This window comes from Prionailurus viverrinus, chromosome B4 (assembly GCF_022837055.1).
Source record: "Prionailurus viverrinus isolate Anna chromosome B4, UM_Priviv_1.0, whole genome shotgun sequence".
Taxonomy (NCBI): domain Eukaryota; kingdom Metazoa; phylum Chordata; class Mammalia; order Carnivora; family Felidae; genus Prionailurus; species Prionailurus viverrinus.
The window spans coordinates 108,845,621-108,989,799 of NC_062567.1; the positions used below are offsets into that span (position 1 = coordinate 108,845,621).

The following is a 144,179-nucleotide window of genomic DNA, read 5'->3' on the forward strand; positions in this document are numbered from 1 at the left end:
TCCTGGCAAAATGCATATACTATCAGAAAGAAACATCATACAAACCCATCCTGAGGGAAATTCTACAAAACAACCAGTGTGAGGTCTGCAAGAATATTGAGATCATAAAAGATAAGGAAAGACTGAAGAATACCAAAGAGACATCAAAAGTAAATGTGACACATTATCCTGGATTGGGTCTAGAAAGGGAAGAAACCATTTTTTTTTCTGTACATAACACAACAACAGGTGAAATTTGAATGGCGTGGGTGGATTGCATGGTGATACTGTATAAATGTCAACTTCCTTCTTTTGATGGCTGGACTATGATTATGTAGGAAAATGTTCTTGTCTCCTAGTAAATACACATTGACATTTCTAATGGGAAGTTTCTAGTGTGACATTTTGTGTCTGCAACTTTTAATTATTTCAGGAAAAGAAATGGGGGGGGGAGAGATGATAGATGACACAGATGGATAGAAAATGGATGGGTGGATGGATAAATAGCTGACAGATAGATATGAATGAATAGCTATATAAAGAATGATAGATATATAGATGTTGATAAAGCAAAAGTGGCAAGATATTAGCAATTGGGAAACTGGGGTAAAAAAGTATATGGCTTGGTGTTCCTGGGTGGCTCAGTCAGTTAAGCGTCTGACTCTTGATTTTGGCTCAAGTCATGATCTTACGGTTCGTGAGATTGAGCTGCACATCGGGCTCTGCACTGACAGTGCAGGACCTGCTTGGGATTCTCTCTCTCCCTCTCTGTCTCTCAAAATAAATAAATAAAAACTTTTAAAAAACTAAAAAAAAAAAAAAAAAGGAATATGGCATCAGGGCACCTGGCTGGCTCAGTTGGTGGACTGTGCAACTCTTGATCTCTTGATCTCAGGGTAAATAAAAATCTTTTTAAAAAAAGTATATGGCTTCATATTATTTTCAACTCGTGAAATTATTTTAAAACAAAAAGTAAAAAAGAAAAGAAATATTAAAGAGTTTTATAAGGCAACAACCATTAGGTTATTTGCCATTAGTCTTTTGATTATTTTTTAAGCTTTTAATAAGATTTTTGTTAACATTTATTCATTTTTGAGATTGAGAGAGGCAGAGCATGAGCAGGGAAGGGGCAGAGAGAGAGACACAGAATCTGAAGCAGACTCCAGGGTCTGAGCTGTCAGCACAGAGCCTGACACGGGGCTCCAACTCGCAGACCATGAGATCATGACCTGAGCTGAAGTCGGATGCCCAACCCACTGAGCCACACAGGTGTCCCAATTTTTTAAGCTTTTTAAAAAGTTTATCTATTTATCTTGAGAGAGACAGAGAGCATGCGAGTGTGTGTGGGAGGGGGGGGGAGGGTGGCGCGGAGCAGAGAGAGAGAGGGAGAGGAGAATCCCAAGCAGGTTCCACGCAGTCAGTACGCAGAGCCCGATGCGGGGCTCAAACTCACAAAACCATGTGATCATGACCTGAGCCAAAATCAGGAGTTGGACATTTAACCAACTGAGCCAGCCAGGTGCCCCACCATCATTACTCTTAAAATAAGAGTGTTCACTATCACCATAAAACATGGCATATATCTCCATCTATATTATTATACAGAAGATACAGATGGACAGCATCTATCTATCTTGTATATGTACATGTGTATAATTTGCCTGGGATTCTGCAGATCTGCTGAATCAGAACACGGGGGCGCTCCGAGGGTGACGATGGCTCACAGCCAGCATGGCACATCACCCTTGAAGCAAGTCTTGTCAGCTTCTGCTTCCTGTCTTCTCTCGCGTCCTATTTCACTCCCTAAGGTGTAAGCGCCTGATGATGAATGGCTCAGGAGAGCTGCCCAGACTGTGTTCCTCAAAACACTAATGTGTCCTCAGAAAACAAAGGAAGATGAAACCAGAAACTCCATCTGGTCTCAGGTCATGATCTCGCAGGTCATGAATTCAAGCCCTGCATCAGGCTCTGTGCTGACAGCTCAGAGCCTGGAGCCTGCTTCAGATTCTGTCTCTCTCTCTCTCTCTCTCTCTCTCTCTCTCTCTTTCTGCCCCTCTTCCACTCGTACTCTCTCTCTCTCTCAAAAATAAACAAAACATTAAAAATAAAAATAAATAGGTTTTTTTTTTGAAGTTTAGTTGACAAACTTTCTGGACATTTATAATATGAATTCATTTATAAATGTTTTACAAATGATTGCCTTCTGTGTAACTGGATATTTTGCAAACATTTTTGGCCATGGAATGCTCTCCCTCCCTTTTAATGGTGATCACATAACATCCAGTGACACTTGTGTCTCTCCTGGCTTCCTTACTCCCAAGGGTGTGCACACCATTCAGGATGCTGAAGAGAACCGCCTAAAGGTGGCCGGGCTTCAGGCAGGGCTCGGCACAGGACATCTGTGGTTCTCACAGCTCTGCCTTCTTGCATGTGTCCCTTTTATCCACAGGGTGACTTCCCTTGTGCGAATTGTGCAGTTCCAAGGTACCATGAGTGGCACCTGGGTCTGACGCTCCTCCCTTCAGAGTCAGGCAAAGAATAGATCGTACATGTCCTGCTCAGACTGGCCCGATCCATCCCCAGATCTAGGGAAACCATCCACGGCTCACCCTGTGTCTGTGAGGGTCCCTCTCACATCTGGTGGCTGCACAAAGGATAGGATGGATGTTTGGCGGAGGGTAACAGAATGTTCTCTGCTGTCAGCGCAGAGCCTGATGTGGGGCTCGAACTCACCAGCCATGAGATCATGACCTGAGCCGGAAATCGAGAGTCGCCCGCCGACCTGACGGAGCCCCCGGGCGCCCCCGCAAAGTGGACTTCAGACAGCAGAGAACTGAGGGCATTGTGCCTGGCTCAGGTACACCTCTCCTTACACGGAGCCTCCCAGAAGCTCACTGGCTCATCAGGTGGCTCTATACCTCAGGTCAGCCTGTCCCTGGGTGGGAAGAAGGGGCCGCTGTGTGTGGCCCCCTCCTCCCCAGGCTGGAGCTCGAGGGCGGTCGCAGACCCACCACCCCAGCTGCTGCTCCCTGAGGAAAGGATAAGCATGGCAGTGCATTGAGTTGCCTTGTCCATTGTTTTTTCCTCTCTTTATTCCTGTGCTTTCCCACCATTGAGTGTGTCTTTCTCCTTGGGGCCACCCAGATTTCCTCCAGCCCTGGCCTCTAGGAGCACACCTATTCAGGACACTTCTGAAAAGACCACTGAACACAGATTGCTCGCCAGTCCCACAGCCCCCCCCCCCCCATTGAATTCCAAAGGTTATTTTCTTTAAGCCTTCATCTCGACCTTTTGCCTCATAATTTTGAAGTAAAATCCTTCTCGAGACAGGTCCTCACCAAGTGCTAAGAACTAAACAATGAGGCATTATTCCACTAGCGGTGGTTTCCAAATAGCATTGGCGAAGTCGAGTGTGTGTAAGTGACTTAGCAGGGGTCAGCCAGGCTGCAGCGGAGGAGACTCGACTGGGAGGTAAACCTCCGAGCTTTAGCCTGAGCTAATGCAAGCGAGGAACAGAAAATTAACAGAGGTCGAGGTTTCCTTCTTTTCTTGTGAACTTGTTACCGTCACAAGTCCAGTGCTTTCATGTAACTCTAGCTGGCTCTGAAGGTGGGCCATCTCTCATTCATCACTCAAAGGACGTGACAACTTCTAGGGCTCAGGCCTGCTCACTGTAGGACGGCGCCCGGCGCCCGACCCACGACAGATGCCCAGTGAGGTGTTCTCTCTCCGCTTCCTTCCTCCTCTGTCTTCCTTGACCCAAAGCGCTGCCCCAGAAGAAAAGATCCAAGCAATCACCGAAAATTAATAGCAAGTGACTCCCACAGCTGCTCTCCTGTTACCCTTCTTACAATCATCAGTGTCTTATAATTAGGTCACCGCCTAATTCATCTGATAAATTACTATATACACACGTACTTTTTTTTTTAATTTTTTTTTTCAACATTTATTTATTTTTGGGACAGAGAGAGACAGAGCATGAACGGGGGAGGGGCAGAGAGAGAGGGAGACACAGAATCGGAAACAGGCTCCAGGCTCTGAGCCATCAGCCCAGAGCCTGACGCGGGGCTCGAACTCCCGGACCGCGAGATCGTGACCTGGCTGAAGTCGGACGCTTAACCGACTGCGCCACCCAGGCGCCCCAATACACACGTACTTTTAATGTGAGCTCTTTGACAGCTCAGTTCAAAATAGTGACAAGAGCTGAGAATCTCGGGCTTTCTCCTCATCATCAAGTGCTTGCTCCTCTCTTAAGTCAACCCAAAAGGTGAATTGGGTTTGAGAGTTTTTAGGGTCACTTCGGGGTACAAGTGATCCTGTAAAGCCTACAGTTTGTCAAATATCTGCCTCAGAGAAGAGTCAGAGCCTTGCAGTTCTGAAAGTCTTTTGAGGCTCAAGATTCTTCAAGGCCACCTTAGACATGGGAGACTCCTCTGGTCCCAGAATTCCTTCTTCATTTACCAGTTTAGCTGATGCAAACCACAGGTTGACAGAGTCTCAGGGTGGGAAATGATCTTCAATGCACTGTTCTCTATTCTAAGCTACACATTCCCTGCCAAGTGGTAATCTAGCCTTCTCTAAAACATCTCCAGGAAGAAACTACTCTCTATTTCTTTTTTTCTTAATTGTTTTTAATGTTTATTTATTTTTGAGACAGAGAGAGACAGAGTGTGAGTGGGGAAGGGGCAGAGAGAGAGAGAGAGGGAGACACAGAATCCGAAGCAGGCTCCAGGCTGTGAGCTGTCAGCCCAGAGCCTGAAGCGGGGCTCGAACTCGTGAACCTTGAGATCATGACCTGAGCCAAAGTCAGATGCTCAACTGACTGAGCCACCCAGGTGCCCTGGAACTACTCTCCATTTCTAAAGGAAGTCCATCTTGGTTTCAGATAGTACTGATTGTTTGAAAGTATTCCTTGGATCTGGTTAAAGTCTACTTTTCTATAGTTTCTACCTCCTTCTACTTCCTGAAATAATTTTTTAAATATCCAGAGTTTCTATGTAGCAAATACATAAGTTTCAAATACCTAGAGCCTGCTAGCTCCTACAGAAGAGCTATGGTTGAGCAGGCGGGCTTGCCGTGTTCCCCCATTCCCAGCCACGGGGAGCAACATACTTTCTTGTACCTAAGTGGCCATGTTCTGTGTGCCTCCACAGTTCTGGTCTACCTATGGGCTGATCCATGGCCAATGGGAAGCCCAGCACAAGTGTTTGTCTCACTAGGGATGATGATGATTAAATTCACCAATGAAAATGTTTCTCTCAAGAATTTGGGCTGGAAAAGTGGGGAGACATCAGTCAGATGGTAACATCAGCAAAGCAGAGACAAAACAAAAGTAGCCAGGTCATGTTAGTGCTGAAGCACCAAGAGTCAGTTACCTGTTCCCTGACACTAGTTACCTGTAATTATGACGTACTCTATCAATACAGTTCACATCCTGCGCTAGATCAAAGTTCTAGGCTCAGTTAGGCCCGGCTAGACCACATTTCCTTTTTTCCAACAAACTTGACTGGGAGCTCTTCCTGGGTTGCCATAATTCCTAGCACTGTATCTGAGATTCCCGCCTGCTTTATTTTCACATAGTCTTCTAAAAATTTCTGCATTATCTGAAATGAACCAATTGAGTCTCTAATCCTTGAGCCTACAGAATTTAACTAAGAGTTCTCACATCTCCCGAGTCTCTTCTCCGGGCTAAAGATCGCCACACATTTGAACGATCACTATGAAATGGCTTCCAGTCTCTTCAGCGTCTCTGCCTCTCTTTGTCCCATCTCCGGTCTCTGAATTTCTAAGCGCCTCCCCCCCCCCCCCCACTTTCTCACCTCCAACAGCCAGCATCACAAATGAAGCAGATCAAATGGCAGCCTATCCTAAGCATGTCCTGTGTGTCTCCAGCATCAGCACACGTGTATGAAATCAAGTGTGCATCTCTTTCCATTTCTGGAATGAACAGCGGAAAGATTTCCTTACTTGATCAACCCCATGAAACCCAAGGATTGTTGAAATCAAACCTGTGAAACGAATTAAAATGGATGATTATTGGGGCACCTGGGTGGCTCCATCGTTTAAGCGACTGACTCTTGATTTTGGCTCAGGTCATGAGGTCAGGGTTCATGAGATCGAGCCCCGTGTTATGTTGAGCTCTGCATTGACAGCACAGAGCCTGCTTGGGATTCTCTCCCTCCCTCTCTCCCTTTCTCTGTCCCTTCCAACTCTCTCTCTCTCAACATCAATAAATAAACTTAAAAAAAATTAAAAAAATAAAATGGATGATTATCTGCATGCTTTTAAAGGGAATATGGTGTGCAGGCTTCTATTCATCCCCTGACTACCCCTTTTCATTGGATGAGATTATGAAAAGTACTGGCTCGCATTTCAATTTACTTAGGTAGTGTTGGGAAAAGAAGTTAAAAAAATCTAAGCTCCAGATAATGTGTTTAAATCGATTATCTGAAAGAAAATGTAAATGTTTTTATGTGTATCCACTTTTTTGGCTGCAAGCTATTGAAAACCTCATAATTACATAAACCATAGGACACTGTTTACTGGGGTATCTAAAACTGGGTTCAGGCTCTGGTGATTGTTGTTGTTGTTGTTGTTGTTGTTTCTGTTTTGTTTTCCACTCAAGGTTAGAATCTGTAATCCTGTCTCCAGTATTTTGCTTGGCATTTGCACATAACTGTGTTTAAGACTGAAAATCCTGCAAATCTTGAGCCCCCAGAAGACGCCCCCTTCTATCTCATTGGTCAGGGCACAGGCACTTGGCCAATCTGAGCTATAAGGGAAGGAAGGAAGTGAGTTTCTGGCAAAGGAAAGTAGGATTGTCATGACCAGGCAAAGCGTCTGCTTCAGTGTGCTCAGAAGGTTTAAAAATAGAGTTTTATTTTATTGCCACAGTTAGCATATAATTATTAAAGAAAGTTTGGAAAATAGAAGAAAAAAAAATTCCCGAAGGCCCCTGACCAAAGTCTTCTCTCAATGCACTATTTTAACACCATTCTAATCATATTGTACACAGAGTATGATTTTCCTGTCCATTTTTTTCACCTAACATATGATTATTTTAAAGCTTCATGGTTTTTTTTTAGAGCTGTATGGTTTTTAACATACATTTACCATTTTGAAATAAAATCTATATTAAAGGAGGCAGCATAGAACAGAGGAAAGAGGGCCGGCTCAGGAGCAAAGAGACTGTGCTATGTCCTGGGTTCTGGCACCCGTTTGTCACTTTATTTCCGTTTCCTCAAGACAAAGAGCTATGTTTCCTTAGACCTACCATTTCCGAGTCTACAAGGTCTTGACAGCTGTACCTTTAAGATTCACAAGCCCCACTGTTCAGACACTGATTCAACATAGCGCCAGGCCACGGAGCCAAGCAGACAGGTGAACTGGGAGGCTGCAGCCATGTGAAACTGGATGGCCAGCATAGAAGAACACAGAATACATAATATACGACAATAATATAATACCAGAGCTTCCGATTTTTGAACAGACCCCAGAAATCTGGATTTTCATGTGAAATTGTTTCATTTTTAAAAAATTTTTTAATTAAAAACATTTTTTTTTGGTTCTAAGAATTTTTTTAATGTTTATTTACTTTTGAGAGAGAGAGAGAGCGCCAGCATGAGTGGGGGAGGGGCAGAGAGAGAGGGAGACACAGAATCCGAAGCAGGCTCCGGGCTCTGAGCTGTCAGCAAAGAGCTTGACATGGGGCTCGAGCTCACAAACCGCGAGATCATGACCTGAGCTGAAGTCAGACGCTCAACCGACTGAGCCACCCAGGCGTCCCCGAAATGGTTTCGTTGTTAAGTCTCGGTACCTACTCGGAAATACTGCAGAGCTGGACCAAAACGTGTCTGCCGAGTGCTGGGTGGCAACCCCAGCTGGACCAGCTGCCGACTTGATCGACACCAGGTAAAAGGACATACAGAGGGGAGTTGCGAGGACCTGCTTGTAAGACATTCTGGCTATACAGCAACTGGGTTATGAGTCTAAAACACTGAATGCTTATAAGAACGGTGAAAAAAATAGGATTTTATCGGGGTGTCTGGGTGGCCCAGTCGTTTGATGGTCCTTCTTCAGCTCAGGTCATGATCTCACAATTCATGACGTTGCATCAGGCTCACTGCTCTCTCAGCCTGTCAGCGCAGGGCCTGCATCGGATCCTCTGTCCCCCTCTCTCTCTGCTCCTTCCCCGCTTATGCTCTCTTTCTCAAAAATAAATAAAACATTAAAAAAAATTTTTAATAGGATTTTATCATCTCCGGTTTTTTACATTTGCAGTATAATTACTTCCTGTTGCTTATTCCAAAATCCCTCTGGGTATGAGCTGAACTTCCAAGTGCTCTCTTGAATGTGTACTGTTTTGGACCCTCCTTGGACACAACTCCTTTCATATGTATTTTTCATGATCTCATCTGGTTCCAAATCAAGTCCTGTGTCTTTTGCCTTAATCATGAAGTTCATGGAGAAAATGGAAAGGAAAGTGATGAAAGTCTCAGACAGGTGTTCCCTTGAGTAGGAACTGCTGTCTCAAGTGGCTTATTCTCTTCTGGCCCCTAATGTGGGGTCTTCCGTCCCTCCTTATTAGAGAAAGAATGATCAGCATCACAGTGGCGGGGAGTGCCCGCACCGGGCAGTTCTGACTCTCCACTCGCTGAGAGCAATGCCAAAGGAGGATTTGACAACTTTGAACTTTTTCTTTCTTTTTTTTAGAGAGAAAGAGACATAGCATGCAAGCAGGGGAGGGGCAGAAAGAGATGGAGAGAGAGAGAGAGAGAGAGAGAGAGAGAATCCCAAGCAGGCTCTGCACTGTCAGCACACAGCTGGATGTGGGGCTCGAACCCACAAACTGTGACATCATGACCTGAGCCGAAACCAAGAGTCAGATGCTTAACCGACTGAGCCACCCAGGCGCCCGGACAACTTTGAACTTTTTATGTGATTTTTGCGTTTGACATGGTTGTTATTAAGTGAGTTCTAAAAAAGCAACAGCCCCCTCCAAGAACATCGGGTTTCTAAATGATTCATCTTCTCACAGACCTTGATATTCAATCCAGGTGTAGGAATAAACAGCATAGCCCTCGGGGTCTATCCTTGGGGCTTGGAAAGGCTTCAGTGAAATTCGATAGCAGAAGGCCCAGGCTCTTGGCCGACTTTCTCTTTGTTCTACTAACTTTTTATCTCTGAAAAGCAAAGGGATTTCCTTTGGGGATTAAGCGGAGGAAACAACCTGAGGTGTCGATAGTGTTTCACTAGAATTAGGAGATGCAAAGGTATCCTCAAGTCCAGGGAGCAAAAGCCCTTTGCCCCAGTCTTGGGCCTCCTCCCTCTCTCCCCAGCAGGGGTCCACAGCCCCCGCCCCATCGAATTTCTCACTCTCCTTTCTCGGGGGCACAGGAAGATCTGGGGCAAACACAGAGGAGTCCCATCCCACAGTCCCGACATGCTGCCTTTCCCCCCTCCTTTTGTATTTTACAAAGTCATTTTGTAACAGATATTTAAAAATCAGTAAATGCCATTCCCATTCCTGCCAGGTCATGGTTTATGAGCCACTGAACGGAACAGAGGTAGAACAAGGCAGCTGATGAATTTTCTTTACGATCCATTTGTGCCAAGAACGTGAGAAAGAGAAGAGTTTCCTGCTCACAGAAGGCTTTTGATTCCAAACCGGAAGCCTGCAGAAGGATGAGGGTGTGACAGTCAAGGAAACGATCTGTGTCAGAGCATCTACACTAATGCCCGATCTACCCATCACCTGTCAACACAAGGCCAGATAAAAAGTGCATACGTACTGCTACTCGAGAGCCATGAAAAAACTGAAATACACAATTACATAAATTACATCTATCACATTTGTTTCTCCGATTTTTTCGCGCTGACTGGTGGCTGACATTTACTTTAAACATGTTCAATCAAGGGGCGCCTGGGTGGCTCAGTCTGCTGGGCGGCTGACTTTAGCTGAGGTCATGATCTCACAGCTCATGAGTTCGAGCCCCGCGTCGGGCTCTGTGCTGACAGCTCAGTGCCCAGAACCTGCTTCAGATACTGTGTCTCCCTCTTTCTCTACCCCTCCCACACTCATGCTCTCTCTCTCTCTCAAAAATAAACATTAATTTTTTTTAAATGTTCGATCATAACCCGAATGAACAAATTCTGAGCTAGCCATGTTTTTACTGGATTACTTTTAAAGTAAAACAAGTTTTCTTCCTCCTTTAATGACTAACTTTAAAATTTTCAAAGGGCCAACTATTTTTCACATTTTTTATTTGAACTTTGTTTTGTTTTCCTTTCACTTTATTATGATCATTCCTTACATTTTTAGGAAGATACATGGTACACCTTCATCATTTCGGTGGTATCCCACCTAATTTGACAGATTCATTTCTATTTGCATTTAAAAATACTCTCCTCTACATGTTGGGGCTTCTTCACTGGCCCAAATATTATTTTGTGGAGTTTAAGTTTTCTCTTTCATATTTTCTGTGTGATCGAACACTTTATTTTGTTATTCCTAATTGTATGATTTACTCTCTGGACATAGGGAATATAGCGTTGTAACTTATCTGATATCACGTAGCCCAGAACATGGTCAAATTTTGTTTAAAAATACACTTAGACAAAAAAGAAAATTTTCTTACATTTCCATGTAGTTCTTTGTGTGTATGTTAAGGCTGCCTTATTAGTTTTGTGTAACACTATGATAACACTAATAAAATTCTAGATCTATGGGGCGCCTGGGTCGCTCAGTCAGTTAAGTATCTGACTTCAGCTCAGGTCATGATCTTGCTGTCTGTGAGTTCCAGCCCCACGTCAGTCTCTGGGCTGATAGCTCAGAGCCTGGAGCCTGCTTCGGATTCTGTCTCTCCCTCTCTCTGCCCCTCCCCTGCTCACACCTCTGTCTCTCTCTCAAAAGTAAATAAACATTAAAAAATGGGGGAAAAAAAAATTCTACTTCTGAACAGTTGATATTCTCATTTGTGTTGCATTTCTGTCAATTTTTTCCTGCCATGTACTGTTTGCTTTATAAATTTAGAAATTTCACATGATTGGGCTATTTCTCTTACTGCTTTTGTTGTGAAATCTACTTTATTATGAGAAGAATCGCAAATCGGAGACTTTATTTTTACTAGGAACATGTTTGAAAGTTGACTGGGAAGAAAATGCAACTTTTGTACTTTGCAAAGAAAAATACTTGTGCACACCCTCTCCACCCCCATTAACCTCCGCCTCTTGGCAAGCCACCGCCCTATTTTCCTAGTAAGCCCAAGCTGCCATTGTGTTACCTGACTGAGTCACATTTGAGGCTTATGCAGGGCAAACTGGCAATTACACTGTGTTCCTAGATTCAGCGTACATTCATAAATCCCCTGGTGCATGGAGTCTAAAACCTCGTGACTTCATATGGCAAAAACATAGTGGAATATGAAGCATACAACGTCTTAAAGACACAATTCCACTTAAATATCTGTTCGAGACCCATCTATGGTTACCATCAAGTTTGCTCATGAGTTGAACATGATTATTCACCAACAACCTCCAAGTAGGGGAATCATTTCGGCACCCAAATATTTCCACCCAGGGATAGAGGGTTCATCTTTCAATCCTCTTAGATGCACAGGATTTATCTTGGGAACAACAGACTCCAAGTTTGCTCCTCACGGGAATGAAAGGTTAAGTGACGATCTGGACTGCTTTGTCTTTCAAGAAAAGGCAGAAAGCAAATAATACTTGTTCTCCAAATGTCAGAGGCCAAGGATAATATGAGTTCCGGGTAAGTCTTGGTCTTACTGGCACTTACTGGTTCACATTCCAGGCCCTTCTCCCACTTCCCATTTTTGCCCTGCCTTTATTGAGGGTAATTATGGCATTTGTATTCTCAGGCTGAATTCCTCTGAAGTTGCTCAGAGGCTAGCTTTTGGCCTGAACCTTGAGGTTTTCTGTGTGCGGAAGGCTAATTTCTTTTACGCAGTTATTCTTTTTGTTGTACTTTTAATACCTTAATTTTGGATTAAATATCACACTTCCATTCATTACCACGACATACCTGTATCCTTGCCACAGTTACAGTTGAAATAGTATTTGAAAATGCAGTCCGGGGAAACAAAATGATTAATAAATAGCAATAATACCCACCGTGTATTGAGCACTTCACTCTGTGATAGCTACTGTGCTAATCATCTCACAAACATAATTCAGTTGTTATTGTCACCTTTTATAGGTAAGGAAACGCAGCTTTGTGAGTACCTTTCCTAAAGGTCACACAGCTAGGACCTAGCATGTCACTGTTAAGCTATGCAACAAACAGCAAGTCAGAGCAATGCCCCCTCTGCCCCAAACATCAAGCATCTAAATTGCTACCTATGCTATTTCTTCCAATCCCCTCGATCTAGTTTTTACTGCTTTTGGCTGGAAGTGGATTGAACAACAAACATTTTAAAACCACTCGAATCAATGAAAGTTCTCATTTACTCAACAAGTATCTGCCGAGTTCCTGTGCATGAGGCGATGTGCTCGGTGGGGCATCTGAAGATAGCGCTTGATTTTTGAGAACGTAGAGCCACCGTGGAAGAGGCAGAATCGCACCTGTATTGCTGTCTACGTTGGACCGGAGACACGCAGGGAATGAGTGGAAGTGAATGATTTCACACTGGGTGCTCAGGGAGGGCACCTCTGAAAAGGCAGGCTGTGAGCGGGGCTGGAGTGTTATGAGGGGACAGTGTTCCAGGCAGAGAGAATGTCAAGTACAAATGCGCTCAGGTGGGAGCTGTTTTACTTCTTCAAAGGCAGGCAAAGAGGCCGCTACGCCAGAGGGCAGTGAGTAAGGGAGATCCAAGGCAGAAGGGAGAGCAGGTCCACGAGGAGGGGATAGGGGTCACATCACTACTGTCAAGGCTTGAGCTTTGGCTCCGAGTAGGATGGGAAGCCCTGAAAGGTTTTGAGCAGAAGAGCCACACATTCAAACTCACTTTTCAGTGACCGCTCTGGCCTACTATGCGAGGAGGGCAGCAGGCAGGCCGGCCAGGAGGCACGTGTAGTTGTCCAGGTAAGGGGCAACGGTGGCTTGGGCCCTGGCAGGTGATGGAGACGAAATCTGCTGAAGGAATGGAATGTGAGGTGTGAGAGAAAGGAGGCAAGCCTAACTCTAAGGTCTTTGGGCTGAGCACCTGCCAGGAGAGATGGGTAGACTAGGGGAGGAGCTGGCTGGTGGCTGGGGGAGCAGAGTTTGGTTTCGGACATATTCAGAAAGGCCTACTAGTCTTCCAAGTGGAGGTGTTGATGAGGCAGTTGAATACACAGGTTAGGACAGATGAGAGGCTGGAAATCAGATGAAGACCAATTAGAAGCTAGAAAAAGAGGGAAGAGATCATAAGTGACTCTCTTGAACAAGTTTCAAGGCACTAAAAATGTTTTTTTAAACATTTATTTATTTTTAAGAGACAGAGACAGAGGACAAGTCAGGGAGAGGCAGAGAGAGAAGGAGACACAGAATCCGAAGTGGGCTCCAGGCTCTGAGCTGTCAGCACCGAGCCCGACGCGGGGCTCGAACTCACAAACTGTGAGATCATGACCCAAGCTGAAGTCGGACGCCCAACCGACTGAGCCACCCAGATGCCCCAGTTTCGAGGCATGTTAATTTATATCATCACTGTTTTTAGATCCCTTACAAAGGTCTGTGATGTTTGTAAAAATACGTGGGCGTCGTGAGAAGTGGCTATAGCTTCACCACCGGTTTCTACAGCGTGGGCCTTAGGCCAGCCAGCATCTACACCACCTGTGAGCTTCTTCAAGATGCAGACGGTTGGGTCCCAACCAACCTGGTGAGGCGTACACTCAGGGGACAGGGCCCCGGACACTTGGACAGATGCTCCAGGAGATTGTTATACACAGTTAAAGGTGCCTGAGCTGGATAAGAAGTTTAGTATTTCAAGGTTTAATCATTTAGAAAGAAAGGAACTTTTTTTTTTTTTAAAGGTAAAGTGTCTTTATTGGTTGAGGCTTAAGAAATTATAAACAAAAAACATTATGACATTTCATTTCTTGGTCTTTTGTACAAGGTTATAAAAATACAATACCACTTAGTCTTTATGAACTCTTGAAAATGTCTACAAGTTCACACTTAGTACAATACAAAAAGGCACTTAAAACACAGAATGAGATGATTTTTTTAAAAACCACCTTATAGATATGATTGAAATTATTTGGGAAAAATTTATAAATACAGACTCGTACATAAATAGGATTTGACTTTTGCTTCTTTTTCAAAACATTTTCCCCATGTTACCTACAGACAGCATAAATGTGACTGCCCTCCCCCACCTTCTTTGTTCTTGATTTAGGTTAACAGAAAAACAAGCTAATATTAATCTGTTTTTCTTCAATTTAATCCCTTGTTTTAGATAAAACAAAATTCTTAATTTGTAACCAAATCACCCTAAGCATTTTTTTAGAAGGCCAGGCTCAATTTCATTTTGTTTTAAATCACATTCATTTAAAGAAAAAATAGGAAGACAATGATGTGAATATTATACGGACTTATTACTCAGCTGCCAAAATCACCCTCAGCAACATTTCTGAAGCATGTGAATGTACATGTGTGTGTATTTGTAAATATCACCGTTGCATCTTTCAAGCTCCAGAGTTTACTGAAACCACTCTTAATGCCGGCTTTGTAAACCAGGGCTTAGGTCTGGACACAACCCAAATCATTCAGTGCACTCATCTACGAGAGGAAAGACGCGTGAGCTTCTCGCATTTTTAGCTCTTCATTTTCTTTCAGGTTGAGCAAAGGATAAGCCATGTACAACACAAGTTAAGTAACAACCCACCGCCCTGTGCCACGTATGTGCTGTTGCTAATTAAAATAAGCGTGTTCTTGCTGTGGAAATTCTACACTTTGGGAATTTTGTAAGATCAGCATTTCAGGGCATTGTTAAGAAAGAATAAATGTTTTTGAGCTAAAAGAAATATGAGTCAGAGCACTAACTCATTGTCTGCATACAGGATGCTGTTTTAGAGGTAACTGTATTACTTCACCCCAACGGTGTTGTTCACTAAAGAAACACATCCATTGCTTTAAGGAATTGCCTGAACGTGATTAACTGCAATGATTTAACAATGAAACTCAAAGATTTGATTTACTTTCCTGGCAGGATTTGGACTATAAATGAAAACTGGCATTTAAAATAATATGGGGGAAAATATAGAGCCACTTGAATACTTACCACTTTATTAGTGCAATTATAATCAGTAATGATTTGAATTAGTCCTTGACATTGATTTGTGTGTTTAAATTGGTCGTTAATTGTGCCTTTTCTGCCTTTGGTTCTGTTGCTCACCCTTTTAAGAGATGCCATGATCATTATAATCAGCACATGGTTGTGTTGCATGAAGGGAGCGTCTCGTACTACCTTCCCGAGCCTATGTACATGTGTTCGTTTATCATGCCTCTGCTCATACTTTTCTATTTAACTTTTCTGCTGGATAGCATTGAAAAGCCTGTGCTGATTTTCAAGGCAGTCTTTCAGCTTATCCTCTGTCAAAGTCAGTCGCTGCTCCAAGATTGAAACAGTCTGTAAAAGGAGGACAAAATAATCAATGCCTGGTGACCTGATGGTGAGGACGGTGATGGTAATCTCTGCATAGGGGATCCTTTTAGGAACTGGAATGTCCACCCTTTTGCCAGGAAGGGGCTCAAAATTAGCCCCAGGGCTTGTTCAGCTTCTGGGCTCTACCATGGGGCAAAAAGCACTAGCAAGCAATTTGAGGAAAAGATAAAATCTGACGCCTTTGGTGAGAAAAAAGATGAGGACTCTGTAGACCATTCTTGTCTGGCCTCCTAAGGCACGGATGCCAGGGAAGAGGCCACACGAACCGTTCTAAGTGGGCTTTCATGCTACACGGCAGTGTGGGGAGTGGGGGCGGAGCGCCACCCGCCCAGCCCACGAGCTCCTTAAATGTCATCACTGCCATTCTGGCACGATCAATCCATGATGGACTATACCACCCCAGGGAGCTGGAAACCTAGTTTACTTTGAAAATACTGTAATGACTGGCATCAGTTCTCACAGCCTGAAAATGGTAACAGCACCTCACAGGGTTGTTAGGAAGACTGGATGAAATAATGCATGTAAAATGCTTATGCTGGTGCCTGGCACCCAGGGCTTGGTGAATCTTAGCTATTCTAACTCCTTTGGCTAATAAATGAGCTTCTGACTAAACACACACACACACACACACACACACACACACACACACACACACGGCTACTTTTAAATGTGGCAAATCCAATTTTTTGTGATATTGACTACTTCATCTTTAATCTTTTCTATTTCTTTTAAACTTTTTATTCTAAAATAAATGGATTCAGGAAGTTGCACAAAACACATGTCCCTTAGTGAATTCTCATGAGAAAAGTACCCTCATAACCAGCACCCAGGTCAAGAACTGGAACGCTGCCAGCCGCCCCAGAGTTACTCCCAGGTGCCTCGCAAAGTCCCCACTTCTGTCCTCCCCCAATAGTAGCCACTTTCCTGACCAAATTACTTTCTTGTGTCTCTTTATGGTTTTATCTTTCAGGTGTACATCCCTAGACACTATAATTCTGTCTCACCCATTTGCAAAGTTTGACATGTCATTTAAAGTTCTTTTTTTTTTTTTTTTTTTTTTTTTGGGACAGAGAGAGACAGAGCATGAATGGGGGAGGGGCAGAGAGAGAGGGAGACACAGAATCGGAAACAGGCTCCAGGCTCCGAGCCATCAGCCCAGAGCCTGACGCGGGGCTCGAACTCACAGACCGTGAGATCGTGACCTGGCTGAAGTCGGACGCCCAACCGACTGCGCCACCCAGGCGCCCCTAAAGTTCCTTTTAATCTACAGCTTCTCATCCCCTCTCCCTTTTTTTTTCTTTATAATTTGTTTGTTGACAGACTCAGGCCATTTCAAGTAGAGTTTGCCTGTAGCACTGCCACCAGTCTGAAGGTGAAAAAGAGCACGCTGAGGGTACAGTCTGGTCCGTTTGGCTCTCTGTATGCTCTACAAATTGGCAGCTGGATTCAAAGGCTTGAGGAGACTCATATTAGGTCTGTAAGACTACAGATCTACTGAGATCTATAGATAAGACTACAGGTAGTGGTCTATTTTGTTAGAAGCCATGTTAATAAGGTTTGGTCATTTCTTTTCTCGTGATGTTGGGAACTGCTCAATGCATAAATCTCTTCATTCTTGAGGATTGTAAATGATGATATTCTAATCTCATCCTTTAAAAAAGTATTAGTTGGGGGGCGCCTGGGTGGCGCAGTCGGTTAAGCGTCCGACTTCAGCCAGGTCACGATCTCGCGGTCCGTGAGTTCGAGCCCCGCGTCGGGCTCTGGGCTGATGGCTCAGAGCCTGGAGCCTGTTTCCGATTCTGTGTCTCCCTCTCTCTCTGCCCCTCCCCTGTTCATGCTCTGTCTCTCTCTGTCCCAAAAATAAATAAACGTTGAAAAAAAAAAATAAATAAATAAATAAAAATAAAAAAGTATTAGTTGGGATAATTCATTAATAAGAGACACTTTCCTCATCTACTACGTGGCTATCCAGTACTAGAGTTCATATAAGAAAGGCAAAATAAATGCTTGGTTATTTTAGTCAGTAAGTTTCAAGATAATGAATTGATTCCCTACCACCCTCTGAAGGTAAACAATTTTTAAAATACCATTATTTACCAGCTTTTACTTTTATATTTCATACTATACATTATGAGTAATTAAAAAATGATGCTGATTATATTTTTTACCATTTCTTGAGTACGTATATGGGCCAAGCATTTTGCCATATATTTTATACACATTATTCCAATCCCACTGAAGGGATTTATATGTATATTATCAATACCCTGAACACCGGTTAACTCCATTCATCTACCATATAAAATGTGATTTTATTTTAATTTATTTCTAATTACAGTTCAGTACAGATAGGTTATAAACACTGAGTTAGATGTTCAGTCATCTGTAATTAAAGTGCATCAGAACATGTTTATTTTACTTGCTACGTGCCCACAGATTCAGTGTTTCTATTTTGCAAGTGTGCTGGGCTTGCTCTTAACCTCTTTAATTGTAAAAAGAAAGCCAGCCTTTCAAAATTAAAAGGAACAGTCAATAAAGCTTAAAGTGATTCATTTAGCCTTGAATTGGGAGAGATGGATCATGAGGCTAAAAGAATAGAGAGTGGACAGACTCATTTGGAAGAGTCTCTAAGAACAACCTAACATCAAATGCAACAGTATAGGTGAAGAAGTTGGGGCAATATGGGAAATAAGCCAACCCAAACTAAATCTGAAAGGGAAACTGCCTTTAAAGGAAAGAAATGTCTGATAAACGCAGAGAAAGTCACCTCCAGCACAATATTGCAAAATGAAAATTGGTGATTTTAATATGAGTTTCATTGAACAAATCGTATGATGACTCCAAGTTCTCACCTGGCTCTTTCCCACATTCTGACAGGGCCCCAAATCCACATATATGCCCCTTGCCTCTAAAGGCCCTGAGATGTTATCCCCGGTTTTTAGTATTCATTTAATTAGTGGTTCTAAACCCTGGCTGTAAAACATAATCATATTGGGCAAAGAGACAAATGTCAGGGCCTTACCCCAGACCAATGGCAATGGATTCTGTGGAGATGAGAATTGGCCATCTGTATGCTTTAGAACTGTCCAGGTGATTATAACGTACAGCAGTGATGAGAACAGAATGAGATGATTTCTATGCAAGAGCTATCCCAACATGAAATATGTATTATGGAAAAGTAATCGACATCTCTCCAGTTCACATTATAGCCTCTCTTTCTGTATAACTTATAACAAGGTCTGCTCATTCTACGTATTGCAGGAACAATAAGACTTCTTCAAAGGAAACAATCAGCAGAGCTGGAGGAGAAACCTTTGATGTATCCATTTCAACACACAACTTCTCTTAAATGACATCTATTATCTCCTGACTGAGAGTTGGAAGACCTTTGGTACATAAAGATCCATAGTATACCTTCTTTGCAAATGTAAAATGGCATCAACGGACAAGTTAAAATTCTAAAACAAGAATGCAAAAACTATAAAAACTATCACCTCCAGAAGAACACAACATCAATGTAAAAACCTTTGAAATGAGGAAAGTTACATCCTGGACAGTGAGAATATCTGCCCCTTGCCTCTAAAGGGGAAGGGAAGAACTCTAGGGGAAGAACTATAAACTGTCAAAATTTCATTCTAACCAAAAACTGTTCACCATTTTTTCAATAGCCCAAAATATTTCTTTGATAATGTCCTAATCTGAACATACTACATCAAAAATCTTAAAGTAAAATGTTACTGAGCAGAATCAAATACATTTACTGCATGGAGTACCAGTGCCATTCTTTATAGTCTCCACCGTGCCCTCTGGCCCCCAGAAGCCAGATAAAGTGCCGTGGCAGGTGTATGTGTGTGTGTGTGTGTGTGTGTGTGCGTGCGGCGCGCGCGCGAGCATGTGTGTGTATGCGCGTGCACGCGCACATGCACGGGCACACACATGCGTGCCCTCTGTAAGATCTTACTAGAGCAGCCCAGCAGAGCATGCCTTGCTATATCAATGGCCACCCTGAGCTTGCCTTTCTGAGAAAAAAGAATTTCCCCCTGCTCTTCAAGTTCTGCAAACTACCGCAACCAGGATTATTTTAACTCACCTTGAAGTACACGTAAAGCATGCTAACCCACCTGTGTCAAAACACTGAGTTGTTCCATGATGTGCTCTAAAGCATCAGTCACGGCGAGTGGTATGCTTCTCTGGCTCTCAGAAGGGAAGTCACTCGTGTCTTCTGTTTTCTTTTTCGAGGTTGTTGGTGAACATTCCGATGACAATAAAGAAGGGTTCAAGAAATAACTGTTGATCTCTTCACCTTTGTCTGCTAAGGTTCTAACAGTGGTATCTGTTGTCTTTGACATCATAGAAAAGATAGGAAGAGTTATATTTTCCAAGCCTTAAAAGGAGTTTTCAATATTCCTCTTCTAAATACCCAGCTTTCATTTAATTATTTACCCTCAATTACAGTATTATAGAAATTACTATTGCAGGGAGAAAATAAAGCTAACAATGAATAGAGAAAATTTACTATTTCCCTTGGTATTTTAATGAAATACACTTTGTATGTATCTGTCTGAAAGATGAGGCATTCTACCACTAAAAAGACTGTTAGATGCAGTCCAATTCTTAATTAAAAACAAATACCATATCAAGATGACTATTATTTTTACAAAAATCGAAAATAACAAGTATTGGTGAGGATGTGGAGAAATCAGAACGCTCATGCAATTGCTGGTGGGAATATAAAATGGTGCAGCTGCCGTAGGAAACAGTTTGGCTGTTCCACAAAAAGTTAAACATAGAATTACCATATGATCTAACAATTCCACTCCTAAGGATGAATCCAAAAGAACTGAGAGCAGAGACTTAGATACTTTTACACCATTGTTCATAGCAGCTTTTTTCACAATAGCCGAAAGGTGGAAACAACAGGAGTATCCGTTAGCAGGTAAACATATAAACAAAATGTGGTATACACATACAATAGAACATTATTTAGCCACAAAAATGACTGGAATTCTGATACATGCTACAACAGGATGAACCCTGAAAATACTATGCTAAGTGAAATAAGCCAAACACAAAGGAAAATAGTGTATGAGTCTACTAATATGAGGTATGTAAAATAGGCAAATTCATAGAAAAATAGTAAAGGTTACTATGGGCACGAGGGACGGGGAGGGTGGAGTTATTGTTTGAAGGGTCCAGAGTTTCTATTTGGAATGGTGAAAAAGTTCTCAAAATAGATAGTGGTGATGATCACACAACACTGTGAATACTTATTGCCAGTAAACTGTGCACTTAAAAATGGTTAAAAGGGTAAATTTTATGTTGTGTATATTTTACCACAGCAAAACAAAAAACATAAAAACCCTCCAAACAATTGGTAATGAACAACCTGAAAATAAAATTAAAAAAAAAAAAAGCTCCATTTACAATAGCACCAAAAAGAATAAAATACTTTGTATAAATTTAATAAAAGAAGTGTAAGACTGATACATTGAAAACTGCAAACATCACCGAAAGAAATTAAGGATATAAATAAATGGAAAGGCATCCACACCTGTGACATGTTCATAGACCAACCAGAACACTTAATACTGTTAAGATGGCAATACTCCCCAAATTGACATGTACAGATTCAATACAATTCCTATCAAAATCTTAGCTGCCTGGTTTGCAGAAATTGACAAGCTGATCTAAAATTCATAAGGAATGCAAGGAACCCAGAATAGCCAAAATAATATTGAAGAATAAAGTTAGAGGACTCACACTTCCCAATTAAAAAATTTACTACAAAACTACAGTAGTCATAAAGACAAACATATAGATCAACGGAATAGATCTATATGGCAGTGGGCATAAAGACAAACATATAGATCAACGGAATAGAACTGAGAGTCCAGAAATAGTCCTTCCACCTATGGTCAATTGTTTTTTGTTTTTTTTTAACAAGGTTGCCAAGACAATTTAATGGGGAAAGAATAGTGCTTTTCACAAATGATGCTGGAAAAAGTAGATGTCTAAGTTCAAAAGAATGGATTTGGACCCTTACCTCACACCATATACAAAATTACCTCAATATGGATCATAGACTTAAATATAAGAACTAAAACTATAAAACTCTGAGAAGAAAACATACAAATAAATTTTCCTGACCTTGGATAGACAGAGGCTATTTAGACACAACACTAAAAGTACAAATGACTAAATAAATTGGACTTTATCAAAATGAAACACTTTTGTACTTCAAAAGATATGATCAAGAAACTGAAAAAAAAAACTCCACAGAATGGAAGAAAATATTTGCAAATCATATATTTGATAAGAGACTTGTTGATGAACATATAAAGAACATATGAACTCTTACAAATCACATATAAAAAGAAAAATACCTCAAAATATGGTCAAAGTATCTGAATAGATGTTTCTCCAAAGATATACAAATGGCAAGTTCATAAAAAGATGCTCAACATCATTAGCCATCAGGGAAATAAATGCAAATCAAAGCCACAATGAGATACCACTTCACACCCACTAGGATGACTAAAACAAAAAAGACAGAATCTAAGAAATGTTAGTGAAGATGTAGAGAAATTGGAACCCTCAATATATTCACTAGTGCAACTGTATAAAGGTACAACCACTTTGGAAAATAGTTTGGGTAGTTCCTTGAAATGTTAAAGAATTACCAAAAGACCTAGCAATTCCATTCCTTGGTATATACCGAAGATAAACGAAACTTGCTCATGAATGTCATGGAGGCATTATTCATAATAGCCCAGAAAATGGAAACAATTCATATGCATCCAAATGCTGTGATAATGAATGGACAAACAAAATGTGGTATAACCATACAATGAATGTTATTTACCCAAAAAGGAAAGGAGTACTAATATATGCTACAATGTGAATGAGCCTTGAAAACATTAAGCTAAGTTAAAGAAGCTATATACAAAGGCCATGCTTTGTATGATTTCATGTACATGAAATGGTTCAGAATAGATAAATGTATGAAGACAGACTGAGATTAGTGGTTGCCAGGAGCTAGGAGGAGAGAAGAAGGGGGAGATACTGGTAGTGGGTATGAGGGTGATGAAAATGATCTAAAATTCTCAGTCACCTGGCTGGCTCGGTATGTAAAGCATGGGACTCTTGATCTCAAGGTTGTGAGTTTAAGCCCCATGCTGGGTATGGAGCCAAAAAGAGAGAGAGAGAGAGAGAGAGAGAGAAAGGAAGGGAGGGAGGGAGGGAGGGAGGGAGGGAGGGAGGAAGGAAGGAAGGAAGGAAGGAAGGGAGGAAGGAAGGAAGGAAGGAAGGAAATAAAATGTTCTAAGATTATTTCTGGAGTGGTAAAATAGTTCTAAAATTAGATACTGGTGATGGTTACACAACTTTGTGAATATACTAAAAACCATTGAATCATACACTTTAATAGGGTGAATTTTATAGTATGTGAAATATATCATGTTAAAGCTATTGTGAAAAACAAATAAAAATCCAAATACATATCACAGAAAAAATTTTAAAGTTTTTAATCAATTTTACATTTCTGGTTATCACATGAGAGTTCCTGAGAGAGGTCACCTCAAACATGTTACCTTGATGATGATGATGATGATGATGATGGTGACAACAGGGCTTGTTTTATACTTGGTACTGTTTCAAGTGCTTTACACACATGAACTGATTTAATTCTCACAATAATCCCATCAAGTAGGTTCTACTAATATTCCCATTTTACAAATGAGGAAACAGAGATACAGAGAGATTGAGTAACTTGCCCAAGGACACACATACACGTAGGAAAGATGTATGAGATGTAACCAATCATAAATCTCCATGATCCTTCCAACCATTTTTTTAGGAATATGAAAACTTTCAAGTTTCCTCTGTCACAATCTTACAAATTCACCATTTGTTGAAAATAATAAAAAACTCAAAATCCACCATTCACAATTCAAGTGTATTTTAAAAGTATGTATAAAATGCATCTTTGTACTCCTACCTAGCTAAGTGTATCTGGCTCAGGGTCTCTCTGTTTGTTCACTCAACGAATAGTCCCAGGGCCCTGCTCTGTGCTAGGCACCATTCTAGGCAGTGAGAACCTAGCAGTGGGTAGCATGACCCAAGACTTGGCTCTCCTGAAGCTTGAGCCCTTCAGTCATTTGGTAACACATCTTTTCTACTTTTCACCCTCTGAAATTTATAAACTTTTATTTTTGTTTTATTGTCTAGCAGGTTATATTTATCTTCAAAAAACCATCCTGGTCGCTGAGCAGTTTTGCTCTGTACCCCTATTTTCCCCCTTTGTGATGTGCCTGACAATGTTAAAGTGTGAACCTAAAATACCTGAGTGGTATTATTTTAGGATATGAAGCACTCATTAAAATCCACACCCCAAAACAATCCCATTACTAACCCTTTGAATTATTCATTCCACGTGGGGAAGTAAAGCTGAAATTGTCATTAAAATGTCCAGAAGCAAAATTCCTAGCAATCACAGACCATGGAAGAATAAGTTAACACAAAGGATTTTTAATGTTACTGATTAGCCAGAAGCAACTATGACCCACTCATTCATGCTCTGAGCTAAGGGAAGTGGGAAAGAAACATACAGAATTTCTTTACCTGGGTCCCCAGCTAGTGGCTGGTGGCAATAATGGAAGTGAAAGCCCCGTAAAGATGAGTATGAAATATAAAAAGGATTTGCTGAGAAGCCCTGCCTCACAATCACGGCCTGCATTCCAGATCCTGGGCAGTCATCTCACCGATCGGGAACAATGTGTGGATGGCCATGTACAACGCAATGATCGTCATCCCAAAATAATTCCTCCTCAAAGAACAGACTTTTTTTTTTTTTTTAACATTGCTTCTGCTCTGCCTGCAATGCCTTCTCTGCCCTTCCAGCAGAACTGAATTCTTTTTGATCTCTAAATGTCGGCTTAACTGTCACTTCAGAAGGTCTTCCCTGACCACCTTCCTGAAACTGGACCTTCCATTCTCCAACATGGCATCCTCATGTTTTCCTCCATAACTGATCAGAGTTGGTGTCTACATATTTGTTCCCAGTTTACTGTCTGTCTCCCTCACTAGACTGTGCTATGCCCACTCCCTTACCACTGCATCCCCTCGACTGGGCAGGAACTTGAATCCTTTTGAATATGTTATGCGTTTGTGTGCAGATTTTATTACTGTTCTCAAAGATGGAAACCAAACACTCCATATGACCAAGGCAGTCTTTTTCACATGGGTCACATCACACCTACATAAGTACATGCAAATATCACTAGTGATGCTATGGCAACAGTTCCAGCCATTCATGGGGAAAGGCCTCAACCTAATTAAGAAACCAGTCATTGAATTCTGGGGCTTTGCAGTCAGAGTGGTTAGTGAAGAACGGGTAACAGGAAGTGGACAAAGGAAAGATTTTAAGACCCTAGACCATCTAGGGAGTAAAAGATCTTAAAGCAGTCTTAACAATGCTTTTCTTGTTGGGACCAGCATCAAATAGATTACTATGATATGACATGTGGAGATGAATAAAACACAGAAAAGGGTATGTGCAGAGAGAGGGGAGGAACTTGATCTACATTCTACATTAGCCACCTGACGTAGCTGTCTCTCAGAGGTACTGGAGCCTAGAAATTAGCAGATTCTTTCCCATGAACCAACCCCAACTTTGCGTCTTATTTGTACAGGGAGAGAGAGATGCACAGCTTGGGGAAGTTTTAACACACTCATTCATAAAATAAAAAAATTAAAAAAATGAGAAAGGCAAAAATATGTTTAAGATTCTGGGCCATCCAAAGTCGAGCAAGTGAGGCTTTGGTCCCTACTGCTCTCAGTGAATCAGGCCCTCCCCTACCTCAAAGCTGCTAGCATTCATTTCCTGGATAAATGCTTCCCAAGCACCAACATCATACTAAGCATTTACCAACGTTAAATTTTATGTCGCCGACCAAAATGAATGAAATCTTGCCATTTGCAACACGGATGGAGTCAGAATATATCATGCTAAGCAAAGTAAGTCAGAGAAAGATAAGTAGCATATGATTTCACCCATATGTGGAATTTAAGACACAAAACAGATGAACATAGGGTAAAGGAAAGAAAAATAAGATAAAAAGAGAGAGGGAGACAAACCATAAGAAACTCTTAAATATCCACAAACTGAGGGTTTCTGGAGGGGTGTTGGGTGGGGGATGGGCTAAATGGGTGATGGGCATGAAGGAGGGCACTTGTTGGGATGAGCACTGGGTGTTGTAACTAAGTGATGAATCACTAAGTTCTATTCCTGAAAACAATATTACACTATATGTTAACTAATGTGGACCTACATTTTTTTTTTATTGAAAAAAAAAAATAAATGTAAGCATGGTGCAAGAGAAGTGTGTAAGAATTCTGCTCTCGAGAATTCTCTGTTGTGGTGAGAGAATGAAGACAGAGCAAGGCCCAGACCCTTGCAGCGCCTGGCACATCACTTGCACTGCAGAATGAACAAGAAACACGGGCAAATGACTAGAAGACTGCAGAAAAGAGCAAATGCTTTGGTACTTCATAAAAGGAAGAAATCACACTATGTTCCCTTATCTCTTTTATTGCTGACACGTGAAGTACAGGGAGGTAAGAAGAGCTCTTTCGCTGGCTGAGTCAGCAAACGAAGGTCTCCAATGGTAGGCATTAAAGCCACAGCAAAGAGCAAGGGAGATGTGGCACCTTCCTTCATGGAGCTTACAGTTCTCCAAGGAACCGCTTCCTCCAAAAGGATGGCAGGACAATCACCACCCCTATCCTTGGATAGGCCCATGGTTGCCATCTCAAAGATGGAAAATGCAGCCTCACCAACTGCATGAATAAATCTGAGTGGCTGAGAAACCCTTATTTCTACACGTTAAAAGGCTCGACTCCCCCTCGGAACTTACAAAATAAAACAAGAGGTACAGAGTTGACTAATGCAAACAGCTTTGATGGGCTGGAGAGCTATATACAAAAGCTCTGATATTCTGGGGTCAAAGGGCTCTTAGCAGGTTGTGTAGATGTCATGGAAAAATTAATGCACAATTTTTCACTCGTCACTTAGAGAATGAATTTTTAATACATTAATAGAAATTGAAAATTGTGGCATTTGTAAGCAAATTTTTATCAGGAAATTAACCATGCAACAATGTAATCAAGGGCCCCACATCTAAACTATTACTATTTATATAATGAACAATGGAACATTCAAGGTACTGTGGTGCTCCATTACACCTGGGAGCTCATGTATTATATTCATTCCCTTCCTCTCCTCTCCTCTCCTCTCCTCTCCTCTCCTCTCCTCTCCTCTCCCCTCCCCCCCCTCTTCCTCCTTCCCCTCCTCCTCTTCTCACTCACTCCGTCTGGATGAGCAAGTCAGAACTAATCACGGGTGTAGCTTCACTCTCATAAGTCATCATTCCTGCCATCAGTAGAGCACTGTCATTTCTTGTTATATTTGTGTTCATATGTCTATATTCCCAACTAGTTTATGAGCGGTAGTCTCTTGAGTTCAGTGGCCATAACTTTATCTTTTTTTCTCAGGTGTCTAGTACAGTGCATGAGACACTGATAGGGCTCAGCTGTTGTGGAACTTTGATTGCGATTCACTGAATTCACTGTCCTATATCGGTTGAACCATGAACAAAATATAAATATTGATAATTTGACAGTATTTGGAGAGAAGCAAAAACCCAAAGTTAAGCTAATGCCATTCTCTACTAAAAATTACTGTCTGAAATGCCTCTTCAGAGGCACAATAAGGGAGCAATGGAAGCATTTATCACTTAACTGCAAATCTGCAAATCACTTCTTGATTTTTACCTCCCCCTCCTCCCCCCCCCCCCCCCCCCGCATACTTGATGGTTTCTAATGGCCTAGCATAAAGACTTTCTGACAAATAGGAATGCAAAAGTAGGCATGTCACATGTAAAGATAACCAATGACTTGGCCTTCAGATATATAATAAATGGGTTAAAATAAGTCAGTGTTGGCTTATAATAATGATTTTAGTCTTGGTTTAATTCTGTAACTACAGAATAAAACAGACAAAAGTCAGAAAAGTCTATCCAAAGCGGTCTTGATGTGAGCTAATGTGAGTTTCCCATCATTGAAAATGCTAAAATAGACTTGCGATGGTCATTTGTTAGGGATATTATGAAAAATATACAAGCATCAGGTCAGGAAATTCTACTGAATGCCCTTCAAAGTCCCTTCCATTCTGGATATTCTGAAATTTTTAATATATATATATATATATATATATATTTATTTAGAGACAGAGCATGAGCAGGGGAGGGGCAGAGACAGAGGGAGACACAGAATCCCAAGCAGGCTCCAGGCTCCGAGCTGTCAGCACAGAGTCTGACGCAGGGCTCAAGCTCACAAACTGCGAGATCATGACCTGAGCCGAAGGATATTCTGAAATTTTTAAATCACTGCACGCTCGCACACACACACACACACACACACACACACACACACACACACGCACACACACAGTTATAAAATGCCTGCCTGAAACAGACTACAATAACAAAAAAATCTTTTGCTGGACAAAAATAAAGGTAACTATTATTTTTCAAATAAAGAATGGATTATTTACTTTCAATAACATTTAGAATACAAATGTGAAACTTCAATAATCTCTATATGCAATCTAAAATAATGAAGATATAACACTCATTCAAACAGCATTATTTTATTTAGCACCTACACATTAGAGAAATTCTAAATGCCAGGGATACATAAGTGCATTAGTGTCCTACTGCTGCTGTGACAAATTACAAGTTTAGTTGCTTAAAACAACACAGATTTATTATCTTAAAGTTCTGGAGGTCAGAAGTCCAAGATAGGTTTTGCAGAGGTGCCAGGAGAGCTGTGTTCCTTGTGGAGACCCTTGAGAGAGTCTGTCCCTTGCCTTTTCCGGCTTCTAGAGACTACTGCTTTCCATGGCTCCTGACTGTATTACATTAATCTCTGCTTCCATTACCATATCTCCTCTAATTTTCATGCCTCCTTCCTCCCCTTACAGGCAACCCAGTGATTGTATTGGGCCCACCCGAAAATCCAGGATAATCTCCCCAACTCAAGATCCTTAACGTCATCACGTTTGCAAAGTCTCTTTTGCCATGTAAGAAAACACATTCACATATTCTGGGAATAGAAACATGGACATCTTTAAAGGATCGTTATGCTGCCTACTATAAGGAATGAATAAATGAGATCCTGTCAACATGGGGTTATAATCAAGTGGGTGAAACAAGAAAATAAATATACAGATATGTGACGTAATGTCAGGTAATCACCAGGGCTATGAAGAGAAGGCTGGGTAACGTGCTATCTTACAATGTAGCTTCATTGATGATGTATTTTTTTTTTTTTAGTAGGAGAGGTAGAACATAAATTTTAAGCATCTCAAGTTTGAGACACTTCCAAAGGGAATAGTCATGAATGCCACTGGAAGTATAGGATTCTAGATTTCTGTGGAGAAGTTGTGGAGAGTGATAAGTGGTATCTATTTACCAGTTTTTATAAATGAACAGCCAGATGAAGAGATACACAGAGCAAGGTCTGGGAAAAGTCCCAAGTACAGGAGCTTCTGTCTCCTTGAAGTTGGGGTGCTCAGCATATAAATATTATAGCCATGGGCCTATGATCACTTGGGTGGGGGAGTCAAACAAGAGAAGAGTTGCAAAGACTTCAAAAGGCAGGAAGAGAAGGAGCAGGAAAGGTGACTAGTGGCTCATGACGTGGGAAGGGTGGTGATCCAAGTGATGGAAGACTTTCAAGGAGAAGGAGGGGTCACCAGGACCAAGTGCTGTAGGAAGCCTGAGATAGATGGATCACTGGGGCCGTGACACAAGCAGAATGGTGGGGCCAAAAACTTAATTGAGGTGGATTCAGAAGAGTGGAAAATGACGAAATAAAGATTGAATATAGGCAGCTCTTTTGGGGAGCTCTGCTTTAAAGGGGAACAGAGCAACGAGACAGGAGCTGGAGAAGGAAAAGGGGTCAGATGAAGTTTTCCTTTTTAAAGATGATGGAAAAGATCTAGTAGCAGAAGGAGAGCACTGATGTCACAGGGCCGTGAGGTGATAGCTACTCAGTGAATGAGTTGGCTAGGCAGTGCTGAGTGCCCTGGAACTTTGTGTAAATACATTTAAGGTACAATCAGTCAGCATGACTGTCTAGTCAAAATCAGTTGCTTGGGTGTTAGGGCAGAGTAGGCAAAGAAATAGATTTAACCAGGTTGAAAATTGCTGGGTGAGTACAACAGAGGGAGGAAGGGACAAGAGCATGGCCGTAATAATGGACTACAGAATCTGAGGAAAAGGAGAGGGACGCAGACACAGGAGGTGGGCAGTGACAAGGCAGGAGGCTCAATGGATCGGAGACCCTTTTAGAGTTGATGAATTATCAAAATTGGAGGACTGGAGGAAGTGGTGGCCAAAGAGTAGGAGGCTTTACACAGAGTTTACCATCAGCACAAAGGATTCAGACAGTCACTGGGTTCATCTGAGATTCCTGACAGAGAGAAAATGGCTGTCTTTCAGAAGTGACTCAGAGTGTTGCTCTATCTTTAGCTCTCTCCTTCAGATCAGAAGCCTGTGCTAACAGGAGTAGATAAACCAATCAGGAAAACAGAAAAAGGAGCTATAGAGTCACCCATGTGGGATTGTCACAGGACCACAGCACAAGATTCATTCGCAATTTCTAAAATTGCTAGGAAGGAAATCCTGAAGGAGGTAACCACATCTCTTCTATTGTGTACATCTGCACAGTGTATTGTATAACCTTGTAAAAACATACCCACCTGTGCCAGTCTTACTGGCTTAAGAGTATCTCTTGGATAAAATCAGAGAATGTCATGTGAAATTTGTGTCTCCCAAACTAAATTGGCTGAGCTGACAAAGACTTCTGCTTGTCCCTTGGGAGAAATCATATGTCTTTTCTTCAAAGAAAGAGCCTTCAGGCTTCAGGGATAAGGTTTTACAGAGGGTTTTGATTTTTCTTCTTCAAACCAAATTGGAAATTTTGTTTTTGTCAGAAGACTTGAAAAACACATCCCCATGCAGCTATCAACTATAACATCTGAATGTTTAATTCAATCCCCTTGGAAAAGGCAGCTGTGGCAACAAATCAACTGTCTGTCTTTGTCTTTAATCTTCATTCTCATCTCTAGAGAAGCTTATTAACTTTGAAGGATACACGAACTTGCAGGATACAACGAGGACATATAAAATCTGTACAAAAACGGCCTTATACGAATTTACCTCTTACATGATTAGGCAAACGCAAACTATGACACTTCACTCTTTGTTTAAAAAAGGTGCATGCACGTGCGTGTATCTAAATTTTGAGGCAGGTAATAGCTTATATTATACAATGATGTGTTTCTTAAAGATATTTTATATTCAAGTATTACATCTTGGAGAAAATGGAAGTTTGACGTGGAAAGCCATATTTGGTTTAGTTTCACCCACATGTCTCAAAAGAGCCATCTGTTCACCTTTTAGAAAACTGCCCTTCTCTGTGTGCACAACAGCAACCGAGAGAAATTAAAACATGAGTGAATAAGAAACGCAACCTCACTGCAATCCTAACATTTCTTTAGGTAGGCTCCATGCCCAGCATGGAGCCCAATGTGGGGCTTGAACTTACAATCCTGAGATCAGGTCCCGAGCTGAGATCAAGAGTCAGATGCTTAACGGGTGCCCCATTACTAACATTTTTGGATGAATCAGTAATCCTTCTCTTTTATCCAACTAGCAACTGTCTTTTTAAAAAGTGCCAACTATGCTTTAAAATTTTCAGTAAAAATGTTTAGAGAATATTAAAGCAACCTTAAGAAAGGAAGCGGACCCTTTTCTGATCTATCTTCTTTCCTTTCCCTTTTAAAAGATAACACCATCTTGAATATGTTATCTATCATCCCAACTCATGTCCCTTTACTTTTTACCACATCCGTAGACATCCCTAAATAATAGTACAACTTTTGCATGTATTAGAACTACATATTTAAAAAATGCAATGCTACTGTATTATATCCTTTTAGAACTTTTTGTAAATCAACAGTTTTTGATTTGTCTATGGTGATGCAGCCAAGTCTAGTTCACTTTCACTGTCAAATACTATTCCGCTGATCGACTAATCTACAATTTATACATTCTTTCTACTCGCCTTAAGGGTTACAACGAGCAGTCTTATAAATGTCTCCTGTATACAAGTGCAACCGTTTCTCTAGACTGGAAAAGTCATAGTTTTACCACATATTTTCCGAAATATTACCCAGACTTATTCTCATATGAGAAGACAATCTCCCCTTTTTTTTACAAAATAAGTATTTGATTGTTAGACATTTTAAATTTTAACAAAATTATGGCCAGGAAATGGAATTCCATGGTTTTCATTTCACTGTGCATTTCCATGATTACTGGTAACTCGAGTATATTTTATATGTATATTATCATTCTTCTGTAAATTGTCTGTTTAAACCCTCTGTCCACTTTTTAATTGGTCTACCTCTCTTCTTCCTAATTTAAGAGTTCTTTATACATTCTGGATACCAGTACTTTGTTGTTTATATGTATAATATGTCTCCTACTCTGTGGTTTGTCTTCATTTCTATTTTATGGGATTGTCTTTATTCATACAAGTTTTTGTTTTAAATGTAGTCAGATTTGCTAAATCTTCCTTTGTAATTTTTGCATTTTGTATTGTGTTTAAGGAATCCTTGCCCACTAGGAATGTATAAGTATATTCTCCTGTTTTCTTTTAGATGTTCTGAGTGTTGTTTTTTGCATTTAGGCCTTTAACCCCTCTGGTATTGATTTTGTTTGTGGCTAAAAGTAAGAAAATAATCATATATTTTTTCCCAATTAGCCAGTTGTCCCAGCAGCATCTACTGAACGGTCTATTTAGTGACCAGTCCATCTTCATGTGTCTGCAAAGCCGGGCCTTTCACGACCGACCATCTGTAATTGTGTGCCTCTGTTTATGTGCTCCCCATTGTGGGCTCTCTGTCTCCCTGTAACAATACCACATTTAGAGCTTAATGAATCTCCAATCCTCAAATTTCTTCAAAACTGTCCTGTTCCAAAAATTGGCTATTTTTGGCCCTTCCTCTTCCATATGAGCTTTAAAACCAACGTTTTAGGTTTCATTAAAAATCTTACTGGGAGGAAAATAAATAAATGTTAAAAAAAAAAAAAAAGCGGGGGTGGGGGGGAGGGCGTGGTGCACCTGGGTGGCTCCGTTGATTGAGCATCCGACTTCGGCTCAAGTCTTAATCTCACGGTTTTTGAGTTCGAGCCCCACATCGTGCTCACTGCTGTCAGCACAGAGCCTGCCTGCCTTGGATCTTCTGTACCCTCTACCACCCCTTCCCAGTTTGTGCTTTCTCTCAAAAATAAATAAATCTTTAAAAAAAAATCTTACTGGGAGGTTTATTAGAATTGCCTTGAATTTGTAGATTTATTCAGGAGAATTAACGTCGTAATGACATTGAGCCACCCTATCTACAAACATGACATTCCAAAAATGCCATGTAATGTTTTATTATTTTCATGTTATTCTGTATTCTCTGTATCATTTCAATCTTAACATATGTGCCTCAAAAGCAAATATATCACTACCATGTTAGTATCATAATAGTTATTCAGACAGTGCCCAATTTACGATGATGTTTCAAATTACAATTTTTCAAATTTATGATGGTGTACCAGCAATACACATTCAGTAGAATCACAATTCAGATTTTAAATTTTGATCTTTTCCTGGGCTATCAACATACATGGGGTATGATGCTCACTGGTGATTCTGGGCAAGGGCAATGAGCCACAGCTCCCAGTCAGTCACACAATGTCAACGGTAAACACCTGATACACTTTCAACCATTCTGTTTTTCGTTTTCAGTACAATATTCAATAACTTACATAAGATATTCAACAACTCATTATAAAATAGGCTTTGTGTTAGATGATTTTGCCCAACCGCAGGCTAATGTGGAGTTAGCACAATTAAGATAGGCAAGGCTGAGCTATGATGTTTGGCAGGTTAGGTGTATTAAATGCAGTTTATCAGGATGTAACAGTGTTGGGAAGTCAAGAAAGATCTGTACACAAAAAGCCAACCAGATCAACAAGTCAAAGTATATCCTCAAATAACCATCCTCAGTATTTTTGTGAAACATAAAGCTATCCTAGAATCAGGGGCATTATTTGGAAAATGTTTTTGAAAAATTATTTCCTGAGCTTGGTTATTCTCAGAGATAAATGATGCCATTTCCTTCTCACAGGCTCTATTCTCTGTTCCTCAAAACTCTTCAAGTGCCAGATTCAAAAGAAGTGAGCTGTGTGTTCAAAGTCATGAGATAATTCTTTTCAATTGTACACACAAAGTAAATCATGCTTTGCTCACTTGAATAAGACTTTAGCTCCCTTACTGTATTTGTTTTTTTAATGCTACGAAGAGGCAATTTTAAGACAAGAATTTATCCAATCATTTAACAAAGCTACAATTCAGAAAACTGGCAAGCTTTACAGAACATCTTTTAGAGAGCAAATATTGTATTTATTTATTTATTGTTCTATTCATCATGTAGCATAATGTGAATATTATAGTACAATTAACAATAACTGTGATTATAACAGTTATATATATTCACAGCTGGGTATGAGAACCACTCTTCTGTCTATTTATCATTCATTAAACCTTTCAAAAAACAGAGAGTGAAAGCTTTCTATGAGAATTCAGTATACACAGTGTACATTGTATTAGTTGACTTTAATTTGCATCTGCTAAATAGTGAAGTCTTTCCTTATCTTCCCCAAATAGATGAAATTTGCCCTTCATTTAAATCTCTATAAAAATTCAATTTTACTTCTTAAGACAATTAACAATTTTTCCTTGCATTTCTGCTATTTGTAACATCATGTAATTTTCTATGCTATAATATGGTGGCCATGTGAATGGGACATCAAGTCACACAGACCGTTAACCCTGTATCTTCTGTGTATTAACTGTATGACATGGGACAAATTACTTGACCTGTCTAGGCCTTAGTTTCCTCTTATAAAATGAAGAAGACAATATTGAACTACATCATAAGGTTGTTGTGAAAATGTAGGTAAAGAGTTTAATACAGGGGCACCTGGGTGGCTCAGCTAGTTAAGCGTCCGACTTCGGCTCAGGTCACGATCCCGCAGTTCGTGGGTTTGAGGCCCATGTCAGGCTGAGAGCCCAGAGACTGCTTTGGGTTCTGTGCCTCCCTCTCTCTCTCTCTGCCCCTCACGTGCTCACACTCTTGTCTCTCTCTCAGAAATAAACATTTAAATAATAAATAAATAAGTAAATAAATAATATAGAAGAGTTTAATATATAGTTTGTATTCACTTACCTACCATCATCAGTATCATCTTATGTCCTGTCCCAAATCTTATACAATCTAAGTTACAAGCTTCTAGAAGGGCAGAAGCCATAGCTACCTTTCTTTACACAGTGACACTTTGCTGAATAAGGTGTAAGGGTCACACAAATTAATAAAATTTGTTGAATTAAAGATATTTCTCTATCTATTATACTCCAAGGATCTCTTTTATACTCCTCTTTATATGTCTGGTTTCCCAAATGAAATAATAAGCCATATAAGGGCTGGTTGCATTTCAATAAATGAATGAATCAACCATAGTAAATAAATGCTATCTGATGGTAAATAAGTATATGCTGCATGCACATGTAAAATTAAAATCACTGTTTGACAAATCAAAATAAAATATTAAGACATTTGCAGATGTAATTTTAAAAAAGAAAACAAACAAACAAACAAGTTTTCCATTGTCAGGCAGTTGCCTGAAAAATGTATGCAATATTTTTAAAAGAAATTTAGTAGGCAAAGATACAACACCTATTTAAAAATTTGGTCTCTTCGTTTTAACGGATAAAAAATGGTTTCCTGATTTTAATACAGGAAGCCAATCTAACATCAAACATTTAAATATATGAATCTCATCTAAAATATTTAACCCCTTGATGAAGATTATATAACTGGACGTAGTTGAAAATTATGGCATAAAACCTCCAGGAAGAATAGCTTATGAGTAGACCATCAGTAACAGATATTTCATTATAAATAACTGAAAATAAGATGCTATGATAACAGCGTACTCTTTGATAGCGATAAAATATTTTTCTTTGTTACATTTTTGTGTGTCAAAAGATGTGGGTGTTTCCCCCTTTCTTATTTTGCTGGTGGAAGAAATCCAGAAGCCAAATACAATAAAAATAATGACTGCATTTATAGACAAAGATTTTTTTTTCTCTTTAACTAATTACCATACTTTTTAACTAATTTCCCCCCCCCCCCATGGTAATTGAAAGAAATAACTTTCAAATACTGTGACAAAACTCACTTTCTACCCCTAGACACTGCTGAGTAAGCATTAAGGTCTCCCTTCCTGTCCCATCATGCCTAAGTCAGAGTCTCCAAGAGTCCCAACAGCTGTGTAAGCTCTTTATTGGAGATGTGAACTTTGAAACAACCGATGAGAGTCTGAGGAGCCATTCTGAGCAATGGGGAACGCTCACGGACTGTGTGGTAATGAGAGATCCAAACACCAAGAACTGCAGATGCTCTGGGTTTGTCACATATGCCACCGTGGTAGATGCAGCCACAAATGCAAGGCCACACAAAGTGGATGGAAGAATTGTGGAACCAAAGAGCGCTCTCTCAAGAGAAGATTCTCAGAGACTTGGTGTCCACTTGTGAAAAAGATTGTTGGTGGCATTCGAGAAGACATTGAAGAATATCACCTAAGAGATTATTCTGAACAGTATGAAAAAGTTGAAATGACTGACATCATGACTGACAGAGACAGTGGCAACAAGAGGGACTTTGCTTTTGTAGCCTTTCATGACCATGACTCCGTAGACAAGACTGTCATTCAAAAACACCACACTGTGAATGGCCACAACTAAGAGGAGCCCTATCTAAGCAAAAGATGGCTACTGCTTCATCCAGCCAAAGATGGCAAAGTGGTTCAGGAAACTTTGGTGGTGGTCGCGAAGGTGGTTTTCGTGGGAATGAAACTTTGGTCATGGAGGAAATATCCATTGGTCAGGTGGCTTTGGTGGCTATCAAAGTGGTAGTGGTTATGGTGGCAGAGGGGATGGCTAGACTGCATTTGATAATGATGGAAAGTCATTTTAGGGGTGGCAGGAGCTGCGGTGGTTTGGGTAACTACAACAATCTTTAAATTCTGGACCCAGAAAAGGAGGACATTTTGGAGGCAGAAGCTCTGGCCACTATGGTGGTAGAGGCCAATACTTTGCCAAACCACGAAACCAAGGTGGCTATGGTGGTTCCAGCAGCAGCAGTAGCTATGGCAGTGGCAGAAGGTTTTAATTACTGCCAGGAAATCAAGCTTAGCAGGAGAGGAAAGCCAGAAAAGTGACAGGGAAGCTACTGGTTACAAGAGATTTATGAACTCAGCCAAGCACAGTGGTAGCAGGGCCTAGCAGTTACAGAGAAATGTTTTAGACAATGCTTATGTGTATGGGCAGAAAAGTCGAAGACTATTTGTGATTAATTATATACAGGTTGTTTTACTTTCTGTCATGTGGACAATATAAGGCATTCCAAGAAAGGGTTTTAATGTAGGGTGTTTTTGTTGTTTTGTGTTGTTTTGTTTTGTTGCAGCCATGCTGCAAATTGCTAAATGCAATAGTCTGATCATGGTGCTGAGTCAATGTGTCTTTTTTAAAAAGGGGTGTGTAAAGTTAGCTTACTCGGAAGCCACCTTGGTAAACTACCTCAATAATGTAAAGTTAGAATTCCTTCAGAGTGATACCAGGTTCCATTTGAGATTTATTTGCGATGTGCCTGGACATGGAAGCCACAGTCTCCAAAAACTTTGGCGTAGTTGAACTGACAGTTGATGTGTTGTGACCTGGAGTTCATGGTGAAAGGGTCACCCAAGGAAAGTCACAGAGTTTATTTGGTGATTAATATGATTGTTGGCACATCCTATGCAATATATCCAAATTGAATTATGGTATCAGATAAAAGTATAGATGGGACTGAAATTTATGTATCATCCATTATCATGCACAACTAATAAACGACTTAATATCCTCCTGGAAAAAACAAATACTATCATAAAATTCAAACATACTTTTCACAGGTGCCATGAGTCAAAGAGAACATAAACCAGATTCTCTGTGTAAAAGAGTGGTTAGCAACCAGGATAATCTGTGTGCGGACGTGCACTCCCACACGCACACACACGAAGAGGCAGGAAGTTCTTAAAGAGGAAGCTGTGCCACCACTAAAGCAGGTCCAATACTTACAGCCGTCAAACATGACCAGTTTTATCTGTTCCATATTTTAGTCACAGTATGTATCAGATAACCAGTATCTCTCAAAGAGAACAGTCTGCTAATGATCCCTCTTGAGGAATGGGGTAAGATTAACGCTGGTCATCTGTTCATCATAATCACTACAGTATTTACTACAGAGTGAAGTTTAGGGATTGCCCTGTGCAACCTTATGGCTTGATCAATCAATTAAAGATTCTCAAATCTATATCTGGACTGGATGCTCCATACCCAACCGATGTCTATTTCCTAACTTGGTAAACATGCCATTATTTAGCCAGCAGCTCCAAATTTAAGATCAGCCACCTCTTCTTCATTCCCTATGTTACTCGTCTAGATCAAGAACTCCTCACTTTGTATCTGGATTACCATTGCAACTGCCCCCTAATTTTCTATGCCCCCAGTCTCACCTCCCTCTTCTCCCTCCCTTAACACATTTTCAGAGTATTCTGAAATTCAGATTTGCTCATCACTCTCCTGCTTAAAATCCTTCACTGGTCCTCCAAAGATTCTTAGGGTGAATTCAAAAAGCTTCAAATGGTATTCAAGGTCATTCACGATCCAGCCAACCAGTAATGTCCACAGTTTTCTGAATTCACCATCCCCTCTCAAGCCTTCTGGTCTATGTAGAAACTGAGCTCTGTCCTTGCTCCCTGTATCAGAAAAATTCTTAAAGAATCTGCTCAAGTATCAGCCCTGTTTTGGAGGTTATTTCTGATTAAAGTTTCTGTCCCCAATCCTAATTTTCTAGTCTGCACATACATATGTGTGCTTGTGCGCACACACACATACACACACACATTCCTTATTTAGCCACTCTGCTCATGCACTCCCATAGCAACTTAGGCATATAGCACTATTTTTGGACTTAGTCTTTCATCTGTACATTCTCACTGCTTGGTATATAACAATGCTCAGCAAATGTATTGAATAAAAAGGAAAGAATAATCTATTCTAGCTGTCTCTTTTGCTCACCCTTCCCCTTGTAGTCACTGTCCAACTCACTTCACACTGGTTTGCACCTGTATTAGTCCATCGAAAAAGCCCTCCAAATCTCTGCTAAACTCATCAAACATTTTCCAGTCCTTCTTTTGGCTTTCAGCTATGTTGATATTACCATTTCCTTGAAACACTCCTCTCTTGGCCGCCAGGATACTACATGGTCCCATCCGTCCCTGGGCTCCAGCCTTCTTTTCAGTCCCTCAGGCATATCAGCTCCCCTGAGAGCCAGTCTCTACACACACAGTTCCCTCTGTCTAGGATCCTCCAGTACTTCTAACCCTCTCATCTCAACTTCAGCTAAAGCTTCAGATCAGTGTTTCCCATATTTCAATGTAAATCTTATTAAAATGCAGAGTCTAACTCAGCAGGTCTAGGATAGGACTGGAGAATCTGCATTTCTAAGAAGGTTCCTGGTAATGCTCAAGCAAACCACGCGTGGACGACATTTTGAATAGGAAGACAAGTCAAATGTCTTTGCAGGGGAATGTTCTGTGATTCCACCTTACCCCCCACACTTGATGTAGTCAAATGCCCCCAATTCATACTCTGACCGTACCATATAATTCGCCATGATATCTGTTGCTTACCATTATAACCTACATGCATCCTTCTCCCCAGACTCCTGCTTCCACTAGGACCTGGAACATTCATTTTTGAGAAATGAATGAACGATGCTTATTGAGCCCACTCCTCATAGGCCGAATCACTTCCCTTCATGACACTAACACAAGGATCACCACCCTGAGCTCGAGTCCTGCAGAAATCCAGCGCATCTGTGCTTAGTTCTCTGAGCGATCTTCTATTCCTTCCCAAGGGTCACTCAACTGGGGCCTGCTGACCCATGGCCAAAGAGTAAATGGTTCCATATGTACTGGCCTTTTTATTCATCATAACAAGTGTGGTTTTGGCCACAGTTTCCATGTACAGTCGACCAGTACTCCAGATGCTCTTGTGCCAGGTATACCAGAAACAGAGTTAAAAAAAACAAATTCTACTTATCATGGCCAGATCCAAATCTCCCGTACTGGTGTGAGAAATATTTTGGCGCCAGCAGGGATAGAGGCAGGAGGAAAAGACAAAAACTTTTAGTACATTCTGATTTTTTTTTCCATTTAAAATTCATTGCCTAGATTCTCATAAAATCTCGATCCTTCTTGCGTTTAGGGAAAAAAATTGACTAAAAATGCTATTGGAAATATTATAGAAGTTAATGGCTAGATACAAGAGCTAGAATATCTGCATGAAAGAATGGAAGAGCTTAACTGCGTAAGACACACGACAGGCAGGACCGACGTCACAGTTGCCGAGAGAACTGCCTGGAGGAAGTGCCAAAGCAAAAACTAAAAATAAACAAAACATAGTCTGAGATACAAACTCCACGGATGTCATTTCCGTTGACTAACGAATAGTTAAAATAGTACTAGCTCAGTCGCACAAATAAAAAGATGTTAACACTTTATTAAAATGTTAATAATACATCTCAGAGAAAATTGTTGCTCTCTAAATATACAGTTTTAAGTATACTTCAGAGAAGAGATAATTTATTTTATCATTTATTTGAAATTAATTTTTTTTTCTCAATTCTGTTTGGTAAACCTATTAGTATACTCAATTTGAAAAATGGCGATGTATTTCTTTAACGATACTCTTATTTGCATTGAGATTGTTCATGTCACTTAATTGTATACCAGAAAGTGACTGTTTTTCCCAGAGGTGGGAGTAAAGGCTGTGACCCTCTGATATATTCATGCCCAAAATGTAAATAGCCATAGCTTTTTTTTTTCTTTAAGTGGATTTTATTTATTTATTTATTTTTGTTTGTTTATTTTGAGACAGACAGAGCCATTGTGAGTGGGGGAGGGACAGAGAGAGAGAGAGAGAGAGAGAGAATCCCAAACAGGCTCTGTACTGCCAGTGCAGAGCCCAATGCAGGGCTCGAACCCATGAAGCTAGAAGATGATGACCTGAGCTGAAACCAAGAGTCAGATGCTCAACCGACTGAGCCACCCAGGTGCCCCGGTAAATAGCCATAGTTTTATGCATTTATGCTTCACAGAATACTCACACATATAAATGATTTCTTAAAAAAAGAACAACATAACTTTTTAAATAGCACCAACATCTTGATTTTTTTCAGTAATTTTACTGTGTACTGAATTATACAGAAAGTACACAGAATTTTCTAAAAGTACAAATCTGGGAGAGTACATTTCTTAGTCAAATTTTTCAAATTTTCCATTGATTTTCCCAAGCACACAACTGTCTTCACTTTATATTAATAATGCATTTCCAATTCTGTTTCAGATAAGAAATTATTGTAATTATTTATCATCCCCAAATTTCATTAAGTTATTAATTATTATCCCAAAGTTCATATTTCAGAATTTGGAATAACATTTCTCAGCATGGTAATTTGCCTGATACTAGACGTCACTCAAAATGAATTCATTTTACATAATATAATTTTACAGAATGGACAAAGTAGGGCACAGATCCACTTTACTGAACCTGAAGCTTCAAACAGAAGTGGTCCAAGTGAACCACAAGACGTCCCCACCTATGGGGACAAGGTAAGACACTGTAACACAATTCTGTTACATAATGGCTCCCAAAGAGGAGATACGAGGGGGGTCTGAGGAGCAGAGAACGTGGAAGGACTGGATCCTTTGGAACTCTGTGATCTAAGAAATAATAACAGCAAGAGACAAAGAAAGTTTGGAGGAGATGGCTAGGATTCTGCAAATAAGTGTACAGCTGAAAAAGTGCCTCAAATCAATAGAAACAAACAAATAAAATATTCTGAGTTTGGGGAGACTTTCGAGCACTGCTCACAAGATTTCTAGCCCAGCAAACTAAGGATATTCACCAAGAAAACCTAGCTCCATTTAAAAATAAAAGTCAGTGGGGGGAAAAATATAATAAAATACATAAATAAATAAAAGTCAGTGGAAAACAGGATTCACTTAATAAAAATCACATGTAACCAAATCTGATGGAAACTGATGTTATCATCTATTCTACAAAGGAAATAAAACCTGCACACACCAATAGCATTAACACCACCAAAGAAAACTTACGCACTTACAATTCCTGCCACAAAGAGTATCCTTTCTTAAAAAACAATGAACAAAATAAAAATGAAAACCAGTTAATAGGATGAGGTTGTGGATCTGGGGGGAGCAGGAAAAGAGACCTCACAACAAAGCCCCGTCAAGGAGGTAGAGCCATAATATGATTATAAATGGGATTTAAAGATATGATAGCTCAACCGTTCTTACCAGGAAGCTATATCCACACAATCAGGCTTGAATAAGCTATGATGAGCACACCATATGGCACACCTCCTGGATAATCAATGAGAGACAGTGTGTCTCAAACACAATTCTCTTTGGTGAGGGTTCTAATACTAAGCTAAGGATGTGTGTGCTTGCTAAAGTCTGGTATATGCAGAAGATTTAAGTACTCAGGCAAGTGGGAATAGGTAATGTATAAAATCCCAAAGTAGGCTCTGCAACCAATTATTTATAAGCATTGACACTAGGGCCTATTTCTCCATATGCTCCCAACCAGAGGTCCTCAATACTTGTCCCCCCTCTCTCCCCCCAAAAATACTCATTAGGCTTTTTTGACTACTATATTACACAACAGTGAAAACGTATTTACAGGATAAGCCATGTTGATAACAAGGAAGCTAAAACTAGGATACAAAATGACAAGTCATGTGGTCTGGGTAGCTTAAGTATTTGGGCAGAAGTAGAGTGTAGGAGGTCAGAGTTTGAGCTCCGGATTTAGTCCCATCTTGGCCCTAGCTTGCCTCCATCACTTCATAGTTGGTGTGACTTTGGTTACTTCCACCTCTTTAACACTAATTTGTGGAGAGAGTCTATGTGCATTCTCAAGAAGGAGATAAAATGTTTAGTCGTACATAAAATGGTGGCTGTTTTTATGGAAACCACAGGCATGTAAGGAGAATGCTCCTAATGTCTATAATACTATATACCTGGATGAGCAAACACAAGATGGTAACGTTGGCAATCCTTTTCAAATTATTTTATAAATGGAATGCAACACCCATCAACATTCTAAAAGGATGTTTTTGGAGAACTGACAAAATAATTCTAAAGTTCATATGGATAAATAACAGGCCAGAATATCCAAGAAACATTTGAAGGAAAAGCTTGTGCACTATATTTTGAAGAAATACTTGAAGCAACAATAATGAAAAAGGTATGATAATAGATCGAGAACAAACAGATCAGTAAGACAGAAGACAAAGTCTCAGATACAAGTATATAACAGTTTAGTTTTAAGAAAGTAGAAATCAGTAAGGGAAGCAACAATACAAATGGAAGGTAACTTTGTTAACTACAAATATGTACCTTATGATCAAAATTAATTGATTTAGAATTTAAGATCTAATTGCCAAAAATAAAACCTTAAGAAGAGTAGCTAGAGATATATTCGGGGAGTAGGGAAGGACTTTCTCTGCATCAACTCCAAAGAAACCATAAAATTAAATTAATGATATTTTTCTTTTCTTTCTTTTTTTTTTTTTAAATATTTTTTTTTCAACGTTTATTTATTTTTGGGACAGAGAGAGACAAAGCATGAACGGGGGAGGGGCAGAGAGAGAGGGAGACACAGAATCGGAAACAGGCTCCAGGCTCTGAGCCATCAGCCCAGAGCCCGATGTGGGGCTCGAAACCACGGACCGCGAGATCGTGACCTGGCTGAAGTCGGACGCTTAACCGACTGTGCCACCCAGGCGCCCCATATTTTTCAAGAATTAATGCAACTAAACCTATCAATAATCAGAAAGAGAATTCAAGGGGAGATAACAAAGAAAACATACTGTAGATAGCAAAGGGGGTCAACCTTATTAATTAAAATGGCCTAAGGATCTGGGGCACCTGGGTGGCTCTGTCAGTTAAGCATCCCACTCTTGGTTTCTGCTCAGGTCAGGATTTTGCAGTTTGTGGGATCAAGCCCTGCACTGGGCTCTGTGCTAACAGCACAGAGCCTCCTTGGGATTCTCTCCCTCCCTCTCTCCCCTGACCCCTGCTCATTCTCTCTCTCTCTCCCACTCTCAATAAATAAAATAAACTTAAAAAAAAATAAAATGACCAATTTTAAAATGAGCAAAACAATAGAAAAATGGCCAAAACATACAAATAGGCAATTCTGAGAAATACAAATGAGTAGAAATAGGAAAAGAAGTCAAAGCTCACAAGTCACGGTTCTTACCACACACATCAAAATGGTAACCATGGGAGACAACAGATAGGTTAATTATTTCGACAGTGGTACTCATTTCACAATGTATTGATATATTAAAACATCACATTGTACATATTATAACTATACCCAGTTTTTGCAAAAAATGAGTATTTTTAAAAAGCTCACAAGTTGTTAAAAAAAATTAACACCTATTACAAAGACTTTTTAAAAATTAAACAATTAATAATTAAATAAATATAACACCTGATATATATGTTTTAAGGTATGGGAAATGGGCACTCCCATAGATTATTAGTGGGAATCCAAATTTGTATACACATTCTAGAGCGAACTTGACTTACAGTTTGTTTTTAAGTTCTTATCCTTCTTTTTTTTAAGGTTTACTTATTTATTTTGAGAGAGAGAGAAAGCGGGGGAGGGGCAGAGGGAGAGGGAGAGAGAGGGAGAGAGAGAAACTCCCAAGCAGGCCCTGTGCTGCCGGCACAAATCCCAAGGAGTGGCTCGATCTCATGAACCATGAGATCAAGACCTGAGCTGAAATCAAGAGTCAGAGGCTTAACCCACGGAGTGCCCCGGGAGACCCTAAAGTTCCTATCCTTTGATTCAGTAATTCCTCGCACAGAGTGTGCTTCTTGGTTCCAAATCCACCATTCAAACTTTGTTTTGTGATGCTGACACTGGGCCTCTCTGCGAGCTACAGCTTTCTCTTTCCAGTGGCTTCCTTGGTAGGCTTTGCCAAAAGGAGGCCAGAGGTCAGAGGAGAGAGACTCTTCCCCCTGTTTGATTGCTGCTTGAGTCAGCCTCTTCCCACAACAGCCTTGACCCTGACCGAGGCACGAGCTCCAGGTGGCCGTGCCCCTCACAAGTCTGGGTCCGCCTCTGCTGGGTCTGTCCTCTGAGCTTGGAGGGCAGGGCCTCTTCTTCAAGTCTCTGAGCTTCTAACAGCAGCAACCTTCTCCTGGGAGACTATATTTTACATGTTACCAACAGTTGTTTCCTGGTAATTTTCTGTTTCTTGTATTTTGTGTGAGGGTGTACATGTGTTTTCTCATTTTTTTTTTTTTTACTACTTTTCATTCTTTGTATAATTAGGAGAAGTTACTGCTTTTTTTTTTTCAACATACATATTCACACTACACAGTGGTTAAAAGCACACTCTCTAAAGCTAGATAGAGTTCAAAATCCAGTTTTGTTACACACTGACCGGATGACCTTGGGCAAATTTCAGATGCCCAGGTTAGTATAAAATACATACAAGATGCTAAGAATTCCACTAAATGGATAAAAATACTTGTTTCCCTTGACAAAATTAGAATCATATTGCTCATAATACTTTTTTCACTTAACACAAAGATAAATAAAATTCATATTTAAAAACTTTGAAAAATAAAAATCACACTTCCCTATAAAGATATATAAGTGATTAAAAAAAATTTTTTTTTTAAATGTTTATTTACTTTTGAGACAGAGAGAGACAGAGCATGAATGGGGGAGGGTCAGAGAGAGGGAGACACAGAATCTGAAACAGGCTCCAGGCTCTGAGCTGGCAGCACAGAGCCCGACGCGGGGCTCGAACTCACGGACTGTGAGATCATGACCTGAGCCGAAGTCGGACGCTTAACCGACTGAGCCACCCAGGCGCCCCTATAAGTGATTTTTAACTCTCACTTTGAAATAGTTTTAAACATACAGAAAAGTTGCAAAACTAATGAAAAGGACTCTCATATATCCATCTAGATTCATGTGTTGATATTTTCCCACATCTGGTATATCATTATCTATTTTTTTTTTTTTCTGAATCTTTTGGGAGAAGCTATAGACACTATGCCTCTTTTATCTAAATTACTATAGTGGATATTTCCTAAGGACAAGACCGTTTCCATAAATAGAAATTTAGCACTGATACTATTATCTAATATTCAGCCCATATTACATTTTTGCCAATTGTCTTAATCATGTCCTTATATAGCAATTTTCCCACTGACCAAGGATCAAATCCAGAATCACACACATTGTATTTAGCTGTTGTTAAATATGGTATGGCTATATAATAATCCATCTACTAAAAAAAAATAATAATCCATCTACTGATATATACTATGCTTTTATTTAACTAATACTCTCTAAAAGGACATTTGATTTGTGTCCATCTTTTTGTTATTATAAATAATGCTGGAATAAAAATAACTTGAAAATGAAATTATCTGAAGTCTTTGACAGTACATCTTAGTATTTTTTTTAAAGATGATTTAGGATCTTTAGGATGATCATTTAGGATTCAGCAGGAAAACAGAAATCACAACAGTTATTTTAACAGAGAGAATTTAATACAGGGAACTGGTTAAACAGAGTTTGGAAGCCTGTAAAGGCTAAAAGGGAGCATGGAGGTAAGAAGAAATAGTAAATGCATGAAACAACTACCTCTCTGGGGCTAGAGAAACAAAGGAAATAGGCTGGATTATTGGAAACTGGGCACTTAGGGGCCCCCAGCTAACTTGAGATGGTTTGTTCAAAGGAGAGAAGAGGAGTGTTCATTAAAAAGATATTCTGAAAAAGAAGAGGAAATGACTGGCATTCCTTCTCCATCTCCCCTTCAACTCAAAACAAACAACAAGTAACTTGTATGTGCTTTAGTAAAATAATCCAAACAAATACATGAAAAGTAAAAGAATTTTGCCACCATAAACACCGAAACCTAGCAAAATCCTGTAGCGATTTGGAAGGCAATTTAAAATGTACATGTAATACACAAGCCGGGCTTTATGGCAGCCATCATTAACTCATGCAAAGGAAAGAGAAAACGCTGGAGGAATTATTTTTTTTTAAAGGTAAATTATACTAAAACATTCTCCAGTTGTAAAAATCCATTTGAAATGCAAATGATCAGGGTCGGTTCAAAGCAACTGAGTTTTACCTATGCTTGAGCATGTATACCCACAGTATGGGACCTTCTACTGATGCTTACCTCAGAAAGTAAAAGAAAGGAAATTGAAAGACACAGAAAGAAGTAGACAAGGACCAGCACTGGGCCTTAGTAACCAGTTCACTTGGATTATAAGGGTTTTTAATCTCTCTGAAGCCCTAACATATTTTACAAGTCCTAATTTCATAAAGTCCAAAGAAATGACTGAAAATTCTTATTAGCAGACTTGCTGACTACTTCTGCCAAACAGTTAACTGCCAAGTGGCTAAACAGAGAGAAGGACAAAGCCACCTAGCTTTACTGTGTCTGCAGCACCCAACAACTCAAAACCAGACAGGTAGAGATGTACAGAACCGCCGAAAGCAGAGTTCACGGTTTTCCACGAAACTCTGACAGACCCACAGGTGGCATTTACTCCACAGTAAATCATCCTCTGGGTCAGCAGCAGGAAGCTCATTATGGGCTGACAGTCCAAGAGACTGGGCACTTTTCAGAGTGCTACTGTAGTAATTTCCTGTGTGAAAAGCTCACTGCTGTTCTTGCATTCCTCAGGGTGCATTTCTTCTCATCTCAGAGGATGTTGCTCTTCCACAGGAAGAGGAAGGAACCAGTTGTTACTGGATGTGTGGGCAGAGAGAGCTGTTGGGCATTTTCAGCATGCCTCAGTCTCAGCTGTGGGAACTGGGGGTGCGGCTTAGGGCCCTAGACTCAGACTGAGCGTAGTCCTGCAGCAGTTAGGAGTCATAGCTTACAAAGACAGCATTTCTGACTGACTGGGTGTCATGGGATCTACCCCCAAAACCAAGAGCACACTATACACACTGTATGTTAGTCAACTTGACAATAAATTATATTTGGAAGAAGGAGGAGGAGGAGGAGGAGGAGGAGGAGGAGGAGGAGGAGGAGAGAAAGACAGCAGCTCAGGAATTTGGAAGGCAGAAATAATACCTGGAACTTCACACCTCCAGTTCCTAGAAATGTGCTAATGTTCTGAAGGAAATTCTAAAAAGTACTCTGTTGGACTCCTAAGTAACGTATTTTATACAATCTTTTTGGATAGAGTCTCTTTATTTTTGTTTGTTTGTTTTTACATTTCACAGAGAAGAGTTTAAGTCCTAAATCATTTTTGTTGAAATTTAATTAGAATAACAGTTTTTGGTAAAAGGAAACCCTCATTAATGTAAGCTTTCTTTCCTTGTGACCTGGAAATTGGGAATGAAGCTCAAATTAGTATATTTTTCAGTATAGCTAAATCAAACAGTTGGGACTTATGGCCATTATGATTTTTATTAAAAACTACATTTTATTTGAAAGAAAAAAAGAAAGCTTCTGACCCACACTATTAATCTCTTTTTATAGTTGTACTATCTTAGTAAATTTTACAGATGATGAGATCTGTGTCTTCTAAAAAAGAAAAAAGTCATGTTCCTTTAACAGACTAAAAAGTTTTAGTTGGATCCTTTTTTTAAATCAAAAAACACATTTTTTAAAGGTCAACTATCACATTCACAACTGTTGGTAGTTTTTATAACATATGGGTCATGATATACTTCAAAAGCAAAGATACGACTAATTGAAAATAGTCTCTTTCCATCTCTAATATTTTCACTCATATCTCTAAAATAACTTGTATCTGGAAAAAAAAAAGTGGTGTTTTCTTTTAAATGGTAAAGGATCTGTGAAAACATTTTTCTTCATCACCTCTGTTGATTATCATGTATGTCTTATTTGTAAAATGTCTTTTGCAATTACTTCATTTCTTACAATTTCAAAGGGCAATGTTTTAAAATTATTTCTCAGGGCGCCTGGGTGGCTCAGTCGGTTGAGCGTCCAGCTTGGGCTCAGGTCATGATCTCACAGTTTGTGAGTTCGAGCCCCGTGTCGGGCTCTGTGCTAACAGCTCAGAGCCTGGAGCCTGCTTCGAATTCTGTGTCTCCCTCTCTCTCTGCTCCTCCCCCACCCATGCTCTGTCTTCTCTCTCCTTCAAAAATAAATAAAAACACTAAAAAAAATTAAAAAAAAAATTATTTCTCAACCCTGATAAGAATTCTTTTGTTTCTACTAAGCATCTTAGAGTTACATTTAACTTTTTGAGTTACCGGATTAAAAGAAAAAAAAATTACTGTATCCTACTTGACATGCTCACTATTGTCGGAAATGAAGACAAAAAGTCTTTTACTAAAAGAAGGAAAACTGTAAAAGGTACCAGCTAGTGAACCCGAATACAGATTCTACAAACACGTATGTTCATTTCCTTTCAAATGCTTAGAGCGAGGGCCAGGAGAAAGATACCCCAGGGCCACTAAACCAATGCCCAAGGATAACATTAAACTGTTTTCCTAAAGCTTAGTAAGCAGCAACAAAATTACAAACAACACACCTAGTTTCAGAAATCCTATGCTAAACTTGCAAATCAAAAGCCACCTTATAAAAATATTGCAAAGTTTAAAAACTTAAAAAAGAATCTCACCTACCTCCAAATTTAGAGGCAGTTTATACGTAAAACCAGCAATGTTAGCATACAGAAAAGTAGTGAAAGCGGGAGGCTTGTGCAACCTGATTTTTACGGATTTCCCTGGAAAAGTAAATGGGGAATCTGGGGACAATAAATTGCATATTACCATTTTACACTTTCAAAGTGATAAATTTTAGTTTTGAGACATTTAGGTTTGCATACACTGTGTTCTTTCAAGTAAGTCTTTCCAAATCTTTGCTTACATAAGCAGTTAGGAACTGGAATCACTCTGAACTAGTTATGCAATGTTGTCTAGTAACCAGGACAAACTGTTGCCACAACATCCGTGGAAATATTCTCTCTGTATCTGCAAGTTTACTCTTTGTATGTCCATATATTTTGTCAATGCATTAATATTTTTCAGAGAGCATCTACTGTATGACTATCTCCACGAAAGTGGGTAGCATTTTTCTTTCTAAAAATATGCTGAAGCACAAATCTTTCCAACAGGGAAACCAGTGCACTTTGCTGAAAAATACAAATCTAAATGACATCTAGAAAGGAGTCGTGTGTTTTCTACCATTGCACTCACTTCCTGAAGTCACAGCAATAGCAGAGGATCTCTTGCACTGATTCAACTGATCACTTTCCTGAGCCTAAAAAAGGATGTAGTAAAACCACGGTTCTTTTTCCCTCAGCAACCCCTCTGGCAGAATGATGCAGAGCCAGGAGATAATCTCAGCTGCCCTGAGGTTCCTCAAGGGTACACCTTACTGTCCCTGGGGAAAGGAGACAGGGAATCGCACAGCTGACATCAAACCTGTCAGGAAATCCTCTTGGCTCTGCCTTTAAAATACATCCAGAATGGATCACTTACCACCACCTCCTCTGCTACCACCGTGGGTCAAGGGAGGCCTCTCTGCTGACTATTCATTAGCTTCCTAACCAGCAAGTCTTCTTGTTCCTCCCCACCCCCACCCCCGGGGCGATTCTCCACATGGTGGTGGCCATGGTGAACCCATTAAAACCTAAGTCACACAAGTCCCACCTCCGAAGGAAAGCCTCTGGAGGCGCCCACCTCACTCTCAACTGGAGCTTCCAGCACTGCTCCCACTCGCCTCGAGTGCCTTCCCAGGTACCCGTGTGGCATGTTCCCTTCATTCCTCACGTCACCTCTCGCATGACCCTTGTCCTGAACATACTACCTAAAACGCACCCTTAGTCCTGTCTGCCTTTAGTGCTTTCTACACCTTTGCATGTTTTGAGCCTATATGCGCTGGGCTCTATTATATTATACAGTCTGTTTTTTAACCTGTGAACTGCCCGTCTTCCCCACTAGCATGTTGAAAGCCGGCTTCTCTGGGCAGGTATTACTGTTCGCTTTTTCTAAAGTCAAGAACAGTGAATGGCACAGAACAGTTACTAAGTGCAGGCTGAGACACACGTGTGCTGCAAGCAGGCACATCCCTGGCCTTTCACTGCAGGGGCTACCCGGTGAGGCAAGCAACTTAAAGATCCCAAACTAGACTGATGCACTTCTATTACCGTGGTACGTATTTTCAACTATTTCTGAGGTGTCTACTTACAACTTGCTTTCCCCAATTGGAATGTCCCTATCAAAATCCTATCCAACTCTGGTTAGGTCAAGAATTGGTCAAAAGTTTCCTTCTAGAGGAGTCCTCTAGTTTTCTCCAGCCCATTAGTGATCTTTTAAGAATATTTCCATCAATAATCTCTTATGGCAATCATACACACTTTTCATCTAGTATACTGAAATTGCCACTTATTTCTTAAACTCTTATTTCTATTGGGCTAGGTTGTAAGTTTCTTGAAGTCAGGTAGGCAGCTTGACAGGCCACTGAGCATCTCATGTAATGCTTTCATGCACTACAATTTTAAATATCTTGACTGCTGGAGCACCAAAACCCTTGATTTTTTTTTTCCTACAATACAATCGCAAATTCTCAGTGTATTATAAAGATTAATTTGGCCTGAAATACTGTCCCCAATTCTAAGGAAAGACATCCACATTACGTTCATCTTCTACACAGTGGCCAGAATGAAGAGGAGAATCACTTTGATTCTCAGAAGAGAGTCCAGTGTTTCGACAATCAGAAGAATGTGTACAAGATTATCAATTTCATTCTGTTCATTTGTAGGACAAATAAGAGTAAAATCAACACATCAAACCTTAGGAATATAGTTGACCTAAAATATTTTAATAACTCTAGAGTATTTAAAAGAATTTTTTAAATAATCAGTATTGTTTTTTTTAAAAAGACTTTACATTAGGATTCAGAAGAGAAATTCCTATCTTGCCTGCCTTTTGCAGGGGAGGAGTGACGATGGGGAAGGGTCTAGAACATCCCACATCACATGTCAATGCCAATGCTAAATGCTGTTGTACAACTTTGATGATAAAATCTTGGTCTGGTTCTAACTGACTAAATGAAAACATTAAAAGACTCAATGGAATCTTGCAAAACCCTTAGAAAATCAGTATATAATAAGTAACAATGTAATGAGAATAAAGATTCAGGAATGTGAGATCAACATTTTAAAACTATATCTATATGACAGCCAGTACAACCCTTTACAACCACTCCCCTCTTTCTTCTTCTTCTTCTTCTTCTTCTTCTTCTTCTTCTTCTTCTTCTTTTTTTATTTAAACAATTAAGCTTTAAAAATGCAGATTGGTAACAGCTTATTTTGATGCTGAAATATCGTATCAAATTTCCTTTCTGGCATTGGAGGCACAAGTGCAAGTCACAGAGCTACCAACTGTTACACTGTATGCCACAATTTCTTCTCTGTAGTAAGAAAGCACCAGAGCCCAGATATCAGTATTCTCAGATCTAGAAATCACCCTGAATGTAACAGTAAATCAGGTCAAAGAAGCAACAGAAGCCAACTGTTCCCTATACCATAACAAATCTGCTCTTATCCTACTAGGAAATTTGACAAATTAAGGTTTCAAGAGTAATCTTTTTTACGCCTCATCTTGAAAATTTCTTCCAGTCTTCTACAAAAACCAAACGAATAAATACCCCAAACAAAGAGTGATCACAATAACAAAACCCCAAACCACCTTTAAACACTGTGTGTTTGGCTTCTAATATTTCTCTGGGTTTTAAAATTACAATGACAGGCAAAGTTCACATCACGAATACTCAGCGCAGCGGTGCTTCGTGCCACAGTAGACACAAATATCCTCTACAACTATGCCTGATTCGTTGTGCAGAAGGAACAGAAAAGCAGCTGAAGTACAGAGGGGACTACAGATTAAGACTCGCCAGTAGATTAATGGAACATGAACATTTAAAGAGACTTCACCATAGTTTTTCTTTTTTTAATGTTTTTAATGTTTATTTTAGTTCTGAGAGAGAGAGAGAGAGAGAGAGAGCACACAAGTGGGAGAGAGACACAGATAGAGGGAGAGACAGGATGTGAAGCAGGCTCCAGGCTCTGAACTGTCAGCAGTGCCCGAGGCGGGGCTCGAACTCATGAACTACGAGATCATGACCTGAGCCAGTCAGATGCTTAACCAACTGACCCACCCAGGCGCCCCTCACCATAGTTTTCTAACCAATTATCTAACAGTGAGCTAAAAGAAAGATATATACCTTGACAATTTAAAGGAAGAAGCGTTAAAGATAATCTTTATAAAAAGATGCTTTATGAGCATCTAGTTTTGTCTTCAGAGAATGTCCTAGTAAAATAAGTAACATCAGGAGTCTTTACACCTTACCTGGGGGCAACCAGCTATCTTCCAGATTGTAAAAGAATCTACTTAGAGGGGATTTCATTAACCTAATGCTAAACCAATTTAGAGCAAATATGTTTTTGTCTTCCTATGTTTTGTTTTATTTGTATGAAGCATCAAGCACACAAGTCAAAGTAACAGTACAGTCTTCTTTGTAATGTTTATATGTTGGGTTGAACCATGGGGAAATCACTGACATTACACCATTTTTGCCTACAGAATGGCAATTTCATATAATCCCACCTAATATTATCCCTTATGTGGACAATAATTGTACTCTTAATCTTATTAGTTTTGTAGCATAGCTGCAAACTTGTTGTGCATTTATCATACAAAATTGTCCTCTCAAAGTCCCACATACATCATAGTCCCTGAGTTAGGGTCCTATAACATGGACTAGTTGACTTGGGCACCCTTGGATTACCATCCAGAGACAGACACCCTGCTATTACTTGCTACGTGCCAATTATGCCACTTCCATAGCATACTCTCAAAAACATCTGGATCATTCATGTCATGAGACCTTGCAAAGCTTGAAGGGTACTGGCAGGGAGAGTATAGGCCAAAGATTTTGGATGATCTGTGATATTTTCTAGGTCAGGCATGCCCAACTTTATAGACTGATAACCTCATAAGAAGGCATCAAATCTCAGAAACCACCTAACTTTTTTGCTCCTTTTACTACAGAGGCAAAACCCCAACCCATTAGAATTTATAAGTTTCAACAGCATTCCTTTTGAGTAATTCATTGAACAAACATGAATGTATTGAGCACTATTACAAGTCACCAATCAATATGGCAAGAATTGGATGTCTAGTTAATTTTTAATGTCATAAGTAAGCTACTAATGCAGAAATGCTAGGAGGGATATTTTATAAACATGAATACTGTAAGAGACAAGACCACAGGCCTGCTTGAGGTTCTAGGTGTCACCACCGATTACTGGACTTCCTTCCCGCTGACAATCATCCCCTTGGTTACTCGCCCTCCTCCCAAGCCCCCGGGCTGATTTCTTGTGGGTGGAACTTCTCATGAGTGATCTATGAGTATTCTCTCCCTGGGATTAACACTGAAAGAACCCTTTAATACTTTAATAAGTACAGTTCTTTCTGGTACAGGATAGATTCAGGATGGACTAGTCCTTCTGCAGGATTCCTCTACAAAAAATACTATTCTTGACATATGCTGGAAAGTGTACAATGTCATAATGTCAAGTGTTTTGGTTTATTTCCTTTCTTGGCCACACATTAATAATCTCTCCAGAATATTTAACTATAATGACACCATCCGAGTAGTGTCACCAAAGACCATGCATGCAATGCCTCCCATTCATTCTTAGGACTAGTTCTGCATTGACTAGCAGGAGTTGATGGCAACGATGATTAGCCTTGCAAAGGCTAACAGACTCCAATTGAAGTCTGAATCTTTGACTTTACACTGCGCAAATAAATTATATGTATGTAGTTTTTATAAACAAAATTGCGAATACCAAAAATACTTAATCTCTGGATAATCCACCATAGGGATTATCCACTAATAGGGACAAAGGGAAATGGCTGCTTTACTTATAGCTTCTATGGAGAAAACTAGAAGTGAGTTTAGCATCTCTGAAAGGCAATTAACAGAGAAGAAAATCTGTTCTGTGACAACACACTGAAATATCACCTGGATAGCACCCTAATAGGAAATGAGACAATGAGTATGGGTTAGACTGAGCTCAAGGTTATCAAAGTAAAGCCTTTTCTGATAATTGGTGCTGCTCCCCCTTGTGGCTATTTAGATATATTGTAAATATGACTTTTTGTACAAGGTTTTTTTTAATGCTAAAATGTTAGGCTATTTAGCCCATTTTTTATCCCCTCTCCCACACACTTTTTAAGGAAAATGGATTCTCCAAATAATTATATGCCACTTAAATGTCAAAGAAAACTTACTGTAGTAGAATCAAAAGAAAGGATGTCCATAACAGGGGGAGAAGAAGTCTGCAAATCGATTACCTCAAGCTTTGGATTAATCTGTGTATATATACAAGAAAAGTTAACATTAGTTTTTTCTACCATAAAAAACAAATGCTATTTGCAATAACCTAGAAGGTATTCCTAATATATTCTAAAAATTAAAATACATTGCTAAATTCACTAACATGAATACAAAAAATTTTAAGTACAGTATCAGCCTATCAAGTCTATCAATGTATAAGAAAAGATCACTATGATCAGGTGAATTTATCCCAGGAATAAAAAGGTGATTTTACATTGGAAAATCAACATAATTTACCTATAAAGGGATTTTTTTTAATAAAATAAAATAAAATGACCCACCTCAGAAGATGCAGAAAAAAGTCCTAGCCAGTTCATTAAAACAAGAAAAGGAAATAAAAGGTGTTAAGATATAAGAATTGGAACAAAAGAAATAAAATTGTTATTCATATATAATTATCTATGGAAAAATTCCAAGAGAATCTACTGCTGACTCATTAGGAAGATCCAAAATTGATACACACAATCAAGTGCACGTCTATACTTCAACACAGTCAGAAAATGTAAATTTATGGGGTGCCTGGCTGCTCAGTCAGTAGATCAGGTGACTCTTGATCTCAGGGTGGTGAGTTCAAGCCCCACATTGGACATTAAACAACTTTTAAAAAGAATAAAAAGATATCATTTACGATACCATAAAAATGTAAATACATCAGAATAAACACACAAAGGTTTGTGTGGGAAAAATAATAAAACTAATGTAAAATATATTTTAAAAGACCTAACTAGGGGAGCCTGGGTGGTTCAGTCAGTTGAGTGTCTGACTCTTGGTCTAGGCTCAGGTCATGATCCCAGGGTCGTGGGATTGAGCCCCAACGTCGGGCTCCATGCTGAGTGTGGAACCTGCTTAAGATTCTCTCTCATTCTCTCTCTCTCTCTCTCTCTCTAAAAAAAAAAAAAAAAAAAAATATATATATATATATATATATATATATAACAACCAATTTTTAAAAACCTCATGCATCTGATTACATCAAACCCAAAAATTTCTTTTTAACAATGGACACCACAAAGTTAACCATTAGAACATGGAAAAGGAGGATAGATTATGATGTCTGAAACTGAAAAAGTAGGTTTTTCTTGCACATCTACAAATTAATGTGAAAGACAGTGATCCCAAGAAAAAATTGTGGAAGAGAAAACCTAACAGTTGACCAGCATATTGAGAGATTTTCAGAAACATTATTAGTAATTAACACAGATTAAAGCGAAATACCACTGAACATCTATTAGGCTCCAAAAAATGAGAAAGCTCAGTGATGCCAACCTTGTTTATGGCAGCACTTTTTACAATGGTGGAAAAAAAGCCACACAACCAAAGGCCCCCAAATAGTCATCCACAGTGGAAAAGACACATAAATCGTGCAAATTACTACTGTACTAAATTCATTGGGATCCTACCCAGCCGTGAAGATGAATAAAATACAATATGTAACAACATGTGAATGAATGAATAAATGAATGAATGAATGAATGAATGAATTCAGAATCCGTATGTAGGATTCTCAGGATTTTAACGTTAAGTGTAAAAGCGCTTATAGAGAAATATACTCAGTATGACTTCATTTGTATAAAGTTTAAAACCATCTAAAAGTAAATAACATCTAATTATAGATTCAAATATATATAGTAAATGAAAAAGAAAAGCAAGATTGGCTAACTAGATTGGCTATTATTTCTGAGGAAGGTCACTTCAGAATTCTAGAAGATGAAAGAAAAAAATAAAAATAAAACCACATCATCATCAATTATTTATTAAAGATCGTGAATACAAGTTGGTTAGCCAAGGGAAACACAGATAGCAGAACTTTGTATCAAATGAATGGTCCCAGCAGTGGGTATATAAGAACCTCAAAGAAGAAACTGTTGACTTCGTGAGAAAATCTTCCCCATGGAGAAAACATAGGAAGGGCTTAAGATGGATCTTTGAAAGAAAGGTTTAGAAAACAAAAGCCGAGAGACACAGAGGAGGTCAAGAGCATTCCTGAGCACAGAGGCAGAATGCTGATGTGATACCTTTGCACAGGGTAGTAATAGGAGAGGTTGCAAGGGGCAAATTGTGACAGGTGAGGGAATTGGGGAAGGCACAGAAAAGATGGGGCCCACGACATGCTTTAGCAAGACGGATCGGACAGAGGCATGTAGGGTAACAGTGAGGACACCATTGTGACAGCCCGGGACTGGGGTGATCAGGGCTGAGACCAGCGGAAGAGGAGCTGAATGATTTTAAAAGCACTTATCACATTTGATGGGTAAAGCTGTAGTTTGGGAAACATTAAGAGGCTTTTATAATTACCCAGCCACCTGCGTCAGAGGCGCAGGCCCCAGAGAAGGGTTAGCACAGCGAAGGATGCAGACGAGGGCCTATCGGCCCAGCCTGCCAGCACCTTGGTTTCTTTCTGGCTGCTCCAGACAGCAGAAAACACAGCCCCCTCCTATCAGCTCTGAGTCCACACTGGGGGCCGAGATAAGAAACCTTAGGATCAGTCACCTTCCTTCCAGTCTCAGCCTAGCCAGGCCACCAGAGAGATTGCCTGCAGACATTTTATTCTCTTTTATCTACTGCCACCTAGTGTACACATGAAATCAATTACGTACGAAAAATACAATCTGGTTTTACCATCTGAAATTGGAACTGTTCAAAAAATCTAAATCCCACGGAAATAGCCTCTCTCGTGGGGAAATCCTTGAACTGCTTTCTACAAGTTGGAGAACTCCTGATGGAGCTAACAAGTTGCTGACACATACATTAAAATGGAGCAGGACATTCTTTAAGTAAAGCCTTACAGTCTTCTCAAAAAGAGAATGTGTGGAGGGGCTGGTTCTGTGCTAGCTAATCTCCAGGAATATTAACAGTACGTTCTAGCTCTCCATCCTTATTAAAGGGAAGGACCCTGTAATAACTGTGCTCACCTTGAAATGGAGTGGGCTGCGTTTTGAGGGCTGAGTGTTCCATCACTGAACAAGGGCACGTCACGGAGGGGTTCGTGCATAAAGAAACCCTCACATGCACCACCCACTCTGGGGCTCTGTGAGGAGCACGAGGACTGCTACTAACAAATTCTGAAGGGCAAGGAATACGCACGCCTGTCTTGTTCTTTGTTGTACCCTCTAAAGCTAGTACAATGTCCAGCACATAGATACTCATTCTCTATTAACAGAATAAAATTTAATTTTGATTATTTTGAAGCATTCCATCAAAATGGTTAAAAGCACAAAACAGAACCAGTGCACCTGGGTTGAAATGCTAGTATGGCCACTTCCTGACTTTAAGCTTTAACTTACATGTGCCTCGATTTCTCAAGGAATAAAAATAGCACTTTGTAGCATTTTAAGGAAGATTTAATGACAATTTTTAGAAGCCAATTAGAATAGCTTTGTATGTATTCAATATTATTATTATTACTACTAATATTATTATTATGTAATCTCTGAAGAACATTTATGGAGGCCCAAAACAATATAAGTATATGCCATGGCTAGAAATAAAATATACAATTTGCAGAGAAGTGGTCATTTTTTACCTGAAATTATGTTTTCAACCTTCGGAGATTAAAATAAAAACCCAGTCTCAGACTTGAAGACTTAAATTGATCCATTCTCAGGAGTGCCTGAATGGTTCAGTTGGTTAAGTGGCTGACTTTTGGCTCAGGTCATGATCTCACAGTTCATGAGTTCGAGCCCCGCATCAGGCTCTGTTTAGACAGCTCAGAGCCTGGAACCTGCTTCAGATGCTGTGTCTCTCTCTCTGCCCCTCCCCAACTTGCACACGTGCACGCGTGTGCACACACACACACACACACACACACACACACACTCTCTCTCTCTCTCTCTTTTTTTTCTCTACAAAAACACTAAAAAAATATTTTTAATTGATCAATTTTCAACAATGAATCATGAGAAGACTATCACAAAATACTATTATATAGATGTTTGGTTAAGTTAAAGGAATTTTTCCTACCTGTTAAATATCACACAGAATTTCCTGTGCAATTTATAGATCAAATTCATCTCAAATGGCCATTATAAAATTAAAAGCCACCAGAACAATTATTTTATTGATAATTTTTTTTTTTAGCTAACTAACCATACTCCCCTCCAGTAATATTCTGTAATTCTCCTAGCATAACTATTTTGATGCCTGTTGCCCTTAGGATGGATTTATTGTCTTCCCATTAAAATATGCAAAAGTCTAGGGTACTGCACATACACTAAGTTCCCACTCAAGAGGAAAGTTTGATTCTGCCTGGGGGCAGAACTGTGTGATTCGGCTCATACCAGTTTGAAGAAGATAAAGCCAGCACGAATTAATGACGTGCCATAGCACAGCGTGGTCAGAGTTAAGTTACCTAGTTTTCAAATTTGCCTTCTTTCCCACCAAAATGAGAAAAAAAGCTGTCCTCATGTTTTTATTTAAGATGGAAGTACGTAGGGGGTGCCTGTCTGGCTCAGTCCATATAACATGCAACTCTTGACTTCAGGTTGTAGGTTCGAGCCCTACACTGGGTTTAGAAATTACTTAAAAATAAAATTTAAAAATATGTATTAAAAAAAGAAGATGGTGTGCCTAGGCCAGGAGTGCTACAAAGGATGTGCAGTTAGGTTACTGGAAAGGACACAGGAGGGGTCTGTTTCACATAGCTAAAGCTAGGATTGCGTGTTTCATGCCTTCTTTCATGCAGCCTTCTCTCATTTATTCTAAAAGTAATCTGTGATCACCCTCTCTATCCATGGAAGGATTAGCAGTTTCCATATTTAGTCAGCTGGTCCCCAAGGTCTAGGACTCTGCAGGATGCCCCACCTTCTAACAAGTGAGGCACACAGAGCTGGCAAATAGGGGCTTTTGCAAAAGGCTGCACGATTTCACCCAGAAGACTGAGGTTATGCCATTCAAATGAACCTCACAGAAGACACATAAAAAACATAAATCATGGGAATACTATGATGCTTCAGACTCAGAAATGGAATCCTCACGGTTACTGTAGAAAGAGCAAGTTAGGAAAATTAATTAGATCACTTAGAAGCCATTTTTTCCACATCTCTTTATCCTGTTAATCATGAATCTTTACCTCAAAAAAAGAGAAAAGTTTTCTAATTTTCAAATATTTCCAAAGTAGTGTATGTAACCTGCCTAAACCTTTGAAAAGAAATGAACCCCCCAAATTTAGTAGTTCAAAGTAAAACTTACTAATCATGAATAAACACAATACAACGTCTATTACGATTCAAACTCTTCCATTCAAGGTGATATTTTTAAACTAACAGTCTTTTGGTTCTATGAGGGATCCCCAGACATTAAGTTGGACCCTTCAAAAAAATTTGATATTTAACATTTGTTTGTAATATTAAAGATGTCCTCTGTCCAGAACACTTTACACCTTTGCTTTATCATAAGAGCTTTTTAAGGGAAAAAAACAAAGAGCAAACAGTTGGTTGTTCACAGGCAGCGTCCTATCAACTTCTGTGGCATTCCACGTCACATGAAATGAAGGTGTTTTGCAGATGAACATTCATACCATGTACTTAATTTATGCAACCGTGAGTGCTTACAGGTAATTGAAACTGGGTACACAGAGGCTGACATTCTTTAGGACACAAACAATTCAGTCACAGTGCTCACTTTTCTGTTTAGTATAAGTGAACTCTAATTCCAGGATGAAAAGATGGTTTCGAATAGATTTTTCAAGTGTGCATGTGAAAAGCATGGTTGAGGGTGGCTCTGCATGGCCCGGGTCACCCTGACCTCGCCAAACAAAGGAACCCCACCACCGCTACTGCTTTCTGGCTGCTGCGTCAGAGCAGCGCTTCTCAGACAACTTGTTGACATTTTAGAGAAAGTCCAGAACTCTTAAGTGGGCCGGGGCTGGCGGGAAACCACAGGGAAAATGGCTTGGCTCTCTAAGGTGGGGGTGGCGTGGTGTCACGGAGAGATCGCTGAATGGGGAGCCCGGGTCCCCATTCCTCAGCCGGCAGCTCTACCCGTGCCACCCTGGGAAGGTGGCTGAGTGGATGACAGGGCAGCGGCAGCACAGAGGACCAAGCCTGGCCAAGCCCCAGACATGCCAGAATAAAACACACCATGAGTCAACAAAACCAGCTGGGGGTAAAACAAGAAAAGAGAACTTAACCTAAAATATGTCTCCCAAACATTTTAGGTGAATATATGCGATCACAGGGAATCGACAACTACATCTATCACGGCAGACGCTGAAAACAAAATGTGACGAACCACAAATTATATTACATTACTTCTTTCAAACAAGTAAAAAAATGATAGAGTAATAATGATGATATAATAATGGCACAAAGAGGTACTAAATACTTTGTTTAGAAGAACTGGAAAGATGGCCAGAAGGTAGAAAGGACAAAAATTGTAGCAAAAAAACTGAAAATAAACACCAGCAAGAAAAAATGACGAAAGAAATCCCCACATGTGGTTAAACAAAATCTAGAAAAGAATCCAAAAAAGTTAACTTTTAAAGACTGAGGGTACCGAAATCCAAGAATCAAAGAGCTGACTGGGGTGGAAATGCAGGGACCTTCCGTGGAAGGGAGTACGGGACCACCATGTAAACAGTGCTGGTGACTGAACTGTCACTCAGCAGTACATGTTAAGAACTCAAAACAGCTACTTGAAAAGCAAAGCAAGGCTCTGTCAATGATGAAAAACCAATTCAGATAAATAGGTAATAATGATTTCTGATATCAGTTCTTGGAAGAGAAAGGGGCTTACGAATAATCATGCAAAATGGAAAGAAGCACACTAATACCAGCCAAGTATCCAGAAAAGATGAATTTTGTCTTTGAAAAGAGTAGAACATTTAAATCTATAGGACCTGAGGGAACTTGTGAAGCAAAACCTACAGCTACGTAGATAATTAAATATTTCAAAATATATGCAGACAAATAGTAAAATGGTCTCAACTATCAGGTTTAATGCCTACATCTCTTCTTACTGTCCACGAGATTTTTTTCTTTTTGCCATTAAAAGGCTTCACGATACCTATTTCAATGACTGTTACAAACATTCTTGCCCTTCAGCCCTGTTCTTATGGCAGCCGTTACATACTCTTCCTAAACACATAGGAATACAAAGTTAAGTCAGGCTTCAGGGTCACCGGCCTTACGTTTGACTTCTCATTTCCACTATTATTGACACAATTTTTAAGCTTTATTTCTAGGCCTTCAAGAAGCAAATACGAGAGGCTTCAGCAGTATTACACGCTATCACTATTTATAGTGTTATTGTATCAGTCAACATAATTGTTTCTCAAAGTGATGTTTTAAGGCCTAACTACGTTTTACAGAATGAAGTCTAGTTGACCAATAGCCCCAAAATGTACACTTACAAACAGTAGAACAAATATGGGCAAAGTACTCACTTCAACAGTCTCAATTTTTCCTTCATGGGGATGTGGTGTTCTTGGGTATATATCAACAAGATGTGGTGATGAATCAAAATGTAATCTTTTGAGATTTCTTTTAATAATGTCTTTACAATTCAAGCCATCAAAATTAGTCCTCCATAATAAGACCTTTAAAAAATTAGTACGTTGGCAGTTATCCACTTGCATGTGAAAGCACCAGAACTGATTTTTATTTTTACAAAAACCAATATACATAATTGTCCCTTATAATAGGAGAGCTAGATGTATATTTCAACAATGCTATTTTTTTTCAATACTATTGGTCAAGTGTGGAAGGGAAAGATTTAGCACTTGGAATTGCCCTCGTGCCCAATTTAAAATTCATACTAAGAAACAACTTACTACTTTAAAATTCCCTTTTATTTTTTCAAAGTTCAAAATCATGTTTTTGGCTTGATAGTCCACCTTATTCAATAAATCTGCCTATGTAGGACCCAAAGTCATATGTATGACTTTGGGTCCTACATAGGCAAAAATGCAAATTTGCTACATTAACAATTTACATTTACCATCCTCTGAGGAGCTTAACATTTGAAGAACAAGATGTAGAGATAAAAGATGAGGCAGAGTTCAAGTGGAAGTGCCACACCAGTATTGGGAATTCAGTGAGTTACACATATGGTTAAGTGTCCAGATGAGCTGCTGTTTGAGTTCCAGAAAGTATCAGAACTGGCACTATTTCAGCTGGGAGACAGCAGACTTCCTGGCATTAAGTTAAAATATAAACTCATTGATAATCCTCTTAACATATACAAAAGAGCTGATTGTAAAAACCTTAGCTGAGGTCTTGGATTCCTTTTCCCTAACCAAATCAAAGAAGGAGCTGAAAGATTTACAAACCTGTGCATCTGCACCTCCGGAGCTAAATAGGTCTCCACCTTTTGAAAATGAAACAGTAAAGACAGGTCCCTAAAAAAATAAAGGGAGATTTTTTTTTTTAAGCACTTGGTATTGTTTTCTTATGTCCAGGAAGACTATTCATTTTTCATCCTATTCTATATAGACTATTTATGCAATAAGTCTGATAGAACATATCCAGTTGTTGGCAACTAATGTAGGCAGAGTAAAGATTTCAAAGCACCAACCCAATTATATTTGAACACATATAAATGATACTAGATTTACAAAGCAATACTAATAAAAATATGCAATACACGTTTTTCCCTTTAAAGAAAAGCTTGTACGTGTGTAAGTGAACAAGAATGTCTCTGTGGTTAAGTCTCCAACTCTTGATTTCAGCTCAGGTCCCGATCTCATGGTTCGTGAGTTTAAGCCCCACATCGGGCTCTGTGCAGACAGCACAGGGCCTGCTTGGGAGAATTGCTGCCTGTCTCTCTGTCTCTCTCTGTCTCTCTCTCTCTTTTAAAAAATAAATAAATGAAAGTTAAAAAAAAAAAAAAAGACTTTCTGGCTTTGGACTCTTTTACTCAGAATAACAAATCACTGGCAGAAACCGAATGACAAGTCTGTAGGGAAAACGAACAAAGCCCCTTCCTGACCACAACAGGCTTCACTGAGTTCTCTCTTCACATGGGCAATAGTGAGTCACTGAAAGTTTTGCCAGCAGGACACAGACAGGAGGAGAGCTGTGACTGTTGAACACTGAGGTCACGATTGTGAGAATGATGAATTGGACTGAGAATGAATGGTTGGAGCCAGTTAAGAAATTACTGCAATTACCTAGGTGAGAGGTAGTGAGAACCTGAAATTAAGCCAGGACTCTGGAGTTGGACAAGTCACAAGATGTCCAAGGACATTAAAAACAAACAGAGGATACCAATGCTTTTTCTATATAAGAAAAATTTGGGGAAACCATCTTGTATTTTTCAAGTAGATCATCACACAGACTTAGGTTATTATAGCCTCATAAATATCTTTAGACTGAAAAATTCCATCGTGTGTAGTGTTTTCCTCCTAAAATATTTTGCTTATCTTTTTTTCTATTATTCTGTACTTCTTCCATGGGTATTTTGATCCTTGACCACTTCTATTGGTTGTTTCTTCAACCTAAATCCATGGATACACACATATCTGAGCTGGTTAGTGTCTATTTCGGATTTGCTCTAACACAGCTGCAGGACAAATGATAAAGCAAAGCAGGAAGCCAGGCAGGATACATGAAGGCAGAAAGAAGTTCTTCTCCCCTAGACCACAAAGCATATTCTATTTCTGGAGATAAACAGCTTATAATTGGTTAAAAGGAAGTACCTAGGACATCTTTAAAAAAAAAGAGAGAATGCAGGATGCATTCTAAAAAAACTTAGAGAAGTTTGTATATTTACCCAGAAAGGAGGAATACTTTATACACTTAAGTAGAGTTTTTATTTAGTGCATTATATGCTGGTGAGTGTGTGTGTGTGCGCACGTGCGTGTATCACTGAACAGGCTCAATAAATAGCGAGCTTCTTCCCCACAGGATTCTAAATCAATTGAAAAATAAGACACAGGAATATCATCTTTCTTACTGGTAAGGGCTTTAAAGAGAAAATGTGGCTCTTTATCTGTGGGTAAATGGGCTTTCTAGAACTGAATCCCAGTATGAGTCAGATTTGAGTACCCAGTCATAGGCAAGACCGGACAAGGGCAGGCCTGCCCACAAGAAATAGCAGAGAAAAACACTGAAGACAGACTCCCAAGAGTAGAAGGCACTGGGCTCTACTCATGGAATTTCTCCTTCTAAACTCACCAGTGAGATTAGTGACAAGGAGGGAGAGGGTGTGAGAGGCTCAGTGTCAGAGCTGTGGAACAGCCTCCACATGAGGGGAAAGACCAGAGTAAGGAAAAGGCTTATCCACCGCCATTTGACCAGTCAAACCTATGCTACATACTGAGGAAGACAGCAGTGGGGGATTAATTTCACAGCCATTGAAAGACACACTGATTTTGACAAGAATTACAATAAATAATATTTCTAAGAGTTGCTTCCAGTGGATAGAAACCAAGTCCTGAAAGCAAACATTTTTTGTGATACCAGCAACGTGTGCCACACTTGGAAAGATAAAGACATATAAAATGGATCAACACTTTAAAATATACATAATTTAAAAAGCACAAATCTTAGTGTCAAATACCGTATGTCCTTGAAGTGTGTATATAAGTCTTCCTTCTAAGAGATCCAGAATCTTAAGTGTGCCATCTGAAGATGCAGTGATGAGATAGTTACCCGAAGGATGGAATGACACACAATTAACTCCACCGCTGTGAACTGATTTATAGAAAACAAAAGCAAAACGTTCAGAGAACAATTGTCAGTTCTAAAGATGTTCTCTTGCCCTATTAGCAATATTAGGCTGGAAACAACAATCAATCAGAGACAATGTCTCCACAACACCAAAATTCCACGTAGCTCACTAAAACAAGTACGTAGTTTGCCATCATAGAGCTTAAACTTCCAGCTAATGAGACAGAATAGCTTTAAAAGTGAAAGTGTGACATGGAAAGATGATCTCGTTAACCATGTAACTCTCAACTCTTCAGATACATTACCCATATAACGTAGCCAACAATTGATCACCACCAGCTCACATAAGATATACAACCTAGCCTTAAATGAAATTTCATAGCCAATTAGTGGCTTGAGGCTCAGGAATGAAGAGTATGGAAGTATATTTGTAGGAGCACACGGTCTTGCCAGCTTGTCCGAGAATTCATTTCTGGACACCATCCTTCCAACAGGAGGCAGTACGACACAGCCATCAGAAGGCTTTTCTTCTGAGTACTTTGTAAACAGAAGGCCCCAAGCTAGTTCCATCAATTATTTTAGCATGTTACTTACCCTCCTTAACCCTTAATTTCCTTATCTTTAAAATGGGGACAATATTAATAATACTCCTGAGGGCTGTTGTAAGGATTTAACACAGTATCTGCCGAGTGGTAAGTATTATACTTATTTTAAAAGGAAAATGTGGGGGCGCCTGGGTGGCGCAGTCGGTTAAGCGTCCGACTTCAGCCAGGTCACGATCTCGCGGTCTGTGAGTTCGAGGCCCGCGTCGGGCTCTGGGCTGATGGCTCAGAGCCTGGAGCCTGTTTCCGATTCTGTGACTCCCTCTCTCTCTGCCCCTCCCCCGTTCATGCTCTGTCTCTCTCTGTCCCAAAAATAAAATAAACGTTGAAAAAAAAAAAAATAAAAAAAAAATAAAAGGAAAATGTGGATTTAATAGAAATCCAATAAAAAAGAAACAAGAAATCAATTCATTTCTCTTCTAGCTTCAATGCACAGCCATGGCAGGATGTTGTTTTCTACCAATTATAACACCTATTTGTGCTCCTAGAACTCCTTCTGACTCAGAATTCAGAGTCCAATTCTACCCCCGACCTCTCACGTAATGCAGACAACCAACGTGTGAACAGCTTTCAGTAACTTCTTTTTTAACCGCCCTGGCATCATTTTTAAGGTCCCTCCACCTCTCTCTCCACTATGACATCCACGCCAGCTTCTCAGACCACGCTGTTGATGCAACTAATTGTCCTCTAGTCAAATCAAAGGCAGCCTGTGACCCTGTCTGAGAGCCACACCCCACTGAGAAGCATAGGCTTCGGGGTTTAAGAGTTTCCTGGAGTAGGCCAGGCAGCACCTGGACTCTGTTGTCATGGAAACTGTTACCTTGATAATGCTGGAGCAATTTGTTTACTCTTATATCCCAGATTTTCACGGTATGATCAGAACCTGCTGAAGCTATGCATGTACCAGTAGGGTTAAAACCCACAAAATTTGCAAACCTAGAAGGAAAGAATAAGATAGTCTAATATTTTGATTTCTTCACCTTTATTTCTTTATTTGAACTTAATAATTAAATGCCTCTTTAGCAAACTAACCCATGTAACCACATAAATGCCCAAAGAGAATGGACTTACCCTACAGAATCTGAGAAGTTATTAACACACTGCTTATTTGTGGTATCCCAAATTTTAATAGTTTTATCTTCACTACATGATACAATTAGCCTTCCATCAGGTGAAAATCTGGAAAGCACAAGAAGATTATCTTTGTGAAAGGCTCCTGACAATCACCCCCACCCCCTATACACACACACACACACACATACACACACACACACACACACACACACACACACACACATATTCCCCCACACACGTCAGGCTGTACATATATTAAATACCAGAGACCACTGCTAGCACACCATGCAGCAAAGTCATATCCTACAACCATCTCTCCAACTAAAAATAAGCATAACAAATTATAAGCACAATGACAGACCGTTAAAAAAAATCAAAATATACTATATAGACCAGCTAATTTTCTTTTTTCCTTTTCTTACTTTATTTAAATGATTTAGTTTTATAGCACTTGTTCTAGGTCTTTGATTCAACTTTGCCCTCCTCCTAAGCCAAGTACCTTGTTGTTGTTTTTGTAAGTATTCTTTTTTCAAAAAATATTTATTTATTTTTGAGAGAGAGAAAGAGAGAGAGAGAGAGAGAGAGAGAGAGAGAGGGAGGGAGGGAGGGGGAGGGGCAGGGAGAGAGAAGGAGACACAGAAGCTGAAGCAGGCTCCAGGCTCTGAGTCAGCATAGAGCCCGATGAGAAGCTTGAACCCGAGATCACGACCTGAGTCAAAGTCAGACGCTCAACCAACTGAGCCACCCAGGTGGCCCATAAGTATTTTTTATCTCTTTTTTCTATTTTTGTCATTTTCTGGTATTATCCATGTGACCTAAGAGAGACTTTACTATTCATCCCACTAACCCTGTACTGAAGCTCTTCAGAAGAAACAGATTGGCATGTTGAGAATTAAAATTAAATGATACTACCAACAAAAGCATCAACTCCCCAAGCCTGTAGTTTCCTGGACCTTGGGAGGCCCTAAATCTCCAGTGGATAGCTCATTTATACAGAACTGAAGGTCCTGATTCATGGACACACCTATCATCCACATGTCCCATTAAAAACAAATGAGTGCATTCTCAGACATTTCATCTACTGTTTTTATGCATTCTCTTCCTTTAAGAATCTTTCCAAAGTTCGTTCTTTTTCCCCTAAGTGGTAGGAGAAAAACAGAAGAGTAGAAGACCAAGAAAAAAAAAAACTGAAAATTTTTAGACCAGTGGGAAACTATGAATAGTTTTTTATTATTAATATTTTAGTAATAACAACAAAAAACGACAGACTTAGGTCATAGACCAATTATGTTTCATTTTATTTGTACTTTCCCTCTATGCCCAGATTACTATAAAGGTCATCAGTTAAGGGTGTGGATTATAATTGAAGGGGTGTTTCGTGTTCTCTCACTCCTCTCCTCCCTCTCTGTTCTTAAGGCTAACCTAAAAATAATTCTTCCTGACAGAAACTTTGAATCTGTCATTTATGGATTTACCATATAAAAAAAGGGACATAGGAACGTAATTAAGTTCTTTGTGAAATAATCTTTTAAATTCGGGCAAATAACCTTGCAAGAAAATGTCTTCCGAGCTGGGTAGTTCAGTTTGATTTTATAATAACATATTAATCTTTTCCTCCAGAAAATATGTGAGAAAGATTAACATATGAAGGACAGTATTATAGAAAGGCTTCAAGTAGATGAAGCATATGTTATACAGACCGGGGAAGAAAAACCTGCTCAGTATCCTTATGAAAATATAATAATACATAGTAATGCAACTAATACATAGAATCACACTGTTTCTTTTTTTTTTTTTTTTTAACGTTTTATTTATTTTTGAGAGAGGGAGAGACAGAGCATGAACAGGGGAGGGTCAGAGAGAGGAAGACACAGAATCTGAAACAGGCTCCAGGCTCTGAGCTGTCCGTACAGAGCCCGACACGGGGCTCGAACTCACAGACGGCGAGATCGTGACCTGAGCTAAGTCAGCCGCTTAACCGACTGAGCCACCCAGGCGCCCCTCAAACTGTTTCTTAATGTTATCTTTTTTTAATGTTTATTTATTTTGAGAGAGAAAGAGAGTGAGAGCATTAGTGGGGGAGGGGGAGAGAGAAGGAGAGAGAGAGAATATCCCAAGCAGGCTCTGCACTGTCAGCACAAAGCCCAACATGGGGCTTGATCCCACGAACTGTGAGACCGTGACCTGAGCTGAAATCGAGAGTCAGACGTTTAACCCCGAGTCACACAGGTGCCCCAACAAGTTACCTTTTAGAAATCACTTAATGTGAGTATTTTAAATAAGTATTTCTAAGAGATCACTTGATCCTTACATTTTAAGAAAGCCATGATAAAAGAAATGTTTAATATAAAGATGAAGTGATCAAACTAAAAACAAAGTATAAAAATACTCAACTTTGACATTATTGGCCAAATACCACCACCTCCATTATCATCATTATCCTGCCTACATTTATTGAGCATACATGTCCTAGAATGGTTCTTAACACATTACCTATAACAACTTGTTTAATCCTCAAAATAATCCTACTAAACAGGTGCTACTGGTAGCCTCATATCACAGGTGAATAAACCAAGGCACATAAAGGGATCGGTAAACTGCCAGAGTCACACAGCAGGAAGATTTGAACCAGGCGGTCCGGTTCCACAGCCAAACCTCTCAGTCACTCTGCTTAAGTCCCTGACAGAAAGGCAACTTTCTTCAACTGGCTAAATTATTTAGAGCACAGAAGTTCAGTGTGGCTTCTGGGTAACCACAGAAAGTTCTAAAGTGGAGGGAAACCATGAGGCAGTGCTCTTAGGAGGCCAGGTGACTGGGCTCTACCTGACAGGCTAACCACTAAAGACTATCCTTTAATAAAAACCGGCCTCTGCTGCCATACGTTGTCAGTGTCCTTGGGGAGTTTATGGGGGAACATATTCATTGATTCAAATATTTTATACCTCCAAAACCAGGCACTGGGCCCTGTCCTGGGTAACTGGAATACAGTGGTGAATGAGACTGGTACGATCCCTGCCTTCATGACGTTTGCACTCTAGGAAGGGCACACAGCAGCATTTTAGATAGTGCTAAGAAAAGAGTTTGAAACAAAAAGGTGCCAATTTGTCAACAGAAGTTCCACGGAAGCAACAGGATTTTAAAGAAACTTGTGAATAAAGAAAAGGGGGTATCTTGGCCGGCTAGAAATTCATCCTGAGCAGGAAGGGCTATAGCCCCGGAGAACTTCTAGGTACTAAAGAAATGAAGGGGATGCAAAAGTCAGATAAGTGGAGGGAAAGGAGGGGAAGAACCTGGTGAGGGGTGGGGTGGGGGGTGTTCTACCCCAGCTCAACATGACCAAAGGGGGACTGGAGATTAAGGCTGTCCCCCTCCTCCGGACACCACGTTATAATGCCTGCATATGTTCTCTATATATGTGTTTTGTTTTGTTTTGTTTTGTTTTGTTTTGTTTTGTTTTGGGGGGGGGTTGCCTTGGGAAGGGTTATAAGTGAGGCTGGTGGTTTGTATCTTCTCTTCTCTCCTTTTATTTTGAATTAGATACATCAAAAATAGGTTGGCACCAATAAAAGAGGCTTCTCTTTGTCCTGACTTTGGTCAGTAAAGGACAGTCCTTTCCTTTGTCAGGGCTTAAGCAACATCTAACTGGGTTATCAATTTTAAGAGTGTTAAGAGGATATAAAATTTCTACTGAGACATCACCCGATTTCTAACTCTCTAATTCAGCACCACTCGACTACCTTTTAAAACTTCCAGAAAGTGTGTCATAGAGATAGACATTATATTAGTCAATAGTGACTGGCAGATGATCAGACAGGAACTGTCTGTAAGGCATCTGGGAAGTTAATTGAACCACTGTTCAATCTCTTAAATATACTGGTACTTATTTGAGAGAATCAGGAAACTACTGAACTTCTTTCTAGAAAAACTGGTTCACAGGTCATTGAGAATAGCCCAGTGGCATAACAGGAGTTCTTTAACTTGGAATCTATGGAGTTCCTGCAACTGTATGTAAAATTGTATTACCATATGCACAGCCATAGAGCTATTCACATATTAGAGAGCCAAAGAGGTCCATGAACCATGAGAAGTTTCAAAGTGCTTTCATAAGAAACCAAAAACTTCCTTTGGAAATCTCTTATCATTGGAATAAATGTTCTATAAAAAAAACATTTCCAGCCCTCAGGCTTCTGACACCAGACACTGTTCCATGTCTACTGAGAAATAAATAATTAGTAATTGGACTTTGAAGACAGCAGCTATTCAATAGGAGGGGGAAGCAGTAAAAAGTAGTGGAAATAGACTGTCCAGTCAGTACACGGTCCTGAATTCTAGGGCCAATTCTGCAACTGTCCGGCTATGTAACCCTGTGAAATTCAAAACCACACTGGCCACTGTTTTCTATTTGTATAATGAGGGTGTTTGGACTGCATTCAGAACTAAACTTTCATAGACTCATTAAAAAAATATATTGGCAGTCTCAGAGTTTGCTTTGGTGGGATTCTGTGTTTACACACTGAAGGTGAAGTCCAAGGCAATAAGCAAAACATTTATACTTTTTTAAGTGTTGGTCAGCATCAGAAGAGAACCCATATGTTAATTGCAGTAACAGGATTCATTCCTACAGCTGCTGAGAGACAGAAAGCAGATGAAAGAGATATAAAAAGATTTAAGTATGCCATGAAACATGTTAATTATTTGTTGGGTCATTTACCATTTATATGCCCAGACTTCTCTCCTGGGATCTCCACCCATAAATGTAACTGCCTACTGGGCGTCTCCTCTTGCATATCCTGCAGGCACCTCCAACTCTGAGCTTGTCCAAATCTGAACTCATCGTCTTCCTCCCTAAACTGTCCTTCTCCAGTGTGCCGTTTCTCAGCAAACAGTCCCTCAGGCCAGAAGCCTAGGAGTCATGCTTTGTGCCTCTTCCTCCTCTACACCTCCACACTCCACACATCAGTTCCTGTCTCTTCAAACCACAGTGGGAACCAATGTCTTCTATCCTCTGCAAGCAACAAAAGTGATCTTTAAACATTGAATCCCATTTCTCTGATTAAAACCCTTTGATGATTTTGCATTTCCCTTGGTGAAAAGCCTAGCATCCTTACCACTGCTTACCAGGTCCTTGGGGTCTGCCCTCCGGTCCCTTTATCACCCTACTCTTCCTGGCACACACCCCTCTTCTCTCAGGTCCTTGCTCCTGCCTCGGGCATTTCCTCATGTGCTGTTCCCTGCGCCTCAAATGCTGCCCCCTACTCTTTATCTGGTTTAAAATACATAAGAAGATTTTACTCATCCTGTAAGTCTCTGCTCAGTGTCACTTCCTCAGGAAGGCTTCCAGACTGCCACCCCCTGACCCCCAGTAGGTTAGTTCCTCAGCATGTGGTCTTAGAGTAGCTCCGGTTCATACTTAGGTCATCCTTGTAATCAAGCATTCTGTTTACTTCCCCAACACATGTAAGCTCCAAGAAGACAGAAACCATGTCTGTCTTATTCACTGTTGCATCCCCAGACACCGTGCATGGCACGGAGTAGGTCCCTAGGAAACATTTAAGACAGTTAAAAAATTTGTTTAAGATATTTGGGTCTAACTTAATATTAGAGCAAATGAAAGCTGCTGTTTAAAAGCTACAGTTTGTTACACAGCATGAATATGCCTAATGACATCTAACTGTATGTTTTAAAATGGTTAAAATGGTAAGGTCGATTATATACATACATACACGCATACATATATGTATTATATGTATATATCTCTTGCCACTACAAAGAAAAATCTCTGCAATTCAGATGGTCAAAGATCACTTGTAACACTACAACAACTGAAAATTAAAGGTAGACTTTTCCCCTAAAAATTAATCCTGGAAAAGCAATAATGTTGGACAAGTTGGCTCAATAGCCTCTACTTATTTTTGATTGAGCACACTATAAAAAAGCACACATTATCCAAGAATATACATTATTTTAAAAAATACAGGGCTATAATAATTTTACCTATTAGAAAATTTCTTTGCCACTAAAAAAAGATAACATTATATATATATATATATATATATATATATATATACATATAATGATCAATGTTTTCTTCATTAGTCATTAAAGAAAAATTTAATGTTAAAAAAAGGAAAATACAGTAAGTAAAAAAACAGTCCATAGTGCCATCACTCAAAATCACACTTAACCATTGTACGTATGACAGGTACTTTACCTTTTATATTATAATCTAGAGTTCTGAATTTTGCTCCCCACCCCAACATGAACATTTTCATGTCATTACTTGCATATACTCTCCTTTTAATGGCTACATAATAGTATAAATTTTTTGAAATAGTTTTCTTTATTTGGAAAATCGGTTCTTTCCAATATCTCACCATTATAAATTATACTGAAAGCAATACCTCTGAATTCAAAGCTTTTTCTTTTGCATACAAAAGGGTATTTAGAATACATTTCCAGTTGTGAAGTCACTGCACCAAAGACATCTGATATAGTTTGCAAATTGATTTCTAAAAAGACTATACTAATTTATATTTTAAAAGCATGAATATATTTTCCAATAGACAAGGAGGGGGGGCGGGCAGAGAGAGGGAGCGACAGAATCCCAAACAGACTCCAGACTGCCAACACAGAGCCCAATACAGGGTTCAAACTCACAAACCAGGAGATCATGACTTGAGCCAAGATCAAGAGTCAGATGCCCAACCGACTGAGTCAGGCGCCCCTAATTTCTATAATTTTCTACTGTGGTTTGACAGCTGGTTGGACAAGTTTCTTCTTATTCTCTTTCTTGTCATTTTTTTTGTTGGCTCTTCTTACACGTTTAACTCACCCATGTGAATTCTGAAATTGGCTTGGTAGGCTCCAATAAATTCCTTTGACAGAAGTTTTAGACAGAGGGATTAATGGTTATCAGACTTATTCTCCTACTATAAACAATCATACAACTGGGCAAAATATATGAAGCAACTGTTTTCAGGCACCGGAGAAGAGATAGCACACAGTTGTGAATCGTGAGAGGCAGATAACACATACAAGGTGAACACCAAACTTATCCCAGATTTCTACCCGGGAGTATTTTCCAAACCATGGCACAAAGACATAGAGCCCAAGGAGACAGCAGCAGTCCAACTGAGCAGAGGAAACAAAAATCAGAATGCAGAACTGGGCTAAAGGGCTGGAAGTTTGAAGACAGGGTGTGAGAGAGGAGCTATGAAGAGCAGAAACCAAAAAAAATCTGCCTCTGAGGCCCCTTGAGTTTGGTCAAAAACAAAGCTGCTAATGCTCTGGGCAAAAAGGCTTGGCAGAGAACAACCACTGGAGACTATGAGCTGAACAAAGATGCCAGAGGTTACATAGAACTGAGAGATGTTCAAGTTCTGGGCAGATTTTGCGGAATGCTTCAAACATTTGGTGGCAGCTCCAGAAAGGCCACTAGTACTATAGCCCAAGTGTCAAGGCTACTCTAAAACAGTCTAAATCCAAACCTCAAGAGAATCTAGTTGAGCCATCAAAGAGTTAACTGCTTACCAGAACAAAACTCAACACTTTTTAGAGATGATAGAGTACTTTATGTTCTCAAACACTTAGCAATGTTTGGGCACACAATTTTATTTTATTATTATTTTTTTAATATGAAATTTATTGTCAAATTGGTTTCCATACAACACCCAGTGTTCCTCCCAACAAGTGGGCACACAATTTTTAAAAAATCACAAGACATACAAAGAAGCAGAGAATCTTGACCTAGATAGGACATAGATGTTAGAATTAGCAGACAAGAACTTTAAACAATTATTATAAATATGTTTAGGATTTAAAGGAAATGATGGACATAATGAACAAACAAATGAGGAATCTCATCAGAGAAATGGGTAAGCTTACAGTAGATTAGACATTGCTGGAACAGAAACACCAGGGAAGCTAAAGATAGGCCAATAGAAACTATACAAACTGAAGTGCAAAGAGAAAAAAAATTTGAGAAAATAAGCAAAGCCTCAAAAAACTATGGGATGATATCAAAATTCAACATATGTGAATTTGGAATCCCAGAAAAAGATGAGAAAGAAATGAGGGCAGAAAGCTATATGAAGAATAAACAAAAATTTACCAAATGTGATAAAAATATCAATCCTTATATCCACATAGTTCCATAAACCATGAGAAAAATATACAAAACCATAGGTAGGCTCATTACAGTCAGATTGCTATTAAAAAAAAAGGTGCATTACATATAGGAGAATAACAATAAAAATGACTGCTGCCTTCACATGAAAAAAAAAAAAAGAAAAAAATGCAAAGCAGAAGACAATGAAAGGACATCCCCTAAGTCCTAAAAGAAAAAGTATCCACTAAATTAGAATTCTACATCTCAGGAAAAATATCATTTAAAAAGGATAAACAGGGCATATCAAAAATAGCTATTTCTCATACAAATGATTGTATAAGAATTTTTGGAAAAACTTTTATCATGTTTCTTGTCTGATTCCAAAGGGCCCATGATTGCCCTTTTTTGTAGTGTTTAGTTTCCATATATGAATAAAACTTCATATTAAAAAAAAAAGAAAAAAGGATAAACAGGAGTGCCTGGGTGGCTCAATTGAGGGTCCAACTCTTGATTTCAGCTCAGGTCACAATCTCACAGTTTTGAGATCAAGTCCCACATCAGGCTCTGTATTGGGCATGGAGCCTGCTTAAGAGCATTTCTCTCCCTAACTTGTGCCTTCCCTCTCTCTCAAGATAAGATAAGGCAAGGTAAATCAAAATGGATACACAAAAAGAGAGAATTCATCACCAGGAAACCCACACTACAAGAAATAGTACCTGAAGTTTTTTAGGTTGAAGGGAAATGATACCAGGTGGAAACTTGGATCTAGTTTAAAGAGCACTGGAAAAGTATATGAGGGCAAATATAAAGACTTTTTTGTTTCTTATTTAAAAGAAATGAATTGCGAGCTCATACCATATACAGATGTAAAACTGTTAAGAATTGGGAAATTGGAGATAAATTTTTCTAAGTTCTGACATTAGAACTTTTCTAAGTTCTAATATTATATATAAAACTGCACAAATTAATTCAAAAGTAGACTGTGATATATTAAGGATGTAGACTGTAACTCCTAGAGGTTACCACTAAACAAAAACCCAAGACAAAGAATAAAGCTAAAAAGCCCAAAGAGGAGATAAAATGGGATACTAAGAAATAAGCAATCCAAAAGAAAGGGAGAAAGAAATAAACAAATGGGACAAATAGAAAACACAGAGTAAGATGGTAGACTTAAAACTAAGCATAGGAAGAGTTACATAAATATAAATGGGTTAAGCTCTCCAATTAAAAGGCAGAGATTTTCAGACCCAAGTATTTAGAAATAAAGTTACCCTCTGATAGTTAAATACATGAAGTACAGCCAATGGATAAATAGTAGCTACTTGTAGTGGCAACCCCAAACACTGTGTGCAAATGTGCGAAATGACTTGGGAACACAACCTAATTGGTGACTCCAGTAAATCTGTAGAAAGAAAAAAAAAATGGAATATGAGGGAGTTAATAGCTGACATGAACTGACACTTTATATTCATTCACTTTAATTTTCACGAAGACTGTATGAGGAAGGTACCTCTTTGTACCCATTTTATAGGAGAGCAGACCAAGCAAGGCTCGGAGAGATTGAGGCGTGTTCCCAGGATCACATGCGAGGGAGCTGTACTACAGGGCACTGCCTCTCTGCTGAATCCAATCAACTGTACTGCAGCACTTGTTACCAGAGAGGAAGCACCCAGCAACCGCCAGAGGCAAGAGTTCTCAGTGTGTCTCCTGCTTGGCCTGGGGGAGGGGGCACACGACCAGCTGATCATGCAGTTTCCTTGGCAGGTGTGTGCATGTGGCAGAGATGGCCCCATTGCTCTATTCAAACCTGAGAAAACTGTCCATCAAGATTTTGTTTTTTCAACAAACTTTCTTGCTTTCATTCCAGGGCCCATCGAGCTCTTGTTCTGACTCTGTCAGTGAAGGAGGAAGGCCCTGACTGAGACAGACAAACATTCTAGTCCCTTTGAAAGTTAGTGTTGTTGTCATAAATAAATAAATTGGCATCTGGCTTATGTTTCAGACCCTCCTAAGTTTATTAAGCATGACTCAGTGCCCCCTGAGCATTCTCACCTCTGAGTAGAAAGTGAAAATGGGCCTTCAGAACTTTGGAAGAAAGTCCTGAACTGGGCTGACCCTAGCAAGGCTAAGTTCTCACAGGAAGCTGCACAAACACTGCAGACTGTCAGCTGGCCTGAGTGGGCCTGAGTGGTCAGTTGGGCCCTCTCAATGCTCCTGTTGTCTAACTACAGTAGCATGAGCCAAGGAAAAAAAGATTACAATAAACACATGAGGAAGAATCTCTAAACATGTTGTAGAGCACACATACGGAAAGTTGCCAAGAAGATGAAATCCTTACCCATTCGATTTAACCAAATTATTTATCAAAGAACATTCCTCCAGAGAGACCTCGGAAGAGTTTCACATGAATCACTGATGCCAAACAGTAAGAAAAGAACTGATAAAAACAAAAGAACAGAACCACAAGGCACCAGAGAGATAAAGGCATTCCGTTAAGAGTAGGCAAGCTCAGTACAAAATTGTCAATCTGAATAGCGATCGGCCGAAACGGAACAGTGAAGCCCCATAAACATTCTCCTTCGTAACATGCATGTACAGTCCTCCTACATTCGATATTAAAAATCCACAGAAATGACTCTTCCTTGAAGAAGCCCCTGGAAAACTCCTACCAAAACTACCTGCACACCCCTCACTGATTCATTCAACCCACATTTTTGCACAACTCCTCTGAGACTTCCCCACCCCATCATGACACTGCAGTGCTTCTCACACCGTCTGACTCTGTCTCACACCCGCCTCATCAGCTCCCTCCCTTCAGAGTCACCTGAGCAGGGATGTCTTCCCTGAGCCATGTGTAAAGGAGCACCTGCCAACCCCATCACTCTCTACCTTGTGACTCCACGGTATTTTCCTGCAGGGCACATATCACTAGTACATTTTTTAATTGTCTATCTCCCTTTGGTAGAAGGAGCTCCACGAGACCGGGAGTTTTCTTTTGCTTTCTATGGTATCTACAGAATTTCGAACAGGGCCTGTCAAGAGAATACAATCTGAACAAAATACTTACAATTCAAAGTCTAATAGGGAAGAGAGGCCTAAGCAGACAGGACCTCATAAGCAAGACAATTCAGTGGCATAGAGGACTCGTAATAAGTAGGGCCTGGGAGAACCTTAAACACTTCCTGGAAGGAGAGCTGCAGAGCCGCATGGGAAAAGGGGTGGTGGATTCGGGGGCATTCCAGGCACAGCAGGCAGCACTTGGAAAAGGCACAGAACGCAGCAGAGCATCACACACAGGAGCTCAGTATAGCTGCAAGAAGGGGATGGGGAAGGGGACAAAGACAAAGTTGTGACAGGAAGGCAGAGCAGACAAGCCAGGGCAAGGAGTCACCAATAGCTTTAACCTGAGGAACAGTACAACCAGATTTGCATTTCACAAAGGTCTCTTTGGAGGCGGCAGGGCGGGGGGGGGGGGGGGGGGGGGGCAGAATGGGGCAAATCTGAAGTTAGGAAGACCATTTAGGAGGTTACTGCAAAAGTGTCTACGAGAGCCCCTGATGCTAAAACTAAGACTGTGGCACTGGGGGTGAAGATAAAACAGATGTCTTGAGTGCACATCACTGGATGTGAGAATAACCCCCACTTTTCCCAAACTCTGTTCTGCTATCAAATCTCACAGAAAGTGCCTCTTAAAAAAAAAAGTGAGAGAGGGGTGCCTGGATGCTCAGTCGGTTAAGTGCCCGACTTCGGCTCAGGTCACGATCTCACAGTTCGTGAGTTTGCGCCCCGCGTCACACTCTGTGCTGACAGCTCAGAGCCTGGAGCCTGCTTCGGATTCTGTGTCTCCCTCTCTCCCTGCCCCTTCTCTGCTCACACTCTGTCTCTCTTTCTCTCTCTCAAAAATAAATAAACATTAAAAAAAATTTTTTTAAGTGAGAGAATTTTTAAGGCTCATTTCTCTCACACACACACACACACACACACGTACACACACAAACACATGTTAATAAAACCAGGTATAACTGTATCCAGAAACCATACCATGTAATCAGATAGCAATTCTTTCTTTCTCAAGCTCACAGCTCTGCTGTCCCCTGAATCAGCACCACTCTCAGGTCAACTGTTAGCCAACGGTGTCCCTCAGTAACCACAGGTTTCAATAAGCCCAAGGGGTGCCTGGCTGGCTCAGTCGGAAGAATACGAGACTCCTGATCTCAGGGTCATGAGTTCGAGCCCCATATGGGGTGTAGAGATTATTAAAATAAATAAATAAACTAAAAAAAAAAGAAGCTTAAAGTAGCAATCTCAGGGGAAAGGCCTGCTGTTCTAACAAGACTCACTAACTCCTGTAGGAGGGAGATGCCCTGTTCCGGATGGCAAGCCTGAGCTGAATGCCCTCTTCTGGGACTGGAGATCAGGCCACACCAGTACCTATACACATACAGAGGGACTGTAGGGGAGGGCTCAGGGAAAGCTTAGGGAATGCTTGGGCACCGTCATCAGAAAACAGAACAGATGCTAAGCAGACAGAAGTGCAGGGTTCCACCACTGTCTTCTCCTCTCTAATTGATGAGAGGTTTAAAACCAAATGTTGGGCCCTTCCCCAGTTCCTAAGTCTCTCCCTAATGTTACTCAGCGGGAGGTAGGGCAGGCTTGTGGCGTCACAAAGTCCTGAACACGATATTTCTCATCCTCACAACAGTCCAGTTGAGAAGCCTCGTTACCCTCACCTCCCGCTGAGGCTGAGAACCATGGACTAACTTGCCCGAGGGTAACGATGTGGCAGGCATGTGAATCCTGACCTATCTCACGCCAACCATCTAAAGCAGTCATGCTGTGGGTTGTAAGAGCATTTTACAAAGAGCTCAGGAACGATCATGCTTCTTCCCAATCCCAAGCCCTCCAGTGTCTCCGTGTTACTTGGAGGATGAAGTCCAAAGTCTTTTCAAAACACCCATGGCCCTGAGCCTTCCCCACCTTTCCTCTCCCTCATCCCACTTTACTTCCTGTGCCAGGCAACAGCTGAAAATTTAACATTCCCAGAGCACAAAACATTTTCCCAGGCCACAGAGCTTACTCCTGCTCCTTCCCTCTGTGAGTGGCAGGCCACCAGTCCCCATCTGACGAGACGGCTGCAAGCCTCTTCTTCTCCTGTCCGTCCCTCGGTGCTGGGCCTGCAATGTCCTCCTTGGTGTTTCCTCACACAAGTCCAGTTCAATGCCCCACTGCCCTTACCCCTTGTGCGTCATCTTCCCATAGGAGACATCATTTTATACTTATTTTGTATGTGTTTTGTTTCCATTGAACCATAAAACAGAAAAGCTCCTTGAGGCTAAGACTGCAGTTCTCATTTCTACCTACTTGGCACGCAGCACAGATATGTGGTACAAAGCAGGAACAAAAAAAAACCCAAAACAAAAAAGAATAAAAACTTTGAAGGACTGACCAAAAAAATAAATAAAAGGAATATTTTGAAGACCAAAATTTTATATTATTGGTGACCTTTTCAACCTTTTATACATTCCTCTGCCTTACAGTAGCAATACCTTTTCTTAGGCATTTTCAAAAAACATTTATTTATTTTTATGTTAAATGTTTAAAAAACATTTATTTTAAAAAACTGGAGAGCGCAAGCAGGGGAGGGGCATAGAGGATCCTAAGCAGACTCTGCACTGACAGTCTGAGAGCAGTGAGTCCGAAGGGGGTGGGGTGGGGTGGGGTGGGGCTCAAACTCACAAACCAGGAGATCATGACCTGAGCTGAAGTCAGACGCTCAATCCACTGAGCCACCCAGGCACCCCTTCTTTAGCATTTATATTATACATACATGCTTCGGTACGAGGACAAGGAATAAAATATCTCCTAGAATCTTCTACAGGAAAAATTTTCTCTTATCTGAACAACTTGTCGGGATTCCTTTTTGTTTAAAAACATGAAGACATGTCAGCCACCATCATTCCATCAATCCCTTGGTTGCAGGAAACTCAGGCTAAACCTGCCAAATTTGCACTACCCAAGGTGACACGGTTCTACATAGAAATGTCTCTTCATTCCCTCTAGTTGTATGGCTTTTTTTTTTTTAATTTTTTTTTTCAACGTTTATTTATTTTTGGGACAGAGAGAGACAGAGCATGAACAGGGGAGGGGCAGAGAGAGAGAGAGGGAGACACAGAATCGGAAACAGGCTCCAGGCTCTGAGCCATCAGCCCAGAGCCCGACGCGGGGCTCGAACCCACGGACCGCGAGATCGTGACCTGGCTGAAGTAGGACGCTCAACCGACTGCGCCACCCAGGCGCCCCTAGTTGTATGGCATTTATTATAAACCACCTTAAATTATTTCAGGAAGAAAACAGACACATAGGGACCCACTGGATAAATAATGGCTCTCATTCAATGGTTTTGCTTTTGATGAGCCACCTGATAAAGGTAACAAAAACCAGTGTCTTTGCCAAACATCTCCAGAGTCAGTCCTAGTGGGGGCTAAATAATGACTCCCAGTACTTGGCCTAGCTTTTTGTGCCTCTGTTCTCTGGGACTGATCCACTAGATGACAGATCTCTGTGTATATCACCTAATACATAAATACAAGTGATCTGACCAGCCTCTTGGGACCTTCACATAGGTCACCTCCTTAGGTGGGAAAAAATTATCAACTCAAGTTATATAATAGCTTTAAAAACAAAACAATATTGAGATGTCCAATGAGGATGAGGATGATGGTTAAGATTTGTCTAGTGATTACTCCATGGGAGGCATGATTCTAAATGCTTTATGTGTATGTACTCATTTAAATACCATGACAACTTGTGTGGCAGGTTACTATTATCATCAGCCTAATTTTACAGGTAAGAAAACTAAGGCACTGAGAAGTTAGGTAATTTTCCCAAAGGTCACACAGCTGGTAAGTGCTGGGGCTGGAATTTTAACCTATATATTTAGGTCCCAGGTCCATGTTCTTGACCACACAGCTATAAGGCATATATAGAAATAATACTTTCTGTATTTCTTTTGGCCAGAGTCAAAAGTAGCTGACAACTCTAGAAGAAAAAACTATTGGCTAAAAGTAGAACCTTTTGTCTTCTTCTTAGACTCACTACCATAGATTATAATCAACACCTGAACAATAATGTCCCACTAAGAGCATGATGACAGCAGCACGGGTAGAAGGCAAGACAGAGCAAGGCTCCCACTACCACTCCACCACGTCAGAGCTGAAGATGCCTGGCACATTGTTTCATACAGTGTGCACACGGTCGGCTGGCTGCAGCCTGCACAGATTTCCCCCCAGGGACCACGTTGATGCCAGCCCCCTTCTTTTAAGAGCTGTCCTCTCTGTCCACCACCAGAACACATGGTTGGTATGCCCTCTCACCCCTCAGACTGGGATGACTGGTCTCTGTCAGGTGCCTGGCTAACCTGTGACAACCACAATATCTTACTCCCTGGTGAAGGGATGGGCACGGGATCCAAGCTGAGAGTTGCCCATCATTCTTTTCTAACTGGAGGTAGGAGCTTTTCCTGTCCAGTCGCAGAGCTATGAGGACTTCGGCTTAGAGCTGGCAGTGACCTCACCACCAGAGCCGGCATGTAGACAGTCTCTCTCGAGGCCTGCAGCCCCTGGTTCTCTACTCCAAGGTCACCAAACATCAGCCAATTAACAACTTGGAGAGGAGAGAAATAATTTCTTTGGGCTTCTATCACTTTCAAATAGACAAGTTCTAACTTTAACTCTGAAACTCACTTCCTTCAGCTGCAAAACAGGGGAAAAAAACAATACCCCTAAAAAAAAAAATTTTAAATAATAATAATAAAAAAACCCACACAATAGCCCTACTCTCCCAGGGCAGTTCTGATAGGGAATTATTTTAAGTACTTAGGCGGTGTCTCTTGGAAATAGAAAGGGCTCCATGGCTGTTAGTTGACATTGTAACACAATAGTACTTGTCCCAATAGATTGCCAGATTGTGGAGTCACTCTTAGTTCCTCCTTCCCTGTCACATCCAATGTGACAGCAAGTATGTTGGTTGTATCTGCAAATGGCAGGTGGAATCCGACCACTTCTCGAAATCTCCACTGCCAACACCCTGGTCCAAGCTGGATTTGAGCTACTGCACACAGCCTCCTAACGACATCCCCTGCTTCTGCCCTGACTTTGACAGCTTTTCTCCGCACAGCAGTCGGAACCATCGCATTAAAATGTTAGTCAGAGGGGCACCTGGGTGGCTCAGTCAGTTAAGCGGCCAACTTCAGCTCAGGTCACAATCTCACACTCTGTGAGTTCGAGCCCCGCATTGGGCTCTGGGCTGATGGCTCAGAGCCTGGAGCCTGCTTCCGATTCTGTGTCTCCGTCTCTCTCTGCCCCTCCCCCATTCATGCTCTGTCTCTCTCTGTCACAAAAATAAAAAACGTTAAAAAAAAAAACAAAAAAAAAAAACATAAAATGTTAGTCAGAGAGATGCACATGCTCCAGTGGCATCTCCTGTCGCTCAGAACATCCGTCAGCTGTTCCCGACCCAGCTGCAGCCTCCCTCCCCGGCGCTCCTGTTGCTTCCCCACACTCTCCTCCACACCAGCCTCCTTGCCGGTCTTCAAACAGCCACCAGCTCCCACCCCAGGGCTTCTGTACTGGTTTCCTCTGAGACAGGCCTTTCCCAAACACATGCAAGCCCCACCCCCTGCCCTCTGTTAGATCTTTGCTTAAAGGCCACCTTGTCTTTGCGAGGCGGTTGCTGTTTAAAATTGCAGCCCTCTTCCAATCCAGCTGTTTTTTTCTCCACGGCACTTACCACCATCTGACCTACTGTCTCATTTTCCTACCTGTTTATTATCTAGCTCCCCTTTCTAGAATGGAAGTTCATGACAGTAGGGGGTTTTGACTGTTTTGCTTACTATTATTCCCAGCACATGGCAGGCACATGACAAATACTTGCTGAATGAAAGAATGAATGAATTTGTCCTTGATCCCCTTTTCTGGGAGTTGGGAGGTAAACACAGACCGTAGCAGGAAAAAGAAAATGCGGAAATCTCATTAGGAAACTTCACACTTACTTGGCACAGCGTACCCAGTGGGTATGTCGGTACAAGGAATACAAGAAACGCTGGCGATACATGTTCCATACTTTGATAGATTTGTCTTCAGAAGCTGTAGCTAGAAACTGGCCATCGGCTGAAAAGTCTATACTTCGAACTGGAGCTGTATGAGCTTTAAATTCAGAGGATTTTCCTCTCCTGGAAATAAACAGTGTAATATTTATAAAACTTGATTTAGGTATAATCAATATCTAATCAGTATACAGTCTTTGAAACATTTAAAACAGTTTAACTCCTGTAAAAGAACTGATGAAAGTATGAAAAGTTTCTTCATCAACCCTCTTTATAGCTAGTTTTATTCACTGAAGTCACAACTGATACTTAACAAGAAAAGACCCTCATGGTCCCACCCAGAAATGCACTTGCTGTTTTTGTTTTAATTAGAAGCTACAGAAACAATATTCTGGACAAATCTCTACCATGAATTTTAAGTTCCTGTTGTTCCTCTAGAAATAGCAGTAAACAGTTTAAGGAACCTGCAACCTAGAAAAGCTAAGATCAATTCAGTGAACAGCTCCAAGGAAGTGTTTTCAAACTGGGGTCACGTGGAAGTTGTGTGGCCTGGCAGTCTGGGCTGGGAAGGAAGAGACATCCCTTCTGCCATTTCCCCCTTTACAGAATGTCTCTAGGTAATCTCACTCTCTGACTCACCGGAGTTTCCACCTACCAGCAATGAGAACTCAGGCCCCTGGGGCATATCCGAGGCCTTGCTCACCCAGGGCCCAATCTTACACCCACAAGCAAAACAAAGGACAAATGGTAACAACTGTATTCCAATTCTCAATACTTTGAAATTTCAGCTGCTGCTTTTTTTTTTTTTTTTTTTTCTTGGCTAGGATGGGAAAAGGAGAATAGGAAAGAAAAGATGGAGAAAATAATGTGTGGCATTTAAGGAGAAACACCAGAAAAAAAAAAAAAAAGCAAAAATAGTCAGGGGCAGGCTAGCAGACACCCTGGAGTTCAAAGGTGGCATCTGGGAAATACTACTTGTGTCAGGACTCCAAAGTTCCCCCAGATACTTCACTTTATACTACATCCAGACTTAGCAATTTTTTTCTCCATTCAGAAAGTTGTATTTATACATAACTGTTTGAAACACATCAGGCAACAGAATTCGCAGAGCCTGGAAATCATACTCAACCACTCCCCCTTCTCCTCCCACATCCAATAGGTCGACAAAACCGATTTAGTGATAGAAATACTGCTATCACTTGCCAGATATCCTTTCAATTCTTCCTCTTCCACATCAGCTCTGCTTACATTCAGATAGATACACCCTATGTATCCTTTACCTAGATTTTTGCAAAAGCCTCTTAACTGGTCTCCCTGCTCTAATCGTTTATCCCCTCCAGTCACCTACATACTATTCTTAGTCCCTCGCTAAAAGCATATTCTAAGCATGTAAATCTCAGTGTAAATGTGTCACAGGCTACCTTCCAAGAAAAGGTACAGTGACCAAGTTCTTCCACAAGGCATCTGGCTGTTACACTGAACTTTGGACTCAGAACAGTCCCGGAGCTTCAAACACACCTCTGGCTTTGCACTTCCTGCTTTTTCTCACCCTGGATTACTTCCCCCACCCTAACCTCCTTGAGCAACCCAGGCAGGCTTAATTGCTCCTTATCTGCTACATCTATTTTGCTTATTACATTATACAGTACTTAAAAAAAAAATAGACGTCTTTCCCTTCTATTAAGCTGTGAGTTTTTTTGAGGACAGGAATGATGATTTATTTATCCCTATAAGACCAGCACCAAACATTAAAAAAATTAATTAATTCTAAAAAGGGGGATGGGTGGGGAACCTGGGTGGCTCAGTCGGTTGGGTGGCCGACTTCAGCTCAGGTCATGATCTCACCACTGGTGGGTTCGAGCCCCTCACGGGGCTCTGTGCTAACAGTTCAGAGCCTAGAGCCTGCTTCAGATTCTGTGTCTCCCTCTCTCTCTGTTCCTCTCCCTCTCCCTCTCCCTCTCTCTCTCTCTCTCTCTCAAAAATGAATAAACATTAAAAAAAAATTTTTTAGGGGTGCCTGGGTAGCAGTCGGTTGAGCATCTGACTTCAGCTCAGGTCATGATCTCACAGCTCATGTGTTCAAGCCCTGCGTCAGGCTCTGTGCTGACAGCTCGGAGCCTGGAGCCTGCTTCGGATTCTGTGTCTCCCTCTCTCTCTGCCCTTAACCCACTTGCATTCTGTCTCTGTCTCTCTCAAAAATAAATAAACATTAAAAGTTTTTTTTTTTTTAAAAGATCAGCCCCTAGCACAATATCAGGCATATAAAAAAAGCTAGATACATTTTGTTGAATTCTACTGGGGAGAGTCACTACTTAAAGGTTCCTAGATCCATCCTGGCTTATCCCTCCACTGGTCTGTAGAAGGCAAAAGTGACCTGGTAATAAGTCTCCATCACCTGATATATATTACTCCAGGAAAAACAAAAATTGATATTTAAAGAAAAGGGATGGAGCATTCAGAGCCTGGTTCAGTGAGGTTTCAAGGGGAAGTTCTAGGAGTAGCAGTTAGGAGGAGAGTTTGGCCTAGAGAAAACAAAGACAAGACTGGCATCTGCTGTGACTGGGAAGCCAGGGGACAGTCCACACTCCAGCAACCTATCCTGCTTGCCTTCTTTCTCAGGGGTTTTCTTCTCGGCTACAGTCTAGTCCAACCCCTGGATCCGGTCTCAACCGGATATAAAAACCCACGACAGGAGTGCCTTGTGTTTGTTGTGCAGCTGTTTAACTGGTTAGCAGTTCCCCACCTTGCCTTGACATTGGCTCTCTGCCTCCCACAAACTTGCCTTCGCTTTCAGCCCAAGTTCTCTGGACTGCCCACTGTGACGAACTCCAGGCCGGAACTGCTTCCACGCTTGCTCCTACTATTCCTCCTCAGCCTGCCAGTCACCAGCCGTAATGTCTGCACATACAGCTGCCAGCATCCCTCTCATCCCTGTACACACACTGCCCGCCCCCACCTCCCAGGAGGTAGATTCTACCGCTTTCTCCTCCTTCTGAATCTGGGCTGGCTGTGGCTTACTTTGGCCAATAACATGAGGCAGAAGTGACCCCGTGGAAGTTTCCGACCTAGACCTTCAAAGGGCCTAGCAGCTTCCATTTTTACTGTCCTAGAACCCGGCTGGCACATGGTCAGAAGTCCTTATCCTGCTGGAGAGAGGCCACTGGAAGACAGGATGCCCCAGCCAATAACCAGCACCAGGCCCCAGGTACATGAGTGAGGTGCTTAATAAGCTGCATGAGTAAAGCCAACATCAAATGGGGCACAAGAATCACCCAGACAACCCACAAAATTATGAGAAATGACAGTTATTGTATTAAGCTAAGTTTTGAGGATTGTTAAACTGCAATAACTGATATACCAGCTTCCATCCCACTGCCATAATCCACGATTGCCCTGGCCCCATATGATTTGATTTTGAAAGAGGAAACAGAGACATCTACATAAGCCTAACTGTTGCACTGGGATCAGCCAGTACAAATAATGACTCAGTGTGCTTTTAGCTCATCTACCCTTGTACAGTTTGTTCACTGAGAGTTCCTAGAATTAGTACTGGGAGCCTGAAGTTGTGATGTGCTGAAGACAGCAAAACCACTAGCCCCAAATCCCCAAAGTTAAGGATTTTAGAAAACATCTCCCCTTTTGGACCCCAAACCAGTCTCCCTCCCTCCTAGTTCCCCTCTACATTGCCACCACAGTGTCATTACAACATGTCACTTCTCTTCAGTAGTTTGTGCTACCATTAGGGTAATGTTCAGATTTCTCAGCATGGAGATTCTCTTGGGTGATGGCACAAAAAAAAAAAAAAAAGTGTCCACTGCCATGAAGATGCCCCATGAACTTTCATTTGGGACTGCCTGAGCCTGTTCAGTCACATACCACAAATCAAATCCTGCCACAAAAGACCCAAGGAAAATGCTCAAATGCTTATTCTCTAAGATATTTACTGGGGGATATGATATGATGTGTGGGATTTGTTCTAAAAATAATCTAGCTAAAAAGGGGGGCAGGGAGGATGGGTGAAACAACTGATAGCTGTTGGATCTGGTGGCTGAGTATGAGGGAAGGGAGTGTTGTGCTATTTGTTTTATGTTCATGTGTGTTTGAAAACATATGATTAAGAGTTCAAAAAAAAAGTTCAAAAGCTTTTTAAAATATCATGGCTCCATAATGGCTTAAAATAGACAAGCTATCAGCTAGGATTTAAAAAGCCTCGTATAGAGAGATTTGTCATAATGATTTGTCAAATCAGATTTAAACATCTGTCAGAAACTTTCTTCAGCAAGAAAACTCCAGAGCCCAATAATGAATTATATGCATCAAAGAATAGTTCTGGCACAGGGATTAATAGAGATCCAAAGGCCCAGAGAAGATCCACAAACTGGCAATAGTAGATTAATAAACTATAAAATTTCAGTTACATATGTAATTGCGTATCTCTCTGGGGAGATAATGTGAAGGTTACATCAGATTTATAAAAGGGATTGATAACCATCCCCCTGCCAAAAAAACCTGAAGCTTATTTCCATGGTTAGAAATAGGTTTCAAATAGAAGAGATAATTCAGGGTTAAAGATGAGGAAAAAATGGTATGAAATAGTTTGCTAACTTTATGACAAGGGCAGTACATCTCGCGTGTGACTCAGACTAAGAACAGTGCAGGCAACTGGGGGTTCAGGCATTCTAGATCAGTGCAGAAGGAACAGCCAGGCTTATTTTCTTTCACATGCCTAAATCCAGAGTATATCAGGTTACTTTGTTTCTCTTACTTATCAGGAATCCAGAGTCTAATGGTTCTGTCTCTTGAAGCAGATGCCAGTAAGTTTCCAAGTGGGGAAAACTGCACGCTGGTTACCACATCCTTGTGACCCACATATCTGAAAGCTCTAGCTTGTGGCTTGCAATTCCATAGCATGAGGAATGTATCCCAAGAAGCAGTAGCTATGAAGAAAGAGAAGAACAAACCAGTGATTGTTAAAATGTGAATGTAGGCACGTCATTACAATGGACAGGATATCTAGTAACATGATGTCCAGGTAACAGAGGGGCTGGAGGTTTTTAAGCCTTACCAGGTCATGGAAAAAAATATTTTTTAAAGTAACTCAAAGCTACATCACTAATGTGCAAGCTTGGCTGTGTTCTATGCAGCCACAAGTCAGGATTACTGGTCCCTTCATCTGGCTGGAGCTCAATGACTATTTACTAGAAGATAGCAGCATAACACAGGCCCTCGGGACTAGGAGTAGTTCTGTCTCTAACTCTCAGGATAACTGGGAAAGTTACTTAACATCTGTGTCATGAAGACTGAATGCTTTTCCTGAGAGAGCTGAGAATGACGATTTTTTAAAAATGTTTATGTGAAGATAATTTCACACTTAAGAGGAAACATAACAATAGTATAAAGAACATTAATATACCCTTTGCCAGATCTTTTTTTTTTTTAATTTAATTTTATTTTTGAGAAAGAGAGAGAGAGCAAGCAGTGGGGAGGGACAGAGGGAGAAAGACAAATCTTAAGCAGTCTCCCTGCAAAACAGGAGCCTGGGGCAGGGCTCAATCCCACAATCCTGGGATCATGACTTGAGCTGAAATCAAGAGTAGGAGGCTCATCTGACTGAGCCACCCAGCAACCCTACCCTTTGTCAGATCTACTTGTTGTTAATATTTTGCCCCACTTGGTTTATAATTTACTCTTACACTCACTTGTACTAACTCTGTATACATGAACGAGCTTGCATGCTCACATAAGTGCGTGCGTGCGTGCACACACACACACACACACACGCACACACAGTTGTTTTTTTTCTTTCCCTGAACCATTTGGAAGTGAATACATTATCATGGTGACTTTATTCCTAAATACTTCATTGTGTTTTTCTAAGAATAAGGATGTTCTCTTACATACCCATAGCAGTATCAACTTCAGGAAATTTATTACTGACAATACTTTAATCTACCAACTATTTTCGAATTTTGCTAATTGACCCAGTGATGTCTTTTATGGCTGGAAAAGGTGATCTTGAAAACTTTTTCTGCTCAGACATTCTACAATTAATAAAAGAATTGTGTATGTCAGACATTAGCTTAAGGCTTTAAGGAAATAAAGACAAATGCAATCAATGGTGGAAATAAATGCCTTGGACAAAGAATAAACAAATAAACCAATGAAAGCTAGATCTAATTCTTGCCCCCAAACCAAATTTTATACATACATGTAGCCCCCAAATTACCCCAATAATAGGAACCAAGTCAATGAGAATCACTAAGTCTAGACTGCAGAATCTTAGAAAAAAATACGACTGGGGCGCCTGGGTGGCGCAGTCGGTTAAGCGTCCGACTTCAGCCAGGTCACGATCTCGCGGTCCGGGAGTTCGAGCCCCGCGTCGGGCTCTGGACTGATGGCTCAGAGCCTGGAGCCTGTTTCCGATTCTGTGTCTCCCTCTCTCTCTCTGCCCCTCCCCCGTTCATGCTCTGTCTCTCTCTGTCCCAAAAATAAATAAACGTTGAAAAAAAAAATAAATTAAAAAAAAAATACGACTTTATAAACTTGAAATAGAATTAGCATTACTGTTAAAAGAGAATATAAAGTCACTGAAAACCTTCTCACTTCTTTAGTCATAGATAAAATTCATTGGACTTAAGTATGCACTGTTTCCAGTTAACTTTAAAAAGTTAGAGTTTTAAAGTTTCAAGCTATAATGTTGTATACTACCCCTTTCAAAAAATATACAAAAAGTTGATGTTCCACCACAGTTCATAAAATTATTAAATATTTATATCAGAGTCTAAATTATCTGGAGCTAAGGGAGACAAAATAGGGAAAACAATGAATTATCATGAGCATTACACTATTTAGGTTCTAAAGTATTATGCTACAAAGAAGATCTACAAAAAGAAGACAGAATCCCTTACCTCAAGGAATCATAACATCATAGGGGAGACAGTTCATTAATAATATCATATATGTTTTACACCCCAATGTTTATAGCAGCACTATCAACAATAGCCAAAGTGTGGAAAGAGTCCAAATGTCCATCGATGGATGAATGGATAAAGATGTAGTACACACACACACACACACACACACACACACACACACACAATGGAGTATTACTTAGCAATCAAAAAGAATGAAATCTTGCCATTTGCAACTACGTGGATGGAACTGGAGGGTATTATGCTAAGCGAAATTAGTCAGAGAAAGACAAATATCATATGACTTCACTCATATGAGGATTTTAAGAGACAAAACAGATGAACATAAGGGAAGGGAAACAAAAATAATATAAAAACAGGGAGGGGGACAAAACATAAGAGACTCTTAAATACAGAGAACAAACAGAATGTTACTGGAGGGGTTGCGTGAGGGGGGATGGGCTAAATGGGTAAGGGGCATTAAGGAATCTACTCCTGAAATCATTGTTGCACTATATGCTAACTAATTTGGATGTGAATTTTAAAAAATTAAGAAAATATATATGTTCAGAGGACTTTTAGAAATTATTCATCCATTTTCCATACCTCCTACTCCCCTTCACCTACTGTGCCCAGCCTCCCAGCATCCCCACTGGCAAGCACAATATGTTCTTTGTACGTATCGTTTGTTTCTGCTTTTTTTGTGTTCGTTCATTTGTTTTGTCTTTTAGATTCCACATGCAAATGAAATCATATGGTATTTGTCTTTCTCTGACTTATTTCACTTAGCATAATATCTCTGAGGTCCACCTATGTTGCCACAATTCATTCCTTATTATGGCTGAGTAATATTCCTCTGTGTGTGTGTGTGTGTGTGTGTGTGTGTGTGTATGTGTGTGTGTGTGTGTGTGTGTGTGCACCACATTTTGTTTATCTACTCATCTACTGATGGACACTTGGGTTGCTTCCATATTTTGGCTACTGTAAAAAATGCTATAGTAAACATACAGGTGCATATATCATTTTAAATTAGTGTTTTTATTTTCTTTGGGTAAATACTTAGTAATGGAATTACTGGATCATAAAATTCTATTTTCAATACTTTGAGGAATCTCCATTCTGTTTTTCAGAGTAGCTGTACCAATTTACGATCCCACCAACAGTATATGGAGGGTTCCTCTTTCTTCACATCCTTGCCAACGCTTATTTCTTGTCTCTTTGATTCTAGCCATTCTGACAGGTATAAAGTGATATCTTGTTCTCACAATTAGTGGTGTTGAGCATCTGTATATATTTCTCTTGGCCATACATGTCTTCTTTAGAAGTATGTCCATTCAGGTCCTCTGCCCATCTTTTAATCAGATGACTTGTTTTTTGGGTGTTGAGTTGTAAGTTCTTTATATATTTTGGATATTAATCCCTTATTGGATTCATCATTTGCAAATATCTTCTCCCATTCACTAGGTTGTCTTTTTGTTTTGTTGGTGGTTTCTTTCACTGTGCAAGAGCTTTTTTTTTTTTTAGTATAGTCCCAATAGTTTATTTTGCTTTTGCTTTTGTTTTACTTGAAGATACATACCTAGAAAAATGTTCCTATGGCTGATGTCAAAGAAATTACTGCCTATGTTTTCTTTTTAAAAGTTTTATGGTTTCAGATCTCACATTTAGGTCTTTAACCCATTTTTTTTCACTGAAATTGAATTTTTATTCCAAATGACTGTAAAGGCTGAAAAGACAACAGACAAAATTGAAAATTATTTGTTTAACTGGAAATGAGAAGTAGTTGATTTGCAGGAGAGTAAATGGTGTGGTGAGAGCCTGGCACTGATAACAGTTGTAATTAAGAAAGCGTAAAAATAACCAGTGTCTTTTAGATATGCAATCTGGATGTGCAGCATGTACAGCAAATAAAATAAAAGGAAAGTAAAAAAAAAAAGGGGGGGAGGGTGTGGGGAAAACCCACAAAATCTGAAACCTCAGAAATTAACATTCATTTAAGAACATAGTAGTGAAGGCTTTTCATAGCAAAATTTTCACAATTCTTAAAATGGAAGTCTTCAAAAGAACTTCTTCAAATTGAAAAGCTGAGAACAGTTACACTGGCTTGGAAGAGCTGCTACCTGTCACAAAGATAAAGATGACACTCAGTCCTACTTTCCAACACAGTGATATCTGATGAACCCGACGAACCTGAGCAGAACAGAGAGGCGGCCTGGCGGACACTGACATCGCTCATTGCGAAACGGTTCACCGATGGTATCACAGATGTTCACAGGACTTTTATACATTCTTCACCCTTAGTGTTGTACGGAGCGGTTAGTGATCCTTCCTGAGGAAAAGGCATTTGAGCAGAGACCTGAGTGCAGTGAGGGGTGATTCAAACTGACATGTGCAGGGAGAACACACTCGGGGCAGACGGGACCCCACGCATGACCGCCTGAGACGATAACGTAGTTAAAAGACTGACGAATAATAGAGAAAGAACAGTAGAGGGAGAATAGTAGCTACAAGGGAGCACAAGGGGGTACTCCTGGGGGCACTAGTAAATGGTTCTTGCTCTGAGTGTTTGTTAAATGGGCATGTCACATTGTGAAAATTCATCAACTTGTCCAATTTGGGTACATAACTTATACTTTGATAAAACATTTAGAAAAAATGTTTAAAAATATCACTCTGCTCGCTCTGTGCAGAATATACAGGGTGTAGGGGGGCAGAATTGAAGAAGAAAATCAATTAGGAGGCTACTGCAATAACCCAGTCAGGAGAAGGTGGTGGTTTGGACTAAGCTGGAAGCCACGGAAGTGGGAGAAGTGGTCAATATTTGGTATGTTTAAAGGTAGAGCCTGTGCAGGCAGCTACTGGATTCGATACAAGGAAGAAAGAAAGCAGAAGCAACCAGGCCAGGCTTTCGGACGGGGCATCCAGATGAATCTCAGGGCCATTTAATGATATTAGAAAAACCAGAAGAGGGGCACTAGGGTGGCTCAGGCAGTTAAGTGTCTGACTCTTGATTTTGGCTCAGGTCACGATCTCACGGTTCATGGGTTCGAGCACCGTGACGGGCACTGCGCCGACAGTGAGGAGCCTCCTTGGGATTCTCTCTCTCTCTCTCTCTCTCTCTCTCTCTCTCTCTTTCTCCCTCTCTCTGCCCCTCCCTGCTTGCACTGTCTCTGTCTCTCAAAATAAGTAAATAAACTTTTAAAAAATAATGTGTTTAAAAGAAAAACCAGAAGAGATGGAGGTTGACAGTGAGGCAGCGTGGGGTGGGAATCAAGAGTTCTTTTCGGGATGCAGTAAGCTGAAGATGCCCATTAGACATACAGGTGGAAATGTCAAGAAAGGGGGTAGATATACCCACCGAGAGCTCAGGGAGAGATTTTAAGTGTCCACTGTGGTGGTTAAAGGAGGAAACTATAGAATTAGACTCCCTGAGTCCAATCCAAGCTATCATCTACAAGCTATGTACCCTTGGGCAAGTTACTCAGCCTTTCTATGCCTGCGACACTGAATCTACAAACAAGGTGTTTTAAGTATTACATGAAATGATACTTGTAATCGACACCTGTCACACGGAAGACACTCAAAGGTACCCATTATTACTATCGGTTTTCTTTGTGCCACCGTCAGCAGCAGCCGCTGTGTAGAGAAGGACTGGACACTGCGTAGGATCACTCGGGGAGTGAATCTAAATGAAGAAGAGGGTGAAGGTAACTAAAGGAGCCGTAAATGAAACTGGAGGGGACAAGCAGATTTTGCTGTCCAGGAACTCAAGAAGTATTCAGAGAGGGTGACAGGCTGTATCAAATGCTTTCAAGAAATTAGAGTAACATCAGGCCTGAAAAGGACCAGCTACATAATTTGCGGGGCCCAGCATCAAATGTCAATGTGGGGGTCCTCGTAGAAAAACTGCTAAGAATTTCAGGACAGTGATAGCAGGGCATTAAACCAGTCCTAAGTGACTACACAGGGCATATGCCCATAAAACTGGCCCTGGGCCCGAGGACCAGTTGTTGATTTGGCAATAAGAACTGCGTCCGTGAAGTGGTGAGATCAGAGCTGGTTGGTGTTGGTTGATGAGAGATGGGAGGGAGGCTGTGGAAAGAGTTAATGTATACAACTGATTCATTAATTCATTGAGGGTTTACAGGCTCCCTAACACTCAACATAAGAAGCAGGAAAAAATGGTATTACAGGATCACGGTGACACAACAATTAATGGGGTGAGGGAGGTCACAGGGATAAGAATATGAAGCTTAACTGAGAAGGTGACACAGGACTTGAGACTTCACATATTTTGTCGGAAAAGGAAAAGAGCATCTTAACCAGAGTGGATGCTCAAAATTACAAATATAGAGTCGATTGCTGCATGCCCACATTAAAGCAGCACTTGCTTGCTATCCTGGTGTGAGGCCTGGTGAAGAGAAGTGAGACAGCAGGAGGAAAAGGTGGTTCATAGGACAGGGACAGCCTCACCTTTGGGCAAAGGGGCACTTCAGAGGCCTATTAATTATGAAATACCAGAAGCCAAGATGTCCCAAGTACCACTGTGTGGCTCAGGGTACACTCTACATTTCTTCCACATTTTTCATCGTTACTTCCTTAACCTTATCCCACTAAACTCTAATACTGTGATAATGAAAGGTACTGGACTACGGATATCAATGTTGTAAAGTGTCAACGTGGAATTTACTTTCCTTCATTTCCACTGAACCACACCCTAAATAAACACCACCACCTAATTTCAAATGCCAAAGCTTATATGATTCGTCATCCAACTGGTCTATTTTGAGATAAAATGTCAAAGGGAAGAAGTTAAGAGAAAAGGTTAATTAGTAAATCTACCCTTGAAAAAATGATTTTTATCCCCTAACAATAATTCACGGTTTCAGGAAATCTTTATTAGGACAAAAGACAAAACAAAGTCCATGTGCACCCAGGCCAGTGCTATGTCTCTGGAGGTACCAAGGAACGCACCAAGAAGAACATGTTTGCTTTCCATCACGTCCAAAAGGCCAATAGTTACTGTGTCACCTTAACTAGCAATAACTTGAGCCACCATAAGATCTCTCACTCCTTGTTTTATCCAAACCTGCAGTTACTCAGAGGTTTGCTCCATCAGGAATACTATATCCTTAGAAAGAAACGGTAGTGCCTCCAGTTTGTGAGCTTGCTGTTAAATTATTTTATCTTTTCAACTGGTAATAAATGCACATGTTATCGGTATTTACCAAAATCTCCTTCTGGACCTTGGCCACCTAGCTCCCCTTCCTAGAGGCAAACCAATGTTAACCATTTCTTGAGTACCCTCTTACGTGCTTAAACAAATATGTGCCTATTTACATGTATTTTTTATACAAATGGTAGCATGTTATTTGTCATTCTGCATTTTGCTTCTCTATCTTCCTTTGCCAGCCCACTTAGTATAATATGTTGGAGATCGTGATGTATTAGTACATAGAGCTGTCTTATTCTTTTCCCATTTTTTCATGTTTATTTATATTTGAGAGAGAGAGAGACAGACACACACACATAGAGCACAGAGGCAGAGAGAGATGGAGACAGAATCTGAAGAAAGCTCTAGGCTCCGAGCTGTCAGCACAAAGCCTGACCCAGGGCTCGAACTCAGGAACCATGAGATCATAACCTAAGCCAAAGTCAGACACTTAACCGACTGAGCCACCCAGGTGACCCATTCTTTTCCTATTTTTAATAAAACCTTTTTTTATCTTATTTACATTTATTTATTTTTGAGAGAGAGAGAGCACAAGTGAGGGAGAGGCAGAGAGAGAATGAGACATAGAATCCAAAGCAGGCTCCAGGCTCTGAGCTGTCAGCACAGAGCCCGATGTGGGGCTTGAACTCACAAACCATGAGATCACAACCTGAGCCAAAGTCGGACGCTTAACCAACTGAGCCACCCAGGTGCCCCAAAACCTTAAAGAAAGATTTCCTAAGCTCTTTTTTCTCTTTATTGACCAGATACCCTTAAAGACTACAGACCTGTTATTTTTGTGAGATGTTCATCAGTTTTTTTCTTGATATTCCCTCACGATTAGATTCAGGATACGTATTTTTGATAGGAATCCACAGGTTGTATTGTGCCCTCATCATCGCAGGGTGTTTGTGTCTGTTTGTCCCAGTATCGGTGAGATTTACTTTGATTGCTTGGTCCAGGTGGCATGTTGCTGCTTGGGCTCTACCTCTTGGCTGTTCTGCAGGAAGAGTGCCTCTGAGAAGGAAGCCAAGGCAGCTGCGGGCTCACCGTGTGTGTTTCCCTTCTGCCTCACAGGGACTGTTACAGTTCTGCACTCTCTGTTGCTTGATGACTGAATTCACTTGCCTCATATATGTTGTCTCATTTTACAGTTGTTTTTAGGCTGGAGGGAAAGTTTGGCTACCAATTACTCTGTCAGGACCGGAGGGAGAAGTGTGCTTTACTCTCTTTAATAGCTACATAATATTCTATTGTGTAGCCACACCTTAATTTATTTAACCAGTCTACCCTATTTACCCTTTCACAAATGACACGGTAATATACATGAGTCATTTCTGATGTGTACAAATACATCATTGTGATCAATTCCCAAAAAGATTATTGATGGGTCAAAGAGTACATGTTTTTGAACTCACAAAAAGGTCTGTGCTCACAATATAGTGTCTTTCACAGCTTTATACATTTGGATCATCTCCCTCTCAGGCCTTTCCATCCCATATTCAAGAAAGTCCTAGTAATCCAAATCACCTTCCTATAGAAATTCTTGAATTTTTCAACTATTTCAGGGGTCCTTCTATGTATTTTGGACTCTGATTATGTCTCACTTATACTCCACTACCAGAAGTTAACTCAGATTTCTGGTTTGAGGGCACCATGATTTTGTACTTCCTATAGCATTTCCAGGTTCATGCTGGTCTTTAGGTCACAAAAGAAACTCTAGATGGCCTTCTTCAAGGAAAAATAAACAAGGACATATTCTAAGGAAATCTGTGAGGAGATCTCTATGACTGTTTTTTAAGAAAAAAAATTATCACTCCCAAGCATACACATCTATAAGCTTAGATAAAAAGGAAAGGGCTGCCCAATAAAAAGATAATATTCTAATCTTCACTAGATAAACTTTCATCTCTATGTAATACTTTCAGAGTTAGTTTGTGCTATCCAAGCACTAGGTAATAATATAAATAAATGATGGCACTAACTTAAAATTCCTCTGCCCTGAATGAGGGAATATTTAAGCATCTTTTCCTTCTAGCTGACACTAAGTCATTATCTTGCTAGTGTAAGCATGGTCTAAAAGGAGCTGTGGGTGCTTTAAAAATAATCTTCAGTAATGACAATCAGGAGAACTTAATTTAACTTACTCAAATTCCACATCTCTAGGACGATGGACAATCACAACATACACCTTTACAGAGTTGTTACTAGGGGCCAAATACTTTTATAAGCATTATTTTATTTAATCCTCACAACGAGGCAAGTAATTATCATTATCCCTCTTGTTCAGATGAGGAAGTGAGGCTTAGTGAGGTGAAGTAATTTGTCCAAGGTCATGGAGGCAGAAAGCAATGTAGTCCATTTTTAATCCAGTTCTATCAGTCTCCAAAGCCTGGGCATTTAACCAATAACCCAGTGTTTCGAGAAGCACTGGGCATTTATGGATTATCCCTATTACAATTACTGGGAACCTTGTTTAAAATGTGTACTTCCAGTAAATTAAGCATTCTTTGGGGTGAGACTGAGGAATCTGATTTTTTTTTTTTTTTTTACCACTTTCTCACTTAATTCTGACGTACCTTGGAAGTGGAGACATACTGTGCTCTGCATACACTAACACTTAGGAATAAGTTTTTGAACTGTAACAGTGGGAGAAACTTTAACAAAGCTACTACACAGGTTGCCATCAAAAACCATAATAGGAAAAGAATTTCTGGCAAACTTTTATTATGGTTTCACTGTGAAGAAAACAACTTAGAACTTCCAAATTTCATTCTGCTTCTATTCAATGAAAAAAAGAAAGAAATTAACTTGTTCTTTACCATCATTTATTCTACAAATAACCCACAGGCTAATAGGGATTGGGTCCATGACAGCATAACCTTGAAGGGAAAAAAGGGAGGAAAGTGACAACTTCAGTGTTAAAATTATACAATTTTAAATGGAAACTTGTAAAGTGCGGCTCGGGTTCTACGAACCATGTGACAGTACTTTTAAACTCTTCTAATGTTTGACTAAATTTGAGTGCTGCCTTCTGGGAAGTTGGCCTAATGGAAAAGAATGTGGCTCTAGAATTAGACTCCAATCCAGGCCCAGCCAGGCTGTGCTGCTTACTAGCTATGTAGCTTCAGGAAAGTTCCTGAACCTTCATCCATAAAAAAGGATGGAAACACTTCACAGGTTATTGGTTTCTCCCATCCCCTCTCCTCCAACCACTTCCCAACCCACCCTGTGAAACCCAAGAGCCCAGCACCTTCTGAAAGGCTATCAAGTATAAATCTACCATACTTTATGTTCTGTTTCTCCGAGTCATGACCAGAAGTTTAGGCCTTGAGTTCCTCCAATCATCATCCACATGCTCTCACTCCTATAACTCTCTGGATGTCGCCTTAGCTGACCCTGACACCCATGCCTTCTCTCCTTCCCAAAAGCCACCAGTGGGCCAGGGGGACTCCCAGTAGATGATCTCCCTATAACCACATCCTCCTCCTTGAAAGTCCCTCCTCCTCAACCACTTACCCTTAACTCTGCTTGGGAACCCCAAGTTCCCTGAAACCCTTTCAAGTGACAATCATTTTCTCTTTCACATTTCACCTACCTCACGTCACAGTTTTCCTCTTTAGCTCCTGATATTATTAGTTCAGTCAACAGATATCTCACCCTTACACCACATAAGGCATTGTGGACCGGGCAGGGGAAGTCCTAAGGAACAAAATAGGCAAACTTTCTAAATGGGGAGCTGACACTCAGACGAAGAGGAGGAAAACAAGTCAACAAGCAGGCAAACATGACATCTTAAATTGTGCCAACAGACATGAAAGCTACATCAGGAAGTCATAAGGAGAATTTTGTGTGGAGGTAGAATACTTACTTCAGATGGAGTTATCAGTAGCATTTTAAGGAGAGGCAGAAGGACAAGAAGGAGCCAGCCAAGCAGAGTGAGGAAGTGAAGAGCATTTCAGACCAAGGGGACAACCAGAATGCTCCAAGGCCCTTTTCTTCCACGCTTCCTTGGCAATTCATTCCGTGGCCACACCCTGCATCATGTCATCAGCAGAAACTGAACACTTCCCAGATCATGAATTGAAGCCTGCCATCCTCTGACAAGCTGCTTTCCTTACAGTTTAGTCAAGTAATTTCTATATCACTCCAATCCATTGACCTATATTCTCCATGGAGGCTCTCTTTTCATCACCTTCATTTCTCTCTTTATCCTACTGATAAGCCCCCTCTCACACATATATTCAATCCCCTGACTCTCCCTCCTTCCTTCAAGTTTCCCCAGCTAAATCCCAGTCACTCTGGCTTTTCTGGACCTATATTTGTACCAGCGAGAGTAGCTAGACACACCCCCAAACAGATTAGAAACACAGTAAATGTATAACCACTAATGTCACCTGGATCTCTACACTGCCCAGGAGTGCACAATTCTGCAATACTTCCCTCCCTACTCTCCTAATGACTATTTAACATCTCTCTCAATTCCACATTTCTCCCCTACCCTAGACCTCGGCTTTCATGAGACCGACCCTACTGTCATGGCTTTCCTTCTATCTTTCTGATTATTTCTTCTTAGATTCTTTTGCCATTTCTTCTTCTTGTCTAAAGGTTTGGGATCTTTAGGACTAAACTTGGGCTATTTGCCCTCATGGTTCTATGTTCTTCCCAGGTGATCTCAAATATTCCCATGACTTTGCTGAAGTCGAAAACAAATGGAGACCAGCCTTGAAAATTCCCTGAGTAGACAAAAACAGTTTAATCACACAAACAAAGATTAATTTAGCTTATTTTGTCAAACTAACTTGACCTAGGTCATTTCTTGCTTATGTCTCTGGAAATCACAAGCAAAAACTTGAACTGTTTCCCAAGGTAACTCCTGACCAATACCCTATCATTTAAGAGAACTCTAATATTACAAGCAATCAATGTGAAGAATAAAGTCACTGCTTTCTCACTATATAAGCTGCTTTATAACATACCCCTGAGCCTCACTGCATGTTTTGAGTGTTCCCAGTTTGCAAACTATCTTTATGGTATGTGCACAATAAACTTTAACTAATTACTACTTCAGGGATTCCTCAGTTTTACTTCTGTTATTTCTGAACTTTTGACAACTTTAAATACCATCTGTATGCTAATAACTCCCAAATTTCTCTCTTTCCCAGAGCACCACCCTAGTCTGAACCATCATCAACTCCTGCTGGTATTACTAAAATATCTCCTAATTGACTTCTCTACTAATAGTTCAGTATCCACAGAGCAAAGTGATCTTTTTGAGGTCTAAATCAGATTATGCCATTCCCTTCCTTAACACTCTTCAACAACTTTTCACAACTCTCAGAACAAAATCCTAAAACATGGCCTCCATCTTAGTTTCCTAGGGCTGCCATAACAAATTGCCAAAATCTTGGAGGCTTAAAACAAAGCAAATTTATTCTCGTACAGTCCCCAAGGCCAGAAGTACAAAATCAAGGCATTGGTAGGATTCTCTCTAATGTTCTAAAGGAGATTCCATTCTTTGTCTCTTCCAAGGTCTGGTGCCTCCAGAAGCTCTTTGGCTCCTGGCTGCATGACTCCAATCTCTGCCTCTGGCTTCTTCTCTTATCTCCTCTGTGTCTCTCCTAATAACACTTGTCATTGGATTCAAGGCTCACCAAGATAATCCAGAATGATCTCTTCTTGAGATCCTTAACTTAATTACATCTGGAAAGAACTTTTTTCCCAAACAAAGTCACATTTACAGGTTTCAGGGACATGAACATATCTTTTAAAGGGCCCCTATTTAACCTGCTCTAGCCTCCAAGGCCTTACTACCTCTGCCTTCCCCTGCAACTTCATCCCCTAAAGCTCTCTCTCTGCCTTCATTTACAGCCTCTACCCCTTCTGGCCTTTCTCTCTCTCTCTCTCTTTTTTTTTTTTAAAGTAATTTTTTTTTAAGTTTTCCTGTTTATGTAATCTCTACACTCCATGTGGAGCTCCAACTCATGACCCAAGATCAAGAGTCGCATGCTCTTCTGACTGAGCCAGCTAGGTGCCTCTGGCCTTCTTCTATTTCCTTAATCAAGGACAAGTTCTTTCCCACTCTTGGTTTTTGAATATGCAATTCTTTCTCTAGTCTTTGCCTGGCTAACTCCTCCCTCAGGTCCTGAATTAAATCCAACTTCCACAAAGGAGTATTCCTTGACCCCATAAACTTATGTCGCCACTGTTATTCCTCAAAGCACTCTTCCTTTTCTTCACAGCATGCACCCCTTTTCCTGTTTCAGGTTGTACCTGCACACGATTTGTGTGTTTATTTGTTAATATTTGTCTCTATCATCAGACTATGGATTCTTCACACCATGTGAAGAAGCACACCTGTTTTGTTCTCCTCTGTGTGTGTGCACCCAGAGCATAAGCCAGCATCTGGCATACTGTAGCATTAACTAAATAAAGTTCCACTCGATAAATGGGGAACTTTTATTTTTTATATATCATTCCCCCTTTGAACAGGATCAGGTAAGTGCAAATAAGAGGGTCAGAATGGTGACCAGACAGCCAAGGGCACTGCTAGCCTTCAGTGGACAACTCTCCTGGGCCAGCCTGAGAAAGTGGTCAAGCTTGGCATACAGGAAAAGTCATGTCTGATTATTAGCAAGCTGTAAGGACTTGTCTACTCTTCACTTCTACCCTGGACAACTATTCAGTTCAGGAATTTATTTCACCTTTTATAATAATCCCTACGTCCTGGTCAAAACGATTTAGGTTTTTCTGAAATTTTAGGAAAAAATTCCAATACAGATTCTCACTCATGGTCTAATTCACATATATATCTAACTTTCTTAACTCTGTTAAATTACAAAATGACTCAAGTGTTAATAAATCCTGCTGGCCGGTTTTAAAGTCTGGTAGGCACAGAGGGATATAGAAATCTTTTTTGGAATACATGAAATTCTCCAGCCTCTTCTTTTCCCCTAAAGATTTTTTTTTTTTATAATTGAGATGTAATTCATATACTATAACTTCACCCTTTTATAGTGTATAATTCAGTGTTTTACCCAAAATTGTACCACCATTGTCACTATCTAATTCCAGAACATTCTCATCACACACCCACCCCCTAAAAAACCCATCCTCATTAGCAATCATTCCCTATTCCTTCCTGCCACAGGCCCTGGCAAACACTTTGTACTGTCTATGATTTTTCCAGTCATTTTTTACTTTCATGAAACTGAAGGTGAGATACAATGATTTGCACAGGGTTGCAGTCACTTAGTAAGACAGCAAGATTCTAGCATACATATTTACAGTAACTTTTTAAACTATACATTAAAAAACCCCAAAAGATCAGTAAAAATATGTTTAGCTCAACTGTACGTATCCTAAATGTGGCTATTAAGACATCTGATGTATAAAGCGGAGTCTTTACAATAGTGATTCCCAAGAAGTGTCTCAGGCACGGGAGAGGCATGGGTGTGGGGCATTAGGCAGAATCACTAAAGAGGAAGACGAGATGTGGCTGGTGGAAAGGAATTGCACTTCGGATGGGGGGATGCAGAGCGATGGTTGAGGGAAATGTGAGGCTATGTGGTTTACAGAATAGATATATTTCTTTTTAGCCAAAGGTTTTGAAATTCATGTTAATGTGCCCAGGTGTTCACTTGCTTCCTTTTACAGAGCCCCCAGTGGGCCCCAGAGCTCCCCAGTCATTTCCTGTTTGTTTATGAGTAGTAAACACAGACATTAATAGTGCTAACACCACTCAGAATACTTGTAGGGTAATGACACCTTGCAAAATAATGCAGGAACTTTGACTTTTTAATATTGTCTGTATTTTCAAATAAGCTAAATAATTACAAGCTTAACTCTCTTCTGTTACCATCAACAAATGTGTACATAGAAACAATGATCCCATAGACTAAAATCATCAGAATCCATTTGCAAAAATAATGAGCAATGCATTTTATTTTATGTCTTAATATTGCAAAAAATCATTAACAAAAGGAAAAAAAAAAAGGATGGGAACTGCTCAACACACAGAAAAAAATTCATTGTTCAAAAGAGATTAATCTGAACCTCAACCTTTTTTGGGCTCATTTACAAATATTATTAAAACAGCAATTGAAAGGGACAAAGCAGGGATGCCTGGGTAGCTCAGTCAGTGAAGCGTCCAACTTCAGCTCAGGTCATGACCTTGCACTCGCTGGCTCACTGAGTTCAAGCCCCCGCTTCGCTTCGGGCTCTGTGCTGACAGCTCAGAGCTGGAGCCTGTGTCTCCCTCTCTCTCTGCCCATCTCCCGCTCACTCTCTGTCTCTCTCTGTCTCAAAAATAAACAAACATTAAAAAAAATTTTAACAAAAGGGACAAACTAATCGAAACCAAATATTTTATTAGTTAAAATTGAGATCCTAAAACCACTAAGACTATACAACTTAAAAATAACCTCTTGGCTCCAACCTAGAAAAGTTTGATTTGACAACATACAATGAATATGCAGGAACCTACTACTACTGAGTAAACAAATTGTCTTTCACAAACAAGTTACTGTGAGTTCTAGAGATCCTGCAGATGATCATTATCATTTGTCTGAAAGACGACTGCTAGAAATGCCTACTTAGTTAATGTCCTCATAGAGCTGGACACTGAATGGTATAATGACCATTTGAAGTAGAAACCTCTTGTCGACCAAATATTTTACTGAAACTGATATTAATAGGTAAACTAACTTAAAAAGTCAACTCTTAACTGTCTGCAGCAAAAGAGAGCTTTGGTACCAATAAATGGGAATTAGGGCGTCAAAACAGACATTGTTTGTAGATTTACATTTTTTTTTAAATTAAATTGGCAATGCCTATAGACAAAAGCGTGAAAGTCTCATCCTTCTGTTACCTACACTACATGAGGAATGAACAACCAGACTCTTTCAAGTTACTGATCTAAATAAAGCACTATCCTAAAATTTCTTCCAAAATAATTAATGGGTCACATCCTACAATTTAGCAATAGGTAAAAAATTAAGTACTTTACTTTTCAATGCCCCCTTTATCTTTTGACAGGAGCAGCAAGATACTGGGGTAAAAGTAATTCCGATAAGTACTTCCAGAATAATCAATTTTAGTTTTTCCATTGGGGGGGGGGGCGGCTAACAAGAACAAATAAGTAAATAAAGGGTGATTTAAATTAAAAAGTAGACTGGGGGGCTCCTGGGTGGCTCAGTTGGTTAAGCGTCCGACTTCAGCTCAGGTCACGATCTCGCGGTCCGTGAGTTCGAGCCCCGCGTCGGGCTCTGGGCTGACGGCTCAGAGCCTGGAGCCTGTTTCCGATTCTGTGTCTCCCTCTCTCTCTGCCCCTCCCCCGTTCATGCTCTGTCTCTCTCTGTCTCAAAAATAAATAAACATTAAAAAAAATTAAAAAAAAAAAAAGTAGACTGGGCAAGGGGAGACAGTAGGTTTAGGAGAACAAATGCTGTCAAACAACCATTTTTGCAAAATGCAGAGTATTATTATAAATCCTTCTTAAATTACACCCAGGGCCATGTACCTTGCACATGAAATTTGGATAATTCTTTGATAAACCTCAAGGTTGCTAGATAACTTCACGAAAGTTATTAACACATTTTCATTGTGAGAAGCAAAGGAGAAATAAAAATAATCAAGATACATAGCACTTTTACTTTTTGAAATGGCTATCCTAAAAGTTTTTCTTAAATTCCGATTTTGCAAAGTTCCTTCTCTCCAGTCATCAAGTACACACTGAAAACAACTTTACTTATGAGTACTGTGGACTATCTATGGAGTATGCATTTTTCATAAATGTAGACCAAAGTGAACTAATTGAGATCTGGTTCTAAATTCAGCCTGTGATTCTTGGATATAGCTTTGGAACAAAATGAGTGGTGTATATATATATTTAAGTATAGTTACTTCTTAATTTTGTTGGGAAAATATTTATATTCTCAGCCCAAAAGATTACTTTTAGAGTTTGAAAGATTAAAGATAAAAACAAAATTGGTTCAACAACTGTCAAATAAAATGAATACAAACACTGACCACAACAACTTTCCACTCAATCCAAAATAAACCACTTCAGTTGAGCTCGGCTCACTTAATTTTAAAAGTATCCCCCTTTTCTAGATTCTTAACTGGACTGATTATTGCCTAACAACATTATCTGTGTTAAAAGGAAGAGATAAAAAGTGTTGTAAAGACTGCACGAGTGATTGTAATGTGTAATCACATTTCAGAGCTGGAAAGGATCTTTGAGATCTAATCCAGCACCCACATTTTATAGACGAGAAAACTGAAGCCCAAAAGGAGTCTTTTGGTCAAACGACATGACCAAAATCACATTCCATGGCTGAGCCATTCATTCATTCATTCATCATTCATTCACCCACATACTACTGAAAGCTGCCTAAGTGCCAGGCTTGGTGCTAGGTGCTGAAAACAGGCTGTAGGGCAGCAATCGGCAGCGTCCAGGCAAGAGGCAAGCTTTTTCCTTGTTTTAAGAGAAATCCTTAAATGTCCTCACCAGGAAGAACTCCTAGAAGACTTCCACAGCCTTTGCAGCACCGGGCCCACTTTCAGTTTCACACATTTCAGTAAACACAGTTGGCTTTAACTTTGCAGAGTCCACAATCATGTTTACTTTAAACAATTAAGCATTAACAAAGGGAAGCACAGTATTGTGAATGAGTCCCTTTCCAGTACATTCATAACTTAAGGAAGTGCAATCAGAAAATGCCCCCCCCCACACACACAAGAGTTCACAGAGAGGACAGCTTACAAAATCAGAGCAAAATGAGGTATCAATACAGGCCAGTTAAGTCTAATAGCTCAAGTTTACCAAGTGTGGAATGTAAATCTCTCCCCGTTTCATTCAGATGTGGGTATATTTTTCTGAGATGTCTGCATGTTAAAAAGACCTCTAAACTCACATTCAAACTAATGCCCTCTTCCAATGAAACGTACATCTAAACCAGGCCTTTCTCCTTAAGATCAACTTCCTTTGATTTCTAGTTGATTAAAGGAAAACTAAAATAAAAAAATGACACCTAATGCGTTGGCTAAAAGAAATTCAAATCCTCATACAATAAGAATAGCAATAGCTCAAACTGCACATTTATGAGTTTTGTTTTTAAAGAGATGGGCAGTGAACTTATCCATCAACATAAATCATCGCTCTTTCTGCTTGGACTTTTACAGTCTTTAAGTCTGGCACTTAAATGTTTTGTGTATATCAATTCACAGTCAACTTCTTTGAGGAGAAAAAAACCATATTGACAAAGTTTTTAAATAAAACAACCCATAAGGCACTTTGAAATATTAAACAGCAGCTCTCTGTGCACCCATTTTCAGCGTTCTATACCAAAATGAAACACAGCTTTCACAGAGCTCTCGCAGATGACCAGTGGGTGATTTCTGATAAAACACAACCTCACTGAGGCTCTTTAAAGGCTCTTTGACTTTCTTGAAATGACCAGTGGGTGATTTCTGATAAAACACAATCTCACTGAGGCTCTTTAAAGGCTCTTTGACTTTCTTGGAGCTATTGTCCGTCCGCTCAGGAAGAAAGTGCTGTTGTGCTCTTCTATTTCTCAAACTTCCAGATCTGTTTTTTATCTAGAGCATCACAAGTTCTCATTTGAACATCAGGGCGACCCTCAGGTGTCCGAAAAGCACTAAGGCACAGTCCCGAGCGGGGATGAAAAATGGTTCCATCTTCTTCAAAATGCCAAATAATGTTTGCTGGAATGGGGAACCCATCTTTTGGACAATTTTGCATTCCTACATAATTTTTTTGCTCAGGAACCTCTGCGCATAACTCTGTCACAGAGTTAAACCTTATTTCCTTGTTTGAAGTGTATTCAAAGAATTGATTGCCTCCTTGGCCGTGGCAGCCGAACAGTGAAAGGTTGGCACCTGTGGGGTTACTGTCAGGAGAGTTATAATCTAAACATTCAGAAGAGATTCCCATACTGCGAATAGCTCCGTGCCAGCCTGGCCTATCCTCTGGAACATGTAAATTAGAAAACACATTTTTCAAATACCAGTCAAAGCTCTTGCAGTTCAGCCGTTCTCGTAGTAATTTTCTTTCAGATATATCACCATAAGCTTCTTTCCTTGCTGGAGGGTTTCGATTGTAGAAATGCTCTTTGTACTGGTCCATCCACACTTCCGCTGCCCGAGCAGTATTCTGTAGGAAATTGGGCCGAGCATATGGCGCCCGCTTGGGGAATACGTGGCCCACGTGGGAACACGGGTGGATCTCCAGTTTACCTCCACACTGCCACACCCTAAAAGATAGCTCCAGGTTCTCACCCCCCCACACTTCCATTCCAGTGTCATATGTTCCAAGGTACTGAAAATATTTCTTGCTGACAGCAAACAGTCCTCCAGCCATGGTGGGAGATCGGATTGGGTCAATTCTCGATTTCCGTCTGTCCCTTTCATGTTTGGGGACTGAATGCCACTGGAAGGTTAAGCGCCAGTCAAATCCACCAATCATGGGCTCCCCCGTCTGCATATAGAACTCAAAAGTATTCCAATCAATGGTGTCTATCACAGGACATACAATTGCCGTTTCATCTTTCCCAATTCTTTCCAAAAGTGGTTCTAACCAACCAGAATTACACTCACAGTGGCAATCCAGAAAAGTGAGGACATCCCCCGTGGCAAAAGTGGCCCCAATCAGGCGGGCTCGAACCAGCCCCTCACGCTTATTTGTTCTAATCAAGCGGACTCTATCGAGATTGCTGATGTAAGTTTCAAGCTGTGTCTTCAAATAAACTCTGTCACTCAAGTCATCCACTAGGATGATTTCCTTCAAGAGGACTGCAGGAGAAGTTTCTAAAACACTGTGGATGGTGCGGAGCAAGGTCGACCAGGCTTCATTATAGAAAGCGATGATAACAGAGGTGGTGGGAAGTCTCCTATAATTAAACTTCTGGGATTTACACTCATACATTCTTTTATCCTCTATGTGGCGGTGCAGGGAAATCCTGTCGCTGAGATAAATATTAATGGCATATCTCTCAATAAGTTCTTCTTGCTGCTTTAGTTCATCCTGGCTGAGCTGGAGTTTGCTGGCTTTCCCCCACTCCCCAAGTGCGTGGAAATCTGCAGGGGGCTTCTCATAAAGCGGTCGAGACAACTCCTCTGCCTTTTCCCAGGGGCCTGAGAGCTGTTTGGGCCCCCTCTCCCTGGCAAGGCCGGCTGCTGAGGAGGCATGGAAAGTAGAGACAGAGAGTTCCACCAGGATATAGGCCACTGTTAAAAGCGCCAGCAACAGGCAGCTCTTGCCTGCCCAGGTCCACCTCACGGCCATCCGGATCCTCATGGTTAAGGCGCAGACGCGGCCACCAGAGCCACCACGCAGGGGAAGGACTTCGGACCAGCAGATTGAGGTCCCGGCTCAGGTAGGAGCGAACTTCCGAGCACGTCCCTCCTTTCACGCAGGCGCTCGGCTTCTTTCCAGCCACAGGGGCTTCGCAGCGGTCACCGGAGACCTCTCGGTCCTTGGCCTCCGGCACAGCCCCAACTCCTCTCTCCCCGCTTCCTCCACTTGGTCTCACAACTTTTCACAAACTCTCTGGCCAACACCCCACCCTCCCTGGGCCGAGGACAAACCCCTCCCCTTCCCACTCACTCCTCCTGGCGGTTAGTTCGAGAAAGTCGTCGGCCAGGCCCGGACCCGGAGGCGACTCGGCGGGGCCGGGCTGGGGGCCAGGACGGGCAAGACCCAGGTGCCCGAGGCTGCGGCGCTCTCAACCCCCACACGGGTCCTCGGGGGCTCTCCCGCGGCCCTGCGTGGACAGGAGGCAAGGTTTCCGACCACCTGAGCCTTGGCCGCATCACAAAGAGGGGGAGAGAATGCAACTTACCAAGTTGTTTGCCGTTGGGACTGAAGTCCACGGACGTGATCGCAGCTTTGTGGCCCTTAAAATACCGCTCCAGAACGGGGTCCTCCTGGGAAGAAAGTCGTCGGGTTGTGAAAGCAGGTGCAGCCGTCGGGACGCGGGCGTCGCGGGGTCAGCGCGGCCGCCTCCGCCGGGGCCGGGCCCGGGAACCGCCACACGGGCGCTGGCCCCGCGGAGCCCGAGGGCCCTGCGCCAGCGCCCGCTCGGACCCCGACTCGGCGAGGCCGAGCGCCTGCCGCCCGCGCGGAGCCCGCCCCCACCGCTCGGGCCGCTCCCCAGAGTCGGGCGCCCGCGCGGGACCACCGGGACGGCTCATCGGAATGCACGTTCCCGGGCCCCGGCGCCGGAGCCACCGGCACGAGGCGGGGCCCCGGCTCCGGGGCTTTTGCAAACCCGCCAGGTGATTCTGACGCAGGCGCTCCACTGGAACCCTCCGAGAATTCTGGGGGCCATGGGGCTGCCCGGGCTCCGTCCCGAGCTCCGGGACGCCGGGAGGAGAGCCCGGGATCCGGCCAGGTAGCGCCAGGATCTCCGGCCCGGGATCCAGGGATCCCCCGGAGCGGAGAGTGAGGCGTGGACGCCCCCGGGGCGGGGGGCGCGGGGCGAGCGGCTCAGCACCCGGCTGCGGACGCTTGCCTCCACCTCCCGCCAGGTGCTAGCGCGGCCCCGCGGCACCAGCTCCGGGGAGGCGCCCCCCAGCCCCTCCTTACCGGGGCGGAGGCCATGGGAGGAGCGGCCGGCGCCGGGCTCCAGCCGGCGGGGGGGACCGGGGGAAGGGAGGGGACGGGACGGGAAGGGGGGACCGTGCGGCGCCCGGAACCGTCTGCCCAGAGCGGCGGCGCCTCCCGGTCACTACAACAACGGCGACCCAGTCAAACCCCGCGCTCCAGGCGTGGCCAGTCGAGCCCCGAGGCGGCGCCCGCGCCGGAGGAAACCGTGCCCAGGCCAGCAGGCAGGCGGGACGCTCCAGGGTCAGGTGTGACAACGCACGAAAGCCAACGTTTACTAACACTCGCACTGCCCGCGGCTTGAGACCGTGAAAGAGGGCAGTCACCGCGGTGGCAAGGAGACCGAGGCGAGGGAGAGGGCAAGGAGTCTGTGATCGATGCAATCGGAGTTCGATTACACGTTAAAGAGACAGCGCCCAGGAATTTGAAGAGGGTCCCCGACAGCTTAATGACTGGGGAAGGGAGTTTGGGTCTGAAGTGGGGCAGTTTGCTAAGTATTCATATACGCACAGGAACTAATCCTCTGGAGGACAGATTTTAATTTACTTAATCACTATTTTTCACACAATACCCTTCGTGATATAAATGCTGGAGAGATGAATGAATGAATGAATGAATGAATGTTGTGCATCTACTTAATGTTTTTTCTGCTATGTGTTTCTATTCTAATCTGCTCGTTAGTATATGCTTTAGAGCAGCCAATTTCCTCGGCAACAAGTTTAAAGTCTGCAGGAAGCCTTAGAAAGAAACTTTTTGTTTTGTTTAAATTATTAGGCTATATAGTAATATAGCCATTTGTATAGCAGGCTTTCTTACACACAATATCATTGGCGTTTCGGCAACGCCATGGCGCTGATGCAGTTATAAAATGTTACCAACGTTTGCAAATTGCAAACTTGATTCCTAGATAGTTTACATATAATTGTCAAAGATTACAGAGTCAGATCTTCCAATTCTAAACCCATATTCTCTTTTCCCCTACCTCAAAGCATGAAAGACTCGGCTGAAAATTACATATAAAATAAACATTCCTGGCAGCAAAAAAATGACGTAATAGACCACAGCCGGTAAGACACATATTCTATGTAAATGAAAGGTATAGTACACACCTTAATTGCGGGTTCTCTAGTTGTCTAGTGATAGAATTTAGTTTTAGTAAATACCGCACATAGCAATTAAACAGACAGGAAATAGCTTTAGGTTTCAGTATTAGTTCAATTCAAGTATAAATTTGCTGACTATCTCCTGTTTGGCTCTGAGGGGTACGCAGGTGACTGAGACATTTTCACTGCCCTCAGGAACTCAACAGACTAGGTTTCTGAGTCTCATATTTTAGTATGTATAACGATGATTTAGGGGACCCCATTCCCAGAGATGCTGATTCAACATGCATAGGGTGGGATCGGGGCTCTATAAATGTAATAAAGAAGTCTTAGCTGTGTACATTGAGAAACATTGCTGTAGTCTAGGAGGTGATGTATCAAGAGTGTCGATACCAGCAACTTCCCAACAAACTGTGACAGGACTCTGAGCTTTGCTGCTTATTCCCCGACTAGGTTTGACTTCAAACAAACAAACAAACAAACAAACAAACAAGACTGACATCTGACATGCTTAAAAATAATGCTGGATGCTGGTTTGTGTGTAAAACGTTGTAGCTCTGTGGAAAACAGTTGTGCAGTTCCTCAAAAAATTAACTCCTAGGCATATAACTCCAAACGTATTGAAAGCAAGGGCTAGAACAGATACTTGGACATCAAGGTTCATAGGAACATTGTTCACAACAGTCCAAAAGTGGAAACAACTCACATGTCTAACAGTGAATCTATAAAGAAAATGTGGTATGGACATACAATGACTGTCATTTGGTCATAAAAAGGAATGAGATTCTGATACATACCACAACGTGAGTGAAATCTGAAAACATTATGCTAACTGAATAAGCTAGACACAAAGGCTAGTTGGATTCATAGAGACAGAAAGTGGAATGGAGGCTGCCACAGGTGCGAGGATAAGAGAGAATGGAGAATTACTGTCTAATCAGAGCCGAACTTCTGTTTGAGATGATGATGTTCTGGAAATAGAGATGGGTGATGGTCCAAAACATTGTGAATGTACTTAATACCAGTGAATCGTACACTTAAGAATAAAGTTTACATTTTATTTTAATGTATATTTGACTACAATAAAAATAATAATTCTAGAAACTCTGAGGAATGACCAAGACCTCATTATTTCTCATAGCCAAGATATGTCTGATCTTGGGTATAGCAGATTACCAGAAAAGGAATAAGGTAAAAATGTAGAAACTAGTTCAAAAGAAAAGTTTTAAAGTACAGATTTTTCTCTAAGTCTTTTAGTAAAAATACAATTAAGCTTTTTTTCTAGTTATCAAAAAATACATCACCTATTGGGCCATTACCTAAACGTAGACTTAATTATTATTATTATTATTATTATTATTATTATTTTTCAGAGCGCTTGCGGGTCTCAGTCAGTCAAGCAGTCTTCATGTTTGGCTAAGGGCTAAGGTCACGATCTTGCAGCAGCAGTTTGTGAGTTCCAGCCGGCTCTGTGCTGACAGCTCAGAGCCTGGAGCCTGCTTTGGATTCTTTGCCTCCCTCTCTCTCTGCCCCTCCCCTGCTCACACTGTCTCTCTCTCTCTCTCTCTCTCTCTCTCTCTCTCTCTCTCTCAAAACTAACAAAAAAGAAAAGGAAAGAGAAAAAAAATTAAACAATTTTTTAAATAAAATACTTTTTTCATATACTTATGTTGTGCTCACTACATGCTAAATGCTCTTCTAAGTACCTTGCAAATTTTGACATTCAATCCTCATAAGAATCTTGTCAGAGAGGTGCTCTAATCACCATGTGCATTCCTCTATGAGGAAACTGATGTGCGGAGATATCAAGTTACCTGCTCCAGGTACACAGCTAGGCAGTGTAGATTTTAGTCGGTGCCTCCAGACCCCATTCTTAGTTACTAAGTCCTGATGCCTTTTGCATGGTTGCAGGCATATTGCAAACATGTAAAATTCTGTATCCTAGCCTAACAGTAAATTTTACCCCCCCCCCCACCAAAAGGAACTTCTTTGTTTCCATTCCACTGTTCTCTTTTATTAGTCCAATGGCCCCTCCCATGGTTCTTTTCCATATTTGATTTGATTTTGTTTTGTTTGTTGTTCCTCACCTTTGCAAACCAGCAAAATGTCAGAGATAGATATTTAGAAACATGGCCAAAGTTGGGGATATATATATATATATATATATATATTTTTTTTTTCCTAACCTCAAGCCTGCTTGAATTCATGTAATAGCACTTATCACAATAATTTGGGACCACTCCCAAACGGTAAATTTATTAATCTGGAAGAAAGCCACAATAATCCACAAAATTTAAAAATCTATAGGCTATCATTGGGGGCAAGGTACTGCATAAGACAAAACTGATCCTTTCATTAGCTTTCCTTTTCCAGATTCCCTTCAGATTAGAAACTGACCATCTGTACTTGAGCACTATAAAAATTTGTTTTTATGTTAGCAGGAGTCATTCCTGGGTTGGTTCCCTTCGCGGGTTGAAAATTCAGGGATAGCACACAAGTGCCATCTACTGTTCACCTTCCTGTGTGGTTACTTGGAATGAAACTACTTTGTAGCCTGTTTGCAGGCGGTTGCTCCAGAGTATAGGAGAGTACCTAGAAAGGAAGTACCAGATCTGTTTGAATCATGAAAGCATTAGCCTTTTTTTGGTTTTGTTTTGAACACCACCAATGATTTATTTCAATCAACATTCAGTCTCCAAATCCTATCCATGGTATCCTCCCAATAGAATTTATCTTCCTATCTTTCTGTCCTTATGTCTTCTGCCCTGCTACAGGCCACCCTCTTCCTCTGCCTCCCAGATCATTTCAGTAACAAGAGCAAAAATTAATAAGTGAGACTACAGCAACCTAAAAAGCTTCTGCGCAGCAGAAAGAAACAAAATGTAAAGGCAACCTCACGCTGTATTGGATCCTTGAAAGTTGACATGATAGATAGTAGAGCTTCAACGTTTTTACCATAACAGCAACAATAAAAACAAAATGGTAATGATGCGTTGGAGAGGATGTGTTAACCAACCTTACGGTGGTGAGCATTTCAAGTCGAATAACAAATCATCACATTGTACACCGAGCAGTGAGCTGGACCTGGGCACTCAGGGGCTCCTCACCCTCTCCGCTGTCCTTGCAAAGCGGGTTCTGCTTGCTTCTCCCACTCCCAAGGGATGCTCCAAGGACAGAGCCTTGAGGGGGGATGTGATGTTGAAAACACATGCATGGTATATATAACAAGCCAGCGAGGGCCTCTTTATAAGCTTTTAAGATTTGGAGGACGTGTCCAGGGATCCAGTTACCCTACTACCACCCAAGACAAGCCTCTTATCTTGTCCTTACCACTTTTTATTCACTTATGCAAATTCCCTTTGCTGATATTATAATTGCCACCTACCTGACTCTTTCTTGGGTGTCTTCCTGCCCTCTGCATATGGGAGCTGGTTTCAGCTTACACCAGGAGAGCTTCAGAGAGGGTTGCGAACCTACATATACCTTACAAGAGCTCAGACGGTAGCCCAAAACCTTTCATTTCCATTAAAATAAAGGAGAGCCATCCATTTTAGAATTTAGCAACACAGAGATAATATAGGTAGTATTACCACCTGCTGCCTGGCAGATAGTAAGTGCTTGTTAAGAGTTAGATTCTTACACCTCTGTCTCCTGACCCTTTCAAGGTTTGAGTCAAGACCTTTCATCAGAGAAGGCAGAGGGAGGCAGGCCAGACAACAGCACTGTGATATCTTAGCTTCTGCAGCCCCACAGACTCAGTCCGAATCTCACGAGAGGGGACACAGGAAGAAACTGTTTTATGGTCAAGTCTGGTGAGACATCTGGCATAGGCCACACTGCTTGGGCAGCCAGGAGGCTAAGTGGGAATCAGAGTGACAAAGGAGGGGGCTCCTACCCAGGTCTGCATGGACAAGAGCATGACCTTGTCACAGTGAAGATTTCAGAGACCTTACTCTACTGGCTTGTGAATTATTTAATTCAATTGGATGATTAAAATCAGTAGTTCTTAACTAGGACACCCTACCCCCACCTCACATTTGGCAATGTCTAGGGACGCTTATGGTTGTTACAGCTAGGGGTATGGTATTTTTGGCATCTGGTAGACTGGGCTCAGGGGTGCTGATAAACACCCGGCTATGAACAGGACAAGCCCCATGTCAATAGCACTGAGGCTGAGAAACCTCGATTTAAATGAAAGCACTTAGCACATACATGCTCTGTAAATGTTGATTCACCCTTATGGCCTGATCTCCTGGTGTTCACAAGGTTTCAGATAATTAGCAATCCCTAAATGTACCATATATAGCAAAGTTTCTTCATTATAAGACATACTTTTTATTTTAAAAATCATGGTTTTAGGATAGTAGTTACACTTGCGGTGAGCATAGCATAATGTATGGAGAAGTTGAATCACTATGTTGTGCACCTGAAAATAATGTAATACTGTGTGTCAACTATACTCAGAAAATAATAATGATCACTGTTTTAGTTTTTGAATTCACTTGAGATGGGATAATTTATATATTTTCCCTCTAAGTAGCTGTTACCAAATCATGGTGGGGGTCAGCTAATGACATCTTAAACTACAAAAAAAAAAAAAAAAAAAAAAAAAAAAGCAGTATGCTGTATACATTTCTAAGGTTCTATGCTTCAATTTCCTGTATTAGATCAGAAGTTCTTGAGATAGAGCCTGGGGTCATGAAACAGCAATCTATTCATATATCCACTGATTCATCATCACTAATTACATAATCGTTAGTTGACTTTTCTCCTGGTGCTGCTGACAAATACCGATGTCGAATTCTGCACACGCTAATCTTTCTTCTGTGATGAATATACAAAACAAGAAAGAAATCAGAAACATCCACTTTGCTAGAGATCCTGGAGAGCAAGTTGATCAATTCCTTCCACGAAGAGATGGGAAACCAGGGCTCCAGGAAGGCTCATTGGACACGCCCAACTCTGTGAGTGACCCAGTCAAGCCCACAAGCCGATGGTCAGGAATTCCAGTCCAGGAATAACCACAAGTGTGTAATCTTTATTCATGATGAGCTCAGCAAGAGGTTACCACTTTTTATTCATCTGATGAGACTCAGTGACATTCTTTACGGGACAGAATTTTGGTCCCCAGACTATATTCCACAAACATTATTGATTGAGCACACCTCCAGGCTCCAGGAAGTATATTAGGTATTAAACATACAACGATAAGTAAAAATGGGTACAAGGGTAGGAAACTTACTTACCTTCTAAACCCAAGCAGATAACAAGGATGGGGGCAGGGGGTAGACCACAGGGTTGCCAGATACAGTATGAGGCGCCGTAAATGAATTGCATGAACTACATAGGACATACTTACACTAAGAATAATAAAATCAATGTTTATCTGCACTTCACCTTTAAACTAGACATCTTGCATTTTTATCTGCTAAATCTAGCAACTCTAGCGAGCTGGTAATCTGGGCGAAGTGGAAAGTGCAGGCCTCTTCTAAAGGGGGAGCTGCTGCACAGCATCTCGGGAATGGTTTCCATGAGACATGCAGCCCCAAGGTTAGCAATCATTGGAATTATTATGATAAGCTAGAAATCAAAGATTTCAGTTAAAATGTCCCTAATTTTAAAAGTTGTATGCTGGGGGCACCTGGGTGGCTGAGTCAGTTAAGCATCTGACTTTGGCCCAGGTCACGACCTCACAGTTCGTGGGTTCAAACGCCACATTGGACTCTGTGCTGACAGCTTGGAGCCTCGAACCTGCTTGGATTCTCTGTTCCCCTCTCTGTCCGCCCCTCACTCCCTTGAGTTCTCTCTTGCTCTGTCTCTCAAAAATGAAGATAAATATTTTTTATTAAAGTTGTATGCTGATTTGGAAATTTTTAAAGATTTATGTGGGGAAAAAAATAATTTCTGTAGCTTGTGATGGTATTTAAGTGAGGCCTAGCGAAGACCTCTCTTTCCCACCAGAATAGAGAAGCAGCTGAATGCTACAGGTTTGTGACCTGTAGATGAAAGTCAAACGTCAGCTATGATACTGACGATACAACAATGAAGGATTTGGCTTAAGGGTACAGCCAAACAGGGCTGCTAGCAGGCTCCTCAACTGAACTAAGCCTCCTCTTCCCCCACCCAGCTTTTCCCCCCAACAAGGCAGAGTTTACCCTACAGCCAAGAGAGCAAACAAGAACATTCCCACTTTGCAGACAGAAGGATGTGAAGAGAGGGGAGAGTGGCAGAGACTGAGCTGAGTGGGCTCCCCCACTCTCTTCCCAACTCTCGGGAAAACTCTACCCCCACTCCTCACCCCCCTCGAGCCTACCGCCACCCCAGGACAAGGAAAACAAAAGGGGAGAGGCCAGGACTATTCCTCCAAGGCAGCCCCTCCTTCTATGGAAACAGGAACTGGAGAATAAGTTCTCCAGGTCCCTCAGCCAGTTGACTCTGGTCCACGAGTTTCCAGTTCTGTCCACCCGCCTCGATCACTGACTTTCAAAGTTTACAGTTCGGTAGAAGAATTGATGTAATAGAGTACACTGATGTACTACCAACACTGTAACGCACATCTGTGTGTGATCTGTCTCCGCCCCAGTTCTACCTGGAGTAAGGTGCATATAAAGGTTAGGATGCTGCTGAGGGAGACTTCCCACCCTTTCTGTCTCCGTTTCTGCTGAGGCCCCAAGACAAGAGATGGTAGGCACCCCACATTCTAATGGGAAGGGCTGGAACACCTATGCAGGACTTGGAAAGAAGACGCAATAAACCAGTTGTGTGTCTAGAGGCTGAGTTTGGAAATAAGAGGATTTTTGTGGAGAGAGAGTCAGTGTGTTTGTTCCTCAGCCCCCCTTCCCACCTACCAGGAGAGGGTAAGGATATCTCTCCCTGCATTCAAGCCTACTGAGAGGAGATTAGAGTATCTTCCAGATATGTACCTCTTGGGATCTGCTGAGCACAATGATGTCCTGTGACACATGCCTGTGAAAGCAAAAGGCGAGAGGCTGTGGTTGGCCAGTTGCTCTGTGGGCACAGACCAGGCTGCCCTGAGCAGATTCTCCCCACTGGGGGCAAGGATACAAAAGCATGTTTCCAGGACCAGATGTGACCTGTGGGGGAGAGAGAGCAGGCCTGCAGCGTGACAAAGCCTGAAGTGAAGCCATGAACCCAGTAAGAGGATGGACTGCCGGCATCCCAGGAGCTGGAGAGGCCATGAGGGTGACATGCGGAGACAAATGCACCGTTCACGTCACAGGGAGCACAGCTGAACGGTCCCAGCAAGGTCCTCTGAGAACCCACAGTAGTGCCCGTGAAAATAGTTCTCTTGGGGCTCAAACCCAGGGAAAGTTTGTATTAAACATTTAAAGAGCAGGATCCAGCACCATATTACTTTCGAGTAAGTTCTTCCTTGTTTCATCCCTCTCCTCCCGCCAGTGCTTTAACTCAGAAGGAGCCGGAGACCTCGCAGCAGATGCGAATAGAATCCACCATCCCCTGTGTTACATGGGGAAACATTCCACTTCCCCATCCCGCACCCATTGCAGCTCCTAGGGGCTGGAGTTTGCGGAGGAGATAGGCTTCGTGTTGAATGAATCACAGAGGTTGATCTATCACATCGAAATGGATATTTTAATTATCAAAATAGAACTATTTTGCAATGAGAAGGAACTAGAAGATATTTTCTCATCAGTAAGACAATAGATAAGTCATAGAGCCCCCCACCCCCACCCCACCTTGCACCCTACCAATATTTCACCCAGGGACAGGTGAAGAAGTAACCTTTAGGGTGGTTTTGAATGAGCAGAAGAAAAGGAGTAAGATGTTTTCTAATTGCACCAGGTGAATTCTGCTTTTGTGTCAACACAAATGCTACAGATAGTTTTAGTTTGTAACACTGAAACCAAACGGGCGTAACAGATTCGGAAACAGTTCGATCAAAGACACAGCTCTGTGTCTCAGGGGTTCTCTTGACTCTGCCCTCCCTCCCTGCTAGCTTCTTCCTCACAATAGCATTCTTCTTGGCTACAGGATGGCTGCCAGTAACACCTGTAACTACATGCTCCCTCTTCACTCTAACGGGGAAAGGGTCATTTCCTGAAACCAAAAAAACCCAAAACTCCTGCATTTCCTGTGGAGTAGGACACCTGTGAAGAAATCCCCACAGTCAGGGGAGTGGCATGTACTGGTTGGATTAGGTCGATCATTAATTCATCCCGCTGATGAGGGAGCTAAGGCAAGATGACACCCGCAACACCCCCTACCCTCTACCTGACCCTGCACCCCCCCACCCAGCTCCTTACAGCAGTGGGATACTTGACCTTCCTCAGGCACTCCCAGCCACCCAAGAACAAAGGAAAAGGGAAAACAAATAATTAACTCCTGGAGATCACAGTCCTGCAGGACACGAGTCTCCATCAGTTTACCAACATTTTAGTAAATTACAAGAAAAAGACAATCTTATCGATAGCCTTATCTCTAGAAACCTTATAGACTCAGTTTCCTACATCACCCTCCCCTCCATAGTGATGTGGGGAACAAAGGCAAGAAGGAAATGGCAGGTGAAATTAAATGTCTGTATAACTGGCAGCTCACTGACAAATACTTGAAGCAAATACACAGCATACCTATTCTCCGGGAACTTCCTACTGTTTTCATGTTAATGCCTTATTAGAGGGAAAATAGCCTCAGTTTGACAATAGCAAGGCCTCTGGTATTTTCTGAGTCCTCTTTAGCATATCAAAGTCCTTTTGGGGGCCTCCCTTTGCCTTTCCCTCCCCCAACTCCAAAGTATATAATCAGTTACCCTTCACAACCCCAGTGCAGCTCTTTCTGCCCACAGGTCCTATCCCGGTGCTTTAATAAAATCACTGTTTTGCACCAAAGACATCTCAAGAATTCTTTCTTGGCCATCAGCTCTGACTCCCCCAAAACTCCAAAACCCCATCAAATGCCAAATAATTAAACTATGCAGGATCCTCCACAGACTCTAGAGAAAAGGTAAATCCAACCAAAATGCAAGGCCATTACCCAATAGGATAGAAATGGCAGGATGCCAGTGAGATTGAGGGAAAAACTATGCACCACAGGGGATAAGGAAGGACTAAATACAAGACAAGGCCATTTAATCATGGCCTTTAAAGAGGAAGAGGGACTGGGATCAGGTAGGGGCCAGGACAAAAAGCGAATTGTAAGGGGTGGGGGGGGGGCGGACACGAAGTATGTAGGGGCATTGCAGATGGACAAATTAACGTGAGAATCCTGGGACAGTAAGCAACATGATTATAGCACAGAAACTATAAGTAGTTGGTTGTTGGAACGCGGCGTACTGGGGAAGCGAGGCAGAGAAGAGACTGCTGAGCCAAGGAACTTGGACACAGTGTGCACGGAATCTGGCAGGAAGCAGATGACACACTCAACGGAGGAGAGCTTACTGAAGGGACGATTTACAATGGTGTGTGTAGGCAGGATTGAGGGTAATAGCTCATGTGGTGCTGTGTCCTAGGGCTAGCAACAGCAGGGAGCCCTTTCCATCCCTGGGTCTGAAGAGGTAGTGAAGCCAACACTAAGACCAGAGATCTTAGAGTCTGCTTGGTAGGAGCTGTGGTCTTTGGTGGAAGGGTATTGTTGACTCTAAGCAAACTTAGCTAGGAGGGATCTGGGGAAATAATACCCCAGTCTCTCTCTCTTCTTCCTCAGTGCTGTTGATTTCCATTGGTTAAAATAAACTGGAAGTCAGGGGGCAAGGTAGCCCACAGATGCAGTCTATAGAGGTCAGCATCTTGGGGCCCAGAACAGAGTGGAAAGGACTGGAGAGCAGATCCAGAGGGACAAACAGAAAACACCCAGCACAGAAGGAGGCAGTTGGAACACCCAGAAAATACCAGAAAACATCCTCTGGGGCCAGGGAGGTCATTGAAAGTTTCAAAGTCGGAGCACTGCTGGCCTCTAGAGGGAGCCCAAGGATTTCTTTTCCTCCATCCCCTCTGCTGAAAAGGAACATCCGCAGAGTCTGAGGACCAGACTCCAAGGAAAGAGCTCTCCGCAGGAAGGGAACTAGGAGGTGTAAGGAGATTGCTCCTGGGACAGGAAATTTCCCCCTTTGTGCTTCGATTGGCTACATTTGGGTTGATTTCTAATAATAACATGGGAAATAATCAAAGCTAACACTAAGCGTTCACCGTGTGCCAAGTTCATGACTCTCCTTTTAGTACACCAACTCTTGGGGGTAACACCAGGGTCACTGCCATTTTATAGATCAGGAGACCGAGAGAGCCTGGATTTGAATCCATATTACACTGGATGGCTCTCTACTCTTCTGTCATCCTGTTCTGCTGGTTTACTCAGCTGGAGCAGAGGTTGCCCTTACTTAGAAAACCCAGGGCAGGGTCCACAGACAAGGAGACCTGAAAAGAGAGGAAACTTTCTGTGTTAGGATTTGTCTGTATTTAACAATTTTAAGAACACGATTAATGATGAGCACTGGCTACTGAAAAAGAATGCCGTGAGAGACAGCTGTTATCTTCCATTGATAGGGGATGGTGCTAGAACAGGGTTCTCGTGCCTGGAATGTCCCTCCAGCAGGAGCATCTGAGCAGGACTCGGAGGTCCTGAGTGTAGTCACAGACTAAGGTAACTAGCTGGCCCAGTTTGTTCAGGACTGTCCCGATTTTAACATTGAAGTCCCACATCCCAGGAAAGCCCTCAGTCTTGGGCCCAAGCCAATTTGCTTCACAAAGCTTTTCTCCCTTACAACACCTTTTTAAAAATAAGCAAATAAATAAACTATGAACTCTGACCAGTAGAGGTTATTGGTTATGGTTTTTGTAGCTCAGCCAATTTCAGCCTGTGAAAATGCACAGTGCTCTGTCCCACTGCAAGATGCCAGCCTTATATCCCCAAAGTTCTCCCTCACCCCACAACAGCTGACTGCATCGCCCTCTCCTTTCTCAGCGATTTCCCGTGCTATATCCATCGAAGTCTTAGCAGGGAACAGATGGCACCCTCAAAAGGGTTTAACTGAAAAGCATTTCGTGCAGGGATTATTTACAGAGGCATGATCAGAGTTAATGGAAGCAACAAGATCTCGGGAGACACCCAGGGATTAGCCCTCACCTCTGGAGACCTGCAGGGACAGGTAGGGAATGCTGTTCCCAGCCTGGTAAGAGGTGGAGCTGAGGCAGACCGGCCTGGGGCTGGGATTCGGGGCCTGTGCTGAACTGTGGAGAGAGCAGGAAGAGTGAGGAAGGAGTAAAAATCCCTGACCTTGCTGCCCTCCTCCTGCACGCTGGCCTCTCACCAGTGCCTCGTTGCCAGAGGACAAGGAAAAGCCAGTGAAACGGACAAGTTTAGTAGCGGTCGGCCTCCCAGGCCACAGAGTGCGGCAGGAAAAGGCAGAGAAGAGAGCCGAGAATAACCAGCCAGGCCACCCTGTTGTCACTTAGTTTCCATCCTAGTCCTTTACGTAGCTGAAGAAACTCAGCTTCCCAACACAAGAAAAATAACAAAATCTCATCCACTACTGAGTCACTGAGGGGTGTCAGAGTTCAGTCATTCTCCTTCCTGGAACCTAAACTGTCCACAGCAGTCACCGCCGGGATGTGAAGCAATAAGAAAAGAGAGAAAGAGAAATAATTCCAAAAAGACAGGTCTAAACTGATCGTCTCAACTTCCTTCTCCCACCACTGATCCCAAGATCCCCTTGCTCTCAACCAGCACGGCAGCAGGGAAGATGCTCTTACCTGATGGGGTGAGCCAGACCTGCGCTCCCACAGGACTCAGGTGCTTAGTGGTTCTGCCTTTATTGAGTTGCTGCTGCTTTCCATTGCCCACTGCGACTAGAGTGCCATCAATCCATGAGCTCTACACAATGTCCCTATTCCACAGCAACAATCCAATTTCTCCTTGATAAGCAGAATCGATCCCACTGCCCCATATGCACACCAAATGCACTGTCCTTGGTCGGTGGCATGAACGGGCTGAAATGTCCAGGGGGCATTCTCCGTGTTGTCTGGTGGAAACAATCCCCTCTGTTTGGCAGGAGGATAGACCTCAGACTAACTAGATACAATGTTTCAGGGACAGGAAGAAAGTATTCTTGAAGCGGGTTGTTAAGTATAACTGAGGGAAGCCACTTCCACCTTCACTCCTGGGTTTCCAGAACAATCTACACTCTCTATTAACACTGACTTGATCACTTAACGGAAGATACCCCAACCTCACAAGATGTTGTCTCTCAGCTGGAGCCACAACTGAGACTTCAGTGGCTATTTCATTATTCCATCAGGCCAGCTGCTTCCAAGTGGTGTAAGAACAATGAATTCCATCGTGTGAACCCAATGCCACGGCCCTTTCACTGCAACCAGTTCTTCAGTCAGAGGAAATGATGTGCGTGATACTGTGAGAAAGCAAGAATGTCCTGTCTCCTTTAAGGTCCTTCTAGAGGGACTGAGGATCAAATTGACATGAGACAGATTAACAGGAGAAAATCCAATTCAATTTCATATGTACAGGGAATTCATACAGACATGGAAATTTCAAAGACAGGCAAAATAAGATATATATGTCATTTTGAACTAAGGAAAAGGGAGCAAGGATCTGGGATTTCAAAGAGAAGGAATGCAATCCACAGGAAGATGAAAAAGAGTAAATATTTGGTAAACAAATGCTTGCTGGGCCGGTCTGGCTAGGTTCTTCCCTGATTCCCTTAACTAGTTTGTAGTATAATGTAGTTTTTCATGGTGATATCTCTTTTCCTGGAGCAGGTCCTCTATCTAAATTCTTTTTTAGGTAGTTGTGGGGGACATAAAGTGATCTTCTTGAATCTGCTGGGTTTTAATGGCTTTTTAACTCAAAATAGTCTTCATGGCAAAGTTGTCCATCTTGGGGCAGCCTGCCCCCAGTCCCTACAATACCATGGATGTGAGAAGGCAGTTTATCAACCATATCTGGTGGCACTGGTGAAGTATCATGGACAGTAAAGGGAAATCAGTCTCCAGAATATGCAGCTATGTCTTCCCATGAAGACAAATTGTTGCCCCTTCTATAATGGGACAGTCTAAAGCAATCAACCTGGATGGCTGGTGTCCCCCAGGAAATGGTGCCCAATAAGGGCGCAGTGTTGGCTGCTGTCTTAGGAAGTTGGGCACTCAGCAGCAGCAGAAGTCAGATCACCTGTGGTAAGAGGAAGTCCGCGTTTTTATTCCCATTTATTGCCTCTCTCTGTTTCCAAGGCCACTTCGTACATGGGCCATTTGTGCAAGCATAGAGATGGCCAGAGAGGAGGCTCACCGACAACCACATATGAGTCATATTGACCACCTCCTTATTTTATCCTTCTCCACAGTCGGATGTCCTCTGGGGAACATTTACATGGGGCTCAAATAGCTTCAAAGACTGCCGGCCTTCTCAGAAGTCCATGATATAATTTCTCTTTAGGTGATCTTAGCAACAATCTTCCAGTCACATTTAAAAACTACCAAGTCCCTGGTAGTTTTAGGGATTTAGACCAACGCATCAGCCATGGCGCATGAATCAGTGTATTTCAGGAAACCTCGATTATCTCTTCTTTCACGTCAAGTGGCCAACCAGATATGATGCCCGAAGTTCTGTCCATTGGGAGATCTCCCTCTGACTTGTGGAGCCTACTTCATACAGATGTACCCTTAAGCCAGACAGCGTCCCCTGTCGTCTCATTAATTGGTCCTGGGGAATTCCCAGGGAGGCCAGAGGAATGGTTTGAGGGAAAGGCGGGAAGTAGCGGGAAGTCTGAGTCATGGGCTTCTGCAGGGAATAGAGGTGCTGAGAATACAGCTGGGTTGTGACGGACAAAGAATAACAGCTCACCCACACGTGTGCAAGTTCTTTACTCTGAAGTTTAAATGGAGTGATTCTTCAGCAAGCTTCTTACTTTCTGCGAGAAAATCTTTACCATTATAACAGCATCAGTATCACAAGCCAGTAAGGCAATAAAGAAATATCTTAGCACTCGACATATATTTCTGATGAATAACATTTCACAGTCCTTCCTAAATGTACATGAGGTAAAGGAAGATGCATCTAATACCTATGTTTAATTGATTTTTCCCAGAAAGTGTATCTTGAAATATGAGCCTCTGATAAATTCCTTATGGGTATACTTTCTAAGACAAGTTCCATTTTTGTATTTTCTTAGTGAGGGGAAAAATCAGGTTAATTCTATAAGATTAGTTTTATAGAAGCATTATTGAAAGCATTTAAATCCCAATGCAGAATTTTTTTTTAATGTTTTATTTATCTCTGAGAGGGAGGAGGAGAGAGAGAGAGCACATGCGAGCAAGAAGGAGAGGGACAGAGAGAGAGAGAGAGAGAGAGAGAGAGGACGAGGATACAAAAGGGGGTCTGCACTGACAGCAGTAAGCCTGAGCTCGACATGGGGCTTGAACCCGTGAACCATGAGAACGTGACCTGAGCCGAAGTCGGACGCTCAACAGATTGAGCCACCCAGGCGCCCCCCAGTATGGCATCTTTAAAATAAAATGTGCTCAGACCAACCTGGAATGTTAGAATTCAGGAAGGGAAGCATGAGGGAGCATCTCAGGGCTGGTATTGTTTTATCCTCCTTAGGGTATTGGTCCCGTGGGAGACTTCATTTTGTGAAATTACAATAAGCTGTGCACTTACGACAGATGTACTTTTCTATCTGTATATTGTATTTCAGTGAGAAGGAAAAAATGACACGTGTTTTATATGATGGTGACCTGCTTGCAAGTTTCCATGAACTAGAAACAATATTAGAAAATTTCATGAAATGCTGCCCAATTCAGGCTAAACAGCCCTTCAAAATCATTTACTGAAAGCCTGCAGCGCAAGGAACGGCATTAGACACAGACCGAAGTCTTGTGAGCAGGGGGACGTGTCTACGTACAATGAATTCACAAAGCAAAGATTTATTGATCACCTATGACATAGCAGACACTAGTCTAGCCACCTGAGATGACAGGAAATACCGGCAAAAGTCCTCTCCCTGTGGAACTGACCCTGGTGAGAGGAGGCTGACAGCAATAAATAGATTGCCCTGAACGCTGAGTAGAAGTCACCCTTTTGTGAGAGATAGTTACAAGCGTGAGGGAAATCCCCATTTGTAAGGGTGTCTCCTTCTCAGTACCAGGAAAAGGAGGATGACTAAAGCTCTAGAAACTCTTATCAATGGAGAAGGTGTGGACTTAAATCTGCATAACAACCATATGCTTGTTTACTGAGCTGTTGCCTGAAAACCTGGTTCTCCCGCCCAACATCTTCTTCTGTCTTTAGCTAGAGATGGTGTATTAGGTGGCAGCTTGGGCCATTTTAAGGAGTTACTTAGTTCTCCTGGAGCTCACTCCTGTACACAGGAAGTGTACATGCTATTAAACATCTGTTTGTTTTTCTCCTGTCTTCTCTTATTACAGGGAGTCTCAGCCAAGAACCTGGAAGAGAAGAAGGAAAATTATTTTCCCTCCTCTCCGAGAGCTAAGAAGCCTGTGTGATTAGGGCGAGGTGAGCAAAGGGGAAAGGAGGTCAGGGAATTAATGAAAGGAAAGGTCATCAGAAGCCTCGGTGGATACTGGTTTTTACTTTCAGTGAAATGCGGCACCGTTGCAGGAATTTGAGCAGGGCGTGGGGTAAGCTAAGTTACATTTTCAAAGGATCTGGCTGCCATTTTGAGAAGAGACTGCTGGGGAGAAGGATAGTAGCCGGGAGGTTATTCAGGAGGCTGCTGCAATGATCCAGGTGAAAAATGGTTGTGGCTCGGACCAGGCTGGTAGCAGTGGATTGCAAATAACTGTCAGAATATGGGTATATTTTGAAAATTTGAGCCCACGGGACTTGTTGACGGATTGGATGTGAGGGTCCAGAAAAGAGAGGGGTCAAGCACATTGTTGAGGCTTAGGGCTCCAACAAGGGTGATGCTGTCCTCCGCTCAGGTGAGGAAGACTGTGGATAGAGAAGGCCTGGGGAGGAAGATTAGCGGGTCTGTGTTGGGCACATCAGTTTTGAAGTGTCAATTAAATATCCTAATGGAGGGGCGGCTGGGTGGCTCAGTCAGTTAAGCAGCCGACTTCCCTGTTCACGGGTTTGAGCTGTGCACTGGGCTCCCTGCTATCAGCACAGAGCCCTCTTCAGATCCTCTGTCTCGCTCTATCTCTCTGGCCCGCCCCCCCCAAAAATAAAGAAACATTAAAAAAAAAACCACACACACACACATCCTAATGAAGAGGTCAAATAGGCAGTTAAATATATGTGAATTTTAGAGTCCATGATGAATGTGTGGATGCCAATGTAAATTTCAGATTAATAGGCAGAGATTGTATTTATAAGATGGGATGAAATAGCCAAAAAGAAAGCATAAAATAAAGATGGAGCCAACAATTAAAGCCTGGAGAACTCCTAAGAGAGAGAGAGACCCAGCAATGGAGAAAAAAGGAACAGCCCATTCTGTCCTAGGGTACTCTGACCCTGCCACAGGACTAGTTGACTTAACACCACTTACCACTGTAATAATTACCTCCCAGGAAAAATAAATCCAAGGACATTTTTCCAGTTTCTATGCCAACTCATGATCATGAGTAATTGCACAGTGACTGGGACATAGTAAGGGCTTCCTAATTATTGCAAATTGTTGAATGAATTATTTCAGGGCTCTGGGTATTGGCCAAATCTCTTGAGACTTGAGCCCTTAGTAGAAAATTCTTGAATTATAAATACATTTAGACATTCTCCCCCTATATCTCCTCCAGGCACATAAGGGACTAGATGGGTAAAGGTGGTTCCTATCTGGGACTTAGCTAGAAACCTACAGGCTGTTCCACGCAAAGTATCTGCTCTTCATCCCTGACCAACTCTTTCTGGATCCTTTGTGTTTTTCTTGTCCTGAAACATCTGTTCTGCTCTAACCAAGCATTCTTCTGGCCCAGAGCCTTTCTCACTGTCTCTCATTCTGGACCATCTCTACTTTGAACAGTGTACTTCACCAAAGCCTTTGCTTAAAGTCCCCTCTTCAAAGAAGCCTACTATCACCATTCGGCCTCAAACTCACTAGTCTCTTCCACTTACCACCCTCTTTATACCATTCACTATTAACTGCCATTATATAATAGAATGGTTTTGATTTGTTTGGTTGGTGCTATGGATTGAATTGCATCTCCCCTAAAATGTGTATGTTGAAGACCTACCCCCCAGGGTGCTATATGTCAATGAAGCTATATGCCAGGAAGGTTTAAACAAGGTCGTAGGGAGAAGCCCTGATCCAATACGATTAATGTCCTTATAAGAAGATACCCCAGAAAGTCAGCTCTTTGTCATATAAGGACACAGTGAAAAAGTGGCCATGTGCAAGCCAGAAGGAGAGCCCTTTCTAGAAACCCAATCAGCCAGCACCTTGAGCTTGGACTTTCCAGTCTCCGAAACTGTGAGAAAAAAAAAATGTGTATTGTTTCAGCCACCTTGTCTACGGTATTTTGTTATGGCAGTCCCAGCTGACTAAGATAGTTGTTACCTTCTGCCTCTCCCACTAAAACAATCTCTTTCAAGCAGGTAATGTCTTTTGTTCTTTCTTTATCCCCAGTGTAGACATCTAGAACAAAGCCACGTCCAAGGCAGGAACTCATTAAATGTTGATGAGTGAATCCACTCTCTCAGATCTGATCTGCTTAACTAAATAATTATATGGATTACCCACCACCGTGTGGAAGGATCTATGCTCCGTGTTAGTAAAAGTGAAGAATATGTGATCCCCGGCTCTAGAAAAGCCTGCAATCTGTTTGCTCTGGGTTAGCTTGTTCTCTTAGGCTGATAGCAGTTCACTTCCCCAAGCTCCAAATTCTGTTTCCTGCCAGGCTCCTGAGAGGAACAGCGGTGCTGTGGATAATAACAACCCTCATGTTAGCACAGATTCCAAGGTGTTTTCCATGAGAGTCATCTCCGGACAAACAGAGCAGGTTTTCAAAGTCAATTTAGCTTCTCATTTGAGGTGAATCATCTGTGTTTTGTCTTATAAATCATGTCCAGCAATCCTTTTCTCAACCTCAGCTCTTGAAGGGTGGAAGAAAATGGTGTTTCTAACCAAACCAGTTTCAGGATGGGAGTCTATTATGAAGCCACTTGCAGGAAAGGGTTTGGAGGAAAACCCATGATTCCCTTGTCAGGAGCCTCTCAATCTTATATCCTTGGTTAAACTCCGACTCTGAAAAGTTCTCAAAGTACACACACACACACACACACACACACACAGACACGAATTACTATATTCAGACTGAAACCAGCTGATACCGTGGCACATTGTGCAGAGATTGATCTTTATTGTGACCTGACTCCACGGACATGGATAGGAGAGCCAAAACTAGCTTTTTCTGTGGGAAAAGGTAATGATATTATGGATCCACGAGTGCATAAAAGAAAAGAAAAGAAAAGAAAAGAAGAAGATAAGCAGTAAGAAAAGCTTTCAGAGTCTCACAGCTCAGTCCGCTGTTAGGAGGTAAAGGGTTTTATTTCTGTCTCAAGCGTAGGCTTAGGCAAACCCAAGTCGTGCCCTTTGTGGTGGGCTTCTGAGCAGGGTAAGTGGAAAAAGGGAAATTCCTGGCAAGCCCTGGCTTGGAGATGGTACAAAAAAACCTCAGTGAGTATAGTGTATTTCCTTCTTTTCCTGAATCCATACTAACTTGCCCAGTAAAACTTTCTTTAGTCCTTTACTGATTCCAAAACTTATTTTAATTCTTGCCTTTCACTTCTTATTTCCTTTCCCACAGATGGTACTGGGTAAAATATAAGCCTGTAAAAAGTGAAGCTTAAAAGACTTTCTTTTCTTTTTTTGGCTTTAGAATGTTTCACATGACTACATGATAGTCCCACCTCATCCACCCACACTTACATTTTTCCTCTTCCTAGCATTAATAGGTCTAAACATTCAGTTAGGCAGGAAATTTAGAATAAGGATCTTCGTCTATCATTATCTTGCCTCTTGAAGGAGTTTTTAAAAATATTGAAGAGTAAATGGAGTAAACACATTCATTCCACCCTGCCCCTCCCACTGACTGCAGCTATAAAGCCTGGATAGAATACATGGGTCATCTGAGGACTGTGAAAGTAAATACTAGTAGGCAGATTGGAAAAGACAAGCAAATTGGTGAGTTTATCACTTTTACCCCTCTGATATCCCCTGAAATGAACTCAGGGCTGCTGAAAATCCAGAGTGGGCACCCAGGCACAGACAAAGCTCCAGGAGACATCCCCTATTTCTGGGTCAAAGAGTCCAAAGGGGAATTCCTAGTACTCAGAGGTACTGGAGGAAACCATTATTTTCATTTGTTTTCTTTTCTCCATTTTTCTTTTCTTTTTTTTTAATTCACTTGTCCTGCTAGAAGTCCTGCAGTAGCGGCCATAACAGGAGCATATGGGAACCAAAACTCTGAGAAAGAAGCACATTCCTCTCCAGTTGGAGGAGCTGTGATCCCGAGGGGGTGAGGCAAACTACTGTGGTTTTGTCTGTCTCTGTGTTCGCTCATCAGTTGGCCTCAGATGTGGGTCAGTTGCAGGAAGTGAACAACAGAGTAGAGTTACCAAAACCCCAGCTTTCTGGCCACAAGACCAAACGGGGAGCCCCAGAATACCCGAAGGTACCAAGGAGATCACAAGGAGAAGAGAGTTTGGGATTGCAACTCCTTCAAGTTGTTTATGAACTCTTGAGCTTATTCCTGGGTTGCACATGTACGGATCTGACCCTAAACTGCATGAACATGGAGAACTGAGCAACAGGCTTGACCACTGCCCAGACCCTGGACTGGATACTGGGTAGCACATACATGAGACAGATCTGAATAGTACTGCAAAGGCTTTATAAACTGGACTGACACTGGAATCATAAAACACATACGACGGGTTGGAATTTGCCACTTAAACCCAACCGTGTCAGTTGTCTGCTAAAACAAAAATATCGACATTCTTTGTAAGATTTATCCAGAATCTCATAATGTAGTATTCACAATGTTTAGAATACAATCCAAAAGTATGAAGCGTAGAAAGTACCAAGAGGATCATGACTCATTCAGGAAGAGACAATCAAGAGATGCCAACTCCAAGGCGACATAGATGTTGGAATTATCAAAGACTCACTAGTGGAGCTCTTATGAAAATGCTCTACCAAGTAAGGAAGCAAACTCTTATATAAGTGGAATGATAGAACTCCTCTGCCAAGAAATAGAATATATAAAGAAGAACCATTTGAAAATGCTAGAACTGAAAAAATATAACTGCTTACAAATGAAAACTTACTGGATAGACCAAATAGCAAAAGAAGTTAACAAAGAAAAAAAAGTGAACTTGAAGATAGATCCAAGTATCTAGTTTGAACAACAACAACAAAAAGATTGAAAAAATGATTTTTTTTTTCACTGAAGAAGTGAAGAGATTCAGGGGCCTATAGAACAATACCAGAGAACCTAACATCTGAATCATCAGAGTCTCAGAAAGAGATGGAAAAGGGTGTTGTGCAGAAAAATACTAGAAGAAGTAATAGCTGAAAACTTCCCAAGTTTAGCAAGAAAAATAAGCTTACAGACTCAAGAGTCTCAGCATAACACCCAAAAGATAACCCTCAAGAAATCCACTCCCAGACACACGATGATCAAACTGCTAAAAGCTAAGCACAAAGAAAAAAACTATCGAAGGAAATCCTAGAAAAATGATATACATGACTTACAGTGAAATAATGATTTCAATGATTCTTCATGGGGAAAAATGTGGAACATGTTTAAAGTGCCGAAAGAAAAGAACTGTCAAACCAGAACATTCCATAACTACTGAAAATATCCTTCAGTAATTATCAAGGGGGGGGGGGGGGAGGACATTTTCAGATGAAGAGAAACGAAGAGAATTCCCTGATGGCAGGCTCACTCTAAGGTAACTGCTACAGAAAGTTCTTCAGACAGAGTGGAATGATACTTGAAGGAAAATTTAAAACATCAGGAATGAAAGAAGAGCAACAGAGATGGTAAATATCTTCTTTTACTGAATATTTTAAACTACATTTGGTGGTTGAAAGCAAAAATTATAATACTGTCTGATGGAGTTTTGATGTATATAAGGGTAATGTATGAGACAGCAACACAAAGCAGGAATGAAAAAGAAATCTATGTGATGGAAAATGTTTTATATTCCACGAGTAGTAAACTATCAATTCTAAGTACATTTTGAAAAGTTCAGTACATGTATTGAAATTTATGAGGTACAGTAAAAACAGTGCTTACAGGGAAATTTATAGCAGTAAATATTTATATTAGAAAAACAGAAATGTTTCAAATGAATCATGTAAATGCCCAATTCATGAAACCAGAGAAAAGAAAAGCAAAATAAACCCAAGGCAATCAGAAGGAAGAAAATAAAGATGCAATGACATATCAATGAAATCGAACACAGAGAAAAATAGAAAAGTCAATGAAAACCAAAGTTGTTTCTTTAAAAAGACTATATATTTTTTACACACACACACACACACACACACCCCTCTAGCAAGACTAAAAAAAAGACACACTTTAACATTATCAAGTATGAAAAGGTATAACACCAGACTGAAGACATTAAAAGGATAATAAGGGAATACTACAAATATAAATTTATCAACTTATAAAAATGGATTAATTCATGGATCAACAACAAAAAACCTTAATACTCAAGCAAGAAAAACTAGGTAACCTGAATACTACTATAACTATTAAAGAATTTAATTCCTAACTAAAATCCTTCCAAAAAGGAAATTGCCAGGTGCAGAAAGTTTCACTGGTGAATTCTATGAAACATTTAAAGAAATAACACCAATCACACAAAATTTCTTCCAGAAAACAGAAAAGGAAATAATACTGCCTGATTGATTTTATGAGATCAGCATTACTCTCATTGAAAAAGGGGTACCTGGGGGGCGTCTGGGTGGCGCAGTCAGTTAAGCGTCCGACTTCAGCCAGGTCACGATCTCGCGGTCCGGGAGTTCGAGCCCCACGTCGGGCTGTGGGCTGACGGCTCAGAGCTTGGAGCCTGTTTCCGATTCTGTGTCTCCCTCTCTCTCTGCCCCTCCACCGTTCATGCTCTGTCTCTCTCTGTCCCAAAAATAAATAAACGTTGAAAAAAAAATTTTTTTTTTAAATAAAAAAAAATAAAAAAAAAAAAGAAAAAGGGGTACCTGGGTGGCTCAGTCAGTTAAGCATCCAACTTTGGCTCAGGTCATGATCTCACAGTTCGTGGGTTTGAGCCCCACATTGGGCTCTGTGCTGACAGCTCAGAGCCTGAAGCCTGTTTCAGATTCTGTGTTTCCCTCTTTGTCCCATCCCTGCTCACACTCTGTCTCTGTCTCTGTTTCTGTCTCTCTCTCTCAAAAATGAATAAACTTGGGGCGCTTGGGTGGCGCAGTCGGTTAAGCGTCCGACTTCAGCCAGGTCACGATCTCGCGGTCCGGGAGTTCGAGCCCCGTGTCAGGCTCTGGGCTGATGGCTCAGAGCCTGGAGCCTGTTTCTGATTCTGTGTCTCCCTCTCTCTCTGCCCCTCCCCCGTTCATGCTCTATCTCTCTCTGTCCCAAAAATAAATAAACGTTGAAAAAAAAAAATTTAAAAAAAAAATGAATAAACTTAAAAAATTAAAAAAAAAAAAAAGAAAAAGAGAGTTCAAGAAAAGAATACTGGAGACCAATATTCCTCATGAAAATAGATATAAAAATCCTCAACAAAATCAAATTCAACAATATATAAAAACAGTAATATACCATGCTAAGTGGAATTTATCCTGCAAATGCAAGACTGGTTCAATGTTGAATATCAGTCAATAAGATACACCATTTTAACAGTCTAAAGAGTACACACACACACACACACACAAACACACAGACATGACACCCAAAATATGATCTATAGAGGAAGAAATCAATACATTGGACTTTATGAAAATTAAAAACTTTTGCTCTGCAAAAGATATTAAAAGCACAAAAAGACAAGCCACAATTCAGTAGAAAATATTTGCAAATCATATTTCCAACAAAGAACTTTTATCCAAAATACATAAAGAACCCTCAAATATCAACAATAAGAAAACAATCCGACTTTAAAATGGACAAAAGACCTGAATAGATACTTTACTAGAGAGGATATATGGGTGGCAGATAAGCCCATGAAAAGATGTTTAATACCATTAACAATTAAAGAAATGCATATTAAAACCACAGTAACACATCTATTAGAATGGCTAAAATAAATACTAAGTGCTGGCATGGATACAGAACAATTGAAACTCTCAGACTTTGCTGGTGGGAATGCAAAATGATGCAAGCAATCTGGAAAAAAGTTTGGAAGTTCCTAAACATATTTACACCCACCATATCCAGCAAACCTACTCCTAAGGATTTACCATAGAAATAAATATGCTTCCCAAAAAACCCAAAAGCAAATCCCTTTGTACATAATTGTTTTACAGTGAATCTAGTCATAATCACCCAAAATTGGAGACAACCCAAATGTCCTTCAACTTATAACTAGATAATTGTAGTATATCTAAATAACGCAACCCTACTCAACAATATAATGCAACCTACTCTCAAATCATGCAACAGCTTGGAAGAATCTCAAAGGCATTAAGCTGAGTGAAAGGAGCCAGTCGCAAAAGGTTACGTACTAAATAGTCCCACTGACATGAAATTCTCTGAAGGACGAAATCACCGGGATGGACAACAGATAAATGATTACTGATCTTTTAGGGATTAGGGCATGGGGGAGACATTGAATGCAAAAAGATAACACGAGGGAGTTTTGGGGGTAATAGAACTGTTCTGTATCTTGATCCTGGTGGCGGCTGCTTGAATTTACAGGCGTGTTAAAATTTATGGAATTATACATATAGAAAAGGTACTTTTTTACAGTATGTTAATTTAAAAAATAAAACTAGAAGAAACACAGAAGATTGCACAGGCATGAAATCATCATTTTACTCTATTTTCCTTTTCCATTTATCTTGGATAAGAAACAGTTTAGGCAATGTACTTTCAGATTTAATACTCTACATGTTTGTTCATTCCCAGCTTCCATCAAAGTATCCATGCAACTTGAGTCACTAAGTACAGATCTGGAGCAAGATAGCTGGGGGAAAGGACAGGCTATCAGAAAGTTAATGACTTGGCCCGATGCCATCTTTTAAAGGAACAAGGAGGACATTCAAACCTTAATGGAAGTATTCAGTCCATGGGACAAGGAGACATGCTTTAGTTTTAATCAGCTTTTCCTGCAATATGTTCCAAGAGATTTCTGGGTCTGCAAATGACCAACTTCAAGTTCTTAAGCTCACAAGAAAGAGAAACGATTACCTTTCTGTGTTCCTCAAAGCAAAACTCCATATCCAACAGAATTGTGCCACCAGACTCAAAGAAAGACTGTAAGTTTGATGTGCATTTTTGGTAGCCTAATGGTCCCTGAGATCTTATCTGCCTTATGTATAGCTGTTCCCAGTGTCCAGCACATAATAGATGTGCATTTAGTGTTTATTGGACTTAGTTGAATATCAGATGGTAGCTTTTACTTGCTAAGATTATTCTAGGATCCCTAGTTCCAGACTAGATTAGCAGTCATAGTAAAAACAAGAGGAAATTACCTGGTAGAAAAAGGAGGGCTGGTGAAATGTTTTTCATGGTGAGGACATCATGTTCCAGGTCAGAAAAGGGAGGAAGCATCTGATCTAAGTCAGGGGAACTGGCCTTCACTCCATCCTGGGGTCTGGCTCTCCAGTACCTACAGTGTAGACAGCCACGGGGCTAGCAGGTGGAGACAGAGTCTTACCTGTGCCATGGGGAGCAGAAGGCGGTATCTTGTGAACACATCAAGAGTGACCTGGGAACTTGTTTTACCTTGGCTCGATTGTTTTGTTTTGTTTTGTTTTTGGCTTGATTGGTTTTCAAGTTACTTCAAGAAAGGCAGGGCGCCTTTGGAGGAGTGCATCGCATTACCTCAGAGAACAGTCAGCTCGCGAATGGAGGCAACACCAGCCTAGACCAGCACTGTCTCAGCCTATCTGCTGGGCTCAGCTGTTTGCTCCACTTCCCTCTCTATGCACAGCGACCTCTGCTTATGTATTTGCTCCTGTTCCCACTACTATCAAACAGATCTTTCAGAATTTTCTAGTTCCCATGGGTCACAGAATTTTATGGGGCTATAGTAGTACATCACAGCCAAGCCAGTGGATGGACCGCCCTTGGGTCAGAAACGCCCGTACTTGGGGACACAATGTCCAAATGTGGCACAAAAAGTCCAGGACTGGGAGTGAAGCCGTTTCCTTCACAAAGTGTGTGTGAGTGGTAGGAGTTGACATTTCAAGGACAAAAGTTTCTTCTGGAGTTTGGGGCTGGGGTTGATAGCGCTTTGGTGCCATGCTTCTTATTCATTTACACTACACAGCGGGTACAGGGGTGGGCAAGGGAAGTGGCTCTCTTACGGCGGAAGGACAAACTCACGAAGAAAGATGGCAGCACAGAGCTCTTGTTGACCCTCAGGTCCCACGCAGAGATACACTGTTGCTCTCCTGGCATTTGGGGTGTGGGATGCTGCAGAAGTCCTTTGGGGAGACAGTGCACATGGTGACTCAGAACATGATAGAGGTTATCTTGGGCTCTGGTCCCAGTATGGCCACTTGCTCTGCGATTTTGAAGAAATAATCTTGCACTCTGAACTTCAGTTCTCTTAGTTATAAAATAGAAATAATTATCTCTTAGCTTGTCTAACACAAAATCGTGAACATCTTGTTCTGCTACCTAAAATTCTACTACCTAAAATGGTCTTCCGATGCTCAGAATCACATCCCAAGTCCTTACTAGCTGACAACGTCCTGAGCAATGTCTGTACCCTCCTTCTTTCTAGGCGTTCTCCCCTGTCTTTCTCTTCGGCAGTCATATCAGCATCCTGGCTATTCCTTGTATGCTCCTGTTGGGCTAGTACCTCGGCCCCTTGCCATAGCCGTAACTTTGTTCTAAAAAACGTTTCATCCAGATAGCTTCAAGATGTACTCCATGATCAACTTCTAGTCTGTGCCCAGACAGTGCTGTTTCAGTAAAGGTTCCCCTGACTACTCCATTTAAAATTATAAATGCTCACTCTTTCCCCTGCATTCTGGATTCCACTTGCCCTGCTCTACTTTTCCTCTGTAACACAGGCCATAATTAATTATTGATCTTGCTTATTTTCTCTCTCCCACAGTAGAATAGAAACCCCGGAGAACGCAAATTTGGTCTGTTTTCTTCACTGATCTGTCTTCAGCACCCAGAACAGAGTAAGCAGTGTAGGTGTTCAACCAACAATTTTGAATGGATGAATGTGTGTATGTCAGCTGCCTTCTAGCTTCATTTCTTTCCATTGCAAACTAGACTTCTGATAATTATTTGAATCGCCCCCTTCATTCATTCATTTATTCATTTGTTGCTTCAATAGTTATGTATGTGTCCATTCTGTACCAGACATTAGAGATAGAACAATGAGCACAACTAAGTAACTGCCTCCTTACTTGCCAGGAAGGCAGGCAATAAACACATAAATAAAAATGTGCTATGTTAGATGCTGTAGGATACCAGAATATGCCACCCCGAAATATGACTTTAGATGACCAGAAGGTGCTCCAAAATATGTCTCTTTGGCGTAATGATTATTTTGAGCTGATGGCTTCAAAAAACAGCAGATACAGAAGCTCTGAAAACAGAATAGAAATTACCCTTTTGTGAGGGAAATTTGCATTGATAAACTACACCTCCATTTGTAAGGGTGTCTCCATCTCTAGGAAGAGAAGGATGAAATCATTGGATTCCAAATCAGAAGAGACTCTCAGCCCAGGAGCCAGCACCTATGTAATCGGTGTCACAAAACCTACCCTTGTTTACCATACTTTTTCTGGTCACTTTCCCATAAATTGCCTCCCCACACCTTTCTTCCTTTGGTTTAGTCCAGGATGGTGTCTAAGCCCAAATTCGAAACCATCTCTTTGAGTTTCTCTTCCTTGAGTTTCTTCTGTATATGTGAGATATACATGTTAATAAACTTCTATTTGTTTTTCTCTTGCTAATCTGTCTTTTGTAACAGAACCTAGAAGGATAGAAGTCAGATTTTTTTTCTCCCTTATGGTGCCATAATGGGCTAATGAAAATATCAAGCAGGGTGAGGTAGGGTGGCCAGGGGGACATTCTTGTAGAAGTGACATTTGAGGAAGAGTGTGAGTGAAGTGGGATGGTGAGCCATGTGGCTCTGGGGAACAGGCAAGAGAATAGTGAAGGCAGAGGCCCAGCAGCAGGGGCATGACTGGCATGTTGTAGCATTCACCCAGCCCAACATCAGGAGGAACTTTCTGCCGTCACCACACCCATGCCTGATCAGCCGAATTCTGCTGGAGGAACTCCCTCCGATGGGCTGACTGTGGCACTGCGGATCTCGCCTCACCTCTCAGATGGGTTCTCAGCACTGCCAGGGCAGCTATTCCAAACATTCACACTTCACTGAGCCAGAAATAATATGAACAACAATAGCAACAACTAACCTTTATTCACACATTCTATGGCTGGTGACATGCTGAGTTATTTTTCCTTGTTTTTCCTCCATACATTCATTTCACTTAATCTTCACCTCGAACACAGAGGTTAGGTACTGTTCTTTTATAGATGAAGCTTAGAGAAGCTTAGAGGGATTAAGCAACTTGACCAAGGACCCTGCTAGTAACTGGTGAGCTAAGAGTCAATCCATAGCCAAGACTGTACTGACCTAATCCAAGTTCCAGCCCTGTCCCTATCAGCAAACTACCTTATCTCAGCCCCTATTTCATTTGCTCAGACAACTGAGCGTGGAGGTGGCCAAGCATGAAAGTGCTCAGATTACTGGCATAATTACCAGCCAAATTTCAGCAACTCGAAGAGACTATTGATTGTAAAAATCACCATTAATTCATATAACCCTAAGAGAAAACATTGCAAATAAATCGTGAAACAATATCAAGACAATTGCTATATAAGAGATGTTCCAAGGTGAAAATAAACCTTTTTCAAGATTCAAAACTTGGTCATTTTTTTGTAAGTTTATTTATTTTTAGAGAGACAGCATGAGTGGGGGAGGGGGCCGAGAGAGCCCAGAGCCTGATGCAGGGCTCAAACCAACAAAACCATGAGATCGTGACCTGAGCTGAAACCAAGAGTCAGACACTTAACCAACTGAGCCACCCAGGCACCCTAAAACTTGATTATTTTTAAGGGTGGTACATCTACACCCATCAAAACCTCTTTGTCAAAAGAGGAGATGTCACTCCCCAAGACTAAAACCTTCTTCCCATGTTGTTTATTCTCTCTTCCTTGACCTTTTTCCATTGAGTTTTCCTTTCTCTCCAGTGTGTTCAACTCTACCTCCCCCAGACTGAAAACATTTTCAGGTCTATTTCATCCTGACAATCCTCTGCTCGACCGATGCTGTGTTATCCTCTAGTTTGTATTCCGTTTTTTCTAATTCTCTTCGTATTTCCTTTTCCTTCCTGTCTTGTACTTATTTATGTTGAGATCTATAAAGGCTATGACAGAGACATCAGATATTTGGCTCCTAATTACAGAGCCTCATATTTGTTTGCAACACTTTGCTGTGGTCATATGTGGTTGTGGTTCTCTGCCCAGCAAACCTTCTAGTGGGAAAACAACCTTCTTCCACATCATCAAATAGAAATACTGTTCAGTTTATATGGTTCAAGAGGACTGATTACCCCAATCTCTTCCTCCAAGAGTGGACACATGATCCAGGACTGGCCAGAATATTATATCAAGATCGGCACTGTCCTCAGGTCGCAACAAGGGTAGGGACATCATCGAAGCTAGGCCAGTCAGAATTCTACCCAACTTTTCTCTTGGAGCTCTCTGAAAGATGGTCTCTCGGCTAAGATTGTTCTTGCACTGCTGGTGGCCATTTTGTTTGCCGTGTGGAAGTAGCTTAAGAGATGGTGAAAGATATGGGTCCCTGATGTCGTTACTCGATCTCCTAGATCCAAAGATGCCTAAAATCAGACTACTCCTAGATTTTTCAGGTACATAAGCTAATACATTACCTTTTGTTCATGCCGTTTGATGTTTCTGTCACTTGCAATCAAGAGTGCTAAAGCAGCGTCCTGTTTTTTCTTTGTTTTATTTTATTTATTTTTATTTTTTATGCAATGGTCACTCAAGTACAGCCACTAAAGGAAACACAGGAAAGGCACAAGAAAACAAAGTTTATTATAATAGGTCTAGAGTATAGCAGGGTCACCTCTTGCCCCACAGGGTCACAGGGGAAGGGCCAAGTTTTTGGTCAGGTGGCAGAAGACAGGAGCAAAGGGAAAGCTGAGGCTAGAGGCGTTTTGGAGTTTCCATGGGGAAGGAAAGGCAGGGCAGAATAAACAGTCTAGGGTTGGCTAAAATGTTTGAATAACTTCAGCAGGCTGTAAACTGTATGGGTGGTCACTAGTTGCCTGACACCCGGCCCTGGGATGATGAAGACAAAAGACTATTGTCTCCTAGGGTGGAGGGCCCGATAAAGCAGATATGGCTCTGGATTGGTTAGTTTGTATATCAAAGGCATGCTCCTAGCTGAGTACTTTGCTATATTTAAGAATTGGCTAGGGGTGCCTGGGTGGCGCAGTCGGTTAAGCGTCTGACTTCAGCCAGGTCACGATCTTGCGGTCCGTGGGTTCGAGCCCCGCGTCAGGCTCTGGGCTAATGGCTCAGAGCCTGGAGCCTGTTTCCGATTCTGTGTCTCCCTCTCTCTCTGCCCCTCCCCCGTTCATGCTCTGTCTCTCTCTGTCCCAAAAATAAAGAAACGTTGAAAAAAAAATTAAAAAAAAAAAAAAAAGAATTGGCTAGCCTCAGAAGGGACAGGCTATCCCCAGCCAGAAAGGTGTTTGGTTTTGTTTTTGTTTTTAAGATGTCAAAACATCATAATATACAGAAAATTAAAAAATATATATACAATACCTAAAGCTTGACAGTTTTCAAAGAGCTTTGATATGCATTATTTTACTCGATCCTATGTACTGGTTACACCACCTGGAACACAAATTTATTCAAGTATTATTTGCTGAATGAATGAGACCTGAGACAGTAGCCTAGGTTGGAGGATGGAGAAGAAATCATAGATTACAGTTGACTCTTGAACAACATGGGGGCTTGGGGCACTGACACCCCTGCCCAGTTGAAAAACCATGTATAACTTTTGACTCCCCCCAAATGTAACTACTAATAGCCTGCTATTGACCAGAATCCCTACCAAAATAAACATGTAATGAACACATATTTTGTGGGTGACATGTATTATATACTGCATTTACAAGAAAGTAAGCTAAAAACAAGATAATCATTAAGAAGAGAAAATAGATTTACGATACCGTACAGCATTTATTTTTTAAAAATCTGTGTGTAAGTTCACCACACAGTTCAAACCAGCACGGTTCAAGGGTCAGTTGTATTTTGTCTTGTTAGAGTGGAAAATATGAGTAGTTAGACTTCGAGAAACCAGGAGATACACATCTGGAATTCAGGAGAGAGAAAACCTAGGGCGATATCAGTACACTTTGGGAATTTAGTTTATTCAGAATGACTTAAAAATCAAAGTAATGTGGAGCTGTTTCATGACTCTCATTGCTATAAACCTGACTTTATTAGAGAAAAATCCTCAAAAATCCATTTAGATTGAAATTCTTCCTCAGTCTGGCAAAGGCAAGACGAATTAAAATGTACTAGGTTGTAAGGATGATAATAAATACATACATAGCACCTTCTGTGTGCCAGGCACCCTTCTAAGCCCTCTGCCTCCATTAATTCATTAAGCCTCATAATAACTCTATGAGGTAAGTGTTATAATCATCTCTATTTACAGATAAGAGACATAAAGAACCAAGCAAAAGCTGCTTGCAGCTAGATGAAAGAGGACTGGCTACCTTAGCATAACTTCCTATTATGGGACGTTCTTGTCCAAGCAGATAAAGTTGCAAACTATTTGTTTCAAGAACATCCTGAAAATTTATTTATCTGAAGAATAGACTGTTCAACTGTGAAAACCAGAATGCTTATCAAAGTGTTGTTTACTCATCGAGAGTTACTTCAAAACCCAAGGCTTGCTGAGTTCACCAAACTTAGACTATTATATCACAAACTTATTAAATCTCACCTTAAAGCAGACTGCCTAAACCTTATCAATATTCATCCTTGAAGTCCTTCTTCTGAGACACACTAAAATTTTATCAAGATGGAACTCTCCCTTACTGCAATAAGCAATGAACTTGGCTTTACTTGACTAACAGGTTATTTTGGTGGGCTTTTCAGGGAGTTGGTAGTTAACAGAATCGAGGGACTAATGTCTCCTGTCCAGTGTTTGCTAACATGTCCATTGATTTTGTGTGGAGAAGGAAATAAATCCAGGATTTACCATCCAAATGGACACCCACCTCA

General features: G+C 41.2%; 2 protein-coding genes and 1 pseudogene across 3 annotated transcripts; 1 reads left to right on the forward strand and 2 right to left on the reverse strand.

Annotated features, from left to right (window-relative positions):
* Positions 1 to 13,944: 13,944 nt before the first annotated feature.
* Positions 13,945 to 111,724, reverse strand: POC1B (POC1 centriolar protein B). 2 transcript variants are annotated; one of them, XM_047864950.1, is made up of 12 exons: positions 111,611 to 111,724; positions 110,865 to 110,949; positions 89,645 to 89,816; positions 84,826 to 85,005; positions 67,667 to 67,774; positions 67,416 to 67,531; positions 65,884 to 66,017; positions 63,653 to 63,721; positions 62,768 to 62,920; positions 55,281 to 55,361; positions 19,706 to 19,924; positions 13,945 to 15,548 (listed from the first exon to the last, which is right to left on the reverse strand). In XM_047864950.1, the coding sequence occupies exons 1-12, from the start codon at positions 111,623 to 111,625 to the stop codon at positions 15,444 to 15,446; spliced, it is 1,437 nt and encodes a 478-aa protein (XP_047720906.1). In that variant the 5' UTR covers positions 111,626 to 111,724; the 3' UTR covers positions 13,945 to 15,443. The 2 variants fall into 2 exon arrangements, with proteins under 2 accessions (XP_047720906.1, XP_047720907.1); XM_047864951.1 differs by lacking the exon at positions 55,281 to 55,361.
* Positions 36,190 to 37,039, forward strand: LOC125169545 (heterogeneous nuclear ribonucleoprotein A1-like; annotated as a pseudogene).
* Positions 107,604 to 110,563, reverse strand: GALNT4 (polypeptide N-acetylgalactosaminyltransferase 4). Its single transcript, XM_047864949.1, has one exon. It carries the CDS (start codon positions 110,318 to 110,320, stop codon positions 108,572 to 108,574), a length of 1,749 nt encoding a protein of 582 aa, XP_047720905.1. The 5' UTR covers positions 110,321 to 110,563; the 3' UTR covers positions 107,604 to 108,571.
* Positions 111,725 to 144,179: the final 32,455 nt, after the last annotated feature.

Bases quoted from the DNA above. Each gene is read 5' to 3' on its own strand.
- GALNT4 (XM_047864949.1), bottom strand. From the start codon at position 110,320: ATGAGGATCCGGATGGCCGTGAGGTGGACCTGGGCAGGCAAGAGCTGC.
- POC1B (XM_047864950.1), bottom strand. The intron at 66,018-67,415 runs GTAACAGTTTCC...TCTATAAATCAG, and splicing joins ATTGCTCCAGCATTATCAAG to TTCACAGCGGTGGAGTTAAT. The intron at 62,921-63,652 runs GTTTGTAAATCT...AATTTTTTAAAG, and splicing joins CCGGAGGTGCAGATGCACAG to GTCTTATTATGGAGGACTAA.